Here is a 112,865-nt window from a genome sequence, read left to right on the forward strand (position 1 = left end):
AACGGTGGCCAACTCGAAAGCTTCTCAGCTACTTTGACCACCGTACACGATATAATATCATATTAATTCTCTTTTTCTTTCTATTGTGATGATCTTGAAATGTAATTAATTGTAACTATATCTTTTTGTAAAACGTGTGAAATAAATTTTGAATTGAATTGAACTCGTTTCCCGCTAGGATTTTTTCCCTCGACGCATGGATGCATGCATGATTGGTCTGTGAAAAATGCTAAGTGCAAATTTGTAAATATAGCTGTATATAAACACCAAAGTGTGAGATCAGTATACGTGCATGCATGATATCGAAAGTTTAAAACAATTTTAATTTAATGTTCATTATTTTGGGCAAAGTAAAAGTTCTTTTGCGAACAGCTTCCGGTAAGTCATATATATATTTATAAATGTTGCATCATATATAGCCTACGTCTGATTTAAAAAGTACGCGATTTCAACAAATTGATAAATCTTATCTCGTTGTGCATTATCGTCCGTTGTCAATACGTCTGTGTTTGCTGGACTACTTATGCCTCAATTTCATCCTTGACATTGGAGACAACTGAAACCTTGGCCAATCACCGCAATTTGAATGAGAACAATTTACCTTTGCAGGTATTTTTACAAATTGATTTATATTCTTTTGTTTCGATTACCTGCAGAAAGGTTCACTCGTATTGAGATATGTTCCGTGTCGAAAGTATTCGTCCTTTGGGCGGCAAGCATTTGGGCCGCAACGAAGCCTTGAATGATGCATGTGGATGCTCACAAGACAATTAACAACACAGTAAAGTTCACAAACTTGAATTCCTTAACAATAACTTTCAATACAAAAACTTGAATACTCCAAACACAAATACATGCAATCCAACAAACTTTATAAGCTACGAAACAATGTTTCCTGATGCTCAAATCGTTTGAGTGTGAGTTTGAGTTCTGTATACTAAACTAATAGGAATTTGTAATTTTTCTACTTAATTAAAATCCACTGTTTATTATGGTTATAAAATATTTGAAAAAGTAACGAACTGTTCAACACAAGTCGTCTACCTCGGCCTCAATTTCAGCTTTTGAACTTGCAATGGTGGATTGAACCTTTTCTCTTATCTCCGTTGCCTTCGCTTCCGAAATTGGTGGTAGCAATGTTTCCACTTCGCTCTCGATTCTTCCAATCCTGTCGTCAAATGCTTTATCCATTTCCCTCTTCTTCTGAAGAGCAATCTTACGAATGGCCTCCTGAGCTTCCTCACAACCTCGGTTCAGTTCCTCTCGCTTGAGATCGATCTCGTGTTCATCCGTGACTGGGTCCAGCGCGATCAACTTACCCAGGCAGGTGATGCGCTCCATCAAATGCTTATGTGATACTTCCACGTACACACTGGAGATGCTGTGAACCACATACGCGATCTGATTGGCTTGAAAGGCTTGCTCGAAGATGACGTCACGCATGGCAGCCGACATTCCGCTGTTACCTTGAGCTAAACGATTACTCGAGGTTTGTACGAAGCTCTTGAGGGACGTGTTAAGGCAACACTTGACTATACTGGCCAGCATTTGGAAGAACTCGACCAGCTTGCCCCACTGTTCTCTTAGTTCACCAAGAGCTTTGATTCCCCTCATCAACGTCTTTCTGATTTTTTCAATGTCTATCTCCTTGAGATCGAGTTCTTTCATTTCCACGAGAAGATTACTGACCTCCCTTGCCTTCTGGGCGACTTCCTCGCAGGATTTGTCGTATGCACGACGAGAATCCTTCAACATTTCCTTTGCTGTTTCCGTCTTGAAGCGATAACTATTCATGGTTTGCTGGACCAAACTACCGTCGCCGTCAGAAGCTGGCTGTTTGGCGAGATTTGGAGACGTATTCGGAAGAGTGTTGCTACCAAGAAAGGCGTGCGATGCGGCTAGTAAGGTGTCAGCTTCTTCCTGAAGAATTTCCGCTTTTTCATTGATCTTTTCAAATTCTTCTTCGGAGCCGGCCATTCGTGGTTTAATAGACGACAAGGCTTGGCAAAGATCAATCGCTCCTTTGCATAGCTTCATCGCTTTCCTTTTTGTCTCCGACACCTTCGCTTTGTCCAGGTGATTTTTCTTAATCCTTTCAAGTTTTCTTTTTGCGTGCCCTACCGCCTTCTTCGCCTCGTCACCACCTTTCATGCCGTTCGATGCAAGATTTCCGAGAATTTCTACTTCGCAGTAAATATCAGGCACGATCTTATAAATCTCCATCACGCTCTCGGGATTCTTTGGACGAGAAGTTCCGACCGCTCCGCTGGCATCAGGGGCTTGCGAGGACGATTTCCCCATCATCATGTTGGGCATTGAGGTGAATGCGCGAGTAACACTCATCAGGGTATCAGCGCAGGCCAGACCAATCATATCCCATGCGCCGGGCATAGAGTTGATAGCACTTTTGAACTCTTCATCCGCTTCCTTCATTTGATTTTCCAATTGTTTTTGTCGTTTCTCAGCTTGTTCTTTCTCAGCATCTATCGCCTTCATGTGCTGTTCGGCCACCGAGCGAGCGATCTTAGCATCTCTCAAACTCTTCTCCTGCTGCCCTTTTTTCTGCGTACACGCTTCGAGCAGTTCGGCTATCAACTTCATCACGTCAACGAACTCTTTCTCGACCGACGTGGACAGCTCTAAACAATCGTCTGCGATTCGTTCGATGTTTTTAAGTGCATCGGGGACCATCAATTCGATATCTTCCGCCGTGCCAGCGACCAGAAATTTCACCGCTGTTTTGACGTGCTTGTCGACGTTGTTCGAGAAAAGACGGATTTGATCCATGGAGGTGTGCGCCCTGTTGAAGGCATCCCATCCTCGATTGCTAACTTGGACTAGACAGGCCCTGAACGAGTCGGGGTATTTGAGATACTTGAATTTCAGGTTTCCTTTTTCATTTTGAAGACTGAAATCGGCGTCGGAAGATATGAGAATCAACTGGCCGAGCAAAGCGATGGACAAAGGAGCCGGGGAAAGGAAGCTGTCCCATTTTGCGTAAGGTGCCATCATCATTCGCATCTCTTCTTTCTTGTCGCTTCCTTTGTTCATACCCGCTATAGCTTTGTCGAGTTCCCGTTTCGTATTACCAGCCATCTTTGAAATTCAAAACCTGAAATGCGAAAGGCCTTTTCAACATCACATGCGTCTGAATGGCGGGCAAAAAAAGGATCTATAAGGTGCATGTACCCATGGTTTTAGTAGATTTCACGGATATCATTGCTTATGCTAGGGTTTTCGAAAAAATGCGTTTTCAAGATTCAGACAAAGCTATCAAACTTGCTCTTCCCTCCCCTTCTAAACGACGTTCATCTTAACCTTAGTACCAGCCACGAGCTCCATCTACCAGCTCCATAACTCCATCTTAGTTTTACTGATATACAAAATAACATATGCAAGATGTCACGACGGGAAAAATTATCAGCAAATCATGGTCTATATATGTACATGGCTATAAATCATAAAAGATCCTGTAGGTGTGAAATCCTCAAATTTACATACGAACTCAACTATCCTTACCTGTTTATAGTAGCTTTTAATGAAATCCGCGTTAACCCCTGCAGATGGTATAGTGAGATGAGCTTAAATAAAATGAGCTGTTTCATTCAATTAGTTCCCTTATATCTACAAGTATTGCAGGTTTTCCCCGAATATATTTAGCCCAATTCCAGGGAAACCACCTTTCGAAATCGCGAATATGGTATTTACATGTCTCCTTATAAGGTTGCTGGTCAAAGGTCACTTCCCAAGAAATTTTTGTTTCAATATTTACAATGCACGCTTTAGTTTTGTGCGGATACTAAAAAGACTAGTTTCGATGACGCCGTTTTTGAAAGTGATACAATTTTCACTAGCCAAACGTCGTTAGCATCACAAGATAACGAGAAATATCAAAATGAAGGTTTTAAAGGACACGCAATACTGAATCAATACCACGAATTAGGCAGAACCATCTCGCAACTCATGATCATTGAAACACGGTTCCCAGAAAACGTATTGATGTATGCTACATATATTGAGTGGTATTTTTTTAGCAAGTTGAGCAATAATGCGATAAATAAATATATACCATTTCTATGCACGTCTAAAATGTAGTTTCTAAAATGTTTCAACAAGCCTCTGCAGGTTCATTCATTTACACGTGAACTTGAACTTGTAATATCACATTTCTAAGTTCATGTCAAGCATGTCATGCACCTCTCTTACGCCAAACACATTAAATCGATTAAAAGCAATAGTTAGCAAGCTAAAATAATCCAATATTTATTGTTTTGCATGCGTTCGGCGCACGAAAAATGCGAGGCTCAAGTCAACCTCGTTCCTTCGGTAACAACAAGTGATTTTAGGAATACGCGTTACTTGGAAATGGACATGTTTAAAATATTTACAGGGAAATACCCATGGACAGAGTGTAGCTGTAACTGAAGGAAAAGCAAATTGTCTGAGATCGGAAAAGATTTGTATTGACGGTGTATTATTGTACATTATTGCTCCTGTCTTGGCCTTAGATCTTTCTGGTTTGCATCTAAACATTCTATGGTAATGCTTTCAGCCGCGCAAAGATGGAGCACAGAAAGCATTTGTTTGTGTGTTAGAATTTTCGTGGAAATGGCATCTTGGAACCTGAATAATTGAGGACAAAAGCTATATTCCCAGAGATTGCACCCCACTTCACTTCCATTATACTGTTCATAGTTGTTCTTCGTCATGGGCTTAATCGTGACTAGGTTCGTTGACTTGTTTTCATTTCATCAGTCTGTTGTACGAAAAGACAAGGGGCAGAAAGAATTAGTTTTAGGAATGCAATCGCTGGACAAGGCAATTGAAGTGGTACGTAAAGCTGACATCAGTGAAACAACGCCAGCAAGACGTGTAAAAGAAGTGGCCCAAAATATGCGTCGTCCCATAAATCAGGCTCACAAACACCTAACCTCAGCGAAGCAATTTTGGGAAGACGAAAAGGCACGTAAATGTGAAGAAATTGAGAAACGAATATCCACGATTAACGGCGTTAAGAATATTGTTTCTGATAAGAAAATAATAGTAGAACTCATGAATGATCAACTACAGGATCTGAACGAGGAAATTAATGAAAGCGAACGAATTGTTAAGCGAGCGAGGAGTGCACTAAAGAGAGCCCAGGAGAGTCTTAGAGTTGCACAAAGAAAGTTGCACGACAAAAGGGAAACACAAGGCGTTGTCATAGGAGTAGGACTTCTATTAACACTTATTCCTATAGTCGGATGGATTCCTGGGCTAACCATGGTGGCGGTAGGCCTCACAGTACTCGAAGATAACGTTAAATTAGCCAGAAGTAAAGTTATTTCGGCTGAGGAAAACGTGGAAGACTGCGAAGTCTGGTTAGAGTGGGAGAAATACGAAAGAGACTGTCTTCGTGAACAACTTGAAAGGGAAGAAAGTGAGAAGATGATAGCCGAGCTTGCATTAATACTTCAAGATCAAAAATTGCAAAATCTTAAAAATGAGCAGCGAAGGTCTGTCGAACTGAGCGAAAAACTGATGAAAACGTGCCACGTCATGACAAATATTTGGGGGAAAAGCCGAGTGCTGAATAACGAAGCTCGTCTTTTGTATTCTTTGGAGCCATTGCTGACGCCACTGAAGGAGATTGTTGACATGTTTACCCCAGAGGAACAGAGAAAGATTAAAGAAAGCACTTTCCTGTTGTCGAGGGAAGTGGACTTCTCTGGCATATCGTTGAAACTGAAAGCTGTCGCTGAAGCATCCCAAAGCGGTTCAGTCCAGGCAATTTTAGAACAATATACTTAAGTTCACTGAATATAGACTTATTGTTAAATGCCATGACTGAATATATTCAAAAATTGACATCAAAACATAAACATCCTATAAATATGTGACCTTCGGTTTGAGATGTGATGTAATAAAGTTTTTAATAAAAAGTTTGCAAATGTGGACTAGGAATTGTTAAGTTCTCTCAGTTTGCTGGTGTTACACGCACAGTATACGTAATGCCGCCGTGGTTTGTAGACTGTCAAACCATAGTTGTTAAACAAACACACAATCCAACCAAGTTTAGAATAAGATTGAGACGATGGCTGTATGCGCTTCTCTCTCTATACTATAGAGAGCCGGCGAAAAAACTAGTTCCAAATGACGCCGTTTTTGAAAGTGATACTGACTATCTTAACTAGACCAAACTTCGTTAGCTTTACATGATAACGAGGAGTATCAAAATGAGTCCAGTGGTAGTGAGTGGTACGTATAAAAGAGCATGGGACGTAGTAGCACATATTAAAGGAATAACGTATCAGAAAACGTATCATATATAGCTAGTGTGGTATCTTTTTAGCAAGTTGGGCAATGATGTAATAAACAAATAAATACCATTTCTATACACCTCTTAAATGTAGTTTCTAAAATGTTTCAACGAGTCCCTGCAGGTTTATTTATTTACACGTGAACTTGAACTTGAACAGGTAATATCACATTTCAAAGGTTCATGTCAAGCTTGCCACATCTCTTGCGCCAAGCACATTAATAAAAGCAATAGTTAGCAAGCTAAAATGATCCAATATTTATTGTTTTGAATGCGTTCAACGCACGAGAAGTGCCAGGCTCAAGTCAACCTCGTTTCTCGGTAACAACAAGTGATTTTAGGAATATGCGTTACTTGGAAATAGACATGATTAAAATATTTACTGGGAAATACCCATGGACACTCTGTAGCGGAAACTGAAGCAAAAAGAGAAATTGTCTGAGATCCTAAATGATTTGTATTGACTCATTTGACTGTATTATTGTGCAGTATTGCTCGACCTGTGTTGGATCTTTCTGGTTCACGCAAGGGTGGGCACAGATGCCACAGAAAGGGATAGCAATTGTTTAATTGTGTGATACAATTTTCGGGGAAATACCAATCTTGGAAACCCCCTCCGAAAGACTATATATATTTGAGGACAAAAAGCCGTTTTCTTAGAGATCACATCCGATATCACTTGCAATATACTGCTTATTTTTCGTCATGGGCTTATACTTGTCTAGGTTGCTTGACTTGTTTTCATCTGATCAATCTATTGTACGCAATGTTCATTCTGTTGTTGTACATGCGATTTCGCTTGCAATATACTGCTTATGCCTCGTCATGGGCTTATACTTGTCTGCGTTACTTAGCTTGTTTTCATCTGATCAATCTATTGTATGGTATGATCACTCACTTGTTGTTCGAAGAAAAGAAAAGGCGCAGAGAGAATTCATTTTAGGAATACAATCGCTGGACAAGTCAATTGAATTGTTGTGTAAAGCTGAGATCTGTGGAACAACGCCAGCAAGACGTATAAAAGAAGTGGCCCAAAATATGCGCCGTCCTTTAAACCAGGCCCACAAACACCTAACCTTAGCGAAGAAATTTTGGGAGGGCGAAAAGGCACGTCAATGTGAAGAGATTGAGAGAGGAATATCCACGGTTAACGGAGCTAAGAATATTGTTTCCGAAAGGAGAATAAAAGTGGAACTCATGAATCATGAGTTTCAGGATCTGAACGTGCAAATTAATGATAGCGAACGAAGTGTTAACCAAGCGCGAAGTTCACTAGACAGCGCCCAGAGCAGTCTTAGAGATGCACAGAAAAAGTTAAGCGACAAAAAGAAAGAACAAGATATTGTCTTTGGAGTGGGAGCTGGAATTTCAATTATTCCTATAGTTGGATGGATTGTTGGGCCAACCATGATGGTGGTAAGCCTCACAGCACTCGAAGATAATGTTAAATCAGCCAGAGGTGGTGTCTCTACGGCTAAGGACAACGTGGGAGACTGCGAAAACAGGTTAGAGGCGAAGAGGCACGAAAGAGACAACCTTCGTGAACGACTAGGAAGAGAAGAAGAGCAGAAGATGATAGCCGAGGAAATATTAATAATTCAAGAACAAAAATTACAATATCTTAAAGATGAGCTGCGAAGATCTGTGGAGCTGAGCGACAAACTGATGAAAACGTGCCACGTCATGACAAATATTTGGGGGAAAAGCCGAGTGCTGAAAAACGAAGCGCGTCTTGTGTATTCATTGGAGCCATTGCTGACGCCATTGAAAGAGATTGTTGACATGTTTACTCCAGAGGAACAGAGAAAAATCAGAGAAAGCACTTTCCTGTTGTCGAGGAAAGTGGACTTCTCTGGCATATCGTTGAAACTGAGAGCTGTCGCTGCAGTATCCAATGGAGGTTCAGTCCAGGCAATTTTGGATCAATATACTTAACTTCAATGGCTATGGACTATTAAATACCAGACTGAAAAAATACCAGAACATAGACATGCTATAAATATATCATTATGACCCTCTGTTTGAGAGGTGTTTGATAAAAGCTTTGAAAATTATTTAGAAAAAAGTATAAGGAATAGTGTAGAAACATTTCCAACTGGTGTGAACAATTAAACCTAATTTGGAAAGATTTTTTCGTATATTATATAAAATACAAAGTTCTATACAACATTAAATATAATTACCCATATGTAGTCTTGCAAGAAAAGGAATGATGCCAGTATATCAGTTCATAAGTAAACTGAATAAACTTTTTCGTGTGATTCAACTGCATATATAACTATATGACTTATGGTATTATTTATGCTGAACGCTTAGGAAAACGCCGAATTCGTAGTTTATGCAAAGTCGCATGCTTTTTGAGGGAGATCATAACAGACTAATTTCACTTCCCCATATACAATACTTGTACTATGAATTCGAATTCGAGTTGAGAAAGTTCAAAGAATCGGGGTTTTGCTGCATATGATAGATTCATTGATATAATGCGGTTGAAGAGATCTTGTTATAATAGAAATGTTGAGAGTGAGATGTATTGCAAAAGCGTGACATATGAGACAAGGGGTAACAGGGTAACATACTCGCGCGGGGCTCGGAGGTGCCCGGAAATTTCTTGTAAGTAATTAGCTCACGATGCCTCTCCCTGGCCTTACAAAGACCTGGAGTGTTCATTATATCCTTCCTCCATGCAATAAATACTGACAATACTGCATATTTTCCTATCATGCACTCAACATGTTCAATAAAAAACCTTCTGCATAACGTCATCGATTGAACATTTTTCTGGAAGCTTAAAGGAATAACGTATCAGAAAACGTATCATATATAGCTAGTGTGGTATCTTTTTAGCAAGTTGGGCAATGATGTAATAAACAAATAAATACCATTTCTATACACCTCTAAAATGTAGTTTCTAAAATGTTTCAACGAGTCCCTGCAGGTTTATTTCTTTACACTTGAACTTTAACTTGAACAGGTAATATCACATTTCTAAGATTCATGTCAAGCTTGCCACATCTCTTGCGCCAAACACATTAATAAAAACAATAGTTAGCAAGCTAAAATGATCCAATATTTATTGTTTTGAATGCGTTCAACGCACGAGAAGTGCCAGGCTCAAGTCAACCTCGTTTCTCGGTAACAACAAGTGATTTTAGGAATATGCGTTACTTGGAAATAGACATGTTTAAAATATTTACTGGGAAATACCCATGGACACTCTGTAGCGGAAACTGAAACAAAAAGAGAAATTGTCTGAGATCCCAAATGATTTGTATTGACTGTATTATTGTGCAGTATTGCTCGACCTGTGTTGGATCTTTCTGGTTTGCATGTAAACATTCTATGCTTTCACGCATGGGTGGGCACAGAAAGGGATAGCAATTGTTTGTGTGATACCATCTTCGGGGAAATACCAATCTTGGAACCCCCCCCCGACAGACTGTATATAATTGAGGACAAAAAGCCATTTTCTCATAGATCACATATGATATCACTTGCAATATACTGCTGTTCTTCGTCATGGGCTTATGCTTGTCTAGGTTGCTTGACTTCTTTTCATCTTATCAATCTATTGTACGCAATGATCACTCTGTTGTTGTTCGAAGTAAAGACGAGGCGCAGAGAGAATTCGTTTTAGGAATACAATCGTTGGACAAGGCAATTGAAGTGGTACGTAAAGCTGACATTAGTGGAACAACGCCAGCAAGACGTATAAAAGAAGTTGCCAAAAATATGCGTCGTCCCATAAATCAGGCCCACAAACACCTAACCTCAGCGAAGAATTTTTGGGAGGCTGAAAAGGCACGTCAATGTGAAGAGATTGAGAGACGAATATCCACGATTAACGGCGTTAAGAATATTGTTTCCGAAAGGAGAATAAAAGTGGAACGCATGAATCACGAGCTTCAGGATCTGGACAAGCAAATTAGTGATACCGAACGAAGTGTTAACCAAGCGCGTAGTTCACTAAACAGCGCCCAGAACAGTCTTAGAGATGCAGAGAAAAAGTTAAGCGACAAAAAGAGCGAACAAGATATCGTCTTTGAAGCGAGAGATGCAATGTCAGCTGTTCCTGTAATTGGATGGGTTGCTATGCCAACCATGATAATGCCGGTAAGCCTCACAGTCACAGCACTCGAAGATAATGTCAAATCAGCCAGAAGTGGTGTCTCTACGGCTGAGGACAAGGTGAGAGACTGCGAAAACAGATTAGAGGCGAAGAGACACGAAAGAGACAACCTTCGTGAACAACTAGGAAGAGAAAAAGAACAGAAGGAGATAGCCGAGCAAAAATTAAGAATTCAAGAACAACAATTGCAATATCTTAACGATGAGCTGCGAAGTTCTGTGGAGCTGAGCGAAAAACTGATGAAAACGTGCCACGTCATGACAGAGATTTGGGGGAAAAGAGTGCTGAAAAACGAAACTCGTTTTTTGTATTCATTGGATCCATTGCTGACGCCACTGAAGGAGATTGTTGGCAAGTTTACCCCAGAGGAACAGAGAAAGATTAAAGAAAGCACTTTCTTGTTGTCGAGGGAAGTGGACTTCTCTGGCATATCGTTGAAACTGAGAGCTGTCGCTGAAGCATCCAATGGAGGTTCAGTCCAGGCAATTTTGGATCAATAAACTTAACTTCAATGGCTATTGACTATTAAATACCATGACTGAAAAATATTCAAATATTAAATATCAGAACATAGACATGCTACAGATATATGACCCTCTGTTTGAGAAGCTTTGAAAATTATTTAGAAAATAGTATAAAGAATAGTGTGGAAACATTTCCAACTGGTGTAAACATTAAACAATTAGACCTCATTTAGAAAGATTTTTTCGTATATTATATAAAATACAAAGTTCAGAATCTATACAACATTAAATATAATTACCCATATGTAGTCTTGCAAGAAAAGGAATGATGTAAATCAGTTCATAAGTAAACTGAATAAACTTTTTCGTGTGATTCAACTGCATATATAACTCTATGACTTATGGTATTATTTATGCTGAGCGCTTAGGAAAACGCCGAATTCGTAGTTCATGCAAAGTTGCATGCTTTTTGAGGGAGATCATAACAAATTAATTTCACTTCCCCATATACAATACTTGTACTATGAATTCGAATTCGAGTCAAGGAATCGGGGTTTTGCTGCATATGATAGATTCATTGATATAATGTGGTTGAAGAGATCTTGGTATAAGAGAAATGTTGAGAGTGAGATGTATTGCAAAAGCGTGCCATATGAGACAAGGGGTAACAGGGTAACATACTTGCGCGGGGCTCGGAGGTGCCCGGAAATCTCTTGCAAGTAATTAGCTCACGATGCCTCTCATTGGCCTGACAAAGACCTGGAGTGTTTCATTTTATCCCTCCTTCATGCCATAAATACTGATAATACTGCATATTTTTCTATCACACAACATGTTCAATAAAAAACCTTCTGCATAACGTCATCGATTGAACATTTTTTCTGGAAGTTGAATATTGTTCAAAACAACGTGTGTATCATTACTTACAATAGACCATTTCAGCTTGCGTGCAAATTAACCCAATTCAGATGTTGTGACCATGGAATAGGCAATAAAACTTAACCATTTCAGACCAGGTGATAAGGTGATTTGAAATGGTTATTTTGCATACAATACATTTTTAAATTATCCAAAACAGAAACTTAAATGACATAAGCACCATCAAAAACGAGCCCAGAACTGATATACATGCGCTGGTTTTGGTTTTATTTTTATTATATAGATTTATCACATCGCATCAATATTTTGGCATCAAGGGGCTGCATGTGACTGCGTTCGAAACTGCATAGTCATGGGGAAATCCGGAAATGTTTTCATTTCAATTTTCTTCTAAGGATCATGTATCAGCAGGGGGCGTTTGTTTACAAAGAAAGCGGGCGGCTGAGCCATTGCATGCTATCAGCTTGATTGGGAAAATGCACAGCATATTGATATGTTTGTCTTATGCCCGATTGTTCCCGACTGATTCATTCTAAATGTATTTTTTTGCGGTTATATGACATGAATACATGAATATGTACATATCTCTTCCCATATTAACCGTCTAGCGACCGACAGTCAAGACTCGAGACAAGGTATATACGCAAGAGCGCATGGTAGCTTACAGAAGAAAATATACTAAGCTCGTTCATTTAGTAATCCTTCCACCTTGAGCTTTATACAAGAATTCAGATTTTCGTTATCGTAGCCAGAGTTTCAAGCAGACTGAATGTACAATGACTAGGCAAATATAAGCTCTTAGTCACTGAGCCAACTCATGAAGTTTTTTTATCTTGGATTTTTCAACTAAGGTCAAAATGACATGACATGCTTCTAAAAATATCAAAATGCAACAAGTGTTTTTAGCAATCACGTTACCAGGAATCAGGCAGGAAATTGGGGAAATACCCATCTTTTAACCAGAGTTACCAGACAGACTGTATATAAATGAAGATGAAAAGATACTTTCTCTGAGATCGTAATTGATTTGACTTGAATGCTGCTTGACTTGAATTTGTTTTGTCTTTCGTTATAACGATGTCTGAGAGCTCATCTGACTATTCTATTGTACAAAGAGATGAGGCACAGAGAGAATTTGTTGGTGGAATGCAATCGCTGGACAAAGCAATTGAATTGCTGTGTGAGGCTGAGATCAGTGGATTAACGCCTGCAGAAACTATAAGAAGCATTGCCGAGAGTTTGGTCTTCCTATAAATCAGGCCCACAAACACTTTAGCACGGTGAAGAAATTTTGGGAAAGCGAAAAAGCACGTCTTTGTAAAGAAATTGAGGTGCGAGTAGCCACAATTAACGGCGTGAAGACCACTGTTTCAGAGAGGCAAATGAAAGTGGAATGCATAAATCAGCAACTTCAGGGTCTGAACCAACAAATTAATGACAGCGAACAGAATGTTGTCCAAGCGAAAAGTGCGTTAAGTAGTGCCCAGCAAACTCTTGGCGACGCGGAAGGAAAGTTGAGAAGAAAAAAAGAACAACAAAATACTGCAAGAGTTGGGGGAATTCTATCATTCTTTGTTCCCGTAGTTGGACCGTTTGTCGGGACAGGGTTGTTGGCAGCAAGCTTCACAGCACTCGAAAATGATGTCAAATCTGCAAAAAGTGGTGTCTCTACGGCAGAAAGTAACGTGAAAGATTGCGAAAATCGAGTGCAGGCGAAGAAAAGCGAAAAGGAAAACATTTGTCAACAATTGAGAGATGAGGAAAGTCAGAAGCAGATGACCGAGAAGGAATTGCGAAGTCAAGAACAACAATTGCAAAATCTTCAAAATGCCCAAAAAAGATCCGTCGAGCTGAGCGACAAACTGATGAAAACGTGCCACGTCATGACAGATATTTGGGGGAAAAGCCGAGTGCTGAATAACGAAGCGCGTCTTTTGTATTATTTGGAGCCATTGCTGACGCCACTGAAGGAGATTGTTGACATGTTTACCCCAGAGGAACAGAAAAAGATCAAAGAAAGCACTTTCCTGTTGTCGAGGGAAGTGGACTTCTCTGGCATATCGTTGAAACTGAAAGCTGTCGCTGAAGCATCCCAAAGCGGTTCAGTCCAGGCAATTTTGGATGATTACTCGTAACTTCACAGAACGTAAAAACATACTTAGGTATTCCTTAATTATATCATCCTAGATAATTACGTGACTCTCTTTGGGATTTCATATACTAAAACAGCCCATAAAAACCACTTAAAAAAGTACAGGAAACAATTCGGAAACAATATTTCGAATGATTTTTTTATATATTACGTAGTGAGTTCTATATAACACATTTCACATTAAGAATCTTTATACAATGTTACTTAATCGACCGCTTGGGGTTCACATTAAGTTGTTCCTCGGAATATTTTTTTATTATTTCATCATTTTATTAAATTGTCCACTGGTAACGAGTAATGAGTTTGCTAGCCCGAAATCATCAGGGAATGGGCGTGAATAAGGTTTCCTCCAGGACATTGGATAGTTGGTTAAATTCTGGGACATCACTTTCATTTCTCTTGCCTGTTTCTTAAGGTTTCTCCTCCTTATAATTTAGTATTTAATTAGTAACATCCCCTTTAATTAGTAGCGTCCCCTGTCATCACTGCGATCCACCAGACCAGCGGTCGACAGTACTCGAAGTAAAGCCTGGTTCTCTCTAATCACCGACAGTCGACGATGTTTTAAATATTGGTGGCCGGTGACAAAGAAAATTTACTCAGAATAACAAAGGACTTCATTTTCCAGTGATCACCAACAATTAGCGTCGCCGACGGTCGGCGATTTAACCCGAGAACCAGGCTTAGGGCCCAATGTCAGTGGCACCACTCCAGGAGTTCTATATATAGCTTCTTGGAATTTTATATATAACTTCCAGGAATTCTATATATATAGCTCAGTGGGCATGTAAATTTTAGTTACTCTGCCGGTGTCCAATTTCACGATTTGACAGGTGACGACGCAGTCGACGCTATGCAATAATGTACACAGCGAATGCAAACAAAACTAAAGACTCGTTTAGTTTCTTACAATCACTTGCATCTAGTGTAGCCAACTGGTGTCGACTTAACTTTTAAGTATAATACTGTTTTCACTACCGCGACGAAGATTAGTGGACTTGTTTGGATGTAGTTCAGTAAGTTCACTGCATCATTACAAGTTCGACGGACAGAGAAAATAATCATTTCTTGACTCTTGTACGAAAATTAATTCAGTCAGATGGACAGGTCGATGGATGATCCTACGATCTGCGAAGGAAATTTGTCATTTATAATCGATGAAATAGAGAAAGAAATTGAAGCTGGTGAAGATAAGGAAAAGATTATCGAAGACTTTAAGAAATCGGTCTCCGAAGCACGTCTGAAATCAGCCGAGCATCCGTCATTTTTTATAATGACGATAAACATGCATAGCTCGAAAAAAGCCAAAGGAAGAGGAATTGCCCAGAAACGAAGAGATTTTTTGACGGTTATATTACGGGTGTTTCCCTCTGCGATAATCTTCTGCCAGGAGCCGCCTGCAAAATTTCCAGAAATAGTTCCTGACGATTGTACTTATGTTATTAACGGAGATCAGGCAGCTGTGATATGGACAGTCGAAAACATTGATGGCTTAACGATAGGATTTGAAACCACGAACACACAAATAAAGAAAATACATGAGCGATTGCTGAAAACAAATGCAGGGTCCAGTGAGCTACTGTCTAGAATATCGATGGTAAAGCTAACAACGAAGCAGGGCGAAAGTACATTGGCCGTTTCATATCACGGTCAATACAGCCGCACCACGATTAAAGCCAGACACGAAGCATTTAAAACCCTCCTGGAGTTTCTCTCAATTGTAATTAAAACCATGAACATAAGTTCGTACATAATTGGTGGTGATTTCAATTTTGATACATTGGAGTTTGATGTGAAGCATCTTCCCAAAAATGTAACGATCCCATCCTACGAGTTAAATCCTCGCCTAGAAGAATCGAGTCTCGGTATACCTTACAAAGACAACTTCGTTTATTATCCAAATTACATCTTAAAAGTGTCGTGGTCGAGAGTTATCCGCTTTGAAGACAAGGAATCAGCAGAGAGCGATTTCACTGAAGATGACTGGGAAAATGTACAGGAATCTATGAAGAAAGGTGCCGAAGTATCAGAAGCTACAGATGTACTGGATCACGATCCTATTTTAAGTGTTTTGGTTTTCGAGGGCAAAGAGAAACCCAAAGATCGTGAGGGTATTAAAATGACTGACAAATCCGTTGAGGACATTGCCGAAAATGTACAGAAACTCTCTATCAAGTGAGGCATCTGTAAATGGACTAGAAACGGAGAAGAGAAAACTTACTAGTCCCTGCATGTTTTTTACAATATTTCGCTTCCGTTTCTGGCAGACATTTCTTATTGCTTATTTCTCTTTTATCATTTTTTAGCAAGACCTTGTAAAGAAAAGTAGTTGTAAAGTAGTAAAGTTTAAGTTAGTTAGCATAGAGATATCAGTTAGACCTAACAAATGTTCTACTTTCTTTAAAGCCCCGTTTGGCCGTTTTCACTATACCGGATTACTTTCCATACCGAATTAATTTTCACTCCAAAGCAGAAAATTAAGGGTGTTTACACTATGCCGATTGCACTGTTTCGCTTTGTTGCCAGCTCATCACTTTTTGATGTTGCCATGCATAGAAACAAAGCCGGTTTCCCGCCAAATACTGTCTGAGTCATTCTCGTAACGCACGACTTAGCTTACAAATTTCGCCCCAAAATAAGTTTTGTATCGGATTGGTCTGTTTGCACTGCTCCCAAAACCGGAGCGATTTTCGCTCCGTGGCATGTACCGGATTACAGTGGAGTATAGTGTAAACAGCAGCCTAATCCGGTACGGAAATCGTTGCGCTCCGATGCAACCCGGTATCGGTGTGAACGGGGCCTAAGTGACACAATTAACTCGTTGTCTATATTGGAATAGGTTTTATATCTTGTATTTTATTAAATTGTCGTTTGGGGTACCTAGTGAGTTCACAATGTTTTAACCATAGGCGAAGTTAAAGGGGGGGGGGGGTACAGTTGGTAGTGTGAAAAACGCTGTATTTACACATTGCATCGCTATATCTTTTAAAGTATCCTTTCCTGTCAGTATATTTATTACCATTTTACTGATTTTAGTTCACTATGTCTAAATGAATAAGAGATAGAGATTATGCTCAAAGAAATTCAAAACATACGAAACTTGGCCAAAATCAAACATCATTGAATGGGCGTGAGCAAGATTAACAACAATGACAAAACTGGGCGGACTTCAGGATATACGACTGTTTTCTAAAAGCTCACTCAAACTCATTGCGTGGGAGATCTCAATCACTCCAATACGATTCCTTTACGGTGTTTCCACTCGAATAAAACCTTTTTACCTCGGCCGTCATGGAAACCTTCTTGATTCACATTGCCAATTGCAAAATTGCAAACTTGTAGTTGCTTCTTGTGAAATTACACAAACATACTATGAAGACATTTTTTAAGAAAAATCATTTATTGTGCGATTTTCTATGTTTCGTAAAGTTCTGCCTCCATTCCTCTTGCAGCCTGTCCAACTGACGTCGTGTTAAAACTTTATCCTTCAGTAGTTTTGTCGTCAGGGACGATTGCTTTGTATTGATTTGTTTTCTGCCTTTCTCCCACCAATGCCTGTCATGACCTGACGAGATAATATAAGGTATTATTTCGTGGCTAAACGACAAGAGTTTGCATTCATTAGATTCGCGATGTGAATTTTAGCTCGACAAAGATTTTGAAAATGCTGTTCGTGCAAAAACGGTAAACAATTTAAAATTGGTTACCCCAGATTCATCTTTATACAATGTTACTTAATTCGACCGCTTGGTGCCTTGGGGTTCTCATTAAGTTGTTTCTCGGGATATTTTTTTATTATTTCATAATTTTATTAAATTGTCCACTGGTAACGAGTAATGAGTTTTTAGTGAGTTTACGGTGTTTAGTTAACATTGCTAGCCGAAATCATCAGGAAATGTTTGGGCGTGAATAAGGTTTCCTCGAGGACATTGGATAGCTGGTTAAATCGTGGGACATCACTTTCATTTCTCCTGCTCGTTTCTTATGGTTTCTCTGCCGTATAATTTAGTATTTAATTAGTAACATCCCCTTTAATTAGTAACATCCCCTGTCATCACTGCGATCCACCAGACCAGCGGTCGACTGTACTCGAAGTAAAGCCTGGTTCTCTCTAAAATCACCGACAGTCGACGATGTTTTAAATATTGGTGGCCGGTGACGAAGAAAATTTACTTAGAATAACAAAGGTCGGCGACTTAAGAGAACCAGGCTTAGGCCCGTCCAATGTCAGTGGCACCATTCCAGGAGTTCTATATGTAGCTTCTTGGAATTTTATATATAACTTCCAGGAATTCTATATATAGCTCAGTGGGCATGTAAATTTTAGTTACTCTGCCAGTGCCCAGTTTCACGATTTGACATGTGACGACGCAGTCGACGCTATGCAGTAATGTACACAGCGAAAAGCGAATGCAAACAAAACTAAAGACTCGTTTAGTTTCTTGCAATCACTTGCATCTAGTGCATCGACTTCAACTTTCAAGTATAATACTGTTTTGACTACCGCGACGAAGATTAGTGGATTTCTTTGGAAGTAGACATGTGGTTCAGTAAGTTTGCTACATTATAATTTACAAGATCGACGGACAGAGAAAATAATCAATTCTTGACTTTTGTACGAAAATTAATTCAGACAGATAGATAGGGTGATGGATGATCCTACGATCTGCGAAGGAGATTTGTCATTTATAATCGATGAGATAAAGGAGAAAATTGAAGCTGGTGAGGATAAGGAAAAGATTGTCGAAGCCTTTAAGAAAGCGGTCTTCGAAGCACGTCTGAAATCAGCCGAGCATCCATCATTTTTTATAATGACGATAAACATGCAAAGCTCGAAAAAAGCCAAAGGGAAAGGAATTGCCCAGAAACGGAGAGATTTTTTGACGGTTATATTACGGGTGTTTCCCTCTGCGATAATCTTCTGCCAGGAGCCGCCTGCAAAATTTAAAGAATTAGTTCCTGACGATTGTACTTTTGTTATAAACGGAGATCAGGCAGCTGTGATATGGACAGTCGAAAACATTGATGGCTCAAGGAAGGGATTTGAAACCACGGACACACAAATGAGGGAAAAACTGAAAACAGTGGCAGGGTCGACTGGCAGCGATCTACTGTCTAGAATATCGATGGTGAAGCTAACAACGAAGCAGGGCGAAAGTACATTGGCCGTTTCATATCACGGTCAATACCGCCGCACCACGATTAAAGCCAGACACGAAGCATTTAAAACCCTCCTGGAGTTTCTCTCAATTGTAATTAAAACCATGAACATAAGTTCGTACATAATTGGTGGTGATTTCAATTTTAATACATGGGAGTTTCATGCGAAGCATCTTCCCAAAAATGTAACGATCCCATCCTACGAGTTAAATCCTCGCCTAAAAGAATCGAAGTGCGGTATACCTTACAAAGACAACTTTGTTTACTATCCAAATGACATCTTAAAAGTGTCGTGGTCGAGAGTTATCCGCTTTGAAGACAAGGAATCAGCAGAGAGCGATCTCACTGAAGATGACTGGGAAAATGTACAGGAATCTATGAAGAAAGGCGCCGAAGAATCAGAAGCTACAGATGTACTGGATCACGATCCTATTTTAAGTGTTTTGGTTTTCAAGGGCAAAGAGAAACCTAAAGATCCTGGTGGCTTTAAAATGACTGACAAATCCGATGAGGACATTGCAGAAGATGTACAGAAACTCTCTATCAAGTGAGGCATCTGTATGTAAATGGACTAGAAACGCAGAAGAGAAAACCTACTAGTCCCTGCATGTTGTTTACAATATTTCGCTTCCGTTTCTGGCAGACATTTCCTATTGCTTATTTCTCTTTTATCATTTTTTAGCAAAACCTTGTAATTTGTAAAGAAAAGTAAAGTTTAAGTTAATTAGTATAGAAATATCAGTAAGACCTAACAATTGTTCTAGTTTCTTTGGGTGACACAATTAACTCGTTGCCTATACTGGAATAGGTTTTATATCTTGTATTTTATTAAATTGTCGTTTGGGGTAGTGAGCTTTATTTCTGTTTCTAGTGAGTTCACAATGTTTTAACCATAGGCGAAGTTAATTAAAGGTGGGGGGTTACAGACGGTAGTGTAAACAAACGCTGTGTTTACATATTGCCTTTGGCATCGCTATATCTCTTAAAATATCTTTCCTGTCAGAATATTTATTACTATTTTTACTGAATTTAGTTCACTATATGTCTAAATGAATAAGAGATAGAGATATGCTCAAAGAAATTCAAAACATACGAAACTTGGCCAAAATCAAACATTGAATGGGCGTGAGCAAGACTAACAGCAATTACAAAACTAGGCAGAGCTCACTCAAACTCAATGCGTGCGAGATTTAAATCACTTCATAACGATTCCTTTACGATGTTTCCACTCGAATAAAAGCTTGATTTTCAATGTTTTACCTCGGCCGTCATGGAAACCTGCCTGATTGACATTGCCAATTGCGCTTCATTGCAAAATTGCAAACGTGGAGTTGCGTCTTGTGAACTTACACAAACATACTATGAAGACATTTTTTAAGAAAAATCATTTATTGTGCGATTTTCTATGTTTCGTAAAGTTCTGCCTCCATTCCTCTTGCAGCCTGTCCAACTGACGTCGAGTTAAAACTTTATCCTTCAGTAGTTTTGTTGTCAGGGACGATTGCTTTGTATTGATTTGTTTTCTGCCTTTTTCCCACCAATGCCTGTCATGACCTGACGAGATAATATAAGGTATTATTTCGTGGCTAAACGACAAGAGTTTGCAAGGAAGGAACTCAAGTATTCATCAGATTCACGATGTGAAGTTTAGCTCGACAAAGATTTTGAAAATGCTGTTCGTGCACAAACGGTGAACAATTTAAAATTGGTTACCCCAGATTCATTTATTGAACAAATGTTTTATTGGCAAAAACAACTAAAAACTTGGTTGAAACAACTAATTTTAAAATAGTTGCTTTAACAATCTGTTTTTACAGAGTGAGTATTGAAAGATATAGTTCAAAATTTGATGGTATATTTAATACTACAATAGTCAATGAGGATGAAAGGCGGACTGCTGAACAGTGAATAACAAAGAAGTGAATGATAGTAGTTATCGATCCAAGAGTTGTGGTATTTCAGCGGCCACCGGGAAACTCGACATCAACTACGTTACTTTAGATTAATACATCTCTCATCACTTTGTCCTTACTTTGGTCGTATTCCGTTGTTCTTTGCTGACTATTCGAGCGTTTACTTCTGCTCTGCTCTCGCATGTCCTGTCCCCTATCATCCCTGCGGTCCCCCACCACCACCGCAGCGGTTGACTGTACTTGAGGTAAGATACCTGTCAACGCTATGCTGGATGAGAGCGAGTTATTGATGACTGTCTGGAGTTGACTTTGCATTGCACGTATTTTCTCACGATCAATGAAAATCTCAGGATAGCGATAACTGTAAAGAAATTGACTAATATAAGACCCTGTTCACGTATCTGCCTATGACCTAGCAGAATCTGATGCAACTTTACCGATATGCGTAACGTTTTGGTAAAAATTCTATGTTCCGAAAATCTTAAATACACAATTTTAACCCTTGAGATTCTTCGAGGTTCCTCCATCAACTGTTCAGCGGTATTTTAATCGTAATAACTGTTCAAGAAGCCTCAGCGGAGAAGAGAGGAACGTTAAATTGGGCTAGATGTGATTTTACCTCAGCCACAGGTAGAGATCAAACGATTCGTGTAGCACTTCTAGTTCTTGCATGGATCTAAGTGACGTTGGTCTGGAAGGAGGCCAACCAATGACTCTCCGCAACCCCTCCGCTGATATGAGCTTGCCTGAACTGATGGCTCGGGCAAACTGAAATGAGACGATAATATCAAAGTGGGACTTGAAAACTCCAAGACAATCGTATAGTGCTTCTAAACATGAGAAGGGACGATTGTAATACAGCTACTCACCCTAACTAACATGACTCTGGTGAAAGGCAGTCGGCAGTCAGCCGGCGACATACATAATGTGTATCGATCGCGGATTGCCAGTGGAATGTTCTCAATCAACTCCGCCGTTACCTGAAGAAGTGAATCTGCTTTTCAAAGCAAAGTGGGACGAGTATAGGGAGGACAAACATGTGGTATAGCGGAGTAGAGCGTATCATCACGGGCACATTCCGGAGAATGGGTGGACGAAGTACTATAAAAGTCGATCTTTTTCTGTAATTGTATTAAAGACATACAAGTCTTTAACCTACCATCTTTTTGTCCAAACTGCAGATGAAGTAGTTACCGCTCACTTGCGACAGACCGCAGAATGTCTCCTGAAATTTACAAGTGTAAGTATGATTTGTACTATGAATGTTGAAATTCACTTGGAAGTGAGTTATATGTGTCCACAGCACTTGAAAAAGGTAGTGGAGGAATTATGTGGGACTTTTGTAGTTTCTCTCAAAGTCCTGCTTGTTCCTAGACTTACAAGTATCTTTTTCAGCGAAGCTTTGGGTAGTTGATACGAAAACATTTCCACCTGCTCTGATGTAGGCGCGATGCCTGCTTCCTGCAAGAGGAAAAAAGCGAATCAATATACCACGACTTCATTCATTCGATTACAATTGATTTGTAATTGCATGTATTCGCCAACTCTCAAATTGAAAAACACCAGCTCTACCTTTATACTCGTACTTCCTTGACTCATCAAATCACGTAACGTGGTCAGGTCTTCTTCATGGAGACTGTGAGTAAAATAGTATTGGAGTGCAAAAATTTAGTCTGGGATACTATGAAGCGATGGATATATGTGGACGATACAATGGACATTAATTTGACAATGGATATTACACCTATCAAACTCACGTCGTGACTAAACCCGAATGATATTCCGTGCCGTATCGTCCAGCGCGACCAGCGATTTGTTTAACTTGTGAGGAAGACAACGAAGACATTCGTTTACCATCGAACTTTTCCATCGAGCTGAACACTATTCTTCGGATGTTTCTGAGAGGGGAAGAAGTTAAGATAACGTGAAGAAACGTAGGTTCGGTGAAAATCTTTGACAGGCGAACATGCAACCAAGCATGGTGCGTCATAGGATAGATTATACTCACAGATTTAATCCCATTCCAACAGCATCGGACGCAATAAGAACTTTGCAGTTGTCGTTGGGATCATTGAACCTTCTTGCCTGGTCGACTTTCGTTGCTTAGGAAGTGAAATATTACCGGAATTATACATTTCTTATAAAGCAATTACATGTAGGAATCATAGCTAGCAATGTATACAATACCATACTACAGTATATAGTACATAGCATATCATACATATACTGTTCAAATACGACAGGCACCCTACATTCTCAGCCATTCGGCTGCCTTACCTGGCGGCAACCCACCATAGACAATCGCACATTTCCATTTTGAAGACGATTCCACGATCTTCCTTATTCTGTACAACTCTCTTTGAGAGAAAGCGATAATGCAGTCGCCTCGTTCAATCTTCGAAAAATCACTATCTGAAACATTTGCATCCATATTCAGGCTTACGTGATGCTATTTCTAAACTACTTTGAAGCAATGTGCTGCATTGTTGGTCAGATAAGATTCTGGAAACATTAACCACAGTACTGAGAGTTAAAGAGAGTTAACACTGACCTAAGCTTGCACTTTCAATCTCCAGCGGTGTCAGGCGTTCGTGGTATACAACCTGTCAACAAATAGACCAAGTATATTGATTGTAAAGTCTCTAGAAAAACTTGCTAGAAAAGCGAATTAAGGGGCAACATTGTACCCAAGTCTTATATATTTCTTAAACAAACACTATATTTAATTTACGATGTTTCGATCTTTTCGAAAGATTGCATTTCTTGTATCCATGTGTTAGCTACCTCGAATTCGTCTCCGCAAGATTCGACCAGCCTTTTGATAAGATCTATTGCAGTCGGTTCACCGCACAAGTGGATTTCAGGGGATAGCAAACCTGATGTGATGTGGAAAAATATACAAGAAATCAAACTCTCATTCGGATACATTTCAGAAGAAAGTGCATGGTTATTTTCTACCAAGTAACGCCTTAGTCCAAGCAAAACCTCTCTCGGATTCGCCAATCATTTGTATCTCGTCAATAACAGCGCAGTCGTCTGAAAAGGATGATAGAGGAATCAGGTCACTGTGGATATAAACGACTTTTGCCGCGAAACAAATCTGGCCATGAAGTCGTTACATATTGTGCAAACCTATCGCTTAGCGAATAAAGATATTCCAATTCTTACATTCCCGCGTCGCGGAGCACACTTCCACAGTACAAGCCAAATGATTTGAAGGCTCGTTTTCTGAAACGGCCCAACGTCTTTCCTCTCCGGTTATCAAATCGCAAAGGATACCCTAAAACAACAGAACCATGCATGTCTTTCACATTTCACGATTTGGAATATCACAAAAAGTATTATAGGAACGAAATTAGTTTTGAAAAACACCATCAAAAGTGACCGTCAAACACCTTACGTTATCGTTCGTTTTCTGGTACACTTCAGACGCCAGCAGCCGCAAAGGTCCGCAATAAATTCCGGATTTCGAACTCTGGAATCTCTCTAAGGCCTTGTGCGTCTTACCGCTGTTCGTAGGGCCCGCGTGAAAGATAAATTTTCGTTTCATCGCACGAGCTTCAGGAAATCTATACGCAATAAAGAAGAGTTTGTTTATACTGATTTCTGTTCCATTTCTGCCTTTATTCACAAATGGATTTGATTCGATTTCTTGCGTTTAAAACTATACTCACAAATCCGCCGGTCCAGTGAAGTCACTAATTTCCTTTAAATCTTCGAGGCAATCTAACACTGGGTACAGTCGTTTAGCATAACTGAGAAAGAAGGGAAGCAGGTCATCCACGTGGCCTAAAAATTAGCATTGTAGATATTGTGTGTAAATTTTGTGTGCGTTTGAATTTTAAACATGCCTTTTAAAAGAAACATTACATTGCCATTACATTAAGTGATGTAGCTCAGTCTCCTGCTAAGTTACTTTGCAAAATATCAAATTATTACCTATCTCGTTTTGTAGTTCATAAAGTATGTTATAAAGATCTGTATCGACCTTCGCTTCTTTGAAAATATTTCTTTTAAAACTTCTGAACGTTTCCGCGAATAAAGTTTCTGTTGAGAAAAACGAGTTTAATGCAGAAGCAGTCTTGAAGACACAGCAATTTTTTCTTTCAATGATTTTTCCACGTTCAATGGAAGGTGGTTTTTAGAAAATCGTTTTCCTTACTGTCTAAACCGTGTTCTTTTGCCTCCGCTTCGACTTGCCGATGACTGAAAAATGCTTTAAGGTAGGTGTGAATCTTTGCTATATAATTTTCAATGCAAACAAATTGATTGTTAAATAAAAAACTGTGTGTATATGTATCTCCATTAAATGTGGTTCAGCAACTGGCTAAAATATACGAAAAGACTTCTTGACGGTTTGACCTAAGGGCCTTCGTGCAAGGGGTGGAAAAAAAGAGTGTAGCGCATTGCGCATAAGTTGTTGTACATTTCGTACATGTCTCAATGAATTACGTAGCTGTAGAAGTTCATGGTTCCTACAGTTATTACGCCGTATATCGTGTACGATTTATGCAAAAGTTTAACCTTTATCAAGGGGTACTGACGGCAGAGGAAAACGTTCGTCTTCCACGTTTTCTTCCCCAAACTCATGATCTGTATTTTTTGACATGTCGACATTTTGACTTGTCGTGTCGTTGAGGTCAAGTCCCGCGCAAGGATCGGACGTATCCTCGCTCCCTTCAAATGTTTCAGGCGTACTTTCGTCAAAGTTTATTTTGAGATCTCCGCTGTTTTTATTTTCGACGAAGTGTTGCGAAACATTGTTTATTGGGTAATCATCCTCGGATATACCGAACTGATCGGGTCGGTCAGTTTGTGAACTGAAAGTTCTTGAAAAACGAGTATATCTCGATGGGCCATTTGCCCCAAATCTGTCTTGCAGTGCGCCAGATCCTGATATCACACGATATAGTGAGTTAAACTTGGACATTGACAACCTACAACAGGTTTGCTTCATATAAAGTACGCCGTGAAACATATTGTATGATTTGTATCCCCGCTTTATCAGTTTTAAGAATATCATAAATGCTTTTCACACGCTACCCCGTATTTACATTTGATCAACGACAAAGGTAAGGCATGTAAATTTTACTTTCGCAAAAAAGTACTCGAAGTACTTCACGTTCGTCCACCATATTGTTTTTTTGGCCTGGTTACTCGGCAAGGACGACAGCTGCCGACCTTGAAATGGCGAATACAAATCCTACTGCTAAATTTGCAAAATTACATGGCAAAACAAAACAATTTCTGGGCTAGTTTTGTTCTTTGGCATATTATATTCTAATTGCCATAATAAAATTTGAAATATTTGGAACCACATTTGCTTTTTTCTCTTTTTTTCAAACTTCCGACTAATGACGAACGCACTCCGATGGCTAGCCGAGTCGAAAGTACAACAACGTGGCATTATTGCTGGGAATCAGATACGCATGCGTACTCCAGTTAGCTTTGTTCGTTTCTCTGTCAACATGGCGGTGAGTTGGATAGGTTTCGTGTCCTTTTTCTGTGTTATTTTTGCACGATCTGGTTTGTCTCTGTACTTTCACATGGGAGAGACGGAAAAGAAATGTTTCATCGAAGAGATCCCAGATGAAACGATGGTAACAGGTGTGTTCAACTTTTTTTTTATTGCAACGAATTCGCATCAGGGTTGCACTATGTGGAAACTTGAATTGTTGTATAAAAGAGTAATACGTGTCATTGTACGAATGTATAACAAATACATTCTTTACTAAGATTTGAATCTACTTCTTAAAAATAGTCTATCAACAAATAGATCTTCACCACGTAGCTGGAACTTAAGTTGTTTTTTATTTTCCTATGCCAGATCTTTGATGGTTTGGTACTTGTACTAGTACTACCAGTTGACTGATTGACAGAAGTATTTCCTGGATTAACTGAAATCTTTCTTATCTAGGAAAATACAAGACCCAACTTTTTGATGAAAATATTAATGACTTTCTGCCCTCAAGTCCTGGCATTGGAATGCATGTTGAAGTAAAAGATCCGAACGATAAAGTTATAATGTCTAGATATTTCTCTGCGGAAGGACGGTTCACATTTACTTCACACTCACCCGGAGAGCATAGCATTTGCCTTCATTCTAACTCGACAAGGTGGTCCTTGTTTGCTGGTGGAAAGTTGGTAAGTGGAAAATGAGATTTGGAATTGAGTCCTACATAGTTCTGATGGTGTTCCATTTGCATTGCAGCGTGTTCATTTAGACATTCAGGTTGGTGAGCATACAAATGATTATTCTGAAATTGCTGCTAAGGATAAGTTAACTGAACTTCAGCTGAGGATCAGACAGCTGTTGGATCAAGTTGAACAGATTGGTAAAGAGCAAGCTTATCAAAGAGTAAGTGGAGTGTGGTGTATCAAGATGATAATGAAATTAACTATCAATAAAAGTGGTTTCTGATATCTTTTCATTCCTTTCCTTTAGTATCGTGAAGAGAGGTTCCGAGCGACCAGTGAGAGTACAAACCAACGTGTTCTCTGGTGGTCACTAGGTCAAACTCTAATCTTATTATTGACTGGGTTCTGGCAAATGAGACATCTCAAGGGCTTCTTTGAGGCTAAGAAACTTGTATAGTATACAAATTGCCTCGTTTTAGTTTACTTAATGGGTAATGATAGTTGTTTTTATGAATTTCGATCATTGATGTGATTTTGGAAGTTTGTTTATCGCTCTGTTGGTTAGACATTCAAGCTTTAAGGCATCTCATTTCAAAGTGAGAAAAAGTCAGACCAATAGACACAATTTAACTTTTTTTTCTCACAATGAAATATAAATATGTCTGATCCCATCCTTGCTGTTCAGCAAACATTTTTTTGGACAACTTTTCAGTGGTTTCTTTAAATATTGTTCATTTGCATGGCCAGGTTACCATTGTAGCCAAGTTGATTTACTACATGTGGAATGCTTCCATATTTTTAGAAAACCATAAAATCTGAGAAGGTCTCTAAAACTAATAGATTAAAGAAAAAAGTAAAACCAACAAAAAAACGCAAAGTAGTTTATTTACATTATTTTCTTGTGGTGAAAACATTCTCGTACGCGAAATTATGAAAAGAACTTGTTGAATGCTTAAATGAAAAAATGTATAAAATCTCAATTAAACAGTTGACTATTGTCTTGTATCTTAATGTCCGCTTCCAAACTGCTTGTTCCACGAGACATAAAGATCCAGATCTTGGTTGGAAACGCTTGCACGGACTTGTCGAAACGCTTTTTCGAAATCTGTGAATACGATTGGTCTGACCTGCAAACATATTTTGTTTAGAACCTATAATAAACTAGTCCTCAATATATCATAACTTGTAATTTCTCCTTTATCTAAACTAATTTTTGAAATGATATTACACGAGGAATAGAACTTGTGGCAAAAGATATTCACCGGTGTCTTACATACCGTAATTACTCGAATAAACGCCTCCCTCGAATAAACGCCGCCCTCGAATTAACGCCGCAGGGATAAGCAAAAATATCATTAACGCCGCCCTCAAATAAACGCCGCAACCTTTTCGTCATTGCGGCGTTTATTCGAAGCATTTATTTATAACAACAGTTCAATTTTCATATATAATTATATAAATAGAAAACACATATAACTTTTATACTTAGTTTTTTTGGGGATTGATTGTATTGGTTAAATTGGCGTTTAAATTACACAATAAATTCAGAGTTGTTACGAGTTTGCAATAAACGCCGCCCTCGAATAAACGCCGCATCTTAATTGCTAAATATTTAATAAACGCCGCGGCGTTTATTCGAAAAATTACGGTATATCTATGAGACTACTTGTTCTGTGTTTCCAAATCACCTTGTACGTTACATTACCTGGTCACAGGTGATTGCTTGAATATTACCAGAAATTGATCTGATTGGCCCTAAGGCGGCCTCGCGACAGAGATTACTCATGTCCGAGCCAGAATAACCTGGAACAGAGAGTAGTTTGTACAGGAATTGAATCTCTGTCGGGGTTTCAGTAATCTCTTTTTTGCAGAGATATTTCACCGTATACCTTCAGACCTTCGCATCATTTCTTCAAAGTCTTCTTCAGTTAAGGAGTAATGTTGGTCTTTAAGTAAATTGCGAATGATCTGTTTACGAGCCTCTCCTTCTGGTAAAGGAATGTACAGTCGTTTAACCATACGACGTCGTGCTGCTTCGTCGATTTCCTGGGGTCTGCAAGAAAATCATTCAGTTTCTACAATGCATGTGCAGAGATCAAGGTCTGTCTTGAATCCTCTCCAATGTTTCTGAACTTATCGTCGCTAACATACCCCACCAGTCATTTGCAAGGATTTTGAGAACAGTTTTGACAAATCAACCGACCTGTTTGTTGCTCCGACAACCAGCAATCGATCTTCGGATCCCGATGTGGCCCCGTCCTGGAAATGAAATGGAGAAAATGACGAATAAAGTGGATACACAAAAGGGTAAAAGAGTCAATTTACCAGTTGTATGAGAAATTCGGTTTTAATCCTCCGAGATGACTCGTGCTCGCCGTCTGATCTCTGGGACAACAGCGAATCAATTTCATCGATAAATATAACGGCCGGTTGATGGCATCTGGCGACAGCAAAGAGTGCTCGTACCATCTTCTCTCCTTCACCCACCTACACACACCCGAGGTAGCTCTGAATCAGTACGATACCACGAAAAAATCGTGCAATTTTTGCACCCATCACATCGAGAACTCGACAATTTAAAATACTTGCCCATTTCGAAGTCAAGGATGAAGCGCTGATGCTGAAGAATGTCGCCTTTGACTGGCAAGCTATGCATTTACCTTGGGTGAAGTAAGTCAGTTTCATTCATAGTACTAAACATCTAAAAAGGCCATTTTCCTGAGGATTCGCTTCAGCCTTACCTATGAGAGTTTTCCCAGTACCGGGGGGACCAAACAACAGCAATCCCTTGGGGGGACCACGCAGTCCTTTAAATATATCTCTACAGACAGATAAAGTGAGAAAACGATTGCAGATATTAACTATAAATCGTGCCAAGCAAGTACCAAATTTCAATGACTTTCGTGCGATGGCGTAAGCAAATTTGACGGGTTACGTAGTCATAGTTACTTCAAGCTAAAGTGCAGGGGCCGGTTGTATCAAGCCCGTTTAGCTTAAACGGTGGTTAAGTTCAAAATAGAAAGCAAGTCTATCGTTTTATTCAACAAGCAAACTAAATGTTTTTAACCTTGATACAAAGATACTGTTTACAACTACATATTCAGTGCATAATATTCAAGTTGACTCATTCAAGAGAGATGTAAGAGTGTTATTTAATTTTGACTTATCCACCGTTTAAGCTAAACGGGCTTGATACAACCGGCCCCAGTAATGTACGACGAAACATTCCTATTACATACGGTCGTAACATGGGCCAAACGACAATTTCTTTTATGACAGTTTTAGCAAACTCCAAGCCGGCAATATCGTCCCAGTGTACAGGCGGTCCGTGATCCATTATCTATGACCACAGCATTAAAACAAATTGTAAAGCGATGCCGGGAAATTTTTTTCCAAACTAGGCGTTCATATACCTCATTGTTTATCAGTTCGACCATCTTAGGGTCGATTCCTTTCAATCGTTCGTCAGTAATGTCATCGTCTTCGCCAGTCGATGGATTTTCTTTGGGTCTCGTCCTTCCCGATTTGTTGCTGTTCCTTCTTGACTGACAACTGTGTTTAAAGCAAATATACGCATTGAAACTAAATTTGCGTGAATTTTACTAAGTTTAGTACACTTTTTCTTAAGCTTTGGCCACATATTTGTACCACCTTGGTACCTTGTGCCACCTTGCCCTGCATAAATTAATCGTCTTTCGAGGATGGATTCCAACAGAGTTGGAATACCTACTGTAAAGTTTTAAACATGTTAAGATAGTAATTATTTTATTCGTATGTTATACTTTTAAGACATCTTTAATATACCTCTCCCCACTATCGTCGCTATCATCATTGTAATTCCTTATGGGCGGAATAAACTTGCTGGATGGTCCTCTCCTAAAGCGCGGGAAAATTTGAACTCAGCATGTTTTGCTAACTCTACAATTAAGGACATATGCATGTCAAACCTGTATCCCAGGGATTTCTTAACCGCGCCATAATTTCCCATGCCTGGACCGCTGCCTGGATTTCGGTTCTTCTTTTTTCGTTCATTCATAATCTATTTTGAAAACGAAATTAGGACCTGTGAAATGGAGTTGATATGGAAGAAATATTACTGAGTATGACTTTCGAATAGTATATCGTACAAACTGTCTGAAAAATCTAACAATAACGTCAAGGTTTGGAGCAAGGCTAGTACGAGTTTGTTTTCGAACTGAAACGAACTAGGACTGAATTTTTGAATGTTTTTAGCAGATTAAAAGTACTCACAAACTGTTGCTTCGCGGTTACAAACTCAGAGTCATAATTCTCGTCTTCGTTTTCAACCTAAATAGATGAAACTCAAGGTTTGCGAATGAAGTAATATATAGTTTAGTATGAAATGATTTAAGGTCTTTATTTCTTCCCAAATTGGTACAGGAAGGTTGGAACTGATGGGGTGGATGCAAAATTCCATGTCTAAATGTTACCTGATTAACTGGCGCTTTATTCCTTGATCTGTTCATCTGTGGCTATCATAATACGCCAGAATTGAAGAGGTTAGAAAGCGGCTAATAACTGAAGTACTCGAAATGAAAGAATTCCCACAAGAAGTGATTGCTGAGATGACGTTTAATAGTGAAAGAGACGGGATTCTTTCAGATGAAAGCGATCGAATGAAATGAGAGAAGTTGAAGAACCCGTGCAGTGGGAAAGATCTGGGCGAATATGAAAAGGGGTATCCTGAGATTTGAACAGTGTTGAACAAACAAACTAACAAATAAACAGACATACAAACAAACACACAAAGATTGCAAGATTCACCTGTTGTTTATAGTTCATATATGGATCAATAGGATCTGTGGTTTTGGAACTATCACTTCTCCCAGATTGGTGAGGTGGGATATCGTTTGTTTTACTTGGGTTGGAAAATAATGGTCTGATTCCAAGTTGGGGTGTTTTGGTGGAGGAAGCAAACAATGGTTGGACGTTTGAATGGTTTTCTCTTGTTTTTACTGGTCTCATATCATTCGTATTTGGCGCCATGCTTGGCAACGAAGTCGGCCTGGGATTGGCTTGCTTTGCTGCATCTTGCGACTTCGGGTGCCCGGGAAAAAGTACGAGATAGTGTCAAGTAGGTAGTGCAGAACAGATACAAACGTGTATCGTTTTCACTCTGTCTCTGTTCCGCGCAGTTCACGTTATCAAGCACCAATATCGCCGTGATAAAGATTAAAGACTTCTTAAATGGACTAACGCCATTTCAAGATGAACTTACCGTATTCGCTGCCGGGAGTTTGTAATCCTTTGCAGGTATTTTTGAGATATTAAAATCATCCAGCGATTCAAACGTGAGACCAGATTTCCAATTTTGGCTGTCTAGAAACCATTTGAATGGCCGAGTTTTAGATATCTTGTAATAGCTTAATAGTTTGTATGATAAAAATCTGATAATGCATAACTTTTCATGCGAATAGACATTGTTCTGTTTGATTGAATGGCATTTGGCAAATTTACGTGAAGTAGGCATACCAAGGCAATATTTTAGTAGAACTCTAGTAGAATGCTATAAACAGACTGAGAGAGGAATCTTATTCTAATATTTATCAGATAGGAATCTTACTTTAATTAACTCTGATTAAATCATTTTTTGCGGTGTTTCGACCCATGAAAAGTACCTACCATTTTTAAACCCAGTTGTCAAAGCAATCGATTGTTCAGCAAAGTTATTAAGACCTAGTACAAGAACAAGGTTTATATGTAAAATGGACTGTTAAGTGAAACAACAACCAGTCGTGAAAAATAGCATTGATGTTTATGTTCTCAGCTTTGAGTGCTGAAATCTTCACCTTTTGATTCATCCTGCTCATCAACAATGTCCGAGTACAAATTTTCGTAGTAATTCACCAATCCAATGTACTGTCGCTCGCTTAATTTACCACTTAAAAAATCAAATCGTGAGTTAATACAGCGATGGATGAAAGTTGAATTACAAAACATTGAGACGACGAACGAGCCGAGCTTAAAAAGTTACCTTTCAAAGAGTTTCTCGACTTGGAACTTCAAACTTCGAGCGGCATCAGCTCTTTCGGAGGACGACTTTTCAGTGTCGTCGAATTTGAACTGAAATGTTTGCCAGAGGTTCAGTAAGTTCGCATCGGCTTGGTTGAAGTTCATTGTTGACAAGAGCTCCTGAATGATATCTTCTTTTCATAATAAATCCTAGAAAATATCAATAGTAAGGAAATCCAAATCTTCGCTCCTATCGTTCCGCCATCTTGAATCGTTTTTCAGAAGCGAACATTATAATATAACTTTCGTATCATGAAGTATCTACAATTTTTCATCACGGGCGCATATTTCTCTTGGGATTTAAATTTTAGATTTTTCTTCAAAATGGCTTCGAATCCACGTGTGTTGATTTATGGTGGAAAAGGTGCTTTAGGCTCGACCTGCATATCCTATTTTACGGCCAAAAATTGGGTAAGTTGTGCACTTGTACGATCAGTCAGTCTTAAACGTATTCAAGCAAAAATAAAGTTAAAAATCGTCGCTGATCATGGCACATTTTGTGCATAAATTACTTGCGATTTCTACCATGTGTTGTACTGTTTTTTGGTACATGATTTATGTACATTGTGTATGTTGGTTCGTTGTACTTTTTAGTATGCCTTTGTGTTGTTGAATTTTGCATTGTATTCTATGAACGAGGCGCAATATAAATTTGAAATTATTAAATGCCAATAAGCCATTGGTTGCGCAATACTTGTTCAAAGCTTTGCCCGTCCAAACATCAACCAATGCAAAGCCTTCTATTGTAATTGCAAGGCTGTGTTGTTTGCCTTTGAGGGCATAATAAATAGTCGGACTTCATTTCAGAGCGATTGTGTCAGCAATAGCACTGCTTGGACCTTTGAACCCCAATCCAAATTGGTGCTAATGTTTATAGTCTCTCTACTGTCTCAGAGCCTATCTCTGGGAAAGTGGTAGGAGGGGGGAGGAAGGGTAGGGGTGGGAGGTGTGAGAGAGGGAGGTTGATTGTTACTGACCAGCTAATTACCCATTCATAAGTACTAGGTAGTTCATATAAGATTCTTCAGTATAATGTTGAATGACCTTTCTTTGCAGTGGGTGGCTTCAGTTGACTTATTTCCAAATGAAGAGGCACAAGCTAATGTGATTGTGACGAAATTGGACTCCTGGGTAGAACAGAATGAGGAGGTTGGTTTTGGAAACCGTCAGTGGTTTACTAATAATTTTCATTTCAAAATGTCCTCAATTAACTCAATTAATCAGGAATTTTTATAATCCATTGTCTGTCAGATTCAAACAAAAGTTGATGAGATGCTTCAAGGTGAAAAGCTTGATGCAATCATTTGTGTAGCTGGAGGATGGGCTGGTGGTTCAGCCAGCAGCAAAAGTAAGTAATAGAGTGCATGACATGCCTAAATCGTGAATGAATATACTCTGAATAATCTCTGTAACTGTAATACATACAGAGCAACTACTTTAGTAAGGATAAGAAACTTAAAGCTGACTTTTTTTTGTAAAGATGTTGTGAAGAATGCTGACTTGATGTTCAAACAGAGCGTATGGACATCGCTTATTTCTGCAAGCTTAGCATCAAAGTACTTGAATGAGTAAGTATGTGATGATCCCTTAGTAATTATATTAAAGCAATCACATTTTACCTATAAAACTATCAAATATTTTACACTTTAGTCATGGCCTTTTATCACTGACTGGTGCACAACCTTCTCTTGGTGGAACTTCAGGTATTTGGAGAATAAATATTTTTACTATCATTTATATCATTGCAATCCTGGTAGCGTCTTGATTGTGGTTTTCTTATGAATGATTTCATTGCCTGATATTTTATCATTGTTTTTTTTAAGGGATGTTGGGTTATGGCATGGCAAAAGCAGCCGTTCATCAGCTGACCAAGGGATTAGGTCAAAAGGAGAGTGGTTTACCAGCTGGTTCAACAGCTCTCGCCATCTTGCCGTAAGTCTTTGAACATCTAAAACTTATGTTTTAAACCAAAATTGCCAATCAGTATTACGTACGATGAGTGCATGATTAATTCACTGAGTTAAGTTGAGCCACTTGAACCACCAAAGTCATAGACTTGGGCAAACTACACACAAAAGCTTTCTGGTAAATTGTCTTTCTAAACCATGCTCCTCATGGTAAAATTTGAAATATCTTATTGTTTTTATGGTGTTTTTAAATTGGCATCACGTACCTAGCTTCTCTTCTCAAAATTTTAGCATGACCTTGGACACTCCCATTAATCGCAAAAATATGCCTAATGCTGACTTCACAAGCTGGACATCCCTTGAAGATGTTGCAAGGTAATGTTTTCACCATTTAAATTTTGCATTGAGAAGGTAAGACTGGTTTTCCACTCAGGATAGTTATTCTCAGAGGAGTTTTACTTTTTCAGTAACTGATGGCCAGCCTCAACATAAACACCACATCAATTGTTGACTAATGCGACGTACTCTTATCTTCCCAGCTTGCTCTTCGGTTGGAGCGAAGGTAAAGACCGCCCACAAAGCGGTAGTCTCGTCAAACTTATCACGAAAGACAGCACGACCACGACCGAGGTGCATGGTGGAGAACTGTTACAGTAACAGTCCTAAAGGTACACGTGATGTGTGACATCAGAATTTGAACAAACCCAGTTCATATCGTAGGATAGATGTTGATATTTAATATCAAACATAGTGTAGTTTTGAAGACAGCCCGTGTCCACGTTCGCGAGAAACTTTATTGTTGTCATGTTGTGTAGTGTTAGTAAAGTTAAATATGTTTTGCCCCAATTTTGATGGTGATTTTTCAATTTGTGTTCCTATACCTCTGCCTTTACGAACGCCAGGTTGTAGCTGCTATGCGCGAAGTTTTTTTGACGAATTTACCTGTCGATTCTGAGTCGCTTTCTTACTTCGCTTAGCCGTATTTTTTTTGCTAAACGTGTTCAGAATCGCTGGATTGCCTGTCTCCAGAGACAAACAACTTGTTGAAACAAGAAATAAGCTTTAAAAAACAGGTAGCAATTACCGGAGATGATCATTTGGGAATAGGATCGATATATGACCGCAAAAAAGGCTAACCTCTTTTTAAACGTCCATAACTTAGTATAAAAGATGTTTCTTGGAGTTTTCTATATGTTTTGCCTCCAAGAACAGGTTTAGATTGCAACCAACAGACAACCTTGCCCAAAACATCGAATTCATCGCGTATATTCTGATACGGTTTATTATAATTTATAAATACCTCAAAATGTTATTTTGGGCTATAGTAAATTGCCCACGTAAACGTTTAGGCTCTCTGTTTAAATATACATATTTACGAAACGCCAATCAAGATCCGTGTCGCCTTTTACATTTTATAAGCCCACTGAAAAATACCCCCAAACCAAGTCAGCTTTCAGCCATGAGATTTTTATGTATGTAAGTGAGCTTTTAGAACCATATGATTATCTCTTTATGGTATAAAGGCCAAGGTTTAGTCGAGATAAAGGAGCTTTTTTAAATTTAACTTTTGCATGTTGTTTAGGGTTCGTGCATGTAATATAATTAATTAAGACTTTAATAGACGTGCACGTACCGTAGTTTCATTAAGTATGACCTTGATCGCATAATGTTTAGGGTTCGTGCAGAAAATGAAATCTCAAAACAAAATATACGTGCGGCTGAGTAAACAGAGATCGACAGTGTAAAAAATAGATTTTCTCGACGTGTTTTGGTCCGTCAAAATTTATAATAATCACGCCATAAATTATGTACAATGTTTCTGCTAATGTTAGACCACTCGTCAGGAAAGCTTGGAAGCATAAAGTTCTAAAACATCGGGTTGATAATAATTTTTTAAATGTCACGAAAGCTAGCTATAGTAGAACTATAGAAACTCTGTAAAAATGAAACATTTTAAAAAAGCATTCTTCTGATGACGATGAATATAGTTCAGTTCAAACGTAGAAATTACTTTTTAAAAAGTTTCGATAGTGTTCTGTTTGGTATATTAAGATACTCAGTTGTTCCCGTGATTTCTAGCTATAAATATATAAAGTCAGTTGTCTGTTTGGTGAAACTGAAAATGAAACAATGAATAAAACATTGCATGCATAGCGGTAAAACATGCACTAAACATTAGTTGCAGCACTAAGTCAGACTCGCTTTACTGCAATGCCAATGGCCACCCGAAATTTAGGAGAGCTGAAAGTGTAATAGTCCTCTAAATCGTACAATGTTTAAGTATTTGACTGGTTAAGTTAGTATTAGTAGCAACAGTCAGCACGTATTAAGACTTTTATTACCGAAATGGTCTATTATGTAGCACTTACGAAGGTTTCAAAACCACAATATTGCAAAGCAGTCATACTCAGTCAGACCTGCGGGACTTTTACGGCTAATTAAGTCGATCAACCTCATAGATTGTCGAGAAAGGTCAGGGGCCGGTTGTTCGAAAGGCGTTTAGCTTAAACCGTCGGTGGATAAATCAAAGTTTAAAAATACTTTCATAGGTCTTGTCAATGACTTAACCTGCATCTTATGCATTCAATATGTACCACCGTTTAAGCTAAACGCTTTTTGAACAACCGGGCCCTGTAGTCTTACCCATTGAGAAAGGTTCTGGAAAAGCCGGCGAAATTTATAAAGAATATTGTCTACCTACTACGAAACTAGGTTGGTTCATGTCATCTCTGGGTTCTTTTGTGTCAAAAATTTGACCGTTTATATCATTAAACATGCTTGAGGTTGTGCTTAATCGCGATCTTCGTATATAAAAAGATGACACGCTTTCCCGCCTGATCAAGTTTGGGTCTTGGCATTTCAGTAACTGCCTAAAAGTCATTCTTATTTCCTTGTTTCGCCAACTGTACAACACCGTATTGAAGCAGCTGTTCAGAAAACCGACCGTCAAAAGCGGGTTCACGAAGCGTTGTTTCAGTCGCATTCCAGTCACCGCGGACACAGCGAGAGCAGAGCCATAGGGCAACCAAGTCAGCGTCAAAACGGCCAAGATAATCGCAATAGTTTTAGCGGCTTGCCGTTCTTTGCTGTAAGCGATTGCGGAAAAACTGTACCGTCTCACTTGCTGTTTTCGCCGACGCACGAAGCGGTGACTCACGACATACATGTGTGTATGAGCGGATATCATGATTGAGTAGCAAACGGCAAAGTAGCCGAACGTTAAAGATATCCAAGTTTTCCTTTCTTCCAATACGCAGGATAAGGCCGCGTATAACGTGGCGAGAACCCAAGTCAAAGCCATGACCGCAAAACCACGGCGCTTTGTCAAAATCGCCTTCTTCTGCAGAGGGTATTTGAGCACTATGAGTCGATCTATCGAGATTGTGGTCACGTTCAGTATCGAAGCCATGCACGCGAAACTCGCGATCGCGCTGTAAGCATTGTCGACGGTGTCCAAACACTCGCGTCGTGCGGCGAGGATGTTGTGTGCCACGAACAACGGTTGGGTTACCGCCGTGACCAGCAAATCCGCGGCGCTGAGGTTCAGGAGAAAATAATTCGAGAGTGTTTGAAGTTGAGTGTTTTTCAACACGGCAAACCACACCAAGATATTCGCGAAAGTGCCAAGTAAACTTCCTATGATATTCACCACGATTGTAGGGTAGGCAATATTTATAGGAAACTCGCAATCCTCTGTCGATTCGTTGAAGCTGAGTGACCCCATACGGCCATACGATATCTAGCTGCTCTACCACCGTATAATTATATGATATTTTCTTCTCGCAAAAGCAGCTGGGCTTCTTGAAGCTTTTGATAATTGTTGATTTTAAAGAACGAAATTATCTCATTGGCCTATTACCAAAGGAGCCAAGATTTCGCAGCTGCTCTAATGCAACTTAAAGTAGTCTTTCGATGTAGCCCAATTTTTTTATCCAGAATAATGTTTCTCTTTACACGCTATATGTGACTACCCTTTAAAACCAAGCGAACCTCCGGGCTGTTCATGACCCTATACATACGCTGCTTTTTAATTCTTATGTTTGCCACAAATTACGGAAGTCAATTCATTATAAAGACACTTCAGTTTAAACCACCTCATTGAATTTCCATCGCCATGAGATCGTCACAAAGAAAAGACGAACCCGACCTTTACTTCGCGTCTGTACTCGATGTCTTATTAAAAATGTCCCTCAAAATGTCACCGTGACAGCTTTGTAAATCTAGCTTGCGTCCACAGTTGACTTTTCTGTTTATTTATATCCTAGGAAATGAAATACTTCTGTTCAGATAAGTATACAAACGGTTTTGTTATGAATTACATTTATTGACATCGAAACGAGGCTGTCATGCAACGCATGATATTTCGCCCGATCGACAGTGCGTACGTAAGCCCCACTTGCAATTATCCGAGTCAGCTTTTAAGTCGATGAAAGTTTTTTATTCCGAGCCCAAAAACCGTACGAACACTCGCCAGTCTCCTGCGTCAGCTTAGGTCTTCAAAGTATGTATAATTTATAGTGGCTCTAATTATAAGCACGCGTAGATGGCGAAAAGAGATTGCATAAAAAACACATAAGCACACACAAAGATAAGCATATACCTTTAAACGTACGCGTGTCTAGACTATTTAGACTCTCTGCAAAAAATCAACGACTTTGGTGTGATTGATTACGCATGCATTCAAAATGAAGGTGCGATGAAGGCCGCGTTTACATATCTATTTATATACATTACAATCTGTCTGCAGTGCATTTAGGAGGATGTGCGTTTCGTTGTGAAATCAAGCCGACGTTCAATGACTCTTATACACGTTTTATGATTAGATAAAGAGTCGATTCTCACTGTATGCTTTTAAAAAACCGACGTTTTGCAAAACTTAACCCTTCTCAACTTCTCACCATTATTCATGTCCTTGACCAAAAAGTTCACAAAATACGATCTTCGTGACTCGATCGGACCTCACCGTGTGTAAGGTAAAAAAATCAATACTTGGGCAAGTTGGCCATAATTTTCTTTTTTTAAAATACCAGTCGTGTTGCCATCAACGATTATAAGCGTTCTACAAATTATTATTTATCTGAGATTACTTACCTAAGCAATCGACTGTTTTCACCCGAACTGTTCGGCCAAATACAAAGTAAAAAACGACAACGAGCTTTGCCGAGGTCGTCTTTTGTTTCGTGATTCAAGCTTTGGAACAAACTGATATGCTAAGCGCAGTCCAATATCCGTTATACCTTAAGAAGAATTGGATTTTATCTTCCATTCTGAGGGTACTTGTCACGCTATATTATGAGAAGGGTTAGGCTTTTACCCCACCTTAAAAATATTCAAATATCTTCAATTTTTTCTATTGTATTCGAAATAAATGATGTATTTATAGGTTTTCATCCATCCTTTTGCCCGTGGCAATATTTCGGTGCACTTTATCAACACAGCGAAGATCTAAGTTAATTCCTATGCCAATTATCAATATAGCTGAGCCGGGAAGCACAAAGTGTGTTTTTCGACTTAGTTTTTAGCCGATTTAGATCTCGATGCATGTTAAGGCGAAAGGTCGGTCAGTGGAATGGTCTGTGGGCTCCCTTGTATATCGATACCATGCACTGAGGTCGGTGACTATCGTAGCGTGTGCATGCGGCTGGATTTTTTCAGCTAGCGGAACTAATCATGCTTTATACGTCAGTTTACGTTTCATTAAGATTGGATCCATTTATGTCTCTGAAGCTAAAGCAATTGTATTCGTTAGACCATTTTTATATAGAGTTCGCTACAACTTAGTTGCGAGTTATCTCGTATATATTTTATTGCTTTCCTTCTCTCTCCCTCCCCCCTTCGGACGTGTATACACTAGTTTCTCGGGTAACCGGTTTTTCCTGTTGCCAGGAAACCGCGTGGATCTTGACCCGTCAATAACTATAAACATTGATATTGTTATATTAGACTACAGAGTTGTACATTTGTACGTACAATAGTGTACCTATAGTTTGGTTATACCAGAATGTGTCACAAAATTTTCCGATGTGATTTTGGTAAAGCTTAACTCTTAGCAACAAACAAGGACTCCTTTAACCTGAAGAATTCTCTTTGAGGAATGCGTGTGATCTTGGTTTTCCCCACAAATGCTCTTCTATATTGCTTAAGGAGCTTACATTTGCATCTTTAGCATTGGTTTCCTTTCAGAATTCTGCCTGTTATTTTCTCTTTTCCAACCTTTAAAGGTTCTTCTATTTGTCCAAGCAAAACTTCTTAATATATAAAACTACTTTCTGTTCGTCTGGGGATGTCTTTTAAAGAAAACAAGCATGCTTCTTTAAAAATAAAGAATTCAGAAAGAAACTTTAAAGGCAGTCTAAACTTGGAAATAATTGTCTTTGTCTTTGGCTAACCAAGAGATACAGAGGCAGATACTAAACAACGTTTCATTGAGAAGTTATTCAAAGATGCTATACTGCGCTGTTCTTTTCTTATTTTGAAGCAATCAAAGTATATTTAGAGATTGCATTCCAAATGTAGGAAGACCATCTTAAATTTCCTTTTTTGCAATTTTATATGCTGGGATTTGCAATTCAACGGCTTGCGTTAAGGTCGCAGATATATAGTCGCAAAAAGATTTCATCGTCTATCCATATTCATAGTTTTGTATGTATTGCAGTGCAATATAAAACTGCATTGTAATTTCCTTGCAAAGCTTTGAACCTGCTCGGCCCTCTCTTCATAAAACAGTAAGATGTAGCATGCTATCGTGCATCAATCAGAGAGAAATGTATCTCTTATTTTTGCGGGTGTTGGTCAACAGTCTATATGCATGGCGTAATCTGGACTTGTTGAAAGTCTAAAAGTCAGATATTGATTTATCAGGTATAAAAACAGATTAGCGATGCACGTGGAAAATATATAAACAAAACCAGCTGGGGCTATAGTTAAATTCAAAGCCGGCGACTGAAGATAATGCTTATTGCATTTGCATCTCTGCATGATCATTTCGCCTTGAACTTTAGAAATCTAATTTAGTAATTTCCTGGAAAGTATACATTGAGCAACTTAATAAACATTTTAAGAAAATAATTTAAGCATTTGATTTGAATCTTTTGAGTTGAAAAAGGTTATAACAACATCTTTTGAAGAACATCTAGACTATTAAATCACATCTTTTGAACAGCTGAACCCAAATCCGGGATTTGATTTGAGAATTTAGTTCAGGCTTTGCACAGCCGTCTCGATCGTTTAATTAAATGTGTGATATGAAATGTCTTTAGATAATCACAAAGCCTCAAGACAGATTTGCTTTCCTGCTATAGTTTTCTAAGAATATATGCAAACCGACTTAGTTAGATAATTCCCCAAAAAATCTTAGAAAGATCTTAAACCATTATGCCTGTAGGCTGTAGACGTTTTAGATTTTTTGATAGATACATTGAACATAGCTAATTGGAAAACAGAGCGAAATTTTACGAGTTGTATTTCATGAAGTCCAAACAGTTTGTGGTAAAATCGTTTTGTGTTTTTGTACTGATTTGAAGTAAACGAATTTGGATATTTTTTGTTATAAGATTATGTTCCTAAATTTCTTTTATTTTAATGACAATACATAGACGGATTCTGGAATGAAAAAGCTGCATTTGTGTTGTGTAATATTATGTAGGTCGGTATAAGATGGAACTTCAATCAGCAACCGTCACTTTTGTGGTGTCTGTGAGCCTGTGATCAGTTTCCTAGCTCTGTGAAAATGTGAAAAACAGTAAGATTAGATCTCGCTTAGTTTAGATCTGAGGGACTGCTCTACACATCTCTTTCTATCACTGGAACATCACCTGATCATCTTCTTCACAACACCAATGCATGTCTTACGCGTATTTGAATACCACAGGAATGCCACCCGCTTAATTTCTGTCAAGAAATAAGAACCTTAATAATTAAATACTGCCTATACCTCCGACTGACAATCACCCTGGCAACGTTTAGTTTCTTGCAGTGTTGTGAAGATTAATCATGGCATAGAATACAGATTCTAAAGAAATATTTGGTTGTAACTTCCTAAGGTTAGTGGTAATCTTAATAATTCAATGTATGTGGAATAGGCTTATATATTATGTGACATTTATTCATTTTATTGCGTACTTTAAGAGACCCTAGATTCTTGCACCTGACTACTGTGTGTATTGCATATTCTGACTCGTGTTTATATGTTTCTTAACAATATTTCGACAAAATGTCTAAACAGGAAAGAATTTAGGCAGGAAAAAGGGAATCTAATTTTGAGTATAATTATCAAGTACATACGTGAAGTGATAGGAGTGTTTACTAAAGTCGTAAAGTTCATCAAAACATCAAAAGAATGTGAGATTCTTTGACCGAAACCTTTGTCTCCCGGCCGACGAAATGCAGGATTGAATAATTTTATAGAACTTATTTTCAAGCTTAAAAACACTGATAATCCTCTTGGGGAGCATGTTTAAATAGACCTTCGTAAAAACATGTAAACATTGTGAAATCTCAAAATTATCGAGTCTTCATTAAATGTTACTCTAACTTCATGTAATTTTATAATTATCCTTCCTTCTGACTTCTGTCGGTTTGTTAAATATGTATTTTTTATGCTTTCCTGAAACATTCGTACAACCGTCCCCTGTTCCCTCACCATCTTTTGTAAGTTGATTTGTTATTTCCTTCTTGTCCTGATAGTTCGCACCCGGCCGGTACTCCGGATTCCCCGCTATCCAAAATCAACCCTTTGAAATTCAGCGATGATTTAATAGGTTAATGTCTTATATTTTTTTTAGGAAGCAAGGCCTATAATAATCAGTGCATCCTGTAGCAGACGTCTCAGACATGTCGAAGAGCAACGTCGCCCCGCTAACTATCGCCAATTTGGCTATGTTGGAAAGGCATCTAAATAAGGACAAAACAATTTTAAAGAGGAAAGCGTCACGTAAGACGTTGTCTAAAGCGGAGAGCGCAATGACGTCGGGACTAGACGATGATAGCGACGACGGCGACAAATCACGACGAACATCGACGAAGCAAAGCCGCGATAGCTGTAAGATATTGTTCAGTTATATACTACATTCCAGAACACAACTCCGGGTATTCAAGGCTAGTTTTACCTCTCACCTGCACCCGCAGACCCACTCTGAGCATGTCAGAATGCATCTTGTATAATTGCAATACGTTCCTATCCTGGCCAAGAAAGAGAACTAGCGAACTACGCGGAAAAACTTATTTTTCAAATTTTCAATTTTCACAAGGCAGGATAACGAGGAAAGCAATCTGAGAACGTTTCTTCTTTATCAATGTAAAGGCGTTTATGTTGGCTGCCAATGTCTTTTTAAAATCTCGTACTTTAAAACGTATATAAAGTTTCGGTAAGCTTTTGGTAACGTGTCCAAACACTTGTTCTGTTCAATTCATTTGGGCAGGCCAGTAGTTTAATGATATTCATTGTTGTTAATACATGAACGTTTATTTTCAGCTAAGCCACGAGAAGACAAACCTCGTGAGTCCTCCAGAAAGAATGAGACTGATCCTTCAAGATCCCGGCCAAACGATAAAAACAGCTCCTCTAAACCGGCGGAAAAAGACAGCGGGACTTCAAAACCCAGGGAGTCCAACCGGTCACAGTCAAGACCTAGTGTGAAAGAATCGAGCAAAGAACCTTCTAGATCTAATGAGAAGGATCCTCGTAGCTCAAGACCTAGTGATAAGAGCAGTACCTCCTCAAAGCCACCGGAAAAGGATAGTGGAACTTCAAAACCTAAAGAATCTGATCCATCCAAGACACAACCAAACGCTAAAGAATCTGGCAATAAAGATCAGAATCCTGCTAAGTCAAATGAGAAGGAGACTCGTAGCTCAAGACCTAATGATAAAAGCAGTACCTCTTCAAAACCACCAGAAAAGGACAGTGGAACTTCAAGACCCAAGGAATCTGATCCATCCAAAACACAACCAAAAACTAAAGAATCCAGCAGCAAAGATCAAAATCCTTCTAAGTCAAATGAGAAGGAGACTCGTAGCTCAAGACCTAGTGATAAGAGCAGTACCTCCTCAAAACCACCAGAAAAGGACAGTGGAACTTCAAGACCCAAGGAATCTGATTCATCAAAGACACAACCAAACGCCAAAGAAACCAGCAATAAAGATCAGAATCCTGCTAAGTCAAATGAGAAGGATTCTCGTAGCTCCAGACCCAGTGATAAAAACAGTCCTTACTCAAAACCACAGGAAAAGGACAGTAGAACTTCAAGACCCAAAGAATCTGATCCATCCAAAACACAAACAAACAATAAAGATCAAAATCCCGCTAAATCCAATGAAAAAGATCCTCGTAGTTCAAGACCCAGTGATAAGACCAGTACTTCCTCAAAACCTCAGGAAAAAGATAGTGGAACTTCAAGACCTAAAGAATCTGATCCATCGAAGACACAATCAAACAGCAAAGAATCCAGCAACAAAGAACAATCTCCTACAAAGCCAAATGAGAAGGACACTCGTAGCTCGAGACCCAGTGATAAGAGCAGTACCTCCTCAAAACCACCAGAAAAGGGCAATGGAACTTCAAAACCTAAAGAATCTGATCCATCAAAGACACAACCAAACACTAAAGAATCCAGCAACAAGGAGCAAAATCCTGCTAAATCAAATGAGAAGGACACTCGTAGCTCAAGACTCAGTGATAAGAGCAGTACGTCCTCAAAACCTCAGGAAAAAGATAGTGGAACGTCAAGACCTAAAGATTCTGATCCATCGAAGCCACAACCAAACGGTAAAGAATCCAGCAACAAAAATCAAAATCCTTCTAAATCAAATGAGAAGGACCCTCGCAGCTCAAGATCCAGTGATAAGAGCAGTACCTCCTCAAAACCACCAGAAAAGGACAATGGAACTTTAAAACCTAAAGAATCTGATCCATCTAAGACACAACCAAGTACTAAAGAATCTGGCAATAAAGAACAATCTCCCACAAAGCCAAATGAGAAGGACACTCGTAGCTCAAGACCTAGTGATAAGAGCAGTACCTCCTCAAAACCACCGGAAAAGGACAGTGGAACTTCAAGACGCAAGGAATCTGATCCATCAAAGACACAACCAAATACTAAAGAATCCAGCAACAAAGATCAGAATCCTGCTAAATCAAATGAGAAGGACACTCGTAGCTCGAGAACTAGTGATAAGAGCAGTACGTCCTCAAAATCACCGGAAAAGGACAGTGGAAGTTCAAGACCCAAGGAATCTGATCTTTCTAAGTCACAACCAAACGCCAAAGAATCTAGCAGCAAAAGCGCGAGTCCTACGAAGGTGAATGACGAGGACACCCGTAGCTCCAAACCCACTGATAAGAGCAGTACTTCCTCAAAACCGCCAGAAAAAGATAGCGGGACCCCACGTTCTAAAGAATCTGATCCATCCAAGACACAACAAAACTCGGAAGAATCCAGCAGTAAAGATCCTAGTCCATCAAAGTCAAATAATGAAAATATTCGTAGCCCTAGATCCAATGATAAGAGCAGTACTTCTCCAAAATCACCTGATGATGGTTCTTCAAAACCGGAAGAGTTTAACCAACGGCCAAATGAGAAAGATTCAAGTGGTCCGCAATCCGGAACTCCGCAAAAAAAGCCGAGTAAGAAAGATCCGATTCCCTCCAACGAGAAAGAAAACCTTAGTCCAAAACCCGCCGACAATAGCGGTTCGAAAACGTCTTCTGATCAAGAAAAGTTGAAGGAAAGAAAAAATTCCGATCCTATGATAGAAACAATTGAACCGCTATCAATGGTTCCAGCTGGCGGGAAACCGCAAGATGATCCAGCTTCCCCTCCGTCAACAGAAAACAATACAAATCCATCGCCTACAAATGAAAACTCGAAACCAGGAGATAAACCAAGAGATGAGAAACGAAGTGTCCCTGGGGAAGAGAATAAAGATACATTGAAAAACAGCGACACATCAAATAAGGAGAATGCTAAACCTTCCTCGAGCAAAGATGACGACCTACCACCCGTTCAGTCCAAAGAGAACTCTTCGAAGGTTTCGCCGGAAGAAAATACGGAAGAAATCAAAACAAACTCAACAGATAAAGCTGACGTTCAGGCGAACGACAAAAACGTAGCAAAAAGTGAAAGTCAGCCAACATCCATGTCAAATGACAACAAGAACGATGCGATAAAGCCGGCTGAAGACCGTAAATCTGAGGATCCCGTCAATAAAGAGATCATATCTCCTCCTGAAAAGGAACAAACACCAGGCACTAAGAGTGATGATAAAAGCATATCAAACGGAGATAAACCTTCAGAGCAAAAAGCTGACGAATCATCGCCCTCGAAACCAAAAGAGGAACATTCGAGCGATCCGACAACTACTCAAAAGAAAGATGAACCGATTTCAAATGAGACCAAAGAAATAGAAACTAAACCAAGTAGTCCCCAGCAACCAACAGTCACGCCAAACAAGGAGAAATCTTTGTCAGAAGAGAACGATTCTCGACCAGTACCATCACAGTCAAGTGATGCAGAGCAATCCTCTGCTCCATCAAATGACACAACCAAACCAAATGACAAGGAAGAAGTAGAACCAGTTTCAAAAGTAGATTACACTCCGTCTCAATCAAAGAATACAGAGCAGCCCCTTTCTTCATCAAATGACACAGAATCGTCCAAAGCAAACGACAAGGAAGAAGTAAAACCTGTTTCAAAAGTGGATGACACTCCATCTCAGTCAAAGAATACAGAGCAGCCCCTTTCTTCATCAAATGACACAACCAAAGCAAATGATAAGGAAGAAGTAAAACCTGTTTCAAAAGTGGATGACACTCCATCTCAGTCAAAGAATACAGAGCAGCCCCTTTCTTCATCAAATGACACAGAATCGTCCAAAGCAAGTGACAAGGAAGCAGTAAAACCACCTTCAAAAATAGATGACACTCCATCACAGCCAAACAATACAGAGCAGCCCCTTTCTTCATCAAATGACACAGAATCGTCTAAAGCAAGTGATAGGGAAGCAGTAAAATCACCTTCAAAAGTAGATGACACTCCATCTCAGTCAAACAATCCCGAGAAATCTCCTTCCCCATCAAATGAGACAGAATTGCCCAAAACAAGTGATAAGAAAGAAGCAGAACCACCTTCGAAAGTAGCTGATTCACCGGACGAAAAACAAAACACCTCGACTCCAAATCAATCTTCGCCATCCACTAACACATCTGCACCCAATCCGGCAGAATTGCCGGCTTCAAATGTAGTCCAAAATGACCAACCGCTCTCAAACCCAAACGAAAGTGATAAACCACCGTCAAAGCAGGAAGGAACAGCTCTGGCGAAGGCACAAACCCCATCTAAACCAGAAGAATTAAGCCAATCCCCATCCTCGTCTAACGAGAAAGAAGCCTCTGCAGTAGACGAACATAACAAAGAAAAGGCCGTAAGCGAGGGGAAGAACTCAGACGTTAAATCAAGCGAACAACAATCTGTCACAAAACCTGCTCAGGAAAATACATCTTCCTCCAAAAGCCAAGATCAACCAAGCAAAGGAGATAGTGCACTGGCTGTTGGTTTGGTTACAGCGACCTCAGCCGGTGTTGCTCTGGCTGATGAAAAACCCAACGATTCCAAGCAGGTAGTTAACAATGAAGCGGAAAAGAAGCAAAATAAACCAGACGGAGAGGTCGTGGAAAGTCCAAAACAAACTGAGAAAGGGCAAAACAGCCCGAAACCGAATGGGAAAGAGAAGATGCAAAGGAAGTCTCATCAAATGGAGGAGCCAAGGATGGGCAAAAGGGAACACAAGGCGATAATACTATGCCGAATAATAAGAGCAACAGTCCTGAAAAACCCGATCAGAATTCGAACCAGAGTAAAGAGGTCAATGCCGATTCTCAACCTATTACAAAACGCAGCGAAACACCAACAAAAAGCACGAAATCAACAACCGTAGCGCCTAAATCGGATGAACCTACATCGAAACCAAGCGATGTCGATAAGCCCTCAAATTCTAAACCAAAAGATAACAGCGAAACTCCAAGCAACACTACTAAATCCGGAGAAAAGCCCTCCACTTCGCCTCGAAAGGATGACAAAAACAAGCTCTCAAAATCCAACCAACTTGAATCAGACAAAACTAAGGCTAACACGACCGAAAACACTTCGACCAAATCTCCCACGAAATCTCCTACAAATAGTCCCAGAAGAGAGCCTAAAGGCGACAACAAGACTTCTCCGCGCGAAGAGAATAATCCCAAAGATGCAAAATCTCCCTCAAAGGGTCAGCAGCCTTCCAATCTCGGAGGAAAAGAAAAGGATGTTTCTGGTTCCGGTGGTGGAAAGCCTGATGACAAGAAGGAAGCGAGTTCCAAAGAAAATCCGAAGCAGAAATCCCCAACAGAACAAGAAAAGAATGCAAATTCTAATGTTAAAGGAAAAACAAGAGGCGAAGTCAGCAAAGGAAATCCAAACTTGTTAAGTGTTGACTACGCTCGGACTGGTAGACAAAGTCGAGGAAAGGGAAGAGGCGGCGAAAGTTCAAACCCGAAAGAAAACGACAACAACAGGTAAGCTCGCTCGAATCCCCAAACATGGCACGATAATTATATGGCTTAGATAACTAAAGATAAATTGAATTCACCCTCCAAATGTTTTACAGTTTACTTCACCATATATGTTTGTTTTAGATCAAAGTCCCGTACACCGATAAAAATTCCTCAGGCTACGGAAGACGAAAGTCCAAGGCAGACAAGAAACCGTAGCCGAACCAGCCGAAGAAGCAGCATTACCGGACGAAGTGCTACCGAAGATGAGTCGACAAGTGTTTACGATGACGACGATGATGATACCACCATATTTGGTGGCGACGATGACGATGACACGACGACCGAGACCGATTGGAGTACAGCCAAAGGTCCTGGGCAGTCGAAGGCTTCAAGCCGTAACACTCACTACTCCAGCAGTATAAACAGTCGTGTTAGTAGTATCCCAACCCCCCGGACTAATGTTAGCACGCGTAACTCCCGTAATACGACAAGTCGAGCACCGTCTGAGAGCTCTTTCGTCGTTAGTCGGCGGAACTCGTATGCCGATCCTAGTGGTCGCGAAACACGAAATCGCTCGACGGTGACCTCTCGTAATGGCTCGACAGTTTCAAATCGGAACAATTCGCGATGGAGTAAGCACAGTGACGGAGGATACAGCATCTCATCGCGACGCGGACCAAGCAGAAAGGCATGGACCGAAGATGAGCCGGAGGGGCCAGGAAATCGTAAGAACACGAGGGGTAAATTATCCCGTCAAAATAGTCGGGATTCGACTCGAAAGCCTGCAGGCAATCGAAAATCCCGACCAAACTCCGAAGCCGTGCCGAAAAACCAAGCGAGAGGACGACGGGAACCGCTTTCGAGAAAGAACACGCAAAATGAGGAGACCCTTAAAAGAAAACGAGTGCCAAGGAGAAAAGATCGACCCGTGCCAAAGCGCTCTGTATCTCGGGGTAGTAGCGTCTCCAGGGCGGGGGCGGGATCTAGGGGCGGCCGCAAGCAAGCGTGGGGGACCGCGCGAGGTAGAGGTGTAGGCCCTCGCTCGAACACGAGACCCGCGTTGCGGAGAAACGAAAGCTTTGCAAGCGTGAGCAGCGTCGCGAGTGTGTACTCGCGTCAACAGAAGAAGATGATGGAGAATATCTACCAGATGGCTTTCGATGCTGGCGTCGCCCGAGGGATGAAGGTCTCCCGCTCGAGATCAAATTCCGTGTCACATTCAAGGTCAAATTCGAAGGCAAGGTCGAGGCGTGGTAGCGTGACGTCATATGCGTCGGAGGATGATTATGAAGATTATCCAAGCGCGCCAGGATCTCGGAGATCATCGAGGAGGAACAGCGTGGCCGGCAGTGATCAACTTAGTTCAGCGAATGAATCTGAAGGTAAGTTTGACAAATTGGCAACGATTGTCCTTTTTGGCAAAGTCAGTAGTTAAACAATGTTTTGTGCAGGACGATAAATGGGTTTAAGAAATCTATCAATGTTACTGTTGTGTGAGTCGAAACATCTCTTGTACTTTCTAGCCATGAAAATGAGTTTTCGTTTTTCATATTTTGTGAATGACTTTAAATCTAATACAAAGTCGGATACGCAGTATGCAGTAATAGCTGTTCAACACGTTTTCAACTATCTTTTAGCCGAGCTGGAAAGGAAGAATTCACGAGGTGGTGTGAAGCTACCACGAATTGCGAACAAAGAAGGGCAAAAATACCGAGCGTACGGCAAATACGAAGAACCTCCTCCAGGTATTTGATGGCAGAATTTTTACAGCATTCTTCACATAAAGCTAAATATCACCCACCGAAGTATTCAGTTCGTATCAAATGTAGGATAACAACTCGCGGGCCCAAAATGGACAAAATAGCTCTCGACGTTTCGATCTTTTTGGGCATTCGTCAGGACAGTTATATGAAGGATTATTTCAATTAATTATTTACACTTCACCTGCAGTTTGATGTTTTTGTTTTCCTGAAGAGCATAGCAACAGTTTGTGTTTGATAAAACAACCAGCAATCATGCAAAGCAAATTTGACAAGCTTTTACGATTCGTTAGCGGTAGAATTCAATCAACTCGTCTGAACGACCGGTTTAGCAATAGCATCCCTGCCGTGGAGCGAGTTTTTTAACACATTGAACAAATCATTATCGATGGCGTCCAGAACATTTTACACTGGGTCCTCATTGAAACCCGGAACAGCACGGAGTGGTAAATGCTTCAATTTAGTTTTAGAATTTTGACTTATTCTAAACTATACTGAGGAATATCCTGCTATGACTTTTAATTTTGTACATAATGTCATCAGTAATCTACTTAATTCTATTCGATGTCAGTGGGTGAATTTCGTCGCGGAGATAAATTTTTGAATATGAATTTTTGGTTCTGTTTTCTATCGACAACCACGCATTGCGTCACTGAATATCGCCGGATATGGCTTGTATCGCTTATATACTAAATCTGGAGATAGCCCCGGTCCGTTTTTTAACACCTATTTCAGAAGAAGCAGTTGACGAAGTTTTGCTCAATGCTATAACGTTGTGATTCTTTTTCTAGCTCGCCGAACACGTCTTCCCAAGGCGAAGCAAGCTAGAAGAGAACCGGCAGACGGAAAGGCCGTCTCACCAGAACTCGCTTCGGATATCGAAGAAGAAGAGAGAAAAAAACCCGCGAAAAGGCGTAAGTTGAACGTGCTTTATACAATGATATAGTTAGATTTCTATAGTTAGATAATGAGATAATGAGATAATTCATTTAGAGACAATGCGAGGTTAGCTGAAGCACTTGCAGTTAACCGTGGTTGAAGACGCTTGATATCGATAAAAAAATACACCTTTGTTAATTCCAGGAATCATTAGTCGAGTTTGCTTTTAGTTCGGCGCGCATGAGTAGAAATATAGAAGAAAAAAAAGCAATGAAATAATAATTTGCAAAGTTCACTTTTTGAATCCGATGAATACCGGTCGTAAAATAACGTGATTTTTCCTGGTTGGTTAACTGCCCAATTTCGGCATGTTTGGACAAATTAAAATATTGATGTCGCCACCTTAAGTGGTTCTTGAAGGTAGACAGTTAAGTGGGCAAGTGATTAATTATTATCAGTCAAATGAACGTCACGCTTCAAATGCCGTACCATAGCTATTTCGTTTATTTGTTCTGGAAATACTTATAGGGAAGACAAAAATATAGGTGGGAAAACACAGGGAGATGTTTGGATAGAGTTTTTCGGGGAATTCCAAGCGCCATGCTTGTTTCTGAAATGCCAGACGTGCTATCCAAATGTTTTATCTCAAGACAGAGATTATATTTTTCAAAAAAACCCCATCAAATACTCCGGTGACAGTTGAGGCAATATGAACACCCTAATGTGGCGAAGACATTTTCACCTAACGTGAAGCGTAGGATAGGTTTAATTGTTAAGACTCAAACAATCAAACATACTCTATGAACTTTCTCATTTGGAATACTCGTCTAACAGACTTCTTCCTCAAAAAATGGGTTCCTGTTCAACCAAAATTGGCTGCCTCTGTTCACGAGAGAATTTCCCTTTTTTTCTGAGAAAAAAAAACTTGAATTATTATGAACATATTTTTATACATTCCATAGATTCAGACGCCCGTAAAAATCGGGTGCAAGGCAACAGTTTATAGTATACGCCCGGTAAATTTTTCATAAACAAAGACAAGTTTACCGACTTCACAAATCTTCTCTAGTTTACCTCCCTCGAAAAGTTTAAAAGTAAAAGACGAACTTGAATAAACAAGGCCTTCTTCTACGTCAACCGTCATGGGTTTTCGATAACCCTGGTGCATTAATCCGGATTTTCATAAATTATATATGCATGACAATAGAGAAACGTATTCGAATTTCCTGGCAGAAGACTGTCAGCCTCATGCGCGGTGTGCGTGTTCATTTGCACGAGTTTTTGATAAAGAGTGTATAAGCAATATATGGAAGATCCTAATAGAAAAGATAGAAGATCTTTAAGATACGGTGGAGATTTACTGCTCCGATAGATCAAGATAACTCAGAACTGTGTTAGCTGGTCGCTTACGTGGTAATCATGCACGGGTGGTAAAGATGTCAGATTAGGTAACACATTGGTATTCTGTCGTAATATGTTTAAATTGGTAGTTTCCAGGCTTTTCTCCGGGTACTCCGGCGTTTCTCTTCGGCTGTAAACGTTGCTAGCGAATGTACACTCGTACGTTTGAGTTGCAGAACTTGTGAAACTGCGTCAATTTTCTGAAAGATAAATTTTCTAAACATTGCTAACTTAAGACAATATAATTAAAGTGATTCAAATCAATAAATGTCTCAATGCTTTGGCTTTACTTGTTTGCTTAATGCTCACAAAAGCATTTGCATAATTTGTTTTAAAGAAGAAAGATGATAGGTCTCAATTTTAACTCTTTACCGACAGGTTGATATTTCAATTTTAATTTGGCAAGCATGATAGCTATTTTTGAGGAAGGGGCTCCAAATATTTTAGGCATGAGCTTTTAACGAGGTCAAAGGTTCATAGGAAGATCATCGGTTCACTCAGAAAATCCAACGCGAAATTACATAATGTGACACTGTGTCAGCGATTATTGCAACAAAATTTCAGCGCCTTCTCGTTTCGATTCCGTTGGTAACAAATTACTGTCCATTCGACTGTTTTGATGTATCGTGCAGACAAACGTAGAGATAGCTTACTAGGTCTCTTAAAGTGTTCTTAACATTACATTTGCGATATATAAGCGTATACATTTCTATAAAAAATGTCATGGGTCAAAATGCAAGAGCATGCAAAGTACCTAAGTCTGGTTACCTTAGAAACGCTGACGCGGTTGCCAAGTGGCCGACCAATCAGGAACGTAGGTTGGGAAAGCTCGTCGAAATAATCAACAACTCAATGTCAAATGCGGGGCATGTGTTCCCTCTAGCGCACTCAAAAATGAAAATACTCAAATAGATTGCCACACGAAATGCTATCTCTGGCGAATGGCTACGGTTTCCAGACCGCTTTCAAACGTAAGAACCACCCTGTCGTTAGCAGACCATGGATAAATATACATCCAGTATTCTGTTCGACCGATCGTGTTTATAACCACAGGATAGTTCGTTGTTATGGTTAAAGTGATTAGTGATAATATTCACTGTTATTTTGATGTTTTATTGCAGCGGTTCGTGTCCACAAGGTCAATCATCCGCTGCCAAACCTGGACAACGCCACTCGCGAAAGAGGATTGTAAGTATATTATGTCCAATACTTGTAGACTAGCTAAAGCGGGAAAAATTTTGAGCATTTCTGGAATTCGCTAATGGATTGAAACCAGTTATTGAGAATATTTAGCTTCTGCATGTCCTCTCATTACGCTATGAGCCTATGTCATTCAACTCGTCACTCGTGTCACAGCAACGCGGTGCTAGGCTTCCGTTCTCGTGAGAAGAAACCTCAAGTGTTGAACGATCCTGAGTTGAGATTTTGAAAGGAGGTTGAAAGGATACGAGTTTGCCGGGTTCTTGTTTCCCGAACGGGAACGAGAGTTGCACGACAGTCAAATATAGACATTCTTCACACAATTCACTAGCCTACGGCTGTGATCACCATCGGAGACCAACATTTCTCGGAGCTTTGTAAATCAGTTGCGTCATGACCAGAGCCCAAGGGGTAGTCGTGCCAATATAGGAGAAAGATGAGTGAATTAAGGCTCTCATTCATTCATCGCAAAAACTAACTCGCAAGCTCGGTGCGAGTAATTTCGTCCAATCACATTGCTTGACAGTAAAGGGCCCTTAGCAACCTAGTTTTGATGAGGGGAATAGTGGATAACAAATGTATTATGTATAAACTTAATGTCCATCGTACGTGACTTAAACATCATCAACATTGCATTCTATGGCAATGGAGATTTCATTTCGCGATACACATTTGATTTACAAAACTATAATCACGTACAATCCGATGGTGGTGTTCCTGAGTACGTGCGGGTCAATCATTTAATCTCTGTTATCAAATAAGAACACCAGGGGGCTGCTACAGGTACATATTCTCTAGAACGTCATCTAATGCTTTCGTATCCGTTGTCTGATTCAGTCGCGGTTTTTGCTTCGAGATGTTGCCTGCACATCTCCTGTGGCTGACTGGCTCAGTGGCTCTTCGCCAAAAACCTTCGTACTCAAGAAGCCCTGAATATATGTTATATCTTCTCAGAGTGCTTTAATACATATTCAAATTTTTACTCTTTCGTTTTTTCCAGACCTCGTATCAATAGACTAGCTCAGCCCAAACAATCGAGAAGCGTAGAAATGACAACATTCAGGTAAGCTTCTTTAAATTATACAGCAACTATAGACGAATTCCGATGATAATTCTAGTCAAACTTTGAAAGCATCGCTGGAAAAAATGCCTAATTTCGCGCGCTTATAGTTCAATGCTCAGTTCGGTCATGAAGGCAAAAATAACAAAATCTATTTCAAAATAATGCCCGGCCAGCAAGTGTTAACGATGAAAAGATCTAATATCTTTGTATACTGTTGTATCTGCATGTATTTCACATTAATAGCTTGTTGTTTTTCACAACTTAAGCCGAATTTAAGCAATTATAACGGCTAGTTTTGAGCGTTTCTGCGCTGGGAGATATATACTTGAGAATTTTGCCGCGGAAGCCTGCTGAAGGCACTGGGTCGAATATTTCCATGTTTTGTAGCTTTCCAGGACATGAGTATGAATTTTAATTCGTCATGCTGTCGCCGTGGCAACCAAACAACCCGGCTCATACTCTATGTGGCCATTTTTTCCACAGCTTCCCAGAGTAGCCTGGGACCGGCTCATTAATGGCGTCCTGGTGCTTGGCATGCTATCGCCTTCAGCGACATGGTCATGCGTACTAAAGACATGTTTCATAGGAACATTATTCAGCCTATAGCTACTGGGCATATGTTTTGTTCTCGTAAACTTTCAAAGAAAGAATATACCATTTGTTTCACCCAACCAAACGTTCAAGTAATCAAGCATCCTACTTGCTGGATGAAGTTGATATTACTTTTTTCAAAAAGCTAAACACGAATAGCTTTTCAAAAGTACAATAATGACTATATATTTTTGAATTTTGTCCATCCGTATTACCGTTGCTGTACATTGTACAACGAAATACCGAATACGCGCTATTTTGAGGGAGTCCTTCAAAATACTCCAAGATTGAGCAAATCGACGTCCTGTATGACTGTGGGTTATGCGGTGAAAGGACATTGCTGGCTTTCCCCTTTGATTCGGTAGAATTCTGTGGTTCAGTGAAAGTCGCAAACGAACAGCAAAATATTTTTGAATTAGCACAGTTGACAAATAAACGAATTATAAAGTTTGATTGATCTAAAAATACATTATGTAATTATATGAAGAAAGAATATATATATATTATTAAATCACTTATTCGTTATGGCATAATAGTCTTAATGATAATCAGTATTTAATATATAACATCGTTGATATATAAAAATATATAACGATTGCCTGAACAATTGCCCTTCTCATAATAATGCCTCTCTTGCGTTTAAATTATTTGTTGGAAACCAGGATGTGACCGTGTTATGGCTCTATATATACCCTGTGGGATATATGTTTGTGATAATCAGTATAATCTCTTCCTCGCAAGAAAAACACACTTAATTTCCCGATCATGGTAAAGCATCAATGATTTTTTGAATATTCATTCATATTGAAATACATTTCTTAACATTTTCAAAGTCCTAATTGTGAGTCCTTTATGAACACACGCATGCGCGCTAAAATACCAGCTAAACTGCTTCCAAGCATTAAGTCGACTGCCTGGTTTTCTGGTGTGAAAGCTCGCTGCCATCTTTTGAAACTGTTTGAATGAATATCTTGTTCTACCTGTTAATCATTCGCAGAACCTTCAAGAAGGCTCTATTTACATAGCTTTTTAGTTTTTACATCCAGTTTAGGACCTTTATACCTGTCGGAAATAGAAATAAAACATAATAGTTCTTCGTTGTTGGCAAACTGTTACATTGGTTGAGCTATGACGTGAATGAAAACGAGGAAATGACAAATATCTTCGGCTGAGAAATTCATGAGATCTCTGCAGGAGACAGCTACGATATTGATGATATAAATAGAACCACGTTGTTAATTTTATTTATTTAACAACAGCCTAAATAATTAATGCTTTTCCAACGGCTGCCATGCAACCACAATAACTGCATCCAATCATATCCAAATAAAAAAATTAGGCAAATTACGAATGTAATAAATTGGACGTTTTTTCGTGATACAGAGACAGAATTCTGATCTTATTATTCTTGATCGCATCACGTACGTGCGTGAAATCAGGTTAATGAAGGTTCGTCCTTGGGAATTTTATTTATGAACAGCAAGACCCTTGACTGTTGAAATTGTTCTTCAATATTATATTCGTTTTCATTCATAAACGGGCCAGTCTCTAGATATTAATGTCCATTCTCATAGTATAATTTTATATTACCAAATGCTAAGGACGTGTGTGTAGGCGTTACAACATCAATTAATTGTTTTTCGTGTAAACCACATTTACATAACATTTTGACCTTGTCGGCGCGAACTTGTGTTTTTCATGACAAAATGTATTCAAATTCACGTTAAAATTAGTACTCTATTGGAACAAAATTCGAGGATAAACTTTAGGGAAGTACTAAAGTGTCAACGACGATCCTTGGTTTAACGGATTTGAACTTACCTTATATCCACTTGCGCCTTGTTTTTGCGAATTAGTGTGGGCGAAGACCACATCATTTGTTATTTATTCCATTTAGTGCTGGAACATCTTCCCGCTTCTGCGTGGGACGAATATATACCTATTATATGAATCCTTTCTCTTCTATCACAAGGACAATGTAGCCAGGGTGCTCTCCATCTTCAGCTCTTCTTTTAACTGAAAGACAGACTTTCACTTCATCTCTGTCGTCATCAAACAATGCACTCATCTTTCAACATTAACGATTCCTACTTACTTTGCTTGAATTCCTGTATAACTCAAATATAACTCAAATCTGTCGCGTATAACTCAAATCATTGAATCCATATCTTCCTCTTGCCGGACGAGTTATTTCAAACCGGTATTGGTCTCGGTATTGCCGCTTCGGTTCGCTTTCCAATGAAGTTGTCAAAATAAAAAGTTATGAAGTGTTCCTTGCTGGACCTTTCCCGACTATTTGACGTAATTGTATCCTCATCAAAAAGACTTCGCTCGGCAAGCGAGAAAAATGAATTCATCTGGCGTCTTATCGTTGTCTTTCTAGTCGCTTTTACATAAATAAATGTCCTCCAAACAACATAGCATGCAGATGCATGGTTTTGCTTTATCTGTTATCGCAGAAGAAACACTTTTTTTGAGTCACGTTTCTACAAGTCGATTCTCTGCAGCATTTCAACAAAGAGTTCTCCCTCCTTATCACACTCTTTCCACGTCGTTCAAGGCTGGTTCAATTCCAGACTGGATTGCCAATTTGTCAGCTTAAAAATAGCCACTCTTTGATGTGAAAAGCTTTACCATTTTCTTTGCCACTGAATACGTTTTTCTCGGATGCATATACTCTTTTAAAAAGGATAGCATCGGATACCTGTTCGCCCCTTACCATGCATTCCAATTAGCCCAAAGTTTTAATAAAAGTTTGAAGACGCAATGACTTTACCATTATCTCTTCTATTTCATATTGAAAACGTTCAACTCGCGTTTGCATAGTCTCGATTGCATAGTCTCCCTCAATGCCTGCATGCATGTGTCATGACTTTCATCGTTTCCTATATATGCATCGTAGGCCGTAAGTCTGAATAATATTTGAAGACGCAATCAATGCTAACCGCATTACTTAGACTGTGGTTAGGTACTAAAACAAGTTTTCAAAACATTGTTTCGAGTTTGTAGTTTGCTTGCCAGTGTTATTGCGCGTAGGTGGACACTCTATAGCAACGAAAAAGTGAGAGTTTTTGAGGCTTCATTGCTAACTCGTATTAATTCTAAAGAGAATAAGAACTAGGTATGAAAAAATAGTTGTTTTTTTGCGACAATGAAGTTGTGTGAAAGAAAAGCTTTTCTTTTTTAAAAGTGGCGCATTTTGCTTCCGCAGCGGCCTTGATCAAAGTGGACGAAAAATATTTGTGGAAAAACACTTAGAATGCTGTTACATCGATATTTACCAGCTTGTCCTATACTTCATTTTAATTGTGTTATCTGGCTTTATATAGACCTGTGAACTGGGGTGGTCAAGACAGCTTATGGCCTGTAAATCCTTCGGCTTTGAGAGCGGAGCCCTCAGCAAGGACTACAGCATTAGCAGAACCAAAGAAGAATCACCAATCTGCAGAAAACGCACCAAGGTATACAGCTGATTCAATAAAGATTGTTTTTCCAAAACTGTAAACCCTCAACCCTGAGCCCGAAAGGGATGATGAGTCCTATATTGTAATGCCCAATTCAAGTCAGAAAATTGCTTTTTGAAACGAGTAGATTCCCTGTTGCGAGTTATCTGACTCACTCTTTGTCTATGTATTCTTACGTAGGCAAACATTTATATGTCTAAGAATGGCTTAAACGATTTTCAGTTGAAGCTTAATGTTCTTTCAATACGAGTAGTCGAGTAATTCGTATTCATTTCAAATGAATGACCTGTCAACCTCGATGCGTTTTGTGTGGGAAATTGACTGTTGTCGGAGGATAGGATATTTAACTTGTCAAGCAAAACGTGTGGACATTACTCGACCGATTATTTCGACCTATTTATAGCGGCAATTATTTTTTTACCAACGTCTTCGAATGATATATATACACCCTGAATCAAGACATCTTAGTTAAACATGAAGGATAACTGTTGGGTTTGTTTGATTTGAAGTGCTAACTGTAGGCTCGTGCTGTATGTAATTAACGCGTCAAGTACATGCAGGTGGGCTGTTTCGCAATATACGTTATATAACTTGAACAAAAACACTGTTTCTGTCAGTTTGTCGTACTCCACCTCTACTTGACACACCTGCGTGTCGATGTTGTTATAGCTACTGTATTATCTTCAGGCCTATGTATGTCATGGACCTTGAGTCGGGCATATGGGAAGTAAGTCCGGCAGCAATGAATGCCACAGCTTCAAAACGTGTCACAGAACTTTCAAAACCGAAAGCGAACCCAGAAGGTTTCGTAGAACAAAAGTAAGTATATCGCGGAAAAACTAAAGGCTGCATGGTTTCAAGTTTAAAAAATTATCCTCTAGAACGTGTCGGGGAGAAAATTTTCATTCATTCGTGTGTTCTGAACCAAAACTAATCGTCTTAACTCTTAAGCACAAAAGAAACCACGATACCTTTTGATCCGGTTCGGAGGATAATTTTCCTGACTGAAAACCAGCCTTTAGGCTCGCATCTTCGGTTTATTTGTTGTCCCGCCTGTGTTATATTTACCTTTAATAATACTTGCTGTACTTTTTTCCTTACTAATAATCTATCGCGAAAACCTTGAATAGGGCTTCCAACCAAAGAACATTACAGGCTTTCTTGTACGTTCTATCAAAAATCTCAATGGATTTTAACTGATTGTCCCCTATAGTACTCCTCTCAGGCCTCTGGCTTTGACCGGATTGAGCCCTTAGCAGTTGGGCCACTGCTTCAAATATATATACTCCTTTATAATGCCTAGAGGCTGGGGGAGAGAGAGTGAGAAAGAACTCCCCCAAGACCGCCACTTTACTTTTCGTTCACACCAAGTCAGTTCTAATTTTTCTAAAACTGAGGGGATAATATGATAGGCAGACTGGCATCTTCAGTTGGGGACTCCCCACCTATTTCGAAGTCCCCCCCTCCCCTAGGTTTTCTGACCTTGTCTTTACGTTAATTAGACGGATGGATGGAATCGGCAGGACATCTCCGATATGGGAAGTTAGCGAGGCGGCGAGGAAGGCCGAAGAAAGGCCGAGGACGAACGACTTGGCACGATCAAAGAAAGCACACAACCAATACGAAGGTCCAAAACCTCTGCCCACCCCGGTGAGTGCAAATGCGAGAAAAGCCAGGGCATCTCCAAGAGTGGAACAGCTTGCTCGGCCGAAGTCGAAAAAAGACGCAGAAATGCGCGATCCAGAGTGGGCTGTGTCAAGAGCTGCTATCAAAGCCGTTCCAAGGCAAAGGATATTAGAACTGGCTCAGGCGAAACAACCCGCAAGCGGGTATAGGGCACCTTTGGACCCCGGCAGGCCGGTTTCTAGACCTGCTCTTAAAAGTGCTCCAACTGAAAGAATCAAGATGCTGGCGCGACCCATCACTCGTGGTGCTACCATAGCCTGATGGTTTTAGGGAATTTTTTACATTAATCTTGGCCGCAGAGTTGTGGTTGGTCACCATCTTACCAAACACCATCACTCAGTAGGAGAGGCACATGGATCACATCTTGGAGAGAAAAAGGTTGAAGTGACGAGGAAAAGAGAACTTCTTTTGATCATGAAAAAGGGCTTTTTTGGCTTAAAATGACCAGGCCAAGAAGGCACAGATTGTATGGTAGGTTATCTTAACAGTCTTCCCTCAGAGGGAAGGAACTGAAGTTGATAGCTTAACTCAAGTCAGAGATGATGAGGTAATAATTCACCAAACAACATGAAACAAGATGCTAGATCTGTGGATTTTTTATTTAACATTTTGATACAAAGTGTACAGATGAAGTCTATTCTTGACTGTCGATGTATTTACTAAAGTCTTGTGTGGAATTAAGAAATTTTGTACATTTCCGTCTCAGTTGTTTTGCAGTGTGTTGGTAGTAGTTTCTTTTGTCACGTCTCATCGCCTGTAAGAGAATAAAACCTGATTAACTGGCATGTCAGGCTAACAAGGTTACTGTGTACATGTTTAATCAGGAGGGGGATTCTTTGAAAACTAAGGAGGGGGAACTGTCTTGGCTGACGTACCTCATAGTTATCACCATAGTCCTGAATCAGTTCCCATAAAAACTTTGTCTCGCCAGGAGAAATGTGCTTTTCTTTTTTAATACCATGTGATGCTTCCTCTTCAAGTTCTACAAATGATTCAACTCAAAGTCAACTGTTCAGATTACCAAAGGGTACCTTTAATTAATGTCAAAAATCATTTTGAAAATTGAAGTCTCAGGACAAGCAAAGACTACAGGACAAGCAATTAACTAATTCACTTGTTCACATCTGTCAAAAGAAGGAAATCACACATAAAATCGCAACAATAAATTGTAAGTGTAAACAGGGCTTAATATTCTCTGCAACTATTATCATTTTCATATATATTGTATTTAGTACCTTTTACAACAGAGCTTCTAGGTTTATCAATGTCCATTGCCTCACTGTTTAAATGGCCTCCATCTCCCTGTAATTTTTGATAACTTCTTTGAAGAAATGCAACTTTCAAAGAGATTAAAGAACCTCAAACAATGTACTGTGTGAAACACGTGCGTTAGATTGGCTGGATGAGACCAATAGGTATCACTTCATATTTAAGTTATCAACTTATCATGATGTACCTTATTTTTGACCGGCATGTTATTGTTAACATTGTAAGCCAAGCCTAGATCTTTAAAGTTCTGTTTTAGGGTCTTGGATTTGTCCCAAGTCTTACGAATGGCTTTGCTAAAACGGCAAAATAAAAAACAAATTTATCCACCACTTTGGAGTCTGGTCTTGAGAGACGGTGATTTCAGGAAGACAATCTTAGTTTTGATGATACCTATCGATATTCACTTTTTTTTTGTTTTTGCTTTTTCTTTTTCGACCAGTTAAGGTAGAATTCATTCGCTTTTTCTTCTGTGTTTGTTTTCGTCTGACGCCGGCCATTTTGAATTTTGAGAAGTTAAAGTTAATCCTTAATCCGAATCTCGTCAAATCGGGGGTTGATTTAATTAGAACCAGCGATTAGACCTGGACCAATACAAGTAGAATATGCAAAAATATATTCAGTCCACTGGTTTTTATAAATATATACATTTTATTTGATAGTTTTTAAATGCAGTCTTACTAGAAATAAAGCAGCATGCACATTTATACATAAATAAAATTATAAGATTTCTAAAATTGGTTGAGTTGGGCAGTTTTTTAAATTGTTCAATCTGCCTCCATGCAAAATTTCAAAATGGAATTTTGTACAATTTCAATTCCTTGAAGTTCAGGTCCTAGCGGTGATATCTGAATTCCAAAGCACTCCACAGATCGATCATTTAAAAGGCTGTCTACATCGAGAATGTTACGCAGTACGCTGACCGATCGAGCCCCAGTTTTGTCTTGTTTGCTCGCTAGGATTATTAATGGGACATTTTGCAAGCATGGGTCTTTTAAAAGTTCGTTCAATTTGTCCTTTGCTTCTGCAAAGTGCTGGGTGTCACAGGAGTCAACCATGTATATAAGCAAGTCTGTATCTGCAGTAAACTTTGACCAGTAGTTTTGAACTTTTTCACCACCACCAACTATGGAAGAAAATTTACAGAACTATGGGTAGTCAAGTTGAAGTTTGCAAACACATGTGGACTGATGACTTTCAAAACAGGTATATGCAAGCCATGAAATCAGTTATGGATTTTATTGAATATGAATAAATAAATATCAGTCATTTCTTATTTAAATGACAGTGCAAACATGCAATAAAAAAGTCTGAATGATTTTTATATTTTACAGGAAAGAACTGTCTGAAAAGTCTCTTTTTATTCTCAAATTGTTTTTACGCAAATGATACAATATTTCAATTGAAATTTCGCAATTTAAACTCGAAGGTACGTACTTTCCCAAATATTCAAGTGAACTCCATTCGTGGTCACGCACATAACATTAAAACCTTCTGTTGGTTTTGTTTCATTGCCTCCCGCGCCTGAGCCGAGGTTTGCTAGAGCTGTCAGAAAAGTTGTTTTCCCACAACCTTGTAAACCTAACACCAGAACCCGTTTCTGGACAGCAGGTTTGGGTTCTTGCCCATTGTTGGGGCTTTCGTCGAAAAGTTCGACCTTCCGTCTGCGGGAATACAATTTATAAACACAATAACCAGTACCACAAAACACCGCACAGCTTCCAATAATCACAGATGTTTTCTGGTAGCTCCCTAAGCCGCTAAACCATGTGTACAAACCCATATTTCACGATAAAGATTGCCAAATAATTACATCATTTTCGCTAACAAATATTTGCACATGTGTAGGAAACAGGATTGTGGACTTTGAGTCTTGGATACCTGTTAGGTGGGGTGAAGTGCTACAAACATGGGTAAAGGTGGTTAGAAATGTCGAAATTTTGGGGTATTTGAGGGATAGAGACTTGCAACACGAACCGGTCCATGCATGCAACAGTTCCAAAAACGTAACGACCGCTTGCTCATCGCAACGCAGTGTCGCAACCACACGCACAACGCGTAAATAACCTTCCGGCAGCACACGATCCACGATTCGCAGCACAAAGCATGCAGCACGTGCACGTCTCGAAAAAAACTTTACACGTATTCATATTTACAAATAACTAGCGTAACACGTGTCGCCGTTGGGTTTAAACGTCTTTAACTTTTTGGACTCAAACTCTCCAAGTATTACCTTTGCAGAGCGATTACAGAAAGGGTTGAAGATTTGCGATAGAAAAGGATAGACGAAGTAAAGTATATTTATTGAATCATTGAATACATGTCATTATTAATTCTAATTATATTATTTATATATTTATGTACAAATGTAACAAAATGGATAACAATCCCTAAAACAAATTCTATAGTATGACAACAATCAAGGATGGGTGGTTTGCTGAGATAAATAACCAATGGTATGGACAAGCAATGGCATTTGAAATCAAGAAAATTTTATGTCATAAAAAGTCACAGTATCAAGACATACTGATATTTGAGAGGTAATAACTATGCACATACTGTGGTGTTGCTTCAGTGCAAAACAGGAAGAGGTCCAGAATCTGGATTGCATGTTACACTTTGTTATGCATACTGCTTTATTTTAGCGATTTTTTGGAATTGGTAAGAGGAGTATAGAGAGACATTATATCATGCAGATACATTGTATTGTTGTGATATTTTTTGTTTACCAGCAAATCTCATGGAAATGTGCTGGTTCTTGATGGTTGTGTCCAGTGCACAGATAGAGATGAATTTACATATCAAGAAATGATTACGAATCTCCCATTGAATTCACATCCCAATCCTAAAAAGGTAATTCAAAGAGTATAATTTTAATCATTTCTATGGCTTGATCCTGAGCTAACTAAATTTCTGTGGCAAAAGAAAATTAAGTTGAAGAGAGTGACGTATGTTAACTAACGTACACTAACAGCAGTGTCACTCACGTTTTCAGGTATTAGTTATTGGTGCTGGCGATGGTGGAGTGATTCGTGAAATTGCAAAACATCCATGTGTTGAGTCCATCGTTCAATGTGAAATAGATGAGGTACGGATGAATGAATAAAGCAGACATTTAACTCGTAAGTCTTAACTTCACATATTCAACATTTCAAATTCTTTTCATGGTATAATATTTAGGAAGTTGTAAATATGGCAAAGAAGTATTTGCCCAACATGTCTTGTGGCTACAACAGTCCTAAGCACACACTTCATGTTGGATGTGGCAAAGAATTTATGAAGAAACATACAGGGGAATTTGATGTTGTTATCACTGACTCTTCTGATCCAATAGGTACTGTACATATAAATAAAAAAGTTTGTACAATGCAAGCAGAGTTCTATTCTGTTCCAAATTTGAGTTTGTTTGTTTTTCATATTCTGAGCTTAGTTCAATTACTTCATGACATTTTTTCTGTTGAGCAAGAAAGTAAAATACAACCAAGTAGGTATTCTTCATTAGTTTAAAGTAAAGTTTTTGTGGCATTTCATATTTCATTTCAAGGACCAGCCGCTTCGTTGTTTCAAAAGGAATATTATGAATTCGTGAAATCTGCTTTGAAACCAAATGGTATTCTTTGTAGTCAAGGTGAGAGAGTGTACATTTCATTCTCCTGAAGTAATTTGTAATTCATTTGATAAAAATTCCCGGCTTCCTATAAACACCAGCTCTTTGTTAAAATTACTTTGTTTCCTTATCGCCTGAAATTTATTTCGTCTCGTATCTTAAGGGGAATGTCCGTGGCTTGACAGCGAATTTATTAGGAATATGGTGAAGTTTTGCAAACCATTGTTTCCTGTTGTTCAGTATGCCTACACAAATGTTCCGACATATCCGTGTGGGCAAATTGGATTTCTGATGTGCGGTCGTAGTCCGGTGAGTTTTATTTAAGTTCGCTGCAATTTGCAACGAAAATTTCCGCAGAACCAGCCTATTATGTGGCGGATTAACGAAGCCGGAATACCACAGGAAGAGGCCTGTCATTTCACAACAAAATGTACATGTTTAAATCACTCGATTACCTTCCAACAACGGCAAAAAATTATTCCATTATTTATAGTTAAATGTACTTCCCTAAAGCAGTAAAGTAGTATGTAATTTAACTGTTTGCATTTCATAAATCAATTTTTTGTAGTATTAAAGGCTGACAGCTTTCCATTTACGCGTTTTTTATACGCACGTACACGTACGCAAAATTTTAAATGCTTTTAATTTTTTATTATTTAAAATCTAGGTCAACTAATGCATACTAAAATATGCAGAAAACTAAGTTCCTTCGATTTATTCACTTAGTTTTTTCAAAGGTAACATGTATAAGCCATAAGGTCAAGGATTTAGACTTTTACGTGCGTGTACGTGCGTATGAAAAACGCGTAAGTGGAAAACAGCCTTTAAGGTAAAGAAGTCTAAAATGTGTGTTCGTATCTTTTAAGGAAACAAGGTTTGATCAACCATTTAGAGCGTCTCCAGAATCGCTGACATCTTTTAATTTCAAGTTTTATAATCCGAAACTACACAAAACCGCTTTGGCTATTCCAGAGTTTTTTTATAAGGTAAAAGATTTCCACTTCCATTCCCGCGATTACATTGGCTGTGAAATATATTTGACGTTTGTTTCGCTCGATAGCAACGCAAGGACTATCAAAAAGCGGACGAAATGAAGGACAAAGATTGGTTTTGGGAGAAACGAATAAATGCTCCGGGACAGTCGTTTGGTTTAATCAAAGAGATTGTACAATTTAATGAAAAGATTGGCGATCATGATGTACTGGTGTTTGAAAGGTACTAATGAGATTATCGCTCGTAAGGTAGATTCCTAGATGGACTGGACTGCACTGCACTGCACTGAACTGCACTGGAACTGGACTGATGTGCGTGAACTATAAAGGAACTGAACTGAACTGAACTGAACTGAACTTGGACTGAACACTCATTCTTCTATTTTTTTCCAGTTATATATATGGTAAAGTGTTGGTGGTTGATAACGCCATAAAATGCACCGAGCGAGACCAAGCATTGTATCACGAGTCCTTGGTACATCTTGCTTTAAGTTGTCATCCTGATCCTAAGAAGGTCTGTGGTCCATGCTGTGTTTCTGCATAAAATACGCATTATAATAGTCAAATGATTTAAGTTTTGGTCTCCTAGTTTCTCTCTTAATCATTTGAGCTATGCGAATACAAGATTACTGTATCTTACGATTACTGTAAGAATACTATATTTTTTCCAGGTGTTGATCCTTGGCGGGTTAAGTGGAGGTATTATACAAGAGGTCTCAAGATATGGTTCAGTTCAGGAAATTATCCAATGCGAGACAAGCCAGGTATCTAAGGGAATCTTTCATTGTTAAATCATGAATAACTACGAAATACATGCATGAATGCTTGTTTACCAGATTGGCCTGTCTCGTTTGATTGTTTCATGCCATATTGTTCACTTTACTAGGCTCTTCTGGATATTTCCAAGAAATATTTCAATAAAACGTCGACGGGATATGACAATCCCAAGCTAAAAGAACTTCATATCGGTTGTTACACAGAGTTCCTCGTGGCAAACTCCAAGGCTTACGACGTTATCATAACAGGTATCGTTCGTCACCTTTTTTGAGAAACAAAAGTGTCTTTTATAGTCCATGACCAGACCCCATCTAAGATATATTAGCGCCATGATTAATATATTACAACAGTTGAACAGTATATACTCCTTTGAAAATGGTATTTGGTTTTTTTTTCAGTTCCAACGGAAGCGTTTTTGCAGCCTAAAACAAGCGACGTTTTAAAATCAGCTTTGAAACCAAACGGTATCGTTATATCTCAACGTAAGTATAAAGTAACTTCATATAATTGTTTCTTGTTATGTTTAATTTTTTGTGCTGTCGTCATATTAAATATATTGTACTTTTCAAACGATGAATTTCAACAATTTAAGTTTCCTGTTCGTCTCCGAAAAGTCTGGATTATATGTTATATCTGTTCAGTATTTTGTTGCTTCAAGGTCCGTCTGCACTTTACTCTTTTAATAGATGTGAACGACTCAGTAATTAGTTACGAATGCTCTGATGTATAAAAGCTCCTATTTGAGTATCAGTATAACTAATTCCCTCGTTCACATCTATCAAAAGAAGAAAATCGCACACATATAAAATGGCAGCAAAAATTGCAAGTGTAAACGGGCCTTTACGTCTACGTTTTCTTCCTATTATTTGCTTACAACAAACGTCATTTCTTTTCAATATAGTTCCAAGTTTCTGGTTAGAGCTGGATGCTATTAACTCCTTATACAAGTACAATAAGGCATCATTCCCAACAGTCCAACTTGCATATTCCTGGATCCCAACCGCACCATTTGGACAAGTTACTTTCATGTTACGAAGCCTAAATCCAGTATGTATTTTAGTCTAAGACGTCTAATCCAATCTTAATCTAAAATCTTAATCTAATAACCAAAAGCGCAATAACGTCGGCAGTTACAAAGTTTAAACATTCGTCTAATCTAATCTTAATCTGAAATCCTTCTCTAATAAACAAAAGCTCACTAACGTCGGCAGTTACAAAAGTTTAAATATTCGTCTAATCCAATCTTAATCTAAAATCTTAATCTAATAACCAAAAGCTCACTAACGTCGACAGTTACAAAAGTTTAAATACTCAACTGAAAGGAATTCAAAGATTGAGTGAAGTATTTTTTTTTCTTTGTTGCAGGATACCTGCTTTGAAGCCCCGGTTCAGCCATTATCAGAGAAAGAAACCTGCCATCTGTATTTTTATAATGCTGAAGTGCACAGTGCATGCTTTGCTTTGCCAGAATTTGTGAGAAAAGTCATCGAAAGTTGATAGTCGATAATGATAATGATTTTATTTATTTATTTTTACGCTGGGAAATATATATAAATTAAAATAGTGAATAAATTATAGCATATTTCGTTCTCATATATAAATATTAAATATAATATAACCATGCATGCTTTAAATGGTCTAATTCTGGTCCTATATAAAGTTGCAAGCATGTTTCGTGCTCATGTACAAACATTAAACAATATAAACATGCTTTGGTTATGATGTCAAATATTTTGAATTGGATAACCACGCTAGTTAAATGGTCTAATTCTGGTCCTATGTAAAGTTGCAAGCATGTTTCGTGCTCATATACAAACATTAAACAATATAACCATGCTTTGGTTATGATGTCAGATATCTTGACATGGATTCCACGCTGGTTAAGTGATCTAATTCTGGGTCCAATGCAAAGTTGCAAGCATGTTCCGTGCTCATATACAAACATTAAACAATATAACCATGCTTTGGTAATGATGTCAAATATTTTGAATTGGATAACCACGCTAATTAAGTGATCTAATTCTGGTCCTATGTAAAATCGCAAGCATGTTTGGTGCTCATATACAAACATTAAACAATATAACCATGCTTTGGTTATGATTTCAAATATTTTGAATTGGATAACCACGCTGGTTAAATGGTCTAATTCTGGTCCTATATGTAAAGTTGCAAGCATGTTTGGTGCTCATATACAAACATTAAACAATATAACCATGCTTTGGTTATGATTTCAAATATTTTGATATGGATAACCACGCTGGTTAAATGGTCTAATTCTGGTCCTATGTAAAGTTGCAAGCATGTTTCGTGCTCATGTACAAACATTAAACAATATAACCATGCTTTGGTTATGATGTCAAATATTTTGTTCTAAATTTGTTCTTAGTTTGGTCACGTCGAATGCAATTCAGACAATAGATAATGAGATGGCAATGAAGCTTATTGAGGCCGGTTTATCATCTCATTATCTATTGTTTGAAGTTGCATTCAGCGCGACCAAAATGCGACGTATAACCTAGGCCTTAGCCTATTTCAATGGTCGATGGTGCTTCTAAATCCAGAACTCGTTTAAAACAATAGTTAATCAATAAGTTATTCCTCATTATCTATTGTTGTTAATACGTTCGGCACAGGAAAAACAAGACGTTCGAAGCAGGCCTTGTTGTTAAGTGTCATCGATGCATAAAGTGCATTGTCCATTGGAATGTTTTTTGAGGTTAATAAAAGGCGTCATTCGAGAAGAAACTCAGACTTGGTTAAACCGAAGAAGGAAGGATCACTCGAAGAAATCAGTAGAAGAATTTTGCTCAGGTACAAGGTCATGGTTGCTTGGAGATAATGTGAAATGAAATTGAGATGAACTTGATTTTGTTTTTCTTTCTTACTTTATTTCAGAACGAACTACGGCGCGGAAAGATGGGGAAGGCGAAACACAAACGCTTGCTCGCAGCGAATGATAGGTATTGTTCTACTACAATATATGTGCATTTTGCATTTGAAATAACACGTTTGTAGACAGTGGGCGAAACTAGAATACAGTTTAATTGAACGTTTTGGGACTCAATCCCAAATATTTCCCAAGAAATGCCGGCTGAAACTTTCCCGGCTGGCAGAATGCGTTTTTCGGACACGGTTGTCGTATTGTGAAATACTCGTCCGTCAACGCTTCATTCATGTTTGCTTTGTACAGGGAAAGACCTGTATATTGGTGTATGTAATTATGTATATGTACTTTATGCTTGACTAGACGTGTACTGAGTTATTTCACCCTGTAGTCGCTTGTAGTTTTCTACTTCCAAAGTATATTATCGACTTATCGTGCTGTAGTGGATTCCTTTGCTACTTAAGTAGTGTTAACAGGCAAAATCAAAAATATGCCCGCGTGGATTTTTTGTTTTACCGGGAGGTTTTCTTTTTTAGAATGAAAGAATCGTCGGAGTGGAGAGATTTGAAATCTGCCTTGGGACATTTTATGCACGCAAATACAAAACTCGATTTCTGTGCATGAAAATATGCATGAGTAAAATATGCATGGTATTTGGCTTTCTTGGCCGAGATACGCTGAACACTCTTCTGTTTACCTCCTTGATTTTTAATTTTTCGGATTGCGGTTTTTGCTATGCCCAACTCGTGGGTCAAACTAGCCGTGTCAAGCGCATGCGAAGTAAATACAAGTGGTTCTGGGGCCCCACCATTTGTATTTTCTCCATCTTGAACGGCAATAGTCCGGGGAAAAAACATCGCTCACAGAGCGCCTAAAACATAAAAATGCACGAGAAATTGTATTTCCGGAAGGAGATAATAGTCGAGTGTTTTAGTTTTCTCAGGACCATTTATTAAAAAAGAATGAATATTTCGTATACAAAACGTACATGACTTATTCGCGTGCGCAATGCGAAGGCCTTGGACGAGTGGCGCAGGAGTTGTGGAAGGTGTATAATCGGGTTTTCAGTGACTGTAAATTTATCCTGACTGGTGAAGGACCTGATTCAGTTTTACTATCATTTCAGATGACTAGGATCCGAAGACAGATGCTGATGCACCTAAAGACAGATGTTGATCGTCGCAGGATCAGATGATGGACGACGAGACGGGTGTGCAAGTGGATGCTAGTTGAGGTATATACTAGTATATACTAGTTAGAGTAATGCATGATTAATGTAATTGCATGATTTATTCTCCGATTGATTCCTCCTGGTGGTCTAACCTAGTATTTTACACATCAAGTGACATTCCACCCTTTTCGACAATGCATGATAACAAGAAATTTCTCACAGCTCTTATGAGAGTCGTTAAAACTCTCTCGATGAAACTAGTTGTACTAGTTGCATAGATGCGAAAGATGCATAGATGGCTTTAAAACGTTGAAATGAAAATAACAAAATGCAAATGGCATGGGCGACGCGCGCGTAACGAAAAAATTCTTATCCAATTCGTATTAGCCTAATTTTAGATTAATACGAAGGTAATCGCGAGTACTTATATGATTATATAAGTTCTCTGTTCAGCCTGTTATAATGCGACCGCTTCGAAGGACCGTCTGTCAGTGGCAACAAAAATTATACTTTAGTCTTTGCCGGAACATTTAAATTCGAATCATTGAAGTTTGAAATGAAGAAAAAATTACTAATACCCGGTGTTTAGACATGCACTCTCACTCTTCTGTATCCCTTGTTTGTACTTTTTTTTCGGATTGCAGTTTAAGCTCTGATAAAATCCGGTTTAATCGCTAACATGGGGGAAATGAACGTATTGTCATAATTTTAACTGGCTTGACGAAGTTTATATAAAAGGGAAAATATACCTCGTATGATCATATTGCGTGATGTAAACTTGTATAATGGTTTATCTGGGTGTATAGTTTTTAAATTGTAGGTTAACATTGAATAGTACCCTCTTGCCTATATATAAGAAGCTGATCCTTGCTGATCTTTTAAAGAAGAGCCTTTGCATTTTGACACACTTACTATGTTGTTTAATTTCTTGCACGCCCTGCTGTCGAGATGAACAAGAAAGATAAAGAACACAACTGTTTGGAATGGGGCAGAGAAGCAAGTGAAATTCGGTACATTGTTTATCATACGGTGAGAAAGGTATGGGACATTAATAATCACTAGCCATATTGAGAAAGTTGCATGTTGAGCCCGATTACGTTTATTTCCTCCATTTGCGGTTAACCGTAATCCAGAAAGTATAAAAAAAGATAAAAACGGTGCATGAGGTGCATGTCTTAAGAAGGGGTAATAGAAGAGCGTTCTTGTCTACATCGGTTTCCAATGAAAATGCATGCAAGTCGTGAATACGAGGCATTTCTTTATCATAAAATGAATATTTGAATAATTGAAATAATTTTTGTTGCCACTGTCGGACAAAGCGCAGTTTCTAAAGAGCCTGGTGTTTTGCGACGGACAATATGCGCGCGCGCTGCGGCACGTTAGACCACCAGCGGGATCGCATGACGAAGCTCAACTGAGAATTGCATGGCAATTCCTGAGACTCGATTCGGATAAGCGGAAGTGGAGAATAAACTTTAGGTAAAAAACTGAACTGTCATTGTGGACGATTTCTAATGAAAATACCAAATTCGGACCGCCGGTCAGGTGGCCTGAAATTCAGGCTGCCTTTGGAGGGTTTTTCACCGGGTACTCCGGTTTCCCTCCTTTTCGTTTGGCTTTAAAAACAGTGTCCATGTCTGGGGCCAACGTGTTTGTTGATAGTGATAAAAACCAGGCATTATAATACGCGTGTTTTTGACACACTTTGTGTCCTTGTAAAAGGCGAATGTGTCCTTGTAAATGGAAAAGAGTGTAGTTAAAAATCATGCCTCATGGACAAAAATGTCTAATATAATTTTAATCTGACTATTTAAAATAATTATTGTTTCTATTATAAAATTGACATTATTGAATATATTATATATTAAAAAAGGCTAGAGACTGACGGACCGTGCTTTGCATGGCTATACTCTTTTTTATATGCTTGCATTGTAATTTCACGTAGTAATTTCTAAGACTAAGTGATTATTGAACCTAAAGACAATGTGTGTCCTTGTAAAAATTCCGTATTATAATGCCTGATAAAAACGCATGTGTGGCTTCTGGGTTTGATTCCCTGAACACTTTTGCCGTCTTATTTGAACTGAAAAGAACAGTCTTTACATTGTAGCGGGCTCAGAATTGAGACCAGGTCAGTGGTAACTATCATGGCAAGTCTGCCATTTTTTGCTTCACATTTTGAGCATGCGCAAGTTCTCCAACAGAGATTATAGTGTAGCTCGTTGACTCATTGAGTCAATTGAGTCATTGTCAGAACTCAGAATGTCAGCGAAATAAATATGGCGACAAATAGAGGAGCGTTTGAAAAGGAGGTATTCTCGTGCACTTATTTTACTTCTGATAACGTTTATCTAACTTGTTTCGACTTCAAAATGATGGGCCTGAACGTAAACTTAGTTTCATCCCAGAGTGAACTCAGCAGTTTATTCAGGAGTACAGTATACTAGTCGTATACAATGAATTTCTCATTATTTCAGATGAGCCATGGAGCAGCTGGAGGCTACACATCAGAATTCAGTGAAGTTGATGAGAATGAAAGAAAGCGGTAAGATCTGGCACCCTAATCCCTTGACAGAATCAGTCAACGACTCAACGTTCTGGAAAGTAAAATTATTCTCATCATTTTTCTATGTACAGGACATGGAGAGATGATCAACTGTCAGGAGTTCACAGAAGACCAAACAGAACATTTGGATTGCCATCAAAACAAACAATATCGCAAGAATATGACAGGTTTCAGTAATAGTTATTTTGAACTTCACTATACTGGCAAATTGTTGGCAGTAAACTTCTAATTGACATAAGGGTTGAATGATATGTCCATTTTTCTGCAGAGAGGAAGCAAAGAATCACAGGTTTCATTTACTCCGACTTGATGCTGTATCCTTTTTTATCAAACTACTACAAGATGATTTATATGAAATGGTTGCAATCAATTCTGTTAAAATCATTCTTAATTCCTTTTTTCATTCTTAATTTTTTTTTATTTTAACCCATTACTATCATAATCTGACTAAAAAATATTGTGATGCATACAATCTGTGATGCAAATAGATGTTACGTATATATAAAACTCTCATTGAATTTCCTTCACCATGATTCAATCAGTATTCTCGGCACAAAGTATACATCAACAACTACCTGAAATACTATGGTGGCTCTATGGAAGATTTTAGGAGGGACAGGTAAACTATTTTGAACAAACCATGAGATTATTTAAATATCGCTAGATTACTATCTGCAATAGTACTTCTCTATTGATTCCTTGCCAGCGGAGAAGCCAGATTAGATTACTGTACTTATGGAATCAGAGAATTGAAACATTACAGAACAAACTAATCATAGAGTTATGAATATCAAATATATGAATTACTAAGTAAAGTGCCTGTGTCATAAGATAAATGGGTTTATTAATCGTCAATTATTGCTTCTTTAAGTTCACGAGACAAGACTGATTATGACGTTCTTCGCGAACAGCACAGGTATGCAAAGAACTGCAAGTCCTATTAGATGATCTGTGGGAAGGAGGAAGCAAGGATTACAGTACCTTTGTCAATATAGCTTAATTGAGAACACTGGTCCATGCTTGTGTTTGCAAAGCAGTTTAGAACTCCAACTAAGTATTGTGATATATGCTTGAAGACCTAATTCAGCGAATGACACCAAGAACTGTACCATTGGTGTTGCCATTCCTATATATAACCAAACCTGTAATCTGCATAATTTTTTCTTTTCAGATTTGTTTGGTCTGAAGAAGATGATAATGACAGTTCATGGTATGATATATTAAGAAAACATCAAAACTCTGCTGTTTGAGAAACCATTTAAGAGTCATCTGAAGGGTTAGATAACCTCAGCCCTGCACCCCATCCTCAAACAGAATTATCTTTTATCTTTCAGGGAGAAAAGACTGGCCAAGAAGTATTATGACAAACTTTTCAAGGAATATTGCATATCTGATCTAAGTCGATACAAGGAGAATAAGGTTTGTATATATATTGAATACCTAATCTGATTCAAACTAATAAAAATGATATTTAGATGATGGTCTTCCCTTTAAACACATGTATATCTGTTTTAAGGTGGCTCTCAGGTGGAGAGTTGAGAAAGAAGTGATGTCTGGAAAAGGTGTGTTGTATTTCAAAATGATTACCTTCTAGAGTGAAGGCCAAGCTCTTATTTTTTCAAACAGTGCAAAATGCTTTAATAGTAATAAAATTGTAGATATTGACCCAACATTCAATGAATAATGAGAAACATTGCTATAAGAATACAAAGGTTTACAGTACTCAAATTGTACCAAAACACGGTGAAGTACATAAGGTAGTATATTATGTCTTTATTTTTTGTCATTCATTCTGTATTTGACAGGACAGTTTATTTGTGGGAACAAAACATGTGACATCACTGCTGATCTTCAGAGCTGGGAAGTGAGTACCATCCAATAGAAATTTGTTACAGAAATGAGATTCTTATATTTAGAGTCTTTATATTAAACCTTTCAAAAGATATATGTGAACCTATCTAGCTGGGCCTAATTTTTTTCTTAATGCTTTTTTTGCAGGTTAATTTTTCATATCGTGAACATGGCGAGAAGAAGAATACTTTAGTGAAATTACGTAGGTATTTGAAAGTTGGGATAGATTAACATATATGGACCAGAATAAGCAACTTTAGCAAATGAACACTTTTTCTCTTAAATTCACAATTATTTCAATCTATAACATAAGCTCAATCTTGCAAGAAGAAAACATCATTGTTAAGAAATTGACTAGTTACGGTATTTTTCAAACGCTATACCGTTACACTATTGTCGTACGTTAACGGTTAACCTGCTTTTGTATCGCAGCAAGTAACGACCTGTTTAGTAGGAGATATCTTCTGTAATTTTTGTAAGTTTTGATTCACTTTTTTTCTTTTGTCTTTGGTTTTCAGGACTGTGTCCAGACTGTTCAGTGAAATTAAACTATCACCACAAGTAAGGTTATCAATTGGCGTGTTTTACTTTTAGTTCTACTGTAACTCATTCACGATTCATTCACGCCCTTGAGCTTCCTATACACCATTACCAGCAGACAATTTAACCAGAAACGCATGCATCAGCAAGCCTTCGCCAATTTAAACCAAACAACCAATTTTAAGAGGTAGCCAAATCTAGGCTTATACCATGACAGGCTGAAATGAGTCGATCAGAGATCGTACGTTGTACAACGGAACGGCGTCAGCCTTTCTTAAGAATTTTCTTTTCAAATCTTGCAGAAGAAAGGCCGTGAAGAAAAAGGCTCGCAAGGAAAAGAAGCACAAAAAGGCAAAACGAAGAAGAAAATCTGACGAGGGAAGTGACGATTCTTCGTCCAAAAAAGGTAGCTACAGTAGACAACTCACAAGTAGACCCGAGTTTATATTCCCACTAATAACAATGTGTATGTTAGATCTAAATGTATTTATGCTGTCCTATTTTACTGTATCAGTGATGAAATAAGTAGATTGACAATTCTTTCATTGTAAAAAACCAAGTTTCACGTGAAGAGCGAACTCTACATCTTTTGTATTTCGTACAGAAAGCGAAGAGAGACCAGACGAGGGAAAAAGTTCTACATCTAAGGACCTAGAAGAAGGTAGTGATGTTTGGGAAAAGCCTGTCACTGCTGTTGTTGAAAAAACAAGGTAATATTCAATGATATATGATTACGAAGGCTCTTCTGATAATCCAGAAAGCAGAACAGATTTATCTTGTTTGAAAACGTTTGAAAACTGTATAGCCGTTGATGAATGCTCTCGCTTTCTTGTGTTCAGAGAGGAAGAATTTGACGATTACTTTGATGACATGTTCTTATGACATTTCATTAGCGCGCTGCTGTGGAACTTGGGCGTATTGTAAGTACCGCTTTTTCATTTTGTTCTAGTCAGTTCGATAAATACATACAGCATTTACACTGTAAAGTGAATATCGATTCTAACGATCACCGTTCAAAAAGGGCGAATGCCTGGGCACGAAAAAATCCAATAGTTTTTTCGTGCAAGTTATGCAAGTTCGATCCAAAATAAACAATTATTCGACGCTGAGCACGTTAGCAGCAGAGATTACGTATTAAAAATCAGCCGGTGCCTTCTGACCAATCAGGAACGACGGTACACACAGTACGCACGAAATGCATAGTTTCGTAGTATTTAATATTGCTTTTTACTGTTACGTCTACAGCAGTCGTACATGCATATACATACATTAGTAGTCTGCAGAACAATCCGCAAAACACAAGATTTGAGAGTTCTCTCTTCTGCTTATCTCTGTTAGTTCAAAATTTCTATATTATCGAATACAATACAATTCTGTAAAGTTGCGGTAGCTTTGTTGTCATTCAGTGGAAACTTGCTCGGACGAACTTTCATTTCCATCTTTTTCAAAGAATGTGGTGCATATGTGATCCATTTTGCCCCTTTGTGATCTCTGGTCTGGCCTGGCTGCTGATATATACCGTTGAGATTGGAATGATAGCAATTCTTGTACCACCATGCGCCGTTGCCAACCTGTGCACAATTATTGGGAGCTGCGTCGTTGTCACTATCTTTGGTTGTAAACTGCATATGATTGTGATAAACAAGGGAATCACGTGCGTTACCTGTAGAAATATCGCAGAGTAGATGAAAACATACATCAGACGTTATTTGCACGCAGTAAGCCGGCGTGGTTTACCTGAAAAACTGCCAACGGTCAATCTGTATTTATCTGATTCGTCAGCCACACTAAAAGTACCGTATTTGGCATATCCTTCATCGCCGCTGAATTTCATCATGTCAACTCTCAAAACATTTTGGCCAGATTTGGTTAAACGATGTATTTTATCAAGGCCCAACCAGAAATCGCCGTTAAGATCACCAAAGCCTGCTTTATAGTCTGACCATCCAAGGAAGAAATCTTGACTACCATCTTGTCTTCTTTGAAACACGGTCCAACCACCCCCGTCTGTTCTCATATCACATCTGACTTGGAACGATCCCAAACCATCAGGATTGATAGTGTAAACACCATCTTTTCTTACTCCAATGTTGTACAGCCTAGCGCAACTTCTTCCGGTAACAGCTACATGAAATTGAACACAGAAAATAATTTATCAAGATTGGAGTGTTCAATATATGATACAGATAGAGTTCAAGATGTAAAAGGAAACGCTGAACACTTCCGAAACGCGTTCAACCAGTCAATAAAAGAGTGTCTAATATTAACACCGTCTGTACAACTGTAAAACATCGGAATAAGGCATGATACCTGTACAATTAGTTCCTGGACCAGTATAACCAGGTTTACAGATGCATGTGTAGTGGTTAGAGTAACTGACACAAATAGCATTGACGGCGCAAGGATTGGACGGGCAACGGTCGATCTCTGAGATAATATACAATAAATATTATTATAAATTTTAAGTTGTTTTAGAAATCGTAACAGAAAGTTTACTATTTTCTCTTACTTGTACAATTGGTTCCTGGACCAGTATAACCAAGTTTACAGGTGCATGTGTAGTTGTAAGTGTTACTGACACAAACAGCATTGACATCGCAAGGATTGGACGCGCAATGGTTGATCTCTGGGATAATGCAACAAACGTTATTAGTTGTGTTAATTTATAACAAAAACGCTTTTAAAATCAAATCAATTTTATTCTCACTTGTACATTTGTTTCCTGTGCCAGTATAACCAGGTTTGCAAGCACAAGTATAGTAATAAGTATCACTGATACAATCAGTATTGAAGTTGCATGGATTAGACGAACAAGGGTCGATCTCTGGGATAATGCAACAAAATGTATTTTAGTTGTTTTGGATTATAACAAATGAGACTATGAAAACCTAACATAATTAGCGTGCAAGTTGATATTTTCACTTACTTGTACAATTGGTTCCTGGACCAGTATAACCACGTTTACAGGTGCATGTGTAGTAGTAGGTTGAATGTCTGGTGCATATAGCATTGAAGTCGCAAGGATTGGACGAACAAGGGCCGATCTCTGGTATAACACAATAAATTTTATTATAAATTTTAAGTTGTTTTAGAAATCATAACAGAAAGTTTGCTCTTTTCTCTTACTTGTACAATTGGTTCCTGGACCAGTATAACCAGGTTTACAGGTGCATGTGTAGTTGTAAGTGTTACTGACACAAACAGCATTAGGACCGCAAGGGTTTGACTTGCAATGGTCGGTTTCTATATGTTAATTCAATTTAAATAAGTCCGGTTTTTTTTTTAAATGAATTCAAGTCATAATATAAATAAACAAAATCGCAACGTTACCGTTGTTTGGACACAGTATTCTGAGCGCCAGTTTATGTCTACGAATGTTCCGTTCTATGACACGACAGCATGATCCAAGCTGTGGATCGTGTTTTGAACACAATAAGTTGTAAGCGAGGGTATGATTTTTTATATCAGATCTGATATCATCACAGCAAAGTGCTTCTGTGCAACCAGTTTGCAGAACAACCTGGAACAGAATCACAACCAGAGCAATTCTCAACATTGTTAGGTCTCGAAGATCTCAATTATCCGCCCACTGAGTAGAAACCAGCTCGACTGACTCGATCTGACTGAGAACAGAGTCAAGCTCTCGTAAATTTATACCAAACTTTTGACTTTCCCTTCACTATTGCGTTTCCTGCAAGTCTTTTTTAAAATATGAACGAAATAAAGAATTTCTTATATATTCGGTTGTACATTGCACGTCGTGTTCTTCCTGAACGCGAATAGGAACATTGCTTTGAACTTCCCTTCAACGTCAGCATTTAAACATTTCCGTGCAGACCTACCGGTTATTTACTGTCGGACAAACGCAGACATCGTGGAAACGTAAAACAAAACGCTTTTATTCAAGTGCTGATTTTGAAATGTTGATGAAATTAAGGATGGCGTCTCGTTTAAATTTTTTGCTCAATCGTTTCATCATATCTGGAGTCTGCCCTTGTCTATATCGGTCTATAGTGTAGCTTGTATGTATTTTTTGAATTGTCTGTTGGTAAAAGGACTGGTTGATCACGCTAGCTAAAAACGTGCTGTGTACAAAAAAAGATCCAGTTAAGTACCAAAAGCGTCACTGTCACTGAAGTGCTGGTACTTGAGACGAAAGGCAAGTCCGGCCACATTTGTGTATTTAGAAGCCGGATGCAAAGTTGAAAATATAAAGCATTTTATTTAAGTGGTACAAAACAAATCAACAACAACAAAAGAGCCTAGAAGAATCGTTTCAAATCAAAATTTCAAGAATCTTTCGATTCAAAATTTCAAGCGACGCTCTCCTTGTAATAACGAAATGCACAGGTTTTGACTGAAAGTCTAAAACGTATTTTCTATTTACAGTATCTTGCTTTTTCCTTGTGAACTTTAACTTTGGGATTTTTGTGAAGTTTTTTCTCAAACAATGTTCTTAGTTCCTGTTCCGTTCTTGTTCTTAAATCTCCTCCGTGTGCTAGAAATTCGTTGATCACCTGGACAAATAAAATTACATCACTTTTAATTGATAACTTCAAGGAAGAAAATTCATTCAAGTTCACCTAAGCTCAGTTACAAGCTACCAAACATCTTGCGACAATACTTTGATACAAACCCTAGGATTACCTTTTTTCGCAATTTCTTTACAGCCATCTCGTTGTCCGGCGCAGATTTTAACACTTTCTTTATTACTGCCTCCCAATTGAATTTCTCTGGCAAAATAAAGACAAAAGAGGTTTGTAACAATCAGAAAACAATTTTGTTGATTGAACATGTAGAAACATCATGCAGAAACCCTATGAATGAGTGTGATTTTTGAAAGTATGATGTGTTTCAGTATTTTTTTTTATCTTTCTGTGTTTCCTCACAATCTTTGATTAATGCATTTGGTTCTAAATACAATTTATAACCATAATTTCACTTGTCATGGGTAATCTTAATATGGTCAAAATCCTTTTCCAGCAGAAATTAAGAAATGATGTATGCAAAAAGTTTCTAAACATAAACTTGTAGAAGACAAAACAGATATGAACCTATATTTTCCATATCCTTTAAATTCATTTTCTTTCCCATTTCAACATCCTGTTCCATTTCATTTTCTTTCTCTTTAATTCCGTTATCCTCATATTCCATTTTCTTATTTTCATCATTCATCCCCTCCTCATCATCTAATTCCCTTTTTCGGTTCTTCATTGATTCCTTCATATTCTCATTTTCATCTACCAGTTCATCTTTTTCCATTTTTCGTTTCTTTTTATTCTTTCTTTTCAAATTCTTATCATCCTCTATATTCACTGGTTCATCTTTTTCAGTTTTTCTTTTCCTCTTATTTGTTCTTTTCAAAGTCTCATCATCCTTTTCATTTCCATTCACTGCTTCATCTGTTTCCATTTTCCGTTTCTTCTTTTTCCCACTTTTTGACTCTTTTTGTGGCTTTTGACTTAACTCATTTGGTTTGTCTTCCTGATCTATATTCTCAACAATTTTGCTTTCAGAGTCTTCAGACTTCCCATTTTCACAAGACATGGTCTCTGTGCTTTCCACAGGGACAGCACTAGTAGTGGTCTGGTTATTGTTACTTGTACCATTCTAAAGTCAAAATACAGCATTGAAATGCATAGGAATAAACTTATCTCTTTATTTGCCATAGATATTTACATACACCAAATGCCAATGGTATAAAACACCTTTCATACCCTTGCCGCTGAAAAAGTTAGCCATAGTTTCTCCAACAAGCTTTGATCTCTGATGTTGATACTATTTTCACAAAATTTCTATAAAAGCAGAACATGTTGAGTTAAAAATATATAGATAATCCTTAAAGATTGCTCAACATCAACATAATCTAACCAACCAATTCACCTTAAACTTTGCTTCCTTTCTAGGGACATTATCATATGAAGTAATCTTTGCCATCAGTTTTCGTACACGTGGATCTTGGCTACCATTTCCACCAGTTGCATTTCGTACTTGCTACAATAGTATAAACATGAAATCCTCGTAGTTCTATATAAAATAACTTGCAGAGTTGTACTGTCATATTTAAATACCTCTAGCCATTCTTGCTGTTTTCGTTCGCCCTTATTCCCCTTATCTTTTGCCTTGTATAATTTTCCTTGGTACTTCTCTGCCTCGCTTATGCAGCTTGTATGTGAGACGTACGAATCACCAGGAAAATCCTTTCCACAATCAATGCAGGACAACACACTACAGTTTCTACACTCGTTTTGATAATGTTTTTCAACTTTCTGTTTCTTGATCGTCTGCCCGCAAGCATCACATATGAAGTTAACCATGCTATATATCAAAGATCGTTGAATTCCGCAAGAATAATAGTCGAAGAAACAATATTTTTGCGCCCAAAAGAACTATATAATTTATAGTGAAATTTTTAAATTATAAGATGCTGTTCAGCTGTTGTCACGCGACGTGGCGTGGGATCAAGTGTTTGTATCCGGGGATGTAAGTCGAAACACTTTTGGGTGAAAAAATAAAGGAAGCACAAGTTTTGATGGTTTGATACTGCTATAAAGCACTGCGATGCATGTATTTTATAGTATTTGTTTCTTAGTTTAGTTATTTGATGAAATATCGTTTTTTAATCAGCGATCTTATAAATTCTTATTTAATTTTAAAAATTATTATTTTGTTCTTTTTGCGCATCACCCCCCGGCGGTAATAACACGTGTATTTGCGAGAGTGTAAATAAATAATAAACTTCATGTAGTGTTCATTTCGAAGTCAGTCAATTGATACATTCTAAAAAAGTGTATCAAATGTGTTTGTCTTTGTTGATTTCTATCCACAAGGTTTTTGTGATCCTATCTATACTGTGTTAAAATGGATATTTTAAAATGAAAAAAAAAACCACAGGATAGCTAGGATTTAGGAAAGAAATCTCAGTTGGTCAATCGACCTTTGTTGTGCAAATTAAAGTTCATGGTGGCTTTCTTGTTTTGGTGAAAGCGACGTGGGTTTGTTGGAAAATGGTGAGGCAAAGGACTGCTGTGGCAGCGTTGTTTTATTTCTCTCTTTTCGTTTTCGTTTCAATATGGTTGATGATAACAAATTTTCCGGAAAGGCAATGTGATTGTTCAAAATGCCTGAGGAAGCCTCAGGATTTAGCATCACAAATAAAAAATAAAAGGAATATACAAGATAGCGTCGTTCAAAGTAGCACAGGTAGAGTATCTTATGACAAATTGTGTGGTTTGTTTATTTAAAAATCTATTTGAAAAGATTAGACATTGAATTTGGTTTCCAGTTAGTCATGATTTTGTGGTCCCTTGTGAGTTTACTGAGTTAACATGTCTGTCAAGGGGTTCACGTATCGTATTACATTTTGCTACGTATGTGCAGTTAACAATGACCGATTTGAATACAGAAAAACTTAAATCTAGACCATTTTACATCAGTTAAAATTACTTGTTTTTAACAATTACTGCAAAATGATAACCAATGCAATCACACTATTCTCATGTAGATATTCTATATAGTGCATTTCTTTGACCCTTTAAATCTCACCCTTTAGAAATTAAAACTCAAACAAATACTCCTAAAGTACAAATTACCACTAAAATGCCAGCTACCACAAAGAAAACCAAGGGGGAAGAATCAAATTTTAAAATAGTGTTGGCGGATAAACCAGGAAAATTCAAGCCAGTGGCACCAAGACACAAGTTAGGGGTACTTGTTCCATACCGAGATCGTCTGGAAGAACTTTTAATATTTGTACCACACATGAGCAAATTTCTAAACAAACAGAACATCACATTTCATATATATGTTATCAACCAAGTGGACCTTCACAGGTTAGTATGAAAGATATTGTAATTTCTTTGGTGAAATACACGTACAGTACATGTACTGTACAGCATTGATTTTGTGTTTAAAATAAGATAATAAATTGGTACTACTTTTTCATTCCAGGTTTAACAGAGCTGCATTGCTGAATGCTGGCTTTTTGTTTGCAGCAAACGAATCATGCGATTACATAGCAATGCATGATGTTGACCTGCTTCCCCTTAATAATGATCTCAATTATGGCTACCCATCTGAAGGTCCATTTCATGTCTCTTCGCCATCCTTACATCCAAAGTACCATTATGCAAAATTCATTGGAGGAATTATGCTGATGTCAAATGAACAGTTCCGAAAGGTCTAATATTAAATGTATTAATCATATGGCTGGTTTATAAGTGCCAAATGAAGTGTCCCAAATATTTGTTTATTTTGTTTGAAAACAAAACAGTTCCAAAAAATCCTTTCATTGCTCAATTTAATGGTTCCAAAGGTATGAAACTGTTTTAAATTCGTTTTCAAAAGGTAAACGGTTTGTCCACTCAATTTTGGGGCTGGGGCAGAGAAGATGATGAATTGTATATGAGAATTCAAGATGAAAAATTGAGAGTGAGTAACAAAAACGTCAATACTACTGTTGAAGCAATTTCTTAAGATATAAAGCATTACAGAGAGTTATTATTTTTTAGATAATGCAACCAGTTGGAATCAAAACAGGATATAAAACCTTCATGCATAATCATGAGAAGAAACGCAAACGAGATTATCCAACTTCTCGGAAGCAGTACAAGGTATTGTATAAAAAAGATTGTGTAAAAAAATTACCTCTACCTCAAATAAGGAGACCTCTTCATTACGAATACCTCTTTATTCTAACACCTCTCTAATCTAAGTAACAACATAATAATATGAACACCCTCATAATATGGGCAGCTCTCTAACACAAACGGTATGAACGGGAGCACCTCTCTATAACAGGAACATCTCTCCATTTATGCGTTGTTTGTTACCAATCTGATTTCTGGATTCCTATCTAGGCTGGTTTTAATCGGGACAATAAAACTGGACTAAATACTATGGATCATAAAGTATTAAGCAGACATGAAATGACCATAGAGGGGTATCCAGTCTCAATGATTGCAGTTCAATTAAAATGTAAATATGAAGTTACGCCATGGTGCGATAACTAATGTCGTGTTTTGATGACACACGTATATTTTAGGCCAAGTAAAAAAAAACATATGTTTCTCGTCCCCGCCCGCTTCCTTTTTCTTGGCCGCTTCCTCTTTTTTTTTGCTCAACTTAATTTCCTCGAAAAATTTCGCTTCATAATTTTTCAAGTATATGTTTGAGAACATGAAGTATCATAAGCTTGAAACTACTGCGGGCTCATCCAAGTAGCTACATATTAATAGACTTTCGTTAAAATTCACGTTTTATTGCATGTTTTTCTCGCTTAACTACTTGAAAGCTTCTTACTTTGGCTATAAACAAAAAAAAAAAAAAAAAAAAAAATACCCCGCTTCCCTGCTTTTTGGCCAACATCCGGACGAGAAACATATGTTTTTTTTTACTTGGCCTAATATGCGATGATAAATACGTTTATACTATTATAAATTATTTACCAGGTAGGATATATTAAATTAATATATATTTATTTCATTTTATCGGTATTTATTTATTTCATTTTATCATTTATTTATTTCTTTCTATCGAGTTATTTATTCAATATTTGTGGGGGAAACGTAGAAGATTGTATCGGTCGTTTCTGAGCCCGGTGGGAAAGAGGGAAGAGGGTAGCGTTATTTGGTAGGATTTGACTTTGCAAGATATAAAATTTGTAGGATTAGGCATTTAAACAAAAGAGAATTCATTGAAAAGAATACGCTACCCGTTGACCGAAGGCGAAGCTGATATAGCATAACTCCATTGTCAAGAACCCTAAATTCGTGTTTGTTAGTTTACAAAAAAGGTGTGGTCGGGCATACCAGTTTTCTAGGCAACATAAGTGCTCACCAATACAGCTTGAAATCACTGAGTGCAAGACGACGTAGAGTTTATATCTCAATTAACAAACTAAAGAGTATTTGTGAAGATAAATTGCAAAGAATGGCAGCTGCCAAGGTTGACATTGATGGAATTTGGCATCCGTGTTGGGTAAGTTATGGTACCTTATTTTCGCATCGTCTATTTTCCGCAAATATTTTGGGAATATATGATATGTTTCGGATAGTGTAGCGGTAACGAGCATGTTTCAAGTTTGACCAATAAATAACTAAACGCATTTAGTCTGAAAACTAGAGCAGATACTATCAATTTGGAGAATTACTTTACTCAGCAGGGCTTCGTTATCTCGGCTTTTCCAAAATTATGCACCGGATATAAATGGTGATCACAAATGCTAATCACAAATGCTAAGGTTACATTTGCCAAGCATTCCTTTCATACTTAATGACCGCGCGGTTGTATTCTTTTATCTAAATACCAGCAATTTAGTTCCAAACCGAGTTATTTTTATTCCCCTTTCCGGGAATGCATTCTGCTTTTGTTCCTGTAAATCTGACACAGCCCCCGCGCCATTGCTGGACGAAAAAAAATTAAAAGCTACAGGCAAAAAAATTGTGCAATGTTGATGTTTGGGCTAATCTGATTGGCTGAGAATATTTTTCCAAGCTTGTGATTGGCTAACGAGGACAATATTGTGATTTCCTTGCTGGTCAGTCCGTCGCTCAACGCTTGCAAGCTACAGGAACGTGGGTTTTGTATAAAGAAGGCATATCAAAAAAACTTATCCGGTTAAATTTCATTCCACTGTCTTTGTCTTAAACATTTGGTGTGTGTCTGCATAACAAAGATTCAAAATGGGCGAACGGGTACGTATATTTTTCACTGTCATGCTTCAAAATGTGCTCGAGTTAACAGCACGCTTTTAGCCAGATGTGTGCCTTCGGCGTCTGTTGCTCAAATGTCTGCATTTGCTACCAGCGCCTGTTGCTCGACTAAACCTTCATGTCGTATTCTTTGCAGATAGAGAAGGTTGGAAACTTAACTGTTATCATTGAGGTATGATACTGTGTGTCATTCAGCCAATATGTCACTTGGTTTGAGTCGCAACACTCTCGTAAAAACATACTGTTGTTACAGCGACGGACGGCGCTGTAAATCGTTCATCCTTTTGTACATTTGCACAGTTGTGCAGCGTATTTTAAGATTTGTGTGTATATTCAGGTTAAGTACGTAAACGTCATTTGAATTTCGTTATGGTTTGGGTGGACATTTTAATTTTAGCCTAAATATAAATATATTCATGGTATCATATGTGCATTTTAAATTTTTAATACAGGGAGAGGAAGGCAAGGAAGATATTAAGTCGAAAGAAATAAATATCTTGTTGACCTTCCATGACATCGGTTTAAATCGTAAGCACCGCTTTTATCGATATTTATCAACAAACGTCTTTATCTTCCATTGTGTCTTGAAACATTATCAAAAATGCCCGCTGCAGATGCAATCAATAAGGGTCAAAACAAAAGGTTTTCAATAAACGTTTATTGAAAATTGACAAGCTTTCAAGGGTTTGGAAAAAAAAAGTGGGAAAATTAGCGTAAAAAATTCGAAGCAGGCATTGAAAATTTCAAAAGCGATTCAACTGTACAGTCTTTTTGTTAAACTATAACACTGCTTTCTCAGAGGAAAAGTGTAGACATTCTCATTAAATTGCAGATATAAACCTTGCCTATAAATGTTTAATAATGCATAAATCTTAAGTATTATATTCGTCTGGCAATAAAAATTGGCTAGGGTTTCAAAGATAATCGTTTGCGATGAATAATTGTGATATTTGTGAATGATATAAGCCTGATGACAGCCTGACTTGCAAGGCAACTGCAGGGAGCCCTTTTTAGAGTCTGAGTTTTGTCACCTTGCAAGGATCCTAAGATGATATCCCATTATTAATTCACATAGGATTATGGATTTGGGAAAAGAAGATTAATGCATGCATACTGACTTAGAAAATATGGAAATAGAGGATTAATACATGTCAACTAATATATAATTGATGTTAAATTATACAGTAATAACCTATTTTTATTCAGAATCACCTAGGGGGTATCTCGTCAATTTTCTCATCTAGTTGAGCTTGTAGGTGGGATGTGACTGTGTTTTGTCTGGTGTTTTCCATAAACGGAAGTTTCCAGTTTTGTTCTAACATAAGTGTGATCCACAAATAGCCACCAGTCCACTAATTTATTTGGAAGAATGTAGGCAAATTAACAAATGTTTCATATAACTTCATCCTTTATACAGATAAGACATGCTTTGACAAATTTTTGAACCATGAGGACATGAAACAACTGCATGACCGATTTATTGTGTATCACATTCTGGCACCTGGTCAGGTAATCACAAAGCATCTTTTCGCTTTTCATTATCATAATTATATGCTGATAACAGAAATTGAAGGCCAGTGATCACATTCCTTATTACCTCATTTCTAGGAACCAGGTGCAGAGAAATTTTCTGATGGGTAAGATTAATTTTTGCAGTGTATTCCAAAGTAATACAGCACCAGCAGGGATCAAAGCTTTTCTCAAAGGAATTTGTGTTAGAGATAGGCAAATCCAGGGTTGGTTAGCCAGCTATATGTACTGACTGTACCAAGCATATTTCACATGCACCTGACTTGATCTTTCTTTGAATGCACAGATATCAATATCCGAGCATGGATAACTTGGCAGAAAGTGTTGCCAGTGTTGTTGAACACTTTGGGTAAGTTGTATTCAACATTTTAGTCATGTGTACATCACACAACCTAGTACACACATAGTTATTATGAAGAAAAACACAAGATAGTGCATCTATTGTAATCTTAGGTCAGTCTCAAATACATTGTGTCAGAACTATTCAAATGTATAAAGTGATTGCTGTTTTCTAAGTTTTGTTTGAGTTGGAAGACCAATATTGGCAACATCAATTCAACTAAGGGAAACAGGAATATTTTTTACTTTACGTGTACTATTTCCAGGTAGTGCTATGACACACCCTTGTATTCCATGTGCATATATTATATAGAGATTACTTCATGGTTGGCGAGTGCGTACGATTTTTATGCACGAGTTGTGAAGGATCGCAATACGAACGAGTGAGCGCAGCGAACGAGTGAGTTTGCGATCCTTCACAACTCGTGCATAATAAAAATCGTACAAACGAGCCAACCATGAAGTAATTTGTTTATTAAATGTGTATAGAGACCAATTTGATAACGACACGCTTTTAATATACAAAAACACAGCGAGCAACAAAATCGAAACTTTATGCATGAAAACATATTTATTACCGTTCAGTTTCTTTGTAATTTTGTTCAATAGAAGTTAGACATTCTTTCCGAAAGATTTGAGAATGTGCTGAATGTAAAAATATCTTGAATATGAGAATTATGTTTTGAATCTCACTCCTATATTTCGACACCATCTTGAAAGAAAATGTAAACAAATTGCCGCCAAAATGACATACGGCAATTTTTCACGTGTGAAGAATATCGTACGTCCAATCAAAAGCCGTGTATGGCATTTTTTCACACGTGAAAAACATCGTACGTCCAATCAAATTGCATGAAATTAATTTGCACAGTGAAATACGATTTTTATTTCATCATTCTCCTGTGCATAAATCTCTATACACATATAATAAATTGTTTACTTGTTTAGGCTTACAGATGTTGTTGGCTTTGGTGTGGGTGCTGGTGCAAACATTTTAGCAAGATATGCTGTACGTATCCATTGCAAACTTTCTTCATCAAATAGATATCTAAAAGGGTCATATTCATTTCATTTTCTGTGACTTGTGTTTAGTTGAAGCATCCATCCAAGCCGCTCGGCCTCATTCTTGTTGAACCATCTGCTGGGAAAGCCCCATTGCTGGAGAAAGCAGAGGAAAAGGTGCCATACACAATAGACCTTTCTTATAATGACGCCAAGCAAGGAAAGTGTGATGTTACATGAAATTTGATTGGCTCCACAAAACTATTGAGCCAATCAAACTTAGTCTAACATCAGACTTTCCACGTTTGACGTCATTATGAAAAAGGTCCATTGCATTTTAATGGTATCACAGACACCACAAGTACAAAATACAAACAAGTATATACAGGCACTACAGCTTATGTGACAGCTAGAAGGCATGGTTACAGGAATTATTACCCAATTGAGCAGCAATCCAATGCGATGATTGCAACTACACATTGCATCATCCAAAGGCAATTGAATCAAACAGTTCTTGAGAATCTCTATAACAGCACCATTATGTTAAATTTTACACAAACCCTGTTAAATGTGAAGATTTTTTAAACCATACATAATTCTGGCATCACTCTTATCGTTAAGAATCCTGGCTTTGTGCATAGGTCAGTTAGCCAGAGCACAGCACACCAGAACCACATAGTGGTGCAAAAAAACACATTTGTATTACCATGTCATTTACAAACATTGTCCTCTTTTGATTACAATACAATTCAGCTCCGCTCCTGGCAGTTGGAAACCAGTGGATTCAGTGAACAAGTCAACCACTACTTTGTCCACCATCATTTTGGAAAGGTAAACCAGTTGCTTACCTGGACCTTCCAGAGTTTCATGCTTACGCATACTAGATTGAGGGAGAAGATGTTATAAAACTGCATTGGCTTCACTTTGCCTTACTTTTACTCTCCTTAGAAACATGGCAAGCCAGATATGGCCTCCGTTGATGAGTACATCAAGACTCTCACGGACTCCTTCAATCCTCATAACTTGGCACTATTTGTTCATGCGTACATGCAGTAAGTATTTCACATTTCACGCTTTGCAGTCTGTTCCGTTTGTGTGACAGCGCTTCTCGTGAAAACGTTAAACTGAAGTAATAGTAAAGAAGGTCCAGTCCGACGGACCAAAGGTGCATTCCGCGGAGTTTTTGAGAACGTTATTTTTGAGAGAGTAAACGATAATAAACGTTAACGCTGTTTTTCTCTAGGCGAAGTGACATTACGCATGAAATAAAGAACATTGAGTGAGTATAACAATAAAGGTTTATATTTTTTGCATTTAAGCTTTGGGGTGTTGATGAATTCAGCACGGGCCAGGAATAATCGTATTTGTGGTGGTGTGTGAGAGCGTTTCTTTATTCATTTCAGGTGTCCAGTTCTTGTTATCAATGGCGATCTATCCCCCCACCACAAGGACTCGGTAGGCGACGTTTAATTTGCCAGCCAGCTTTTTAAAATCATCGCTTGTGAACCCCTATATGTAGTGCTCTGTTATCCTATTGAAAAATGTACCTATAGAACTATAGTGAAATAGTTTCTTTGTCTAACGCTATTATATGTTCCTCCATCTTTCTCCACTCAACAGTAATGAAAATAGAAATGGTTCCTCGGTGTTACTGTATTCTCAGTTACAAATTAAAAGCATGGTCAACTGAGCGCTTTGAACTGTTTTTAGAACCGTTGGGAGCCACCTTAAAAGTGGAAATCTCCTTACAGCACACGCAAATGTTTCTTCGATCGTTTTAATCTTTTCTTGTTGTATTTTCTTCGACAGGAGAAATTCTTCAGTCATCTCAACAAGCGTACGTGCAATATTTTGAGACTGGATGATTGCGGTTCAGATCCACTGGACGAGAAGGTAAGAATTAGCGATGATATTTGGGATAGAATAGAATTGAAAATGTTATAACTTGTCGAATTAAACGGGAGAGTTGATATATGTTAAATTTTCCTTCTAGCCTTTGAAATCAGCAGAAGGAGTGCTGTTGTTCATTCAAGGATTGGGACTTGGTTAGTATGTTTTTATTTTAGAATTACGGCGTCTTTGAGTTGAGGCCTATTTACACTTGTATTCTTTTGGTGGATGTCAACGAGTGAGATAGTTACAGATGTTGAAATAAAGGAACTTTTACCCCAAAGCGTTCCTAACTGTCCACTCGTTTGCATCTTTCAAAAGGAAAAAAGGGCCTTCGTGTGGTGCACATGCAGCAATTGGCCCAATACCTAAACCATTTGCTTGTCTTCACATTCAGTGCCAACCCTACGAACCCGTTCGATGTCCGGAACATCTCTTGGTTCTGGTAAGTCGGATGACGAAGACGGAGCAACCAAGGAACAAACCGTACAAGCTTAAAAAAACTATTTATGATCATGTGAAAAGCACTTGAGAAATTTGATTGCTTCGTATTTTATTTTTAGTATATTAGTTCTAAAGTTTTACGTATAGCGTTTGTGAAAATTTTCTTACGGTAAAAAAATGGTTTGCGACGAGAGTTTTTGCAAGGCGCCGTGATTACGCATGTTTAACGGATTGTATAAAGTCAGTCCAAGTCATGATGTGGGGAATCTATTTATCATAGCTTTCGGATGATTAAAGATTTGTGAAATTTATACATTATTAATAAATTCAATGACTTTTTCTTGCATACTTTCATCTACGACTTATCCGTGACAACGCGACAATTCAACGTTATATTTAAATACTTTTACTTAAAATTTATCGTTAGCGATGAACGCAGTTATGTTGCCTGATCTTTGAATTGTAAAATGAGTTCCACAGCTTCGGCTAAATCCGACACTCGACCGTCCGGTTTTATCGTGACGTGATCTTCGTCTTGTGGCCTGTAAAAAAGCTAAATCTGTAAATGGATTATTCAATCCTATCTATATATAGCTGCGCCTATGGTACACATTCCAACATCGAGTATAATATTACCTGCAAAGGTTGCATTTAAATTTGCATGTATTGCGCCCGGTGGAATTTTTAATTAAGCGCAATTTTTGGGTAAAATATAGTTCTGTTATCTTTAAAATAGTTGGTCTGTGGATTGAAAATTGCGTTACCTGTACTTTCCAGTTTTCACTTGGACACCTCTAATTCCACATGACTGCGCCCCGCCAACATCACCTATCAAGTCATCTCCTATCATAACGACCTAGAAAGAATAAGGAAACGTTTTCTGTATAGTTGATTCTTCGGTATACCGACTTGAGCTACCTAATTCGCATCGCCTGTCACAGAGTTTTCTGTTGAATGTATTTAGAGTTTACAGAATCGACTCCTGTACAGGAGATCCTAGCCTAAGCCTAAGGTTATCAAAAACCTCTGATACACGTTCATACGTTTTCTTCTGGGACACCAAGTTTTTCAACAGCACCGCAAAAATATAACGTGGCTGGTTTACCAAGAACGATGGTTTCTACATCGCAGGCATACTACCAAATGGAAGGAAACATTGGAATATGAGTTAATTTGAAGAAAACATGAACAACTGATGTGTTTATGCAACTGATGTTATCACCTCTAACGCTTTTATGAATGGGCCATTGTCCAGAACTAGTTCACCACTATCTTTGTAATATCGTCTGAAAGAGTTGGTTGATAGTGAGTCATAGTAGTCTGAAAGACTGAAAGAGTTGGTTGATAAATATTACATTTGATCTATTCATTTACCATCAGAACCATATGCCAATCTTGTTAAAAAAAAACATGGCAATCACCTTCAAACTCACAGATGTGATCTAATCTAGTTACTTACCCAGTTCCTAAAGCTATAATAGTTGGATTTTTCGACTCCAACAGAACCCTAAATGCTCGATTCATATTTTCATAGTTAAACTCGTCTGTTGCATCGCCAACCAGGACACAATGCGGGTCTGATTTCTCAACCTCTGTATAATCACCTAATGCTTCCTTGTGGACCAATAAATAAGGTCTGAGTTTGTGTTTCTTGATGTAGGCAATAGCCAATGGTGCTGGGGAATGAACATCATTTAGTGTCAAACTGAAGCCAAGTTTGTTTAATTTTGATACCAGTTTGTCTCGAGTACATTGGGTCTCATTTGTACAAAACATCACAGGAACACCTGATGCCTTCAACCTAGAGAGTTGGCAGATATTGTTGATTTCAGGTCAGATGTTGAAGAATGTTTAGGGTTCATCTTTCTCAGCAAGGATTTGTTAGGACTTCATTTCAAAAGAGTCCCTCTCCTTACTTAAGATATACCCAATTTGTGTGTGGGTACGAATTAACACTCATTTCTAATTTTCCCCTTTACACTAAGTAAAATGGTCTGACATACGCAGAATATTAGTTGGTTAATGATTTAGAGACAAAGCTGTAGCCTTATAAACTTGTCGACCACTGAAAAGCAAATTGTCTGTCAATAAATGGAATAATATATTAATGTTTGGTACATTCTGGGTATATATGCTTTTGCCAGATAATGGGCTATTATTAATTAAATATGACCCCGGTCTATGGTATATGTCACCTCTCCACAGCTCTAATAGAACCAGGGATGGCTTCACCTAAACCATGTCCGCTGTTATATAACACCCCTGTGATATCCAACAGCACACCTTTTACCGCCTTTTGCAACCAAGCTGGCCTAGAGTGCAACATTCTACACGGAAATAAGATTTTGGATTTCAATGTAGAAATAATTCCTCTATGTGTAAATATTTTTGGTTTTGTTAGGTTTTTTGAAAAGGATACGTCAAAAGTATAGCTAGACTATCAACATGTTTTTATCAATATATACAATCAACGAAATAAGTAGACGGATGGATGTACTTTTATAATAGAGATAGGTTTTGTTCAAATCAGCTCAAAAGTCAACACCGTTCAGCCCATTCATTTATGGCTTCATTAATATAAGTTATAGATCAGTAGGTGTTCATATTAACGGCTCCTCGTGTATCCCTTTTTGTGTACGTTGACCTTTAACATTGACCTTTACGTAATTGCTACTTCGTTTAAATGCCATTTAAATCCCAACTATTTTTAAAGAGGATGTTTACACATGATCCTCTTACCGAAAAACAATTGATGCGTGGTTTTGAAGCTTAGAAATGGTCTTAAGGGACCAGAAAAGCCTATAAACTGTCATTCAATGCTTTAATATCATTTCACGCTTTGTGGAGTTCGGTAAGCGATATTTTGTTTGTGCACAGCATTCGACGACAGAGAATCAGGATTGCCGTTGGAAAGTAATATTTGAACAAAAAGATATTGAACAAGGCGAGTCAAATGCTTGTGCAACGATTATATGTTAACGGTGGAAACGGTTGGAAGCTTGTTGTATCTTGTTAAATAACTTGTACAGTGCAAAAGGTAGGGTCAACATCTACACTTCAATACTTCTGTGTCTGTTCTTTACTAAACATTCTGAACTTTTAATATATAGAAATATGTAGCTCTTTTCTCTATCTGTTCTTTACTAAAAGTCTAAACTTTAATATATAGATATATATAGCTCTTTTTAGCCTAAAAAGCTTGGGTTGGTAGAGGATATTGATATAGTGCTATTGCGATTTATTTGTGAATGGTTCGGCAGTTCAGCGATACGATGCAAAATGGCTACATGAAAATTAGAAAACATACAACAGAGACAGGAACGTAGCCAAGGACGGGGGTCGCGAGCTGCGTTTAAGCACGTGTTACGTTCCTGCACACTGCAAAGTGTAGGGCTAAAATAAATACATCAACTACGATTAGATTACAACAGCTGCGTTCCAAAACAGGATTGTTTGATGAACAGAAGTCGTATACAACCCACAGATCTCTATCAAAACCAGAACCGTCTCTATGTCGTTAGTTTTTTACAAGTTAACCAAACCCTTTGCATGCGTGTACGCATGCGTCTTATAGTTTGCTGTTTCGTTTGTCGTGATTGTCCGAGGCACTCAACAGTCGTTTAGGAACGCTTAACTGAAGTTTTTCTCCACCATGAAAGGCTAATGGGTTGGGCATAACGAGACCGGGTGACGTTGGCTCATCTGTAGTGCTGCCTCCACTTGCCAGGCGTTTTAGGACGGAATTTCTCCACGTGATCAAAGCGCTTTCGTCCACGTTCTTTTTCGTGAATACGTGATAAACCTTTGGCGCGAAAAGTCCCAGCATCGTAATCCAACCAATCACAACGCTCGCTCCGCAGATCCAGTACACGCGCTTTATGCTGTCGTCAACGTTGAGGAAACTCGCGAGAAACACGACCCAGACCACGCACGTGAGGTACATCGTCACGCCGATGTACATGGCCTCGTTGAAGTTCTTCGGAAATTGTCGTGTGAGGAACGCGTAGACTGTGCAGAGCAGCATGAGTACGACGTTGTACGACAGGTAGGCGATGAACACCGACGACGTAATGTAACACTCGAGGTGTAGCTCCTCCCTGTCGGCGTAGAACTTTTCCATCAGATCCGGGGGGTTGGTGCTCGATATCAAAATGAAGAACAAGATTTGAATGGCGATGAGCCCGAACGTCGTGAGGAACTGCGACCTCCGACCAATGAGACCCGTTATACGTTTCATCTCGTGTGAGCTTTTGAATATTCGATAGATGCGCCAAATTTTCATGTACAGCGGCGCGTAGCACGTCGTGTAAGAAACGCCCATCAAGAACCTGGCGAAATAACACAGGCCGGCCGTGGGCTTTGCCAGCGAGGTGATTGGGACGAGAAATATCATGAATATGCCGAAAAGTATGATGTAACACATGTCCCGACCCGACGCTTTTATGAGCGGTTCGTGACGGTTCACAAAAAACACTCCGAGCACTGCAAAATCTGCCAGAATACCGATGATGGAGATGATTATCAGCGTAACTGCGATGGGGGAATTAATATCCACGTATATCAATGTCAACTTTGAACATTTCGACAACGGCTCGTTCGGCACGAATCCGACACGGCATGGGACGCACGTGTTATTTGTAATGATTTCACGCTTCGGGCACGTCTTGCAATCCCAGCAGCACTCGCTCGCGTCTCCGGGTCGATGCACGGTGATGTGCTTTTCGCTGCACGCTACGCTGCATATCGATGATGGTCGCGAGGCGTTTTCGTTAACCCAGCGAATGTCCGATATATTCATGTCAAATTGGCCGCTAATCTTGCCATTTGCTGCGATGCTTCCAACCCAAGTTCCGACCAGGTCGTAAGTGTATACCGGGCCTTTTTCCCCCTCGTCATTTGTCTCCGTGTCTTTTGATGCCCGGAAGTTCAGCACGGTGTAGTTTCCCTCGACCTCGTTGTATTGGTCGAATTTGATTGGCCAGCCGAACGACGAATCGGGGAAGGTGACGTTTTTCAAAAATTTGTGAAGAACCGTTCGCTTTAGTTCTCGCATCGCCTCACACATGCCTTTGGCATTTGGACAAACAGCCTTGCGCATGTTATCTAAGGCATAGGCCATTGCATTTACTGCGTTTATTACCACACGAACCGGGGCGATTTCCATATGCGTGGAAAGTAGACTTTCTTTTCCAGTACAAATATTAGGATACTTTTTACATAAAGAGACGGAAGAATCGTTGAAACAGCATTTAAACTGCTTTTGCCAAAATTCATGGAACCAGTTTTTGTAGCTGGCATTGTAGCTGGTCAGATTTAACGAACGGAAATGCGTTTCAAAGTCGGTCATTTCCCCCTCCCGGTGGGAGAAAGTTATCGTGCCGTCCGCGGTTGATTCCAGGCCATTGGTGATGTCATCTCGGTTGCTCCAGGCAACGCTGCCCACGATCAAGAGCCTCTTGGCCAGAGGTTGACCCCGTTTTGCATCGAGCAGTGCCCTGGAGTCTCGTTGAATCGTAACAAAGACCACCACGTTCGCTTCCTTCGCCGCGGCGACCTCGGCGATCACTCGTTGATACTCGGGTTTCTTCGGAAATCGCGTCAAACGAAACTTTTTCGCCAAGCATATCTTTCGTTTCTTCATGGCTTTTATAACTTCCTGGGCCCCAGTCTCCGAGTACGTTCCTTTGGAGTAAATCAACGACACGTAATTCCAACCCATTCTCTCCAACAACTGAGCGAGCGCTTCCGCGAAAAAGCTGTCGGGGGGGACTGTCCGGAAAAAGTAATTATAGATGTCCTTGTTACTGAGTTCAACCGAAAGAGACGCGTAGCTTATCTGCGGAATTTCGAACACGCGCAAGAAACTGCCAACGATTTTTGAATTTCCGCTGACGAATGGGCCGATGATTCCCGCAAGTCGGCTTTTCGCTTTGTTCTCGCTCAACGTGAGCTGAATGAACTCCTTGGTTTTGTCTGCGCAAATCGTAGGACTTCGGCAAGTGTCGTAGATGATCGTACCAAGTTTTATTCCGGGAAGCAGGTCAGTCCGGTTGTTGATCTTCTCCACGGCGTATCGCATCGCTTCCATGTACTGGTACCCAGGGATTTCATTGAATTCCCCGCAGATGTTTTCTTTATCGCCCTCCTTGTGTATGGGAAAGAGTCCACCAAGGATGATGTCTCCGTCTGTTACGACTGAAAAATGAAATTGTTTGCAGTTGAAATCAGTATCCGTCAATGTAGTGCAGAGAGGCGAGTTTCCACTAGACGCCGCGTCGCCAACGGCAGGAATGTTTTTAAAATAACTAGTTCAAATTGATAATCGCGAAGGATACGTGTCGTGTATTATCAACCCCTATGGATTTAGTGCGACAATAAAAGTTACAGATATGTGGGAAAACTTTTTCTCAACCGAATTTGAAGTTGACCTGTCTGGCTTTGAATGGTGGCGTTCTGTTCTGCAGCATAGGGACGCCTGAATATGTCATTTGTTAAGAACTCCCATCAATATATGCCATCGTATATCGTTGTATAGGTTGATTTCGTGGAACTAAGCCCACCAATGTCGATTAGTGAGATTTGCAAATGGTTTTGTGCTTTATGTTTTAAAAACAGATATCAATGAAAATTCACTACTTACTTTTATCCGTCTCTCGTGCATTCGCGTCAACAAAAATCAGAAGAAAATGAATTAGTATCCACATTTTCGACATTTTGTTTGGACGTTTTAAATAGTTTGAGATCCTTTGCTTGCCTTTTTGACTTCTCGTGGTCTTGCTTCCTAGTTGATGGAAATAAACAGCTGTTGTTAAAGTTAGATGCTTATTCCCTAAGACCTGCTTTTTACTAATTATAGTTCACCATGCTTTGCTACCCCCAGTTCAAACGGTATTTTTAACACAACACTACAAAACAAAACACTACAACACAACACAATTTGTAACACAACACTACAAAAGGCTTATAATTCCCGGTCTCGTTTTAACAAATCAGTCTCAGGTGCATGAATGATTTAAAAGATATTGTTGCTACGACTTGAAAATTAATACTTTTTAAATATGTTCCACGAGATCTTTCGTTTTCCTGGAGGTTTAATCATTAAAGTTTGATTACGATCAATATATAGCAGAACAATTCATTCACTTCGAGGTGATGCACATGCAAACTACGTCTTACTTTCTTAATTTTCAGACGTTGAAAACTTAGCATCCATGCAACCAATATTTATATATACTTATAACCGTTTAGTAAGCAATGTATAGATTATATAGTCATTGTACATAAAACTGGTATATAAACGTAATAGATGTATACCTATCATTTCATTTCAGATGGATTACAGTTTTCCACTGTTTCAAAGTACTTTCGCTATAGCCTTTCTTCGTAGGTTATCTTAAAATAATCTCTTCCTATTCTGTGTTGATGTAGCCCCTATTCTCGTCTTTGCACAACAGACTTATGCATGCGTTAATTTCATAGGCTGGTTTGAAACACCGAACGTGTAATAGTGTGCACAGCTGCGCCTTTTGGAGACCATTTAATTTTAGTTAAGTAAAGACGGCGATGTTCGTTGATGATTTCAATTGTAGCGGAGGAATTAATTATGTCGTTCTTTTGAACAAAGTTACGTGATTCTCGCGCAGAGCGAGTGGGAATCTAATATCGGATATCAGGATATGCTAGCTGGTTATGACATCATTATTTGATATTTTTAGCACAACGCCGGCGTGAACTGTAATAAAATCTGGAACGCTAACTCTTAGTTAACTTATAGTTCAGTTAACTTATAGAACTTATAGTTCAGCGCTATACTTGGTTGAAGCCGGCAAAAATTGAAGTAAAAAACTGAGTTTTTGACTCGTTCGTTTTTCGTTCAATTCTTATCATTTTTATATTATATTTTACACAGTTCTAGACATTCCCAGATAATTACTCTTTACTTCTGTCTCAAACGTTCATAAACTCAGAAAAACTATACCTTCAAATTTGGCTTTAAAGATGGCGGCAAGGTTAGCGTTCCAGTTTTTATTACAGTTCACTGGCTATTCTACGAATAGGTTATGGTTGTACTCTTATTATGTACCGCGCGGTCTCTTTTTTATCATGATCACGTGTGTGATTTGGCGTGGAGCCTCGCTTTCATTTTCTGTATTTGAAGTAACAAAAATAGCTCGCTGACGGAAAAGTTCGCGAACGTGTTTACTGGACCGTGCGTCGAAGAATATGACATTGCGTTATTAATTTCTTCGCTCTCTTTATTCTGTATAGTGCATAAAATTTAGGCGGTGGGAAAATATTTTCCTTCCGCAATTTACATTTTTGTAAAGTACCATTAAAAATTTGAATATACGAGTTTGTTTTGCAATAAGTGGGTGTTGGTATCTTTCTCGGCCCATACGAAACTGGGAGTGAAATCACGCGTCGACTGAGACATCGGTTTTCACAACATATTGTGAAGTTATTTGAGTATATTCCTCTTTGAGAAAAGAAGTCGAAATCGTTACCGCAGTCTTGTTAGGAACTTTTTAAGTGCAATATATTGTCGGGCAGAAAGGTGGCCACTGTATTCAATAGCACTTCAAAACTGAACAAAGCTATGTCCTCGATTTGAAACCCATTTATATCCTGTTTGGTGACAGGCGTCTTCTCGTGACTAAGTTGCTTTAATTTGTTCCTATATAGCTATATGTGCTAGGCTAGTTGCTTTTTGCAGTTCATTTCAAATCCTCTCTTATGTTCCTTCCTTTGCTGTGAAATAAGTTCGATATGGACTATGGTAGATAAACAGATACGGTATTTTATATCATCTTATTTATGTAAATTTTGGGCGCACTTATATTAAAAAAAAATTATAGATAAATATTCTACCATTTGTAACCATTCGCTCATTTGCATCTATCAAAAGACTAAAAATCACAATAATATTCGCAACAGCAAAACTGTGAACGGGCTTTAATGCTGTCCCCGGCACTTTCATGACTTCAGTTCAAGACCCGGCTCTGTTTCAAAACTTTCGCAACGCAGGGGGGCGTTGGTAGGTGGGGTTCGTGAATTTAAAAGCAAACGTCATATTTTTATACGCCAAACCTAAATCACGTGAGCTCAGACAAAGACTTGACGTCTTTTCGATTGAATTCGGTACATGAAAAGTTAAGGTTTAACCTAGACCTTAGAGATTAAAGACAAATTCCGCCTGCAATGAATCACGTTTTAAACGACCTTCATAGCTTTTGATTTTGTAACCACTTGGAACATCGACGGATTGTTTATAATCATTATATATACCGAAATGTTTCACTTGTTAGGTATCATAAGCGATGTCAGCGAAAACGCATTTCCTAAACCATTGAGCTAGGTACAATATAGTTTCTTTCCGAACCGCCTCGCGTGTATACAAGTAATATGAATGTATGTCGCGTGCCCTGACCTTTTTTGACCCCGAAGTAAATACCGCCAGGGATACAAAGAATCCCGGAATTAAGTTGGGTTATATCAGATTAAAAGCGAAACAAGGATTTATAATGCTTCTTGACGTTCGCAGATCAGAAATTTTGATATGTTTTATATTCGCAGTAGCATTCACCAACTTGAATAAGGCTTGTAATAATTGAAAAAGCAACGTCAAAGAGAAAGATTCGCAAAACAGTCGGGTTGTTGTACTGGCATTCAAAACAAACGAACATGACTATTGTATATAGACACAAGTATAAATACACAAACGATATTTAAAACTGAAACAAGGTATATATTGAATCGATTTTTGACGTAATCGCCAATACTTATTCCGCATACAATCTCTGTCATTCTCACCGTTGCCATAATTGTCAAAATTGTAATCATGTAATGGAGGTATATTGTTAATAGCTACTTCATATTGTTAATCTTACCTTCCTTTGTAAATTGCTAGCTTTAAATTGCTTTTAATCGTCGAGAAATTTCTCTTGCCATCTGTATCACAAGTGTTAAGCGAGCAAGTGGTTGGGTTGTGTCAATTTGCGTATGATGTTTCGCATCGCGCAACCACTGAAGCAATGCTCAGAGTATGGACAGATGACGGAAGTTTAACTGGAAATACTTCAATTCGTCCACAGGTACAATATTGTTTGTGTTTAAACATGTAAAATTCTGGACTGAGGACCTGGACTAGACCAGATTCGCAAAGACGTGGACTTTGATTTGCAGTATTCTATATATATCTAGCTATATAGCCTAAAATAGTAGCTGAACTTTGGGCCAACAGCTTCATTCTGAACCAATTCGACCCAACTAATAACCAAGAAAATTCGGTTCAACTCAACAACACACGAGCCTCACGCGATTAAACAGTTCATTTTAACTCGTCATGAATCACAATTCTCCTCATCAAGACCATCAAGACTCGCAATTCAGCTGCAACTCGCTGTTAATGAAGAACAGTTTATCTTGGGCACATGATTCTCGTGACCTCACGAATATGACGAGACAATGCGGTGTTGAATCCACTTAATCCGTGTAACTAAAGCCTTGTTCCGATTCTCTTTACCAGTTCATTATCGTCATGCATCGTGAGATGTCATCGGTTATCAGCGATGCATGATATATCAGTTCGGTATACTCAACCATGCAAAAGTCGAATATACCATATTCCGGTATATTAGACAATACCAAGGTTCGAGTGTACCGTATTCCAGTATATATATTCGACAATGGTCGAGTATACTATATTCCGGTATATTCGACATGGTTTTCCCCATTCGACTATCGTCGCGAGTATACTGTTTTTCGGTATATTCGACCATGGTCGAGTATACCACATTTCGGTAAATTCGACCATGGTCGAGTATACACCATGATTTCGGTATATTTGCGACCATGGTCGAGTATATCACATTTCGGTATATTCGACCATGGTCGAGTATATACCATATTTCGGTTTATTCGACCATGGTCGAGTATTCCATATTTCGATTTATTCGACCATGGTCGAGTATTCCATATTTCGGTACATTCAACCATGGTCGAGTATTCCATATTTCGGTATATTCAACCATGGTCGAGTATACCATATTTCGGTATAGTTTTCGGTATTCATATTATAGTCGCCATATTTTTTTAACAAGCTATATAATCGGATCAATGAGTCCGGAATGCTGAATCCGGTGCAATTTATGAAGTTTTACGGATATTCCCCATGAAATTTGAAATTGCTCAAACTTCACAGTATGAAAGCTTTAATCTTTGAACATATACGGATGTGTTTTCCTGTACGATGTTAACCTTTTTTATATGAAAACCTTTAGCTGTAATATTAATCTGAGATAATCCATAGTTTTCGGCGGATGCATGCATATAGGACAACTAAACAGAAAATTTAAATTCTTTATCTCTTTCGATATAAAAAAGAAAACAGTAACTCGAGAATTAATAAAATCTCGTTATGATGCCTGTAGCGGTAATGAGAACCAGCATTAAACTTTAAATTTCATTAAAATTTCAACTATTAAAGCCGTTCGGCTGTTATTTATAAAGTAAATGGCGGTGAAACAATTGATCAACATTTTATAGTCAGATAGAAAACTAAGACACATTCACACGCATTGTTTGAGATATACAGCTTGTAGTTTAAAATTGCAGCTATATATAAATCAGGTATGGCATGATTAAATATTTTGGGCAAACGTGTAAAATAATTAGTGCATTAATTTGTCACGAAGCATCTAGGCAATATTACCTGATGAAATTTTATTTGATATCGCAGTGTTTTATACAATTACAATATCACGACTATCATTCGCTCAAGTGCTTATAACCAATCAAAGATGATCCATAATTTAATCTTGTAATTACACAAAGTATGTCAGTCTGTCTCTTGCACATGCAGAGTTTTCCTACAATAGTTTTTTCGTTGCTTTGCGCGAGAAATTTCCAATTATTTCTTCAGTTCTCAAGTTCAAAGTTTTGGTTAGAGTCGTCTTTCACAAAGTGTTGGGGTATTATTCAAACTAGACTCGGACTGTCCTGTTTGTTTCGCATGTAACCTCGTAGCAGAACCAGGGCCATCCCAGTCGAATAACAAAGACTCATCGTAAACCCTCTTTGTCCGCAAGTTGTAGAAGACTGGCGCGAACAGACCGAGTAGCGTGAACCAACCAATCAGAACGCTTATGCCGGCTATCAAATATTGGCGGGAAAAACTGTCATCGGTGTTGAGATAAGAGACAAGCAAGATCAACCATAGGGCGTTTGACGTGAAAGCTGTGGCACAAATATACAAAGTTTCTCGAAAGTTTTTTCGTATATTTCGCGAGCGAAAGGCGTAGTAGGTGCAAAGGGAAATAAGAACCAGAGCTCCGGCAATGTAAGCTACAAATGCAAACGTGTTTAGTTGACATTCCAGGCGAACTTCGCCTGTTTTGTGGTGAAAGTTTTCACGTAGCTCTGGCTCGCTTCTCTTCGTTATGAGCACAGCCAGAAAGACTTCGACTAAAATGATAGCGATGGTTATGACCAAATGAGGTTTCAAAGCGCGGAAATGCGTGCTCACCCTTTCCCTTGGAAGTCCATTCTCGCTATTTGACAAATTATACATTCGTCTCACCTTCACCAATAATGCAGCGTAACAAACAGTGAAGGAATTCGCAAGCAGAAAACGTTGCACGTAGCACAACCCTTGTGTTGGTTTGCTGAGAAATGTTATGGCCGTTATGAAAATTAGGAAAATGCCACAGAAGATAAAACAACAGACTTCGATGTTGGTAGCTCTGATAAGCCGATGGTTTCTCTTTAAGCTAAAGACGACCAACGCTATCAAGTTTGTAGTCATTCCAAGGAAGGCCAGAAACGCTAGAAATGCCGCCAACGGTTTTCTCAATGTGATGTAATCCACTTTTAGCTTCAAACAACTCGAAATGTTTGCATCTGGCGCGTATCCTTCTGCGCATGCACGGCACGTGTTGTTAACGATGATGTCATACTTGTGACATGTCACGCAATCCCAACAGCACATTTCTGGCACGCCAGACCGAGGCCGTTTGACATTCCCGTGCCCGCATTCATCGCTGCACGCCGAGGATGGAACCGTTTCTCCATTTGGCCAACGAATGCGGGAAGTGTCTAAATCCAATATTCCTGAAATTTCCCCGTTTTCTTGTAATTCGCTTGTCCAGTTGCCAACGTGGATGTAAGAGTACACGCCCGGTTTGGATTCTCGGAAGTTGAAGATCGTGTAATTTCCGGACACTTCGTTGTTTTGGTTAAACCTGATTGGCCAGTTGAAGCAAGAATCCGGGAAAGTAACATTTTCTAAGAATTTTTTTAACAAACGTCTGGAAATTGGTTTCATTCTTTCGCAGATTCCCGAGGCATTGGGGCATAAAGATTTTCGCATGTTTTCCAAGGCATAGGCCATTGCGTAGACGGCGTTTATCACAACTCTCACAGGCGCTATTTCCATTTGGTGCGAGGTCAGGTCTTCTCTTCCGGTACATTTTGTCGTATATACGCTCGTATTCCTGAGGGAGCATTCGAATCGGCTTTCCCAGAATTCTTCAAACCACCCTCGATAATTTCCCTTGTAGTTCGACAAGTTGAAGGAACGAAAGTACTTTTCAAATTCGGTGTTTCTGCCGCCAAAATGACCAAATGTTGTCGCTCCTTCGGCAGCCGGTCCCACGCCCTTGGTGATGTCATCACGGTTGCTCCAGGAGACGCTGGCGACGATTGCAAGTCTTTTGGCCAGCGGACTACGTTGTTTTGCCATGAGCAGTCCGCGCGAATCTCGTTGGATGGTGACGAATACAACAACGTTAGACTCTTCGGCTGACACGACCGTCGTAATGGCTCTGTCGAAATCTTCACTGGTTGGAAATCGCGGAAGTCGGTGCCTTTCTGCTAAACAAATTTGTCGCTTCGATAAAGCTTTGATGACTTCTTCGGTCCCAGTCTCAGGATATGTCCCAGTCGAGTATATGATTGATACGTAAGTCCATCGGAAATGCTCGAGAAACCTTGCCAAGCCTTCGGCGAAGAAGCTATCTGGCGGAACTGTCCGAAAGAAGTAACCATAGCGACTTTTGTCGCTCAGCTCTACCGTGAGACCTCCGTAGCTGATTTGGGGAATTTCAAAAACTCGCAAAAAATTTGCAACCATGATTGAATTACCGCTTGTAAATGGACCGATCACTCCGGCAAATTCCGACGCATTCGCGACTCCGCGCTCTAGAGAAATCCTGATGAAGTCTCTTGTGTGATCGGCAGTGATCGTGGGACTTCGGCACGTGTCGAAAATGATCGTACCGAGACGTATGCCCGGGAGGATGTCGGTTCTGTTGTTGATTAGGTCAACCGCGTGCAGCATCGCTTCCATGTACTGGTACCCAGGGATCTCGTTGAATTGTCCACAGGTGTCCTCTCGGCTACCTTCCTTATGTACGGGAAAGAGCCCTCCGAGAATGATATCTCCTGGGGATTTCATGTAATTTACTGATAGTCCTGTGAAGGAAACGGGGATGGAATTGACAATGCATATTATTATACTCGTTGGAAACAACAATTTATATTTGTTGTAAATTTTATTGCCTAGGCCTGTGAACCTTTCTTGCAAGAGCGGCATTGATAAGAAGTCATAGAGGCATAGTTTTAATTCCCTACAGCTAGGAGATCTAAGTTGTATCCGTTTGGCCGTCCTAAAATTAGGCGTAGCACAGCATCTGCGATATATTTGAGTCAAGTACTTGCTTATCAGTGACTATCAGTCGCCCAACATATATTACTAAATTGTCTATATTATTGTTTATACATCGCTTTAGTCTATCAGGATAGTCACACCAGCAGAACAAAAGCGAGGCACTATACTTCAACTTGTGTTGATTACAATATTACTATCGCCTGTGTTTCGTTTTACAACCGGTGAGTTTGACTGTTGAATATAAACCTCTTTCTGTAACGTGACAGCGCGTGTCCTACCTGGTCTTGTATGGAAAACGATCAGAACGGCTGGAACCAAAAGAGAAAAGCTTATTATATCAACCCTCATTGCTGGATTCAATCCGCTGCTGAAATGATAAAGCATTATATATATCATACACAATGAACGTATATTATTGTAGTATAAAACCGGTTTCAAAACGTGACTTGGTTTAAGAAAGCACTGTGGTAAGAATGCTAAGGACTAAATTACTTGCATTTTGGTGAAAATTAGTTGATTTCTAAGGAAAACAAGAATGCATTTAAGTCGAGCACAAAATAACGCCTTTTTATTAGTTGGATTTATGGAGGTTATAAACATTGTATCATTTATTTATGGAGTTGAAATTAGAGGAGGAATTTACCTTTTTACACAGAAATCGCCCAGCTTTTTAGACGAAGTTTTCGGATGTTAGAGTTTCCTTTTGCAAATCCGCGTCAACGCACAATGAAAGAACGCACCCAATATAAGCGCGAACGTTTTTTTATGACAAGTTCAGCTGCTTTACTCGTTTTAGAACGGTAATTATTCAAATATCATCCGACAGCATTTCAACTTATTTTGTTAATATATTATGAACTTTCACTCATGGCTGAATATACACACCGGCTCGTGATCAGTGTACGGATCTAAAATTGATTCAAACTATCAGTCCGGCGAAGTTTGTTCGAAACCTCTTGTTTTGTTTTGTTAGTCTACACAGTGGTCTTGTGCAAACTTTGCACAGCGAAGACAATTAATTTTTAGTGATTCGCAGTTTAACTCTTTTGAAGTAGTGAATGGCGTCATCTGATTTGTCTAATGCAGTTTACAAAATTTGCCAAAGAGCAGATGTTTATGGAATTAGTGTATCGAATCGTGTCAATCCATATCGTGTTTCTATGGTCAAATTGCCCGAACTTCGACTACAGACATTTTTGGAAATTCTAAGGCATTTTGAAGGCATTATGAAGCAAACAATGCTGGTCATGGATATACTTTTACACGTTTCCACGTTCATGCACAAGACTTTTGCAATAAAATAATTTTAAAATGTCCTGTTTATCCATGTCATTATTAATAACATTCAGTCAGCATTTGCCTCCGTCTGTGTCAATATGCCGAGACTCGAGAAGAGGGGTTTATATTACACACGAGAGAATCAAGAAAACTTCAAATAGACCATGATTTTAAAATTATTTTTGCCTTGTGACAATGCGAAAATGCCTAATTTCTGGCATGGAAATATAATACTTTTGCAGATTATCCGTATAATAAATAGAGCAAGCACAAGTTCGTTTGTTGACATAGCAAAAATAATGATCCGACAGGCAATTATTTCAGTCTAAAAAATGTATCTTACACACAAACTGCATGCATGCAAATGATAGTTTGACAACTTGTAACATACGACTTCCCAATATGCATGCTTTCCATTAATTCTTATGGTTTGAGCCATTCAAACATCAAGATACCTTAATTGAAGATTTCAATAACTTCAATCGAGATAAACTTGCCAAATGCGAAAGACAAAGTCTTTGCAAATTCACTTCGTGAAATCCTTTTCTTTTATTTATGAGAATTGTACTTAGGACACGTGAATATTCACATACCTTTATGTAAAACGCGCAGTTTAATATAATGTTGAGAAATTAAGCTGGTCTAGCTCTTTCACATAGGCATAGGCATAGTACATTTCACTTTCCTGATGTAGGCGGATGCATTGCTTGATTTTGTAGCGTGAAAAACGACAAGGTGAGTGAGAAACTCATGATCACAAAAGGAACAAATTATTTGCAGACTGAGTGTGCGGGGGCTGACTTCGTTGACATAAAAAAACAAGGTGTGTTGTTTTATTACTTCACTTGAGCGGGCAGTTTTCCAAGTGATGATATTAACTTTTACTTGAATTTTATTAAACTCATCAACATTAAGGTTTTTAATACAAGTAAATACGATTTTGACTGATTATTAGTAGTGCGTAAAGTTTTAATATATATAACGCTCATTAGCGTTAAATGATCCAAAGATGATCCTGATCCTAATCCTAATCCCAATCTTAACCCTCGTTTATTTCACACTGAGCTACAAGTACTACTGGACTGGCGTGATTTTGTGACGCGGCTATCCAATCTTTACAAATGCGTGTCTACAAAATTATTTATACTAATCTCGTGGACATATGTAGACGTCTCTAAGTCATTGCGGATGAATCCTTTTTCAACCGATGGCTTATTCTCGAAAGCACGAATTCTTTCATCGTCATTTCGGTTCTTCCCCAGTCCATCAGCTCGTCGTTTGCACTCTTCGCACCACTCCCCTCTGGCTTCGCCCCCACTCGACGCCTCGCTCCAGGTTATCAGCACGTCTCGACCAACTTCCGGCTTCGTGTACACGTGATAGAACTTCGGCGCGAATAAACCCAAAAGCGTGATCCAGCCAATCAGAACGCTCGAACCGGACAACCAATACGCCCGGGAAATGCTGTAATCCGAGTTGTAGAAACTCGCGAGAAAAACGACCCACACGACACAAGTGAGGTATAATGTTATACCAGTGTGCTTTGCCTCGTTGAAATTTTTTGGAAATTTTCGCGTTCGGAAGGCGTATACGGTACATCCCAAAAGCAACATCATATTATAGGCAAAAATTGAGATAAAAACGATGCTGTTCGTTCTACACTCGAGAACTAATTCCTGTCTTTCTTGGTAAAACTTTTCGATCACATCTGATGGGTCTATTCTCGATATCGAAGCACCGTAAAGGATGTTCAGAACGATTATGATGAAGGTTACCCCGAGCGTAGGCCGAATGCCAAAAATCCCCCCGGATGAAAGCCTCCTCAGTTGGTTCGAATTTCGGAAGATACCGTGAATTCGCCAGACTTTCATCAAAAGCGGCGCGTAGCATACCGTGAATGAAATGCCGGTGGAGATTCGCCGCACGGAACAAAGAACCTGTATGGGTTTGACCAATGATATCAGAGGAGTTATAAATACCGCGGCGATGCCTGCAAATATGATGTAGCACATTTCTCGGCCAGAAGCTTTGATAAGCGGGTGATTTCTGTTTACGAGAAAGGCTGTTAGAAAGATCAGGTCGGTGATGATACCCAGAGCGGAAAACGTGGATAAAACTATAGCCAGTGCAGTGTTCATGTTGATGTAAATGAGGTCCCGCTTTAAGCAGGCTGTGCGGTTCTTCCTTGGGGTGAAACCCGGCGCACATGCATAGCACGTGTTGTTCACGATCGCTTCGTTCTCAGCGCAATCGTGACAATCCCAGCAGCAAGGGTTTTGCCGCATGGACAACACGCGTATTTGGCCGTGCCCGCAGCGTGGCCAGCATTTGGACAGCAGTTTAACCGTATTGGCATGCGCCTTTTGGATCACGGATTCATCTAAAATTAATTTCTCGGTTATACGATGGTTTGGAAGCCTGTGCCCCCACCAAGAACCCACTTTAACGTATCCAAACGAGCCGTTCATAGGAGCGCCTTGATAGTTGTATATTGCATAACTTCCCGCATCAACCTCTTGAAGAGTATTAAACGACATCGTTTTTCCGGACAACGCATCTTTAAACGTTGTATTCCTGAGAAACTCTAGCAGCATTTTTGTTGATATTGGTCGCATTTTCTTGCAAATCCCCGTGCTGTTGGGGCATAAATACTTCTGTAAGTCGTTTAAGGCATTTGCAATTGCATAGACAGCATTTATGACAACTTGTACCGGGGCAAATTCTTTGTAGATCGTGTTATCTTCCTCTCCAGTGCAGTTTTTTGTAAAGTTGTTGTGTATCCCAAGCCCAGGTATATTGCAACGGTGCGCTTCCTGCCAGTACTCCTCGACCCAATGCCTCGTGTTTCGTGTGTCGTTGTCGTAACGTAATGCGTGAAAGTATTTCTCGAACTCAGGAATATGGCCTGCTTGATAACCAAAGGTAAATGATCCTTTGGCAACTTCCTCGAAACCTGAAATTAAAAAATATTTCATGGTGCATTTTTCCTTGAAATTCTATCCCAATGTAAAATGTTAATGGATCCCATTCTACCCTACCGAACTGTATTCTATCCTGTCTTAACCTATCACAACATATCCTATCCTACCCGACCCGTTTCATCAGCATTCTTGCATCAAAACTGTGCAGTTTATAAAAGATCACCTTGTATGATGGCGTTTCGCTTGCCCCATGTTACCTCCGCTACAAACGTCAACTCATTTCCACGCGGGTTTCTCTTCTTTGCGGCCAGCATCACGCGGGAGAGCTCCGTGGTTGTGACGAGAAGCACGATCTTTGGCTCGCGGTCACCCGTGATCAACTCGTCTATGAATCGGTCGAGAACGTCCACGGTCGTCACGCGGGAAAGGCTCTGTTGAGGCCCGACACAAATACCACTGTGTCTCAACTTCATCACGAATTTCTCCGCAATATACGGCGGCAAGAATTTATCATAATGCACGAGGCTGATGTATCTCCAACCCATTCTCCTTAGGAACGCGGCGATAGCGGTAAATAGGAATTCATTTGACGCTACTGTCCGAAAAGGGTAGTTAAAATTATCTTTGTCGCGCAGTTCCTCGAATATCGCCCCGTAGCTAATTTGGGGTATGCTGAACACTTTTAATATATTTGCGACGAGTTGTGTGCTTCGTTCCATCATTGGGCCGACGACCGCAATTGGCTGGGAAAAATTCGTGGTTTTGGGTTCAAAGGATGTTTTGACAAAC

General features: G+C 38.8%; 21 protein-coding genes across 27 annotated transcripts; 10 read left to right on the top strand and 11 right to left on the bottom strand.

The window, feature by feature from the left end:
- Positions 1 to 782: 782 nt before the first annotated feature.
- Positions 783 to 3,685, bottom strand: LOC114515836. The gene is made up of 2 exons (XM_028535160.1): positions 3,520 to 3,685; positions 783 to 3,112 (listed from the first exon to the last, which is right to left on the bottom strand). The coding sequence occupies exon 2, from the start codon at positions 3,094 to 3,096 to the stop codon at positions 1,027 to 1,029; it is 2,070 nt and encodes a 689-aa protein (XP_028390961.1). The 5' UTR covers positions 3,097 to 3,112; positions 3,520 to 3,685; the 3' UTR covers positions 783 to 1,026.
- A 2,817-nt stretch (positions 3,686 to 6,502) lies between these two features.
- LOC114516291 (tax1-binding protein 1-like) lies at positions 6,503 to 11,145 on the top strand. 2 transcript variants are annotated; one of them, XM_028535723.1, is made up of 2 exons: positions 6,503 to 7,066; positions 9,881 to 11,145. In XM_028535723.1, the coding sequence occupies exons 1-2, from the start codon at positions 7,004 to 7,006 to the stop codon at positions 10,925 to 10,927; spliced, it is 1,110 nt and encodes a 369-aa protein (XP_028391524.1). In that variant the 5' UTR covers positions 6,503 to 7,003; the 3' UTR covers positions 10,928 to 11,145. The 2 variants fall into 2 exon arrangements, with proteins under 2 accessions (XP_028391524.1, XP_028391523.1); XM_028535722.1 differs by having other exon boundaries at positions 6,503 to 8,256; positions 10,957 to 11,031.
- A 1,678-nt stretch (positions 11,146 to 12,823) lies between these two features.
- LOC114515874 (synaptonemal complex protein 2-like) lies at positions 12,824 to 14,130 on the top strand (the record flags this gene model as incomplete). Its single annotated transcript, XM_028535194.1, is given in 2 exon segments — positions 12,824 to 13,010; positions 13,013 to 14,130. Coding segments are annotated over 2 exon segments (1,080 nt in total), but the record flags the coding sequence as incomplete, so codon positions are not given.
- Positions 14,131 to 15,033: 903 nt separating this feature from the next.
- On the top strand, positions 15,034 to 16,101 carry LOC114515875. Its single transcript, XM_028535195.1, has one exon. It carries the CDS (start codon positions 15,034 to 15,036, stop codon positions 16,099 to 16,101), a length of 1,068 nt encoding a protein of 355 aa, XP_028390996.1.
- A 4,365-nt stretch (positions 16,102 to 20,466) lies between these two features.
- On the bottom strand, positions 20,467 to 26,130 carry LOC114515876 (ATP-dependent RNA helicase SUPV3L1, mitochondrial-like). The gene is made up of 20 exons (XM_028535196.1): positions 26,088 to 26,130; positions 25,540 to 25,888; positions 25,158 to 25,279; positions 24,935 to 25,042; positions 24,670 to 24,784; positions 24,396 to 24,564; positions 24,164 to 24,275; positions 23,954 to 24,031; positions 23,780 to 23,871; positions 23,547 to 23,598; positions 23,273 to 23,407; positions 23,004 to 23,097; positions 22,753 to 22,893; positions 22,568 to 22,649; positions 22,376 to 22,456; positions 22,155 to 22,220; positions 21,865 to 21,975; positions 21,615 to 21,763; positions 21,115 to 21,356; positions 20,467 to 20,636 (listed from the first exon to the last, which is right to left on the bottom strand). Exons 1-20 carry the CDS (start codon positions 26,128 to 26,130, stop codon positions 20,467 to 20,469), a joined length of 2,511 nt encoding a protein of 836 aa, XP_028390997.1.
- Positions 26,131 to 26,446: 316 nt separating this feature from the next.
- Positions 26,447 to 27,729, top strand: LOC114516114 (transmembrane emp24 domain-containing protein 4-like). Its single transcript, XM_028535495.1, has 4 exons — positions 26,447 to 26,602; positions 26,913 to 27,139; positions 27,207 to 27,353; positions 27,441 to 27,729. The coding sequence occupies exons 1-4, from the start codon at positions 26,464 to 26,466 to the stop codon at positions 27,588 to 27,590; spliced, it is 663 nt and encodes a 220-aa protein (XP_028391296.1). The 5' UTR covers positions 26,447 to 26,463; the 3' UTR covers positions 27,591 to 27,729.
- A 57-nt stretch (positions 27,730 to 27,786) lies between these two features.
- Positions 27,787 to 33,367, bottom strand: LOC114516009 (fidgetin-like protein 1). The gene is made up of 18 exons (XM_028535354.1): positions 33,129 to 33,367; positions 32,944 to 33,035; positions 32,777 to 32,830; positions 32,373 to 32,473; positions 31,919 to 32,191; positions 31,585 to 31,626; positions 31,385 to 31,441; positions 31,081 to 31,172; positions 30,938 to 31,009; positions 30,547 to 30,685; positions 30,373 to 30,473; positions 29,875 to 29,954; positions 29,723 to 29,793; positions 29,459 to 29,620; positions 29,337 to 29,392; positions 29,023 to 29,186; positions 28,839 to 28,936; positions 27,787 to 28,260 (listed from the first exon to the last, which is right to left on the bottom strand). Exons 1-18 carry the CDS (start codon positions 33,269 to 33,271, stop codon positions 28,141 to 28,143), a joined length of 1,917 nt encoding a protein of 638 aa, XP_028391155.1. The 5' UTR covers positions 33,272 to 33,367; the 3' UTR covers positions 27,787 to 28,140.
- A 104-nt stretch (positions 33,368 to 33,471) lies between these two features.
- LOC114515977 (dihydropteridine reductase-like) lies at positions 33,472 to 36,994 on the top strand. 2 transcript variants are annotated; one of them, XM_028535303.1, is made up of 9 exons: positions 33,472 to 33,577; positions 34,223 to 34,315; positions 34,418 to 34,514; positions 34,647 to 34,734; positions 34,817 to 34,869; positions 34,990 to 35,098; positions 35,365 to 35,448; positions 35,613 to 35,741; positions 36,906 to 36,994. In XM_028535303.1, the coding sequence occupies exons 1-8, from the start codon at positions 33,491 to 33,493 to the stop codon at positions 35,728 to 35,730; spliced, it is 729 nt and encodes a 242-aa protein (XP_028391104.1). In that variant the 5' UTR covers positions 33,472 to 33,490; the 3' UTR covers positions 35,731 to 35,741; positions 36,906 to 36,994. The 2 variants fall into 2 exon arrangements, with proteins under 2 accessions (XP_028391104.1, XP_028391103.1); XM_028535302.1 differs by lacking the exon at positions 36,906 to 36,994 and having other exon boundaries at positions 35,613 to 36,348.
- An 86-nt stretch (positions 36,995 to 37,080) lies between these two features.
- LOC114515976 (alpha-1D adrenergic receptor-like) lies at positions 37,081 to 41,619 on the bottom strand. Of its 3 annotated transcripts, none has more exons than XM_028535299.1 (2): positions 40,165 to 41,619; positions 37,081 to 39,334 (listed from the first exon to the last, which is right to left on the bottom strand). In XM_028535299.1, the coding sequence occupies exon 2, from the start codon at positions 38,795 to 38,797 to the stop codon at positions 37,751 to 37,753; it is 1,047 nt and encodes a 348-aa protein (XP_028391100.1). In that variant the 5' UTR covers positions 38,798 to 39,334; positions 40,165 to 41,619; the 3' UTR covers positions 37,081 to 37,750. The 3 variants fall into 3 exon arrangements, with proteins under 3 accessions (XP_028391100.1, XP_028391101.1, XP_028391102.1); XM_028535300.1 differs by lacking the exon at positions 40,165 to 41,619 and adding an exon at positions 39,972 to 40,135; XM_028535301.1 differs by lacking the exon at positions 40,165 to 41,619 and adding an exon at positions 39,674 to 39,920.
- An 88-nt stretch (positions 41,620 to 41,707) lies between these two features.
- LOC114515744 (microtubule-associated protein futsch-like) lies at positions 41,708 to 62,441 on the top strand. Its single transcript, XM_028535032.1, is given in 12 exon segments — positions 41,708 to 43,115; positions 43,857 to 44,113; positions 44,546 to 48,900; positions 48,903 to 49,618; positions 49,739 to 50,979; positions 51,235 to 51,342; positions 52,149 to 52,271; positions 54,759 to 54,825; positions 55,838 to 55,900; positions 59,821 to 59,952; positions 60,643 to 60,774; positions 61,458 to 62,441. Coding segments are annotated over 11 exon segments (7,590 nt in total). The 5' UTR covers positions 41,708 to 43,115; positions 43,857 to 43,905; the 3' UTR covers positions 61,903 to 62,441.
- LOC114515743 (nucleolar protein 16-like) lies at positions 62,232 to 63,412 on the bottom strand. Its single transcript, XM_028535031.1, has 5 exons — positions 63,301 to 63,412; positions 63,098 to 63,203; positions 62,877 to 62,943; positions 62,517 to 62,623; positions 62,232 to 62,395 (listed from the first exon to the last, which is right to left on the bottom strand). Exons 1-5 carry the CDS (start codon positions 63,405 to 63,407, stop codon positions 62,276 to 62,278), a joined length of 507 nt encoding a protein of 168 aa, XP_028390832.1. The 5' UTR covers positions 63,408 to 63,412; the 3' UTR covers positions 62,232 to 62,275.
- Positions 63,413 to 63,576: 164 nt separating this feature from the next.
- LOC114516160 (ADP-ribosylation factor-like protein 3) lies at positions 63,577 to 64,757 on the bottom strand. Its single transcript, XM_028535559.1, has 2 exons — positions 64,345 to 64,757; positions 63,577 to 64,033 (listed from the first exon to the last, which is right to left on the bottom strand). The coding sequence occupies exons 1-2, from the start codon at positions 64,688 to 64,690 to the stop codon at positions 63,675 to 63,677; spliced, it is 705 nt and encodes a 234-aa protein (XP_028391360.1). The 5' UTR covers positions 64,691 to 64,757; the 3' UTR covers positions 63,577 to 63,674.
- A 559-nt stretch (positions 64,758 to 65,316) lies between these two features.
- LOC114515878 lies at positions 65,317 to 69,926 on the top strand. Its single transcript, XM_028535197.1, has 14 exons — positions 65,317 to 65,447; positions 65,640 to 65,760; positions 65,903 to 65,995; positions 66,088 to 66,241; positions 66,452 to 66,535; positions 66,678 to 66,823; positions 67,381 to 67,500; positions 67,575 to 67,729; positions 67,900 to 68,020; positions 68,178 to 68,270; positions 68,393 to 68,531; positions 68,682 to 68,765; positions 69,185 to 69,330; positions 69,649 to 69,926. The coding sequence occupies exons 1-14, from the start codon at positions 65,317 to 65,319 to the stop codon at positions 69,778 to 69,780; spliced, it is 1,719 nt and encodes a 572-aa protein (XP_028390998.1). The 3' UTR covers positions 69,781 to 69,926.
- A 4,620-nt stretch (positions 69,927 to 74,546) lies between these two features.
- LOC114516119 (protein FRA10AC1-like) lies at positions 74,547 to 78,234 on the top strand. The gene is made up of 15 exons (XM_028535500.1): positions 74,547 to 74,650; positions 74,816 to 74,883; positions 74,976 to 75,071; positions 75,173 to 75,218; positions 75,447 to 75,523; positions 75,776 to 75,820; positions 76,076 to 76,114; positions 76,239 to 76,323; positions 76,421 to 76,466; positions 76,710 to 76,768; positions 76,903 to 76,957; positions 77,274 to 77,316; positions 77,598 to 77,701; positions 77,900 to 78,005; positions 78,135 to 78,234. The coding sequence occupies exons 1-15, from the start codon at positions 74,618 to 74,620 to the stop codon at positions 78,175 to 78,177; spliced, it is 945 nt and encodes a 314-aa protein (XP_028391301.1). The 5' UTR covers positions 74,547 to 74,617; the 3' UTR covers positions 78,178 to 78,234.
- Positions 78,235 to 78,622: 388 nt separating this feature from the next.
- On the bottom strand, positions 78,623 to 81,197 carry LOC114516363 (fibropellin-1-like). Of its 2 annotated transcripts, XM_028535813.1 has the most exons (8): positions 80,626 to 81,197; positions 80,422 to 80,538; positions 80,222 to 80,341; positions 80,003 to 80,119; positions 79,805 to 79,921; positions 79,606 to 79,722; positions 79,033 to 79,419; positions 78,623 to 78,958 (listed from the first exon to the last, which is right to left on the bottom strand). In XM_028535813.1, the coding sequence occupies exons 1-8, from the start codon at positions 80,849 to 80,851 to the stop codon at positions 78,630 to 78,632; spliced, it is 1,530 nt and encodes a 509-aa protein (XP_028391614.1). In that variant the 5' UTR covers positions 80,852 to 81,197; the 3' UTR covers positions 78,623 to 78,629. The 2 variants fall into 2 exon arrangements, with proteins under 2 accessions (XP_028391614.1, XP_028391615.1); XM_028535814.1 differs by lacking the exon at positions 80,222 to 80,341 and having other exon boundaries at positions 80,626 to 81,194.
- Positions 81,198 to 81,492: 295 nt separating this feature from the next.
- Positions 81,493 to 83,740, bottom strand: LOC114516042 (cell growth-regulating nucleolar protein-like). Its single transcript, XM_028535394.1, has 6 exons — positions 83,367 to 83,740; positions 83,179 to 83,289; positions 83,013 to 83,090; positions 82,350 to 82,905; positions 81,943 to 82,028; positions 81,493 to 81,812 (listed from the first exon to the last, which is right to left on the bottom strand). The coding sequence occupies exons 1-6, from the start codon at positions 83,610 to 83,612 to the stop codon at positions 81,675 to 81,677; spliced, it is 1,215 nt and encodes a 404-aa protein (XP_028391195.1). The 5' UTR covers positions 83,613 to 83,740; the 3' UTR covers positions 81,493 to 81,674.
- Positions 83,741 to 84,075: 335 nt separating this feature from the next.
- On the top strand, positions 84,076 to 86,749 carry LOC114516073 (beta-1,4-galactosyltransferase 7-like). 2 transcript variants are annotated; one of them, XM_028535437.1, is made up of 7 exons: positions 84,076 to 84,498; positions 84,848 to 85,127; positions 85,246 to 85,474; positions 85,642 to 85,725; positions 85,806 to 85,907; positions 86,154 to 86,335; positions 86,700 to 86,749. In XM_028535437.1, the coding sequence occupies exons 1-6, from the start codon at positions 84,303 to 84,305 to the stop codon at positions 86,304 to 86,306; spliced, it is 1,044 nt and encodes a 347-aa protein (XP_028391238.1). In that variant the 5' UTR covers positions 84,076 to 84,302; the 3' UTR covers positions 86,307 to 86,335; positions 86,700 to 86,749. The 2 variants fall into 2 exon arrangements, with proteins under 2 accessions (XP_028391238.1, XP_028391239.1); XM_028535438.1 differs by having other exon boundaries at positions 84,076 to 84,305.
- Positions 86,750 to 87,817: 1,068 nt separating this feature from the next.
- LOC114516220 (protein NDRG1-like) lies at positions 87,818 to 93,324 on the top strand. The gene is made up of 15 exons (XM_028535640.1): positions 87,818 to 87,989; positions 88,144 to 88,179; positions 88,460 to 88,535; positions 89,425 to 89,516; positions 89,616 to 89,644; positions 89,824 to 89,886; positions 90,825 to 90,885; positions 90,969 to 91,055; positions 91,632 to 91,709; positions 91,827 to 91,930; positions 92,122 to 92,157; positions 92,282 to 92,333; positions 92,688 to 92,771; positions 92,872 to 92,923; positions 93,166 to 93,324. The coding sequence occupies exons 1-15, from the start codon at positions 87,978 to 87,980 to the stop codon at positions 93,264 to 93,266; spliced, it is 963 nt and encodes a 320-aa protein (XP_028391441.1). The 5' UTR covers positions 87,818 to 87,977; the 3' UTR covers positions 93,267 to 93,324.
- Positions 93,314 to 95,810, bottom strand: LOC114516221 (phospholysine phosphohistidine inorganic pyrophosphate phosphatase-like). The gene is made up of 6 exons (XM_028535641.1): positions 95,408 to 95,810; positions 94,672 to 95,013; positions 94,435 to 94,498; positions 94,256 to 94,348; positions 93,977 to 94,068; positions 93,314 to 93,754 (listed from the first exon to the last, which is right to left on the bottom strand). The coding sequence occupies exons 1-6, from the start codon at positions 95,536 to 95,538 to the stop codon at positions 93,652 to 93,654; spliced, it is 825 nt and encodes a 274-aa protein (XP_028391442.1). The 5' UTR covers positions 95,539 to 95,810; the 3' UTR covers positions 93,314 to 93,651.
- Positions 95,811 to 96,298: 488 nt separating this feature from the next.
- On the bottom strand, positions 96,299 to 103,643 carry LOC114515731 (metabotropic glutamate receptor 2-like). Its single transcript, XM_028535014.1, has 3 exons — positions 103,100 to 103,643; positions 99,853 to 99,993; positions 96,299 to 99,407 (listed from the first exon to the last, which is right to left on the bottom strand). The coding sequence occupies exons 2-3, from the start codon at positions 99,923 to 99,925 to the stop codon at positions 96,781 to 96,783; spliced, it is 2,700 nt and encodes an 899-aa protein (XP_028390815.1). The 5' UTR covers positions 99,926 to 99,993; positions 103,100 to 103,643; the 3' UTR covers positions 96,299 to 96,780.
- Positions 103,644 to 104,927: 1,284 nt separating this feature from the next.
- On the bottom strand, positions 104,928 to 107,669 carry LOC114515733 (metabotropic glutamate receptor 2-like). Its single transcript, XM_028535018.1, has one exon. The coding sequence runs from the start codon at positions 107,662 to 107,664 to the stop codon at positions 105,154 to 105,156; it is 2,511 nt and encodes an 836-aa protein (XP_028390819.1). The 5' UTR covers positions 107,665 to 107,669; the 3' UTR covers positions 104,928 to 105,153.
- Between the last annotated feature and the right edge of the window lie 5,196 nt (positions 107,670 to 112,865).

This window comes from Dendronephthya gigantea, unplaced genomic scaffold, assembly GCF_004324835.1.
Source record: "Dendronephthya gigantea isolate DGI-Jeju-01 unplaced genomic scaffold, DenGig_1.0 000005F, whole genome shotgun sequence".
NCBI classification, from domain to species: Eukaryota; Metazoa; Cnidaria; class Anthozoa; order Malacalcyonacea; family Nephtheidae; genus Dendronephthya; species Dendronephthya gigantea.

Bases quoted from the DNA above. Each gene is read 5' to 3' on its own strand.
- LOC114515836 (XM_028535160.1), bottom strand. From the start codon at position 3,096: ATGGCTGGTAATACGAAACGGGAACTCGACAAAGCTATAGCGGGTATG.
- LOC114516291 (XM_028535722.1), top strand. From the start codon at position 7,004: ATGGGCTTATACTTGTCTAGGTTGCTTGACTTGTTTTCATCTGATCAA.
- LOC114515875 (XM_028535195.1), top strand. From the start codon at position 15,034: ATGGATGATCCTACGATCTGCGAAGGAAATTTGTCATTTATAATCGAT.
- LOC114515876 (XM_028535196.1), bottom strand. From the start codon at position 26,130: ATGGTGGACGAACGTGAAGTACTTCGAGTACTTTTTTGCGAAA. The intron at 24,785-24,934 runs GTAATAATTTGA...GCTAATTTTTAG, and splicing joins TGAACTACAAAACGAGATAG to GCCACGTGGATGACCTGCTT. The intron at 22,457-22,567 runs GTAGAGCTGGTG...TTCCTCTTGCAG, and splicing joins AAGGAAGTACGAGTATAAAG to GAAGCAGGCATCGCGCCTAC.
- LOC114516114 (XM_028535495.1), top strand. From the start codon at position 26,464: ATGGCGGTGAGTTGGATAGGTTTCGTGTCCTTTTTCTGTGTTATTTTT. The intron at 26,603-26,912 runs GTGTGTTCAACT...TTTCTTATCTAG, and splicing joins AGATGAAACGATGGTAACAG to GAAAATACAAGACCCAACTT. The intron at 27,354-27,440 runs GTAAGTGGAGTG...CCTTTCCTTTAG, and splicing joins AAGAGCAAGCTTATCAAAGA to TATCGTGAAGAGAGGTTCCG.
- LOC114516009 (XM_028535354.1), bottom strand. From the start codon at position 33,271: ATGAACTTCAACCAAGCCGATGCGAACTTACTGAACCTCTGGCAAACA. The intron at 31,442-31,584 runs GTAACATTTAGA...TCATCTATTTAG, and splicing joins ATAAAGCGCCAGTTAATCAG to GTTGAAAACGAAGACGAGAA. The intron at 28,261-28,838 runs GTAATGTAACGT...ATATGTTTGCAG, and splicing joins AAGCAATCACCTGTGACCAG to GTCAGACCAATCGTATTCAC.
- LOC114515977 (XM_028535303.1), top strand. From the start codon at position 33,491: ATGGCTTCGAATCCACGTGTGTTGATTTATGGTGGAAAAGGTGCTTTA. The intron at 34,735-34,816 runs GTAAGTATGTGA...TTTACACTTTAG, and splicing joins GCATCAAAGTACTTGAATGA to TCATGGCCTTTTATCACTGA. The intron at 35,449-35,612 runs GTAATGTTTTCA...TTATCTTCCCAG, and splicing joins TCCCTTGAAGATGTTGCAAG to CTTGCTCTTCGGTTGGAGCG.
- LOC114515976 (XM_028535299.1), bottom strand. From the start codon at position 38,797: ATGGGGTCACTCAGCTTCAACGAATCGACAGAGGATTGCGAGTTTCCT.
- LOC114515743 (XM_028535031.1), bottom strand. From the start codon at position 63,407: ATGGCCGGCGTCAGACGAAAACAAACACAGAAGAAAAAGCGAATGAAT. The intron at 63,204-63,300 runs GTATCATCAAAA...TTGCCGTTTTAG, and splicing joins AAAAAAGTGAATATCGATAG to CAAAGCCATTCGTAAGACTT. The intron at 62,624-62,876 runs GTACTAAATACA...AATCATTTGTAG, and splicing joins TAGAAGCTCTGTTGTAAAAG to AACTTGAAGAGGAAGCATCA.
- LOC114516160 (XM_028535559.1), bottom strand. From the start codon at position 64,690: ATGGGTTTGTACACATGGTTTAGCGGCTTAGGGAGCTACCAGAAAACA. The intron at 64,034-64,344 runs GTACGTACCTTC...TTTCTTCCATAG, and splicing joins TCACTTGAATATTTGGGAAA to TTGGTGGTGGTGAAAAAGTT.
- LOC114515878 (XM_028535197.1), top strand. From the start codon at position 65,317: ATGACAACAATCAAGGATGGGTGGTTTGCTGAGATAAATAACCAATGG. The intron at 68,021-68,177 runs GTCTGTGGTCCA...TATTTTTTCCAG, and splicing joins GTCATCCTGATCCTAAGAAG to GTGTTGATCCTTGGCGGGTT. The intron at 69,331-69,648 runs GTATGTATTTTA...TCTTTGTTGCAG, and splicing joins TGTTACGAAGCCTAAATCCA to GATACCTGCTTTGAAGCCCC.
- LOC114516119 (XM_028535500.1), top strand. From the start codon at position 74,618: ATGGCGACAAATAGAGGAGCGTTTGAAAAGGAG. The intron at 74,884-74,975 runs GTAAGATCTGGC...TTCTATGTACAG, and splicing joins GATGAGAATGAAAGAAAGCG to GACATGGAGAGATGATCAAC. The intron at 77,317-77,597 runs GTAAGGTTATCA...CAAATCTTGCAG, and splicing joins AAATTAAACTATCACCACAA to AAGAAAGGCCGTGAAGAAAA.
- LOC114516363 (XM_028535813.1), bottom strand. From the start codon at position 80,851: ATGTTGAGAATTGCTCTGGTTGTGATTCTGTTCCAGGTTGTTCTGCAA. The intron at 80,342-80,421 runs GTAAGAGAAAAG...GTGTTATACCAG, and splicing joins TCCAGGAACCAATTGTACAA to AGATCGGCCCTTGTTCGTCC. The intron at 80,120-80,221 runs GTAAGTGAAAAT...GCATTATCCCAG, and splicing joins TCCAGGAACCAATTGTACAA to AGATCGACCCTTGTTCGTCT.
- LOC114516042 (XM_028535394.1), bottom strand. From the start codon at position 83,612: ATGGTTAACTTCATATGTGATGCTTGCGGGCAGACGATCAAGAAACAG. The intron at 83,290-83,366 runs GTATTTAAATAT...ATACTATTGTAG, and splicing joins AACAGCAAGAATGGCTAGAG to CAAGTACGAAATGCAACTGG. The intron at 81,813-81,942 runs GTAATCCTAGGG...TTATTTGTCCAG, and splicing joins TAAAGAAATTGCGAAAAAAG to GTGATCAACGAATTTCTAGC.
- LOC114516073 (XM_028535437.1), top strand. From the start codon at position 84,303: ATGGTGAGGCAAAGGACTGCTGTGGCAGCGTTGTTTTATTTCTCTCTT. The intron at 84,499-84,847 runs GTAGAGTATCTT...CTCACCCTTTAG, and splicing joins CGTCGTTCAAAGTAGCACAG to AAATTAAAACTCAAACAAAT. The intron at 85,128-85,245 runs GTTAGTATGAAA...TTTTCATTCCAG, and splicing joins AACCAAGTGGACCTTCACAG to GTTTAACAGAGCTGCATTGC.
- LOC114516220 (XM_028535640.1), top strand. The intron at 90,886-90,968 runs GTACGTATCCAT...ACTTGTGTTTAG, and splicing joins ACATTTTAGCAAGATATGCT to TTGAAGCATCCATCCAAGCC. The intron at 92,334-92,687 runs GTAGGCGACGTT...TTTCTTCGACAG, and splicing joins CCCCCCACCACAAGGACTCG to GAGAAATTCTTCAGTCATCT.
- LOC114516221 (XM_028535641.1), bottom strand. From the start codon at position 95,538: ATGTTGCACTCTAGGCCAGCTTGGTTGCAAAAGGCGGTAAAAGGTGTG. The intron at 95,014-95,407 runs GTGACATATACC...CCAACTCTCTAG, and splicing joins TCTATTAGAGCTGTGGAGAG to GTTGAAGGCATCAGGTGTTC. The intron at 94,349-94,434 runs GTGATAACATCA...TCCATTTGGTAG, and splicing joins CATTCATAAAAGCGTTAGAG to TATGCCTGCGATGTAGAAAC.
- LOC114515731 (XM_028535014.1), bottom strand. From the start codon at position 99,925: ATGTCGAAAATGTGGATACTAATTCATTTTCTTCTGATTTTTGTTGAC. The intron at 99,408-99,852 runs GTAAGTAGTGAA...TTCATTTTTCAG, and splicing joins TGCACGAGAGACGGATAAAA to TCGTAACAGACGGAGACATC.
- LOC114515733 (XM_028535018.1), bottom strand. From the start codon at position 107,664: ATGAAATCCCCAGGAGATATCATTCTCGGAGGGCTCTTTCCCGTACAT.